Raw genomic sequence first — 117,192 nt, 5'->3', positions numbered from 1 at the left:
TTTACAAGATCTTCAAAAGTTACAGTGAAATAGCTGTGAAACATCACTCCAGAGCTGGTCTTAATCCACAGAGATCTACCGAGCAGTATCTTATCTAGAACTACCTGGCATGACTATTCCCATCCGAGTCTGAAACTATAATTGAATAATAACAATGAAAATAAACCTTATCTCTAAAAAATGTTTTATATCACTCACCAATGACAGAAAGAATAGCACTTTAACTGCCTGGCTTTCTACCAGCACTGGGCTATGATGGTGTCACACTTACAGGCATCAGGTCAAAAAACACCCTGTAACATAAAAATATTCCAGTATGGGTAGCCAGCGCTAGACACTTACAGCCATTTGTAGATACCCCTTGTAGATACCCTTTGTAGGTATCCCTTAATTTTAAGAAAGCTGATAAAAAATATGGAAGCTGATACAAAAATGGAAGCTAAGCATCTCCAGAAGCAACTTACTTCATCTCACTACGGACTTCCTTTTCCCTCACAAACATGAAGTATTTTCGCACAATTATGTAATTCTGCTTGTAGAAACTATGCATTGATACCTAAATATAACAGAAGCCACCAAAAGCAAATGGATACTTACTGTTCCTGCTCACCATGCCAGCTTACCCACAACAGAAAGCCAAAATGAACTATTTTGATTATTTCAATCACAGTGCCCATTTCACACAGTACAGTGAAAACATATCTCCACTTAAACAGTTCAATTAAGTCTAATTAGTCTAATTACCTTTATCATTAAATATGTATAACTTATATCTCTTTTGAAGTTTCTCATTTGTCAAGCCTCAGTTGTAAGGTGCTAGATTGTGTCATATGTGTGCAAGACTAAAATAGCCTTATTATCAGAGATATTCTGTGTACTTAGCTTTCCTGTTGATAAACTAAAATCAATGTAGTTCCATAAATCTCTCCACATAGACTGCAGTGACAGAGAAGGGAAAGGCTGGTCACCCCTTTAAATTTAATTCTTTCACCTCATCCTCCTGCTTATCTCTGTGACAGCAATAACATGTGGCCCTTTTAGCAGGACTCATGAGGTCAGACTCTGCATCCCTACACCCCCTTTGCCAATCCACTAGCAACCAATTATGAGTGTAGGTACACAACCTGCAAAAGAAGAAATCCCAGTTCCTGCTCTTTTCCCAGGACTTGCAGACACTTTTCGTCTTGTCCCTGGATTGAGCATTATTTGAAGACTCCCTGTCACCTGCATAGTTCAAGAAGTAAATAAAAAAAATTGCTGTACATACACATAGAAACACTGACTTGGTGAAGAATAAACTTTTCTGCCACACTGACCTTATGCTATATTGGGTATCTTTGTGAGTCTTCACCCAGTACCAGCTACCTGGCTGTTTATGGGATGCTGGATGTGCTAACAACATGTTAATTAAGAGTGATTAAAAAAATAGAACAGTAGAAAAGCTCCTCCTTAGGAAAATGTAAATCAGAGTATTTGGACAAACAAAACTGGTATAAAATAAAAGCCTTAGAAGTGACTTATGCCCATGGACACACTTTCTACTTAAAGTCTGCAGATGGAGGACAGCAATGGAAAACAAGGTTTTCTGGCTCCTGACCATTTTGTTGATTGTAGGGCTCAGCAGTACCTCAGAGAGTAAGTGCATAAGTTTCTATGTCAGCATCCAGCAACTGTATCAGATGTAAAATCAAGCTATCTGAAATTAGCCTGTCCTAGTGAGGGGTGCTGCTAGCTAGGGGGGCTGCCAAATAACATCGTTCATAAGGAGCTTGCTTTATTATTAAGAAATACCAAACTTTAATCAAACATTAGGTTCATAGTTATAGAGCTATATGCAGAGGTAAAACATAAGGCAGTATGTGATCATAAGAAGTTGGACAGACATAGAAAATTAAAACCTTTTCCGTGTTCTTCCTTCAGAACGAGGGGAGAAAGGAGGGAGGAAAGATGTCTGGGAGCTGACGATTTATGTTTCTCTTAGCTGTGATAACTTAGGCATACATAGGCCTGTTTTTCCAGCAATACTACGTGTTGAGCCTTCCTCTGAGAAAGACTAAATCTTGACTGGGATGTGTGGTCTGACCTTCCATGGACCTCCATGGAAGCTGCATTCATCTGAGGGGACAAAAAGGCACGAGCACACCTCTTTCTGAGGAATTACTCACAATATTACCTTGGGGTGAGGCATATGAAGCTGCTGCATTAGCCGCCTACATCTGCTCTATGGAGGCATTCCCGCTTGTCATCCCATCTCCAGGTAGTCTCCAATAGGCATGTGGGGTCATGCTGCCCACAGGACAGTGCTGCAAAAAAGTTTAGACAAAAAGTTAACGTGATGCTGTCTTTGAGACCAAGGTGCCCCAGTATATGCAAGACAACTGCTTACGTAATATGGAAACGTAATGAATTAAGAAGTGACTGCTGATAAGGGCAATTTTCATATTCTCCACTGGGAGAATTGATTTTAGGAATTAACAGCTCAAAACTAACAGTTTTCTGAATGCTGTCAGGAATTACTGTGGAATTTTTTCTTTTTCAAGTTGATGAAAAGCAAATTTTGTTTTGGGTTGAAATTATTCAGCAGCTTAAAGAAGCGAGCATTATTCTACTAGCAGAAAAACAGAGTGAAGCTATTTAGCTGTTTTCAAATTGTGTACGGCTGCCTCTCGCTCTATTACGTAAGTGACATCAGGAAAAATAAAGAGGTATTGGGAACATCCTTAAAGGATTATACCAGAAAAGGCCTAATCAGTTTTCATTCTCCAAGTTAAATTAACTCCAAAAATAAGCCAGTACTGAGAAGTAAAGGAGATTTTCCAAATGTTTAGTTAATCTAGTGCTGGCAATAAGTAAGTGCCACTAAGTAAGGGTTTTTTTTAAGTGTGTGAGTTTCTAAGGTGTTGTCATGTGTAATCCTTGTTGTACAAAGCTCAGAAATTGTCTTTATGCAGATACTTTTGGCTTTCCTGGCAGAGAAGAGTGGCCTAAGAGCCACCGGCTCAGTCAGAGGGTCTCTCAGGTGTTTGCAGTATGATGCGTAGGCAGTACAATATGAAATACAAAGAAAGGATTCCTGCTGTGGGAATTAAGTGCCCAGACAGGGGGAGAGAAGCTGTGGAGATTCAGACCTCTGGACAATGCAGGTAGCTCCAGCTCGATGTTTTGTCCCTGGGGCATCCTTAGTGAGGAAGCCTGAAACAGAGCATTTCCGACACATAAAGGCAAAAAAGCATGTTTTTGCACAGGAGGTGATATAAGGTACCCCACTGAGTAAACCCATCTCTACTGGTATATTGGAGCTGAAGCTTTTTGAGTGAGCGTCACTTTGCTTTTCACATGAACCTTCCCTAACACAATGCCCCTGTTTTTGGTGGTGTCACTCTCACATTATAGCTGCAGAGTCATACCTTGCTTCATGTTTATGCCTAACCAACTTTTAATATCTCACACTTACAGCTTACCACCCGCTATCAGCTGCATGTTTCTTCAGTGAAGCAGTGCAGTGCACAGTGTCACCCCCTCAGAGGCTCTTCAGGGTGACGTTTCCAGGCACACCAATCTGCGCAGCAGTGTTATGGCCATTAGCACAGATATATATTAGGGCTAACGTGAGCACAGAGAAACTATTTAAACTGTGAAGATTAGCTTATTCCACCTCTCATATCAGGCCAAGACCACAACCCACTTCACTATGTAGCCCTTTGCTTAAAGGACTGACCTGTGCTGGGCCTATATATAGTGGAAGGCAATACATTCCTGAGTTCATCAGACAGATATGTTTGATATGTGACCACACAGGTTTATAACCCTGGAGTGGTGGCACTGATTAGTTAGGAAAAATGCATCTTTATCTCTATACATGCGCACACGTGTGTTTGTGTGACATACACATATATATGCATGTTCTTTACCTTATCCTTTTCTTTAAATAGACTCTGGTGGATGTGATGTGCACCCAAAAGCAAGGGAAAACTGCGGGTTTCCAGGCATCACAGAGGCAGAATGCTTAGAACAAAAGTGCTGCTTTGACTCAGCTGTCCCAGACATGTCCTGGTGCTTCAGACCTCTGTCTCCAGATGGTGAGTGTCCATGAGAAGCGCCGCCAGTTCTCAGTATTTAATACATATCATTCTGCCTGTAGGCTGCTCCTGGATCTATGCCACACTGAGGGCTCAGTACGGGTGCTGAGCATCTTTGCTTTAAGATCAATGCTGGAGTTTGCAGAACGGATCCCAAGGTCAACTAAATATCACACCACCTGCAACAGCTACTGCTCCCTCACCGACAGCTCAGTGCTATAGGGTGAAGGAGAGCAGTATGCAGGTACATGCCTGGTTACCTGCTAATGTGCACAGCAGCAAGGGCTGGCGTGGCCCTGATGTGACTGGGGGCCAAGGGAGAGGCTGCACCTTCCCCTCTGCTCTGCTGACACCAGGGCCCTGGGACATGCCACCTTCAGGTCATGCCAATCAGACTGGGCTGCAGCATGGTGCAATCTGAGTGCATGATTTGCTGGGGCTGCAGCATGGGAACAGGTGCTGGGAAATAGCAGGGCAGGGGATGGAGGGGAACCCTCTTAGCTCCACTGGTAACACTGTGTGGCATAGCCGACAATCAGGAATTAAGGGAGGATAACCCTTCAGGGCAGCCACATGCAAAATGAGTTGTTTGCAGTTAATAGTTGCAGTGAAAGATGATAAAGAAAGTGGGGAAAAGGGTGTAGAAAGTGAGAGGCAGTGAAAAATGTTTTTTAAAAAATGCTCTTCTAGCAGTCCCTATATTCCCTTATTTTATCCATCTCCCCCCATCCAACACCACCTTTTCCTCATCCTCTCATGTAAGCATATTCAGAGCTCAGGTCAGTGGTTAGTCTTCATAAGTAATAACAGAGGGAAAATAAATCGCATCATAACTTTGAGTTGCATTTCTCGGTGTCAATACAACCGGATTTCATAGGAGAGGCTGAGCTATATGAAGCACTTTGAAATGTTAATTTGCACCATCTCTTTTTCCTTCTGTCTCCATCCAGATTGCCCTCCTTAAAATCAGTTTCTACCAGAAGCTTGTCTCTACCCTAGAGTCCTCGACTAACAGCAGTGATAGAAAGTGGTGGTAGCTCTACTCCAGCATCTCACTGATGTCCAACAAGCCATTTCTGATCCTCTCTTTTCTTCCTGATGATTTAGTTCAACATTTACCCTCTTTCCTCTGACTCTTTCCCTGCCTGAAAGATTAAAAGAAGCAAGATGAACCCCATGAGATCTCTCCTCCTTCTTTTGTTGCCCTGGAAGGCAGATGGAGAACAGGGGTTTGGCTTCTCACCCAGTGAGAAACCAGTTAGCAGCTTTCCTGTGTTAAACCTTTATCAGCAGCATTTTGTTAATGAAACAGAAAGCAAGACAATGAACAAAAAGTAAGTGAAAAGACAAAAATATCCTACGTTGTCATTTAATCAACGGGATTGCAAATAATCAAAGGTTATAATAATCAAAGCATAAAGCAGCAGATACAGCTTTCAGCTTGGGGAGGAGATGGGTGGAAAAGGAAGGAACTAGATCCTGCAGTGAGCACATTAAGAAAAAAACTGAGAGCCACAGACACAGGACATGGAGAGCTAGCCTTGTTAGCTGTCTTACTGGGCCCCCTGGGGCATAACGGACCAGTTAATCATCTCCTTATTCCACTTCTACCCCCACCATGGTTTGTGCAACACAGGGCAAAGGAGAGAAGCAGGCAGTACCTCCACTTGGGCTAACCTTAAAAGAATTATGTCCCTTCAGCTTTCAAGACAAATCTTTCCACTGGTATTAGAAACACTTACATATCAAATCGATAAAACTTTATGTAAATGAAGAGAGCAGGTGAGCTATACAGCTTTGACGTGAAAACACAAGAGCTGCCTGTCATGGAAGCTCTCAACAGAACACTATCATCGGCTTAGTCCAGTTCCAATTACAACTTTTCATTGACTTTGCTGGGAGATGGCAAAAGCCACTTGTTAGCGCAAACGTGGAACATGGGGTTCCCTCCTCAACTGAGGTTTCAGCACAGGTTTTCTGTGCTTTGACATAAACTATGTCTAGGATAGTTTTCTAGGCTTCTTGCAGAGACACCTTTACTCTGTCCTCCAGCAAGAAGAGAAGAAAAATGAGTAGCTAGGAAGACTGATAATTCTCAGATGTAACTTTAGAAACAAATACACTTACCAGAATTTCAGCAGCTGCTTACTGGCATCCAACTTTTAAACTCGTAGGCATCCTGAGGTGATGCCAAGAAACCAGCCTTCTACAGAAATAAATGCTGAGCACTTACTTATATCATGCCATGTCACTAGCTTCAGCATAAGAGGCAGCACCATGAGAAAACGTGTCTGAAGTGTCAGGTCATGCAACAGAGGAAGAGTTGTGTAGTTGTGTGGAGGATGGGCTGCACCATGCCACGCAGCAGCACTCTGCAAGAACAGGTTTTGCTAGCTGGTGCCACATAGCACCACAGTTTCCCCATGCACGGCGATCTGCATGGTTGGCTAGGCTGTTCTGCCAGCTCAGGCTGAGGGGTGAGGAAGGGAGCCGTGAAGCAGTAGGCAGACTTCAGTGCAGGGATGGGTACATTTTCTTACCCCTTCTGCAAGCTAGAACATTTGTGGTGGTGCTGCAGCACAGGGTGCTTAGTGGCTGATGGAGGGATGGAGGGGAAGGGGGAACAGGAGGATGACCATTTGGGACCCTCTGGCACCGGGATCATGGGGGACCATTTAAATAAGGAGTACAGGGTCGTGCATGCCCAGAAACCCTGACAGAGAACAGCGAGGCTGAGGGCTGGACTAGGGCCCTCACACAGCTGTTGAGTGCCATGTAGGAAACCTTGGGGTGCCCTAGGCTGCCAGCTCCCAGCTGCTGGGTCCTGTGTTATATCCACCAGCACCAGGGATGTCGTGGATACCCTGAGGCAGCTCAGCTAGCACTAGAGGTGTAGACAACTGCATCGAGCCGTGATCCAAAGCTTTCAGGGACCCTTGGGCATGCAAACCCAGCCCACGAGCAAACACCATCAGGACATTTCCCCAGCTTTCTCCTTCAGGAGCCCCTTGGGGTCCACACTACCCAGCAGGAGCAGGATGCTCATGTCAAAAAGGGGCAAGCAGTTTCTCTCACCAAGTGGAGCCCCACTGAGCTGTGGGGCCCATGCAGTGGGGCCAGCTCAGAGTGGGCAGTAGGGCTGCATGGGGCTTGTGCAGGCCTGCCCTCCTGGCTGGTAACACCTCTGCGCAGCCAACATCTGCTCTGCAGCAGACTGTAACCATCCCATTACTTCCTGCCTCTACAGCACCCAGTCCATATGCCAGAAGAGGGAGTCCCAGGCCAACTCATGAACCATGGCACAGTGCTTTCCAAGATCAGCACTCCCTTGTTTCAAAGTGCTTGGTTGATAAACAAAAATTTAAGACCTCTATCTCCAGTAACTAGTCCCTTCATATTTCCAGTTCCAATATTGCTGCAGAAGAAAAAGCAGGAGGTAAATACAGGGTTTGCAATTATCAACCCTCCTTGTTCAATGGCGCGGGCTGGCAGAGTAATAATCATGCTCTGGATGAGCAGCAGCTCTCTGGGGTAAAAAGTGGCCCTTTGGCCACCACTATGGGCAGACTGGGACAAGGCAGGGATGGTCCAGCCACTGCTGGTACAGTTTCTGCCCTCCTATGGCACAGCTAAACCTGAACTTTTGCTGCTTTACCCTTGGACATATGTGTTTTCATGGGAGGCAGAAAGGAAAGGCTCAGACAGCAAAAATGGACTTTCTGCCCCAGGAACCAGAGATGCTCCCCAGCAAGCAGCAAGCTGTTGGTGCCAGCAAAGTGGCTGGGGCACTGAGCCGTGTGCCGAGCACACTGTTAAACTTGCCCAGTGCAGGAGCTGCGATTCTGTCTCCCCCATCTTCCATAGGCATCTTGCCTTTCAGAGGGGAGTTGCTTCAGTGATTTTGAATTTGGATAATTGATCATGTCGTGGAGCCAGCAGAAGCCAATTTCCAAAACAGTTTTGCTCTTTGTTTGGCTTTTAGGTACAGGAGGTTTCATACGGAGGGCAGGAGAGGAAAGACAGCTTCCTCCTGCTCTTGCAGAGGAGGCTTGTTGCGCAGGTCCTCTGAGCAAACTGGGCTAATAAGGCCTCTGGGGAAGTCCGGTACCCAGAGCTCAGGACAGAGGGCTCATCACGTGCAACCTTGCCTCCCCAGGAGCCGGCACCAGCCCCGCGTGGCCAGGGGACTCAAACACCACTTCCCCCTTCTCTGCCCCCTGCACAGCCAGGAGTGCTTGGACTCGATGGGGGAGAGCATGAAGTGGAGGCTTTTGGTGGGACTCAGCATCGCTGCCCAGCTTTTCCTGATCAACCTTCTTCTCTGCACGGCCCTGCTGTGATGCCAAGGCAGGATGTTGCAGCAGCAATTGCTCCCTGCCAGCTGGTTACCAGCATCTAGGCAATGGGAGTGGCTCAGGTCAGGCCCACGGAGGACATGCCTGGCCTTAGGCAGCAGCATGCAGGACCTCTGCCTTTAGTAGGAAAGTTTTTCTTTATTAATTGCATGAGTATTACATAGCCCCCTAGTTCGTTAAGGCAGGCAAAAGGACGAGTAGCCTTGAAAGTTTGGGGCTGCTGTAGCATTTGCCTGAAAACTAGCTCAGGATACACCACATTAAAATCCACCAGGCCAAGTGGGAATGTTAGTGTAAGCCTTCTTATATATAATAAAATAATAATAAAAATAGCTGACCTGTTTTCCCGTGCTGCAAGATGCAGTCACATCAAGCTCTGTGAAGCCACCATCACTCCACAGCTGAGGGGACTTGCAGTCAGAGGATAACTTGTAGTGCAACAGGCAACTTGAAGACTATTAAAGCAAGTGTTCACTTGCTTGTCGTGTATAAATTTTATTTTAAAATATCTAAATGGGTAAAAGGATGCTCAGAGGCATTTATTTTTGAAAACCTATCCCTCCTTTGAGTTATTAGCTGTGTCACAGGAAAGTAGTGATCTTAAGGCAGGAATGACCTGAACGTTAATGTAAGAAAGCACAGGATTTAAAGAAGTTCTGCTTCATAAACGTCTATATGCCTAGAGCTGCTGCACTTTAACTGACTAAGCAGTGTGACATGCCAATAGAGGGGCGTCCAAGATTCTTTCAGATTCTGGGATTAGTCGCACTGAACTCAGGAGATCATCATTTGTCAAGTATAAGAATTTTTTAGAGCTAAGTGGTTCTACATGTATGACGGACACAGAACAACATTAAACAATTAACACCAGACAATCTACAAGTATAACAAAGCTAAAAAGTATAGTAAAGCTAGAAATACAACAGAACTAAAAACAGATATACATATCAGAGCTCTACGGTTAAGCCATGGATGCACGGTACAATGACCGTTCTCGCCCTTTCCTTGTGCCTATGGGGCCACCCCTCCACTATAGTTTTTACAGATTGTTCTCACTATGCTCAGGCTGTGCCAGGATGATTCATATTCTGCCTGGCAGTTGGTATCAGGGCCTTCTCTGCTGGTGGGTGGGTTGTCGGGTCTGCAAGCCAACTGATGGTGAGTCTGAGTCCACACAGATGTATGCGGTTTACTTTCTTTTATTCTTCTTGGACTTAGTTCATTATCCAGTTGATCAATGCCAGACGACAGTTACACAACAGAATTGATGGCCTCAGCCGACAACAGGATGGTCAACAGTATGGTCAACAGATTACAGTGCAGAAGCTGAACAGATAACAGTGCAGATGTTCAACAAATAACCCAGTGCAAAGTTCCACAGTACCCAGACACTACGGTGTGACTCTGTGGTGTCACTTCCCTTTGCTGACTAGGTTTGTTCAGCACTCACGAGGTCATTGGAAGCTACAGCAACCCAAGAGTGTGGTGACTCTGGCCATGGTGCCCCTGGGGTTTGTTAACTCTTGAGGAGCACCCCAGAGCAAACCCCTCTTCTCTGGGCTGTGCCATCCTGAGTCCCACACTTGCCTGTGCAGTGCCTATCAAACATTAAGAAAGAAAAAGGGGGGAGGGAGAGAGAAATAAATAAAATTTAAGGGTTTATTTTCTCTGAATCAGGCCTACAGATAAACGACTCACATTTCTAAATCACAGAGGAACTTAATGATGACAAATGGAGAGGCTCATATAAAGCCATTTATCCTCTTCCACCCATTTTGCTGTGGCCACAGCACAGGAATAGGTCTTTCCAAAAACATTCATGAACTTGTTTTCTTTCTTTCTACTGAAAGGGTAAATGAGTGAGATCAAGCCAGTAGCCGTAAATCCTGCTGCGACTAGGATTACCACCTAATACGAATGGGAACCAAAAGTTCATGCAGGACTGAAGCCCTGACCACCAGGGCACTACAATACAGTATTCACTGCTAAAAAAGGCTCAGCAGAAAAACAACAGTACCTACTGTGCATGGGTCTCCTACGTCTGTGTGAACTATATATCCATCTAGGCAGTAGAGCTACAATGTCCCTGGAGAGAAAAAAAAAAATCTGGCTGGTGAAAGCAGGAGTTTTACTAAAACTGATTAAAGGAGGAGTTACCAAATATTTTTAACCTATTGTTTTTACTATTTCCCTCTCTGGCCTCAAGTTTCCAACCATCGTTTCAACTGATGAGAAATCTTTGTCTACATTTTTTATCCAGTTATACAGTTCATGAAGAAAACAAAGTAATTGTTTTCTTATCCCCGATGGTGTGTCTACATGCTGACAAATACAGCTAAGAGGTACTACTGATGTCTGTTGCAGTGCTTTTTATTGTTCCTCATTTGATAGAGATGGCACTCTATGATGGGCTCCTTACTGTACTAGACATCAGGGGACGCTTTCAGACTGGCACATAAGCAGCCATTTGTACAGGGAGAAAATTTGAGGTGACTTATGACTGTGTGGACCAACAGACTATATGCAAAAGAAAGCAAAGCAGCTCACAGGAAAACCCATAAAACGTAATCAAGAAGTGTAAGATAATGCTGTGAAGGAAACTCTCCATCAGCAGGATTTGTGTGTGTGTTCAACCATCAGATTTAGCCAACACATTTCAGGCAGCTGACTTACCTGCTTTTATGAGAGGATGAAAATACCACAGCACTCCTGGGTGCTAGAGATAAAAACACCTATAGTTCTTGCATTCGCTTTCACTGGTATTCGGATAAGGGCAGTGCTTCCTGTTATTCTCACAGCACTTTCACTGGTAGCTGTTAAAGACAAAGTTCAACCTACTGGAGTTTGGTCACAAAAGCTTATTTAAAGCGAGTGACGCTCTCCTTCCTGACTCCCTCCACGGTCAGTGGGAAGAGAGGCTCTTTCAGAAGACAGTGCAGAAAAGGAACAAGCCTAATAAAGTCACTCTTCATTTCCCTCTGGAGGACCTCTCAGCTTTGCTGATGGTATCTCCTATTTGAACCTACTTAGAAGTTATTTCTTCAGGAGCATCTTTGCTGAGAATAGTTCATCAGGGTCCCTGCTTTGTACCATTGCTAGATCTGGTGTTCCCAAGGGCAAATAACAGGGGTCATTTCTTTTGAGCATAGAAGATCTCTTGGACTAATGTAACACCCTAGAATTCTCTGAAATTTTCATTTAAGTATCAATCAATTTGTCACTATATACCAGTATAATGGCTGAGTTTAGTTATAACACAGGGGAAAAAACTGAAAATTTCTGAACAATATCTTGGCTCCCTTAAGTGGACAGCTGGGCAGGGAATAATCTGATCAAAGTTTGTATAAAGCTACACTTAGCAATTGCAAATAAAATGTTTGTTAAATAATAGTTATTCTGAATATATTCCCAACACAATCATCATGGCCTATAGATGGTAATAAATAATTTGAGATAAATTACCAGCAGAACTTTTTCTTCTGATGAAAGTAATTTCACTAATGAAAAATACTATAAAAGGATAAAGAGTCTGAGCCAGGAATTTATTTTCCATCCAGGCTGGAATTTGTAGGGAATGAGGGGAAAATCCCCAAACCAGCAGAGCCAGAAACCTACAGATCAGAGCACGTGGCAGAGGCTCCTGGCTCCCAAAGCCCTGCTCTGACTTGTTGAGGTACCCTTTCGATTTCTCCTCTTGCAGCTGGCCCTCCTTAATGCAAACAATTAAATGTACATTACATGAAATTGGTTGACACTACTGCCTAATGAGAAAGACATTTGGCAGGAAGGTAAGGGCACCTGGCATGCTGTTCAGAAATCAGGGCCTTTCTCACAGGGGCCTTGTGTTTCCCACGTTTCAAAAGGTCTTCTTTGTTACCATGGAGATTAATAAATAGTTTTGGACCTCCACCAAGCAAAGTGGTTGCCCAGTCAGCCCCAGACTAAAATTCGGGAAGAGCACTTGGGGAACAAAGTAACCGTGGGCTCTAGCAACCAGAAACTTATCAGTCAGTTTTTAAGTTACTGAACCTTAAATGGTTTTAGGAATGGGAGCTGGACAAAGTGACCCTGCTCTCAGCAAAGATGTTCACATCTCACCAGGGATGTGAAAGGGGACATCTGCAGCCCAAGAAGCATTTGCAGTGGGACAGATCTGGTGTGAGGGCTGGACTGCTTTCCATTACTTATGTAGTGTGAAAGTGCCTTTAACAGCTGAGTGAGGGCCTGTTCTTACTTTGAAAAAACTGGTTTGGCTTTGGAGAAAGTGCAGTTTTTGCTCTCTGGCTGGTGATATGACAAATACTGTGGACTAAACTTGAAGTCTGTCAGGTTTGCATCAGGTATTAAGATGATCAATATCAAAGCCTCCTCTCCACATGCGTGTGGCTTCACAGATGTTGCGACTGAAAAAGGCCATCAAGAAGCCCTGCTAACACAGGCCATTGAATCTCCCCAGCACTTATTATCTAGCTCGGACGTGGCTAATACACCTTAGCCTATGAGCAAGGCATCAGATTCTTGATGTGGCTGAGGGCCATAAGACAGATCCTGGGGGGCAGCAGGGAGAAAGAGCTAGGAAAAGTCTGGGCCGTGTGCAGAGCAGATCTCCGCAGGGCATCTGGTGCTCTGTTTCAGTATTTGTCTTCACTCTCCATGCAGTGTCTGTGGAATGGCTGGGCAGGGATGCCCAGTGCGATGGTTAGTGCCATCCTGGGTGCTGGAGGTTGCAGAGAAAGGGCAGTCAGTCCCTCTGCAACGGAGGTCACCCATGCTGGCTGGAGGGGCCACTGTGGATGGGCGCAGAACGTTTCCCATCTGGGGAAAGCTCTTTTGGTTTGTCACTGGCTGACGATCCCAGAGAAACACATTGGTGGCCATGTTTGTCCGTTCTGCAGCCAACATCCATGTGAGACTGCAGGAATGGTGGAAAGCTGAGACCCTTTGACATAGAGATGACCCACATCTCCTTCTTTGAGAAAGACCTCACAGAGCATCTCTAGTCCTCCCATCAAAACATCTCCTGGAGTTTTGTTCATGAGCGCTGACACCAGCGTACCCCAGTCCTCTCTCTTTCTTGGCCTTCCTGCACACTAGCATCCAGCTGTTTGAAACTCAGCCCAGCTTACAGCATATTTCCTTTCTCTCCCTCATTCTTATATGTAGTCCTTTCATCATTAGTTCCCACAGGCCCATCAATAGCATATTTGTCCGACACAGACAATTTCACTGCTGTAAATTCTTCACAGCCCATTGAATAGAGACTTCTTAATTAGGTTTTAGAATTTTTCCATTAGCAGAGAGACGCTGAGAATTCAGGTCTCACTTCTGAAAAGCAAAATATGATAGATATGGAAGTTGCTTGATTTATTGAAATATTAACATTTTCATTCCTGCTTTTATAAGCATGAATCAACAGCTGTTGTAATACTGTGGCCAGAAATGCAGTTGATAATTTATTTGATTATGCTACAAATGAGAGATTTAATCCAGTGATCAAATGTGAAAGCTATCCTGGGCTACTGTATTATCTGTATGACATATACAGGAAATGTGAACAGTATCTTTCACCATTGAAATTCGATTGCTTTCCTATTTGCACTAAAAAGGCCTTGTGTTCTCTCCATTAAAGGGGTTTCCTGGCTTTAGCTCTTGCTTTGCCTCACAGAACTGAGATATGGTTTTATTTCAAAGGGCAAGAGATTGAGATGGTGCCATGTTCTTACCAAGAGTGAAAGAGCAAAGCTCCACTTACTTCAGTGTAGTTGCAATGTAGCTTCACAGAGGCTGAGGACTGCAGCTTCCACACCTAAGAACAGTACAGAGAGACTCTGTCTGTATCTATATGTATTGATTCCCATAGTGCCCCTTTTCTCTGCCACAGTAAAGTTGGCAGTACCGGGCCTAGATTGAAAGCTATTGTGTTCATTCCTTGATGTATATGACTCTGCTTTCAGGGAACATACGCACACCACACAGTGCGGCCTGACCTTGTTTCCCTAGACTTGCTTTGTAGACCATGCAGAGAGAGCAGGTCTTCTGGAACATGACATGGGACACATAGGTTAGACCTACCACTGACTTGCCCTTGTGTCCATTTCTCCAAGGACACTGACAGGATGACTCTGATTCTAGTGATCTTACTTGGGCAGCCAAGGCAGGTAGTGTAAGTACCCTCCTTGAGTTTCTATGGTGTTAATATCCAAATGCATTCCCCACCTTTTAACCACAGACAAATAAGGAAGATTACAGTCAACATACTTGCAAAATGCTACTCTGACCTCAGTGATAATTGCTATCATTTCTCTGAGTTAAGAAATGACTGGAGTGTGGAAGAAACTTGAGGATTTTCCTCAATAATGAAGGTCTAGAGAAGAATGAGGTGGCTCTAATTGTAAAGCAGCAACTTGGTAGACAGATGGATATGGTACCTCACTCAATTAAGAAATCACTTTCCAGCTTTATAATGCATAGTCTAACTCTAAATAGGCTTCTCCATTAATCTGACTTAGTGCTTACTTTCAAAAGAATCCAGGGGCTACGCTCGCCAGCACAGAAGTCAATGTGAGTCTTGTCATTGAATTCAACAGCAGAAGGACCAAGCCAGAGTAGGTATTTTGAAATTAAATAGAAAGTGTACCCACTCAAGAGTTCACTACCTTCTATCAGGGTGTTGAAGCCCAGTATTAGGAGAACTGACAGTAACAAAAGCCCCTTCCTCTCCACTGTGGTTTGTCGTCTTTAGCCTTTGGATGTACTTAAACATACAGAACGTAAATTATTTGCACCAGAACGGCTCATTTCAGACCCGTGTTTGCACTCATGTCCTCCGACTGTGGTGGCCAGCCACCTTGACCTTTTAATCTATCTTCCCAAGCCAAAGGGCCACACAACACAGACCACACACACGTGGGAGAAGAGAACAGTCCACAACAGGGCTCACTCCACTACTGCTGCATGAACCTGGGCATGCGGCAGGGTCGCAGGGTGCCTCAAGGATGTCACCCTCAGCATCCACCTCAGGCTGATCCCACCTGCACTCCTCCCAGGCAGGGCTTCCAATTTCAAGCTCAGCCTTGGACCAAGACTTACTCCTTGAGTAAGAAGAGCTGTACATGAGCTATTCAAGAGCCACAGCCTGGCCACTCCTATACAAGACGTTCATCCAGATCCCATCAAGACCAACAGCCTGATTTGCACTGATTTCAGTGGTGTCTGGGTGGAGTTGTATCATTTTTCCCTCATTACCTTAAGGTACACTTGTGATCAGAATCAGGAACCTATAGCACCTCCCGAACCATACTTTTTACAGTGCTACGCTTGTCTTTTGACTTCCTCTCTATATAGAAAGATAACCATTCCCAAGCAAGTTAATGCTACAAAAATGTCCTGCTATTTATATATTGCATTACTGCAAGTTTCTTGTTTTGCCTGTGTGGACAGGACAAAAACTTGTTACAGAGGGAACATGAATTGAATGGGAAATGCTTTACTTCCCTGCTAAACTTTTCAAAGATTTTGACATTTTTTCTTATTTGGCATCAGAATAAAGAACTGACCTTCCCAATACTTGTAGAAAGCTTGTACAGTGTGGGAGAAGGGTCTTGAATCTGCCTCTCCCACAGCTCTAATGGCCATCTTGATATATCTGACTGTGTTGAGTTGAACCAAGGTCCTGCTGCTTACAGACCTGCCCCAGACACCAGCCTCAACCATGACAACAAGAGGGCAAGCATTTACTTCTAATATGCTTCCAGCCTCTGGGTACTGTGACTCAGGTAATTCATGAACCAACAATGACATTTTTGTTTTTAAAAGACTTAAAGGATTTTCCCTTTCAGGAATTGTTGCAAGTTGCTTTCTGTTAGGCTGGGCTCTCTTGCTCTCTGTACCATACCAAAATGCCTTCTGAACCAAGAAGAACTTTCACAGTGGTATTTTGGCAAAGCAATCTATCACGTGCTAAGTTTCCATTTTAACCAAATGATCTTGACAAAACATTATATGAAGAATTCTCAACCAACTCCAATGAGCAATGTTTTAACCCTGCTGGGTACATTTGATCTAGTTCTTGCACTTCAGTCATACTCCAGTTTATTTTGTCAGCTGTTGTCAGGTTACACCAGGAAAGCTGGATCCAGAAAGGGCAGCCTCAGGTCCCATTTCATGTGCCTTGCTGTTCTCCACCTCTGCTGGAGACCACCAACATGCTTATCTAGACCTGATCTAAATATCCTCATGGTTTCTATAATGCACTCACCTCCAGTAACATATAAAAAGACACTAAAGGGAAATGTTCTCATTAAGATTCTTTAGTTTTGAGGGGAAGAAAATCCTGTGTGTGCTTTAATTTCTTTCCTCTTTCTTGTTCTTGTCGAAACTACAGTTCACTTCGTATACTCACTCTCTTTAAAATTCTTAAAAGCAGCATTTTTTCTTTTTGAAATTAAAATACATCACATCTACTATCATTAATTTGTTAGTCCTTTGAAGAATGTAACTGAACAGAGAACAGGTTTCCCTCGGAAATAGTTCTTCTGTTTTTCCCCATATTCTCACACTAACATAAGAGTTTGGTTAATTGGTACAGAAGAAACACTTTCTGACTGGTAATTCCTCCATTCACAGTTACTAATATTAGTTACTATATCACTGTTACTCACTATACTCACAGCATATCACTAATATCACAGTTACTAATATTGCAAATAGCAATAACTGAAAAGTATTGAAAACAGCAATTGTATTGACTCAGCTCTGCCATCATAGTAGGTAATTTTTGTTAGCAGCTCAGCTTTTGGACTTCTATATTTTTCATTTTGCACAGAACCTTCTGCAGCTACGTCCTTCTCAGTCTTCTCCAATCCTCACTGTTATTTGGATACAAAGTGGTTTAGGAAGTATCTTCTTGCTACCCTCTTTTGAAATGGCTGAGGCAAAACTTCTCTGAAATGACCCTTTCCTCCCACATGATGTCTTAGGCTCACTTATTATTTCCTAGGTTTTCTGCTTGTCCTATCTCAAGAATTTCTCATTTGTATTTTTCTCTTTAGCTATTTGTGCCAGAAATAACCTTACGGCCCTTTGCCTGTATTGCCCCCTTTTCAAGGGTTTTGATCACCCACTGTTCCCATAGTAGCAAATGAGAACTACAGATTCTCAGCCCTCCAAAGAAGCGGGCATTTTTTTCTCATCTGTCCTGAATAACATTCAGTACTTGAAATGTGAGTTGAAAATCAGAGTTCACAATCTGGTCTAAGAAGTTGCAAGAAAATTAAAAGGGAAACATTTACCTTTAGCTTACAGAATTAATGGCTACTAACCCCAAATGTTCCTATTTATACTACCACCTGCTATGGTATTAGCAAATGATGATACAATATAGGCAATAGTTATTGCCTGCTGTATGCAACTGCCCTCAGAATATTGGTGGTCCAGACTTTAAGAGAACCTCAGATGGGTATGATCTGGACCCACATGATGGTAGAGAAGGAAGCTTCTGGGACTGCAAAATGACTTTCCCCTCCATCCTTCTGATGAGTTGGGAGCAGGGAGATCTCCTCAGGCTAGAGCTTCAAGTCTATAAAACGCTTAGTCCTAAGGGGCAATCAGTTTGTGTTCAGGGACTCACATCTTTCACAAAGTGCATCTGGAAAGTGCTTGCATGGAAGGATAACTGCTTCCTAAGCAGCTGGCCCACCTGCATGCATGCCCCGTCCTCTCCAACTGGCACAGGTTAGAGGTGTGGGCTTGCTCATATCCCTCCTTTGCTGCACTGTTGGTGACCAATTTCCCTGCACCTGGAAGGATCCGTCCTTCCTGCTAACTACCATTGACAGGAACTGATCCAGAAAAGTCACCACCACTTTTCATGAGTAGTTCTAGGTCTGCATCTTTCTTCTGGCAAACAAAATTGATCCACAAGGGTGGGTTTGCTTTGGTTTTTGGTGAGTTTCAGCAGCATCTGTGAAATTCTATGTATGGCAATATTTTCTGTTCTGAAAACTGCAATTTTTTTTTTCTTTTAAACCAGACTCAGAATTAAAAACAAACTGTCTAGACTTTGGGCTCAAAACTTTCACCAGACCATTAACCTCCTCAATCCAAATGGAGAGTTTGAAAAGATGTTCCTAAAAAAAAGTCAAAAAAATCGAAAGATTCTTGAATGGCCAGAACTGGCCAGACTAAGCCAGGCTAAATCCAATTCCCAGGCTCAGGAATGGCCAGTTACAGATGCTTACAGGAAAACTTTAAGAAACGTTATAGAGCAATTCTCTTTGCACATCTTCCCAGAACCAGAAGTCAGAGCTTTAGGGTCTTCCAAAGACAGAGTTTATATCTGGACCACTGTAAATGATAACTGCCAGTGGCCTCCTCCTCTACAAATTCTTCTCTTTTGTTTCATTCATACCTCTGGCCTTCTGCTTTGGGAGCAATGAATTCTAATCTACTCATATACTGTATTCTTCTCATTTATAACCACTGGCTCAGCATTGTATTAAATGCCCTCTTGTTATTGTATTATGAGAAATAGTGAGTAACATTACCTAAAGTCCATCCAGCCAGTATCCTGTCCTCAAGATTAGCAGGAATAGATGCCAAGGAAAGAGTTTAAGGGCAGTTAGGCACTGATACTGTCCTAGAATATGCTTCTAACCTTCAGTGATTTTCAGCTTAGAGATTTCCTGGGATAGACTTATAGCTTTTGGATTTAATAGCCTCAACTGAATTTTTATCTATAAACTCATCCAATTGGCTTTCAAACCCATGTAACATTTTAGCACTCACAATGTTGTGCAGCAAGGAGTTCCACAGCTAAACTCCATCTTACCTACATATTCTGCGAAGAACCATCTTCTTTCACTTATTTTAAATCTGCAGCTCAGGAGTTTGACTTTGAGGTAATATAACTTTTATATTAGATGAGACAATGAATTATTCTTACATTCCTCTTTTGATTTTTACAGACCTCTGCCATGCTTCCTCACAGCCTGGAGAGACCTGGTGTACTTGGTCTTTCTCCGTGTGGATACTGTTTTGTGCCTCTAACCTTCCCTTCCACCCTTCACGAGATCTTTTACAGCTCTAGGCTGGAAACTGAGAATATAGTATTAAAAAGTGATCATACAATGGCATAACTGTGTTCTCTGTGCTGTTCTCTATCCCTTCCCTGATAGTTGTCAACCTTCCATTTGCTTTTCTGGTGGTTGCTAAGCACCGAGCTGCTGTTTTCATAAAACTGTCTATTGTACTCCATATGCTAATATGATACTTACACACTCTGTCAGGCCTGAGAGATAATAAGCAGCTCAGAGCCCATCATTTTATTTGTAAAGGTAGGATTGCTCTTTTTCCTTGCATACATCATTTTATATTTACATATCACCAAACATCTTATTCTACAGTCATTCAGTTTTGTAAAATCCTTCTCCATAGTTGACTTATATCTTTACCACCATGAAACGTTTGTCTTGTCAACAAATTCAGCCTTTGCATCTCTTTCTCCTGATGGTTTATGAGTTTGTTTCACTGCAAAGGTCCCAGCACAGCAGCAGGAGACTCCTTATGGCCTCTCCCACAGTGAAAACTGACCATTGACTCCCATCCTCTGCTTATTACCCAGCTGTCTATCCAGGAGAAAACTTCCCCTTTTATCCTATGACAACTTAGTTTCAACAGTCTTTACAATTTTCAAAACTTTTTTCATAGCTCATTGCTACCATGAGCCAGAGAGCTCTTCTTGTTACTCTTCCAATTATACTCTCACTTTTTTAACTTGGGGCAACTAGAACTTTATAAAGTGATCTGGGCATGGGTGCAGCATCAATTTCAATATTATTAAAATGATGTTTGCTGTTTTGTCCTCAATTCCTTTGCTCCTAAAACTCAATTTGCCTTTTTGACATTTCAGATATTCAGTTGGCATATCTACAGTTATGCTAAACTCTCTTTCTGAATGACAATAGTTAATTTAGAGACCATCTTTTTGTTTATATAATTAGGATTATTTTTCCTCCATGCACATTATTTTGTACATAGTCATCCTGCATTTCACCTGCCATTTATCCCCCAATCACTCAGTCTTTTAAGATGTTTCTGCAGCTTTTCAGTTACCTGCACTTTTGAAAAAATATGAAAAATAATTATTATGAGTCATCATCAAATTCATCACCTCATTATTCACCAACATTTCTTGATCATTTATGAATATGTTGAACAGCAAAAATCCTCTTCTCTCCCTTTTGATAGCTGACCTTTGTCTCCTGTCGTAAAAAAAAGTTATTTATTTACTTCTCTATTATTTTATTACTCTGCAGTCAGTCTGTTTTTCTATTTTCCTTATTTGGCTGTAGGGTCCTTTTTGAAGAGAGTCTTTTTGCTTCTAGTAACTTCTTTTACTCAGTTACTTAACTGTTCTGGTTCTGTGTGTATGCCTGAGGACATCCTTTTTCTTATTTTTTATTTGGTGGTAAATATTTACTCTAAGCCTCTTGTACTGCGTCTTTAAATGGCATCCTGCTGTTTGCAAGCAGTTCATTCCTTTTACTCTTCCTTTAAGTTCCTTGGAATAACCTCACCTGGTTTATATATTTCCTCTTTCAGAAGGTAATAGTTCAAGATTTGGACTTTTTTGCTCTTGGGGCCATGGTAAACTGGAATACGTCACAACCACTGTCATAAAGAGGCTCTTCAGTGGCCATGTCTTGAGCCAGATCTTCTGCATCTCTCAGGACCAGTTCTTCTGGGGTGTCTGACAAGTCACTCCACACTGCACTGATTTATGAGGTCTAGGAAAGAAACTAAGAAGTGCACTTTTCCCTGACTAGCTCTGCACGGCCAGTGTGTTTGAAGGGTTTGGGTAATTTTTTCATTTTTTTACAGGCTCCCACCTCATCTCAGGAGTAACAAGCATTTGCCAGTGTTGCTTCAATGTTTACCAAAAAAAAAAAAAAAAAAAAAAAAAAAAAAAGAAAAGAAAAAGAAAGTGAATGCTGGCAATGGAGGCTTCATGTCCTGTCTGGAGAATCCAGAAGCATTAGGAAAATAATATACTCAGATTTGTATTTCTAAATCGGCATTGAACTTTGCAGTTGAAATGGAATCTTTTTGCAATGTATTGGATGTTTAAATTTTGACTTTTAGATCTGCCTCATCTCTAGCTTATATATTTGATTAACTTCAGAAATTTCTTTTTTCTGTTTTACCTCATTTGTATATATTGACCACACAGATGTGACAAAAGCCCTCTTCGACCAATGCCTCTGTTTTTTATAAATGATATATTCTTTTACAAAAGTCCCCTGAATGAGTCTGTACACACCAAGTTGGTTTTGGCATCTGCATTAGTATATCTTACGTAGGTATATTTATCTAAGCGATAGAACAGCTTTTGAATGGATCTGGATTTTTACTTTGAACTGTTCCTTCCCAGAGTTAAAACGCAGGGTTTTTCTCTGTGTATTTTTCGAATCCACGGTGTTCTTTGGTAGAGAGGTAGATAACAACCTGAACTGAAGGCTTTTGTGCACTAATTCATCTGGCTAAAATATGTGCGAGGCTAACAGCTAAAGGCTCAAGGCTTGCAATTCTTCCTCCAAACCCACCCAGTTCAGATTTTTGTCCCCTTGACAGTGCACTTAGCAGCTTGAGGGACACAAAAAGTGCTCTGGGACACTCCTTGCTACAGTAACGTAATCTGTACTTACACGTACATAGGGTCAGAGAATTCCTCTCTGTTGCCTATTCCTCCAGACCCAGCACCTCCCTGTGGTTTCCTTTATCACAAATATCTACCACTACTCCCATGTCTGACATTTCTATACAACAAAGAAAGGTTTCTCTGTAGTGTAGCTTGCAGAAGTAAGTCAGAGAGCAGCTGTGTGATTAGAGATTTAAAAATCTGTGGCTGGACTGTAAGGGCTTTCTCAGATGTATAAATAAGTGTTTAACTTTTTCCAAAATCTCACCTGTCCCAGATTTCAGTCTGTGTTTAACGGCATGCACAGTTTCAAGCTTTATGGACTTACACTCTGTAGTTAGATTTGGCCGTATTTTTCCAGAAGTGGTATTTTTAAGCTTCTCTCTGAAACATGGCTTAGCCAATTGTTTGCAACACAGTGCCCCTCTGAAAGAGGGGCAAGCCAGGCCCAGCCCTAGCCTGGTGAGAGTGGCCCATGTGTGCGCTGCAGCACCTAGTGCTCTAGGTGGACACCTCCATGCTGTGGCACAACATCAATATGACAACTTCCTTCTCGCTCTGTGGAAAACAAAATTCTTGGGCCTTTTTTGCAACAAACCTATTTCTACAAATAACATGCGTTCCTGTCACATCCAACACTCAAAGTGCTGTCTTTTTAGCTTCAGAAACAAACATTTGCTACTTGAGCTAGAGAATAACCGCTGTTAGAGAACCAAATGCAAATCTGAGACCATGATGCCTGTTACTGGAGCAGCAGCAGTTTCTGGTACCAGGCACTGAGCCCACCCGTTCATCTCACGGCTGACCGAAATGGGCAAGCTGCGACTCTTAGCGAGCACCTCTTCCTGGTAGTTTTCCTTTTGTCCAAATGCACACCCCTACACAATCCAAACATCCCTGCTGGTCTCTCGAAATTCCCATCACCATGTGTGTTTGGCACAGAAATAAATGGGCACTGGCTCTAAGCTTTTACAGGACTGGAAGAAACACAAAGAATTGACCACAATGTTGCTTAAAGTTACAAGTTATTCAGCCTCCAGGTCACTAACTTTCACTGAGCATCAAGGCAGACCAGAACGGTTTCTGCTATTGCCCAGGATCCCTGCTGCACACAGAAACCTGCAGCTCCAAATCCAGCCCCGTGCTTTACTTAACTTTATTTAATTTTTTTCTGTGTTTTAACAGCAGCAACAAAGAAGCTCATTTCTGTATCATGTCTTGCAAGCACAAGCCATGCACAGGAATGCAACTGCAGGGAGCTGCGTGGGGGGCATCACCTAAGCTCCTTATTGCAGAAAGACATACAAGGTCCAGTCTCCTCCTTCTCCTGCCCCCCCTGTCTGCCCCATCTGGGTAATTGCAGTGCCCCTGCCTTGGCGTCTGCCCCTCCGCCTCTGACAGGCTCGAGTCCCAAGACCTCTGCAGACAAACTGCCCAACTAGCTCCATGGGGATAGTGGCCTTGGCCACACTATGGGTGACAGAAGTCACTATACTGCCTCTTCTCCACCCGTTAAACCTGCAAATGGGCCAGAGGAAGGATAGCGAGAGAAAGCTGGTGACAACACAAGTGACCGCAGTGAAACAAGGCAAACAGTAGGCCTAATGATATGGGAGGATAATATTGCTTATGGTTATATTTTCTATAAATAGTCTCTTAAATACAGTATTCCAGTGAATGTGTGACATGAAGTGGGTTACACCCAAAGTGGCATTGTCAGACCATCGCTTCTCCTGAGTCTCTCCTTCAGGTGAATGCTCTTCTCTCATCAAGAAGGAACGGAAAAATACCATCTCTAACCCTCCCAGAATTGATGGAGAGGTTCTTTATTCCTTTCTCTCTGTTTTTTTTCTCTTTTATGATGATTTATTTTAGGGAACACCGAAAACTTGAGATATGCTTTGTGATATCACATACAAACAGTGTTGGCCAGATGACAAATTTTTCAGGTTGGCACTCCTACCAGTAGTTACTGCAAATAGAAATACCCTCATGACAAAAAATTAATTTGTGCTGTTGGTTGCTGGGTCTTTGTTTTTAAATGAAGTGGGGAAAAAAATACACCCTTTGAAAGTTCTGAAATATCAGAATAAAATGTTTCAGCCTTTATAAACAGCAGCCAGCCATTGTGATTTCTGATTTCCCAACTCTACTGCTGGGAAGGAAAAATAGGCTGGAGGCAGCAGCTTGCCTCTGTTATGAGCACCACAGTTCAATTAAAAGCCCCATGAGACCGCAGGAGGCTGGAGAGGGAGGACAAGGAGGTTGGGAGAGGAGGAAGAAGCCCTTCAAGCCCCTTTTGCCCTCAGCACACTTCCCTGCTCAGTGCCTGCGGTGGTTGGTCGGCTCTTCGGGGCCTAGCAGAGCCTGGGCACTCAATGTGGAGTTACCAAATGGTCTGGATGGATGCTGGCCCAAGAGAAGGAAAAACTTTGGCAGTGAAGCCCAAGATAATTTTCAAGGCTTTACTATATAAATATATTAAAGATTTTAAAGTAATCTGCTGGCAAAAAGCAAGAAGCCTATTTCTTTCAGGGTGTTTGTTTAAGATGACAATCATATATTCTTTCCGCAGCGAAAACTCACTGGTGGATTTGTCTTTGTGCACGCAGTGGGATCGGGCCCAATAGCTGACAGCTGACGGATAAGGATTTAATTAAGTATTCAGTAAGAGGCAGGAGTGACAAACTTTATCAGCAGTTTTACCTGACTCACACTATGGGCTGATAATCTGCTGAGAACTCTTGCAGCGCTCTGAAAGCAACAAAGTTCCCTATTCGGGATAACCATTTTTCTTTTGTACAGAAGCAATGTTTCAGGTGTTCACACCTTCTGCATGATGTGGTGTTGGTCCAACAAAATCACTGGAAAAATTGCTAATGACTTCACTGGACTTCGCACCACAATTAATCTTTGGGACCACTGTCAACATTGCATGTAAGGAAAAGATTGGATTTTTGAAGTTTAGATCCAATGTTTTCTCCCAATGATGGAAGTAAAAATGATTAAATGAATTTCTGAGTGTTGGAGCACAGCCCCCTTCTGCTTGCAGGTTGATGTTTTGTGAACTGAACAATACACAAAATGTGTTTTACAAATCATGCCTTTCAATACAAAATGCCATTAGTGTATTAAATAGAGATGGACAGTATAGCTCTATTATTTTTGCCCTTGTAGACCCAGCGCCCTGCTACAGGGTTCGAAATACTTCCCAACAGACAAATTACCCTCAGAACACAACTGTAGAAGTTAAATGTTTCTGCTTTGAACTTTATCAACAAAAGAGGCACAAAACGAACTCTTACATAATAACCAAAGACACAAAGACACAGTTCTGTCAAAGATCAAAAAAAATACATTGAATCCTCTTCCTACTGATGAACAGGAAGAACTCTCTGGTGGTTGAGAAGGCAGAGCTATTAATATTGACAGTATGTATATTGTATCTAGGTTCATGTAACTGGGACTAGCAAAGAAAAAACAGTTAACTCAGGCAACGAGGTTTTCAATGACGAAAAGCTATTCCTTAAAAAAGCAAAATTTCCATGGGGTAAACACAACATTCCTTAGCAAAGCAACTGATCCCTTGAAGTTTCTCTGGAAATGTCACCACAGCGTTTCATAAGTCTAGCCATACGGCCCTCTTCGCCCTGGAGCCTGGTGTCCCTTGCTAGGTTGCACCAGACCCAGCTTCCCCCAACTGACAGTGCCTGTTCTCCAAGGGAGTGCTGCTGCTAGGAGGAACTGGTTTTTCTTTGGTCTGGTTTTTCTTTTTTTTTTCTTTCTTTGGTCTTTGCCTTAAGTTTTGTTCTGTTTTAGTTGGAGAACTGTGGTTGTTCTATCATGCAATCTACCAGAGTTAGGAACCAAATTTCCCAAGGGAAATGGTGCCTTCTGTTCTAGTAAGTGGGAAATATAGCAGGAATCATTGTGTTCAAACATTAGAAAGTAGTTAAGAAATGTTACAAAAAATGGTGGAAAAAGGTCTGAAAGAGAGATTAGAACTTGAATGAACAGTCCAATCCAAAAGGTCCCATGTTCTGATGTAGCCCAAAGGCTGCATTGGAGGTCATCTGTTAAACGTGAAGGAAACAATGAGGAAACTATTAGGCCAAACCTAGTGCCTCAGAAGTTAGTTTTCAGCAAATTATGTGCCCTTGGTGTTGGACAAGTTGTGAAGGAATAATCTGTGGTAGCGACAGGGCAGAGGAAATAGAAAGCAGACTCTCCCATGACTTTCTCAAGAAAAACCCTGCAGGGCATGATGGGTTTGCTCCAGAGAGTCTGACCTTCCTTTTTGCTTTGGACCTATCATTCAAAATACCAGCTGGATGTTTGAATCTGACTGCTGGACTAGCAAGATCTTGGTTTCCTAACACAGCACATGCTATGGTCATCCAAAGCTTGGAGGTGTCAGACCCTCAGCTTCTCTTGCCTTACCATTTTCAGCATAACGTGAACTGGAATTAAGACCAAGGTAAATCTGAAGCAGAAAGGATATACTTAGAAGGGAAATATATATATATATAGAGAGAGTATATTTTTATATACATATATGTATATGTGTGTGTGTACATGTGCATATATATATAAACCATAATTTTTTTATATATATATATATGTATTTATATATATATATGTATATATGTATTTTCAGTAGTGGCAACCATTTTAAGCTGCTTAGAGATTTGAAATGCTCTAATGCCAATGAAGTCAGCTGAGGCTGTCAGAGGTGCACAGGAATGTAACTGATCTCAAGAGGCTGGAAATTTATTTCGGGGATCAGAGATATCAGAATATACATGGTAACATTTCCTAATTAAAGAGAAAAAAACAACCTCTAGGTGAAGCACTGTGTGGAGCAATGTTATCAGATCTTACTGTGCAAACACAAGGAGTGTATAAAATGAACCGCTCTGAGGAAAAACGGCACCTCACCTCAGTCTGCTTCCCCACTCAAAGTAGTCTGAGGCCTGAGGGCTCCTGACAGCAATGGACCTGAGAGGGATCTGTGTGCTCTCTGTCATCCTCGTCATAGCCCTCAGCACCTTGGCAGAAGCAAAGTTCCCACCAAGTAAGTACACTTGCTTGCTGTTGCCTTGATGGGTATGTATGTGAGCCTGATGCTACTGATTGTAAATGCAGCAATAGCATGTCTCCAGTTTATGTATCAAATAGTGAATATCTTGCTCTGGTACACCTCCAGAAGCTGGAGTCTATTTTTTTAATTTTTGCAGAGAAATCAGTGGCAAAAAATATACATGTATGTATAGTATTGACATCAGAAATGGACTCCAGGACAACTCTTATGTTAGCAGAACAACCAGGAGTCTGCTATAAAGGTAGAGGGATAGAAATGCCTAAAATGATTTGCTCAGTTTACTAGAAAAACCTTTCCTCCAGGAGGGACTGCAGGAACTAGCTCTCTCTCAATAGTCCTTTGACATTTATTTTATGCTACTTTGCCATGTGAATACAAGTTCAAAGAAATCTATCTGCCTCCTCAATAAAAGGCAGTCATTTAGACAATCCAAAAAGTGGGAAGTAATTATTTCAGTAACAGAGCCCTAATGGCATCTCCAGAATTTCTTGGTTGGGGAGGACTATGAGGTAGACTTAAAATGTTAAAAGCACAGCTATAACTATTTGTACATAATACTATATTTTTATGGTCACCAGAAGACAGTGCAGAGATTTTGTATCTTTCCACCTATTCTAATATCCTTAATTTTTCTTTCTTCAAGTGAGATATCTGGTGGGGGGAGTAAGGAAGATAGAGCCAGACTATTCTCAGTGGTGCTCAGTGACAGGATGAGAGGCAATGGGCGCAAACTGAAATACAGGTAATTCCACCTGAACATAAGAAAAAAACCTGTTTACTGTGAGGGTGGATGAACACTGGAACAGGTTGCCCAGAGAGGCTGTGCAGTCTCCATCCTTGGAGATATTCAAAACCTGACTGTACATGGTCCTGGGTAGCCTGCTCTAGCTGACCTGCTTGAGCAGGGGGCTTGGAGCTGATGATCTCAAGAGGTGCCTTCCTACCCCAAATATTCTGTGAGTCTGTGAGATGGGCAAAACAGCAAACATTTACTAGTGTAACATTTGAAGTTATATCCTTTTACCATTTAATCTGGTCTAATCAAATTCTCTGGCCCTCATTGTGCCAGGTCTGGCTGGCTGCAGGTGAGACCTGCAGATTCTTAATAAGTACAGACCTTACTGAAATGGGTGGGAGTTTCACTCCAGCCATAACAGGTCCAGCATTTCACCTGCTATCTTTTTACCAATAGCAGATTTTAAATCACTCAGGTTCTGATCCCAGCAAGCCACAGAAAATGTATACTTGCAAGACTGCCACAGTCTAGGGAAAGTTCATTGTTCCCAATAGACAACTGATAAATGGACTTCCACTAACAAGAATGCAAATAGACACCTAATAATTTACTTTTTTTGTCCTCAACAGCAAAATGCCAGTGTAAATCGGTCCCCACTGAGAGGAAGAACTGCGGACACCCAGGAATCACAGCAGAACAGTGCAGGAGAGCTGGATGCTGTTTCAATGCTTCAGTCCCTGGTGTGCCCTGGTGCTTCTCTCCCAAAGAAAAGAGAGGTAATATATCTGCCAGAAACACTGTTCTGCCTAGTACTTGATAATGCAGAAATGTGTACAAGTGGGGAATGGCTCTGCTTTTACTGTAAGGCCAACCAAGTAGGCATAGACCTCTATTAGAAAACTGCTGGTAGAACCATGCAGGGTCAGACCTTGCTTACCCTTCAGTCTTGCATCCTGTTCTCCTTGCAGCAACCATTTCCTTTCCCTTTGGGGATAACTTCCAGTTATCAAATAACCCAAGCTGATCATTTAAAAATGTGTCACTGCCAGCTGTTGTCTTGTTCGTCAGTGGAGCGAGGGATCCTCAGCACTTACTTAAATAGGTTTTCTAAGTGGCTAGTGAGGATTTCAGCACTGCATAGCAAAGAAATCAGAAAGTCCTCAGTAGATGAGTCCATCTACAGTTGTTTAATGACTCTTTTAAAGACCCCTGGCATTCTGCAACTTCTAGGTTTTTCTTCTTTTCTCCAGGCTCTTTTGATACTTGCTACTTCCTTCCTTTTTTGCCCACTTCCCAGTATAATTCCCCTTGGCTGCTATCTCTCTCTCCTGTTTTGTTGTCAGCCATCATCCATGAAATCTCCAAACTACCCCAGGGCAGATCCTTTTCTCTGCTGGATTTCCAGTAAGTCCCTACTGGAAAATTTAAACTCCTACCTCCACTTTTTCCTTTATTTTCTTGAACAGGGTTACAGTGATTTCCCCCTTAGTGACTTACTTCCTTTCTGTAATTGAAGTCTGCATGCATAGATGGCTGGTCCTTCCTCCCCCTCCCCGCAGCCAACTCTTTTGCATTAGCCGGTCTGTGCTGGGGTTAGTTCCTCACATCAAGCCACCTCCAGGCAATACCCTGGTCCAAAGCCAGCATCCGTGGTGCCGCTATGGGATACACATGGCTTTTCACCTCTCCACTAGATCTATAGAAGGGTATAGCCAGGTCTCTGCCCACAAGGCAGGATTTTGCCCCATCTAAGCCCTAGAGCACAGCAAACTAGCCCTTCTGGGTTGAGAGCTCCGAGTTCCTCTCTGAGGTCTGCTGGCATGAATGCAGCCAGCTGTACCCCTGCAGGCACTGGGGGACCAAGACCCTGTGCCCTGCAAGGCAGCTGGCTGCATCTCAGGCAGCTCCAGCTGGTATAACCCCTCTTTCACCAGGGATTTGTAACCCCCCCCACCATCCGCACAACTGCCGGTGTTTGGTGCAGCAGAGAGCCTGGGTCTCTACCCATCATGCTACTAAGGAGTTTTGATGAGCAGGTTACAGATAACCACAGGTTCTGCCCTGACCTTTAGCTTGGGCTGTTGGCTCTCCTCACTTATCGCTCCGGCTCCTTGGCTCTCCGGAGGTGAAGAACAATATTGGGCCAGGTAAAAGAAACATAAAGTAATATGGCCTCCTTCCTTCCTTTGTTTTTGTTTTACACAGTCAAGAAAGTATGCCCTTCTGACGTTAGGGCCAGAATAAACTGTGGCTTCCCGGGCATCACAGCTCAACAGTGCCAAAGGCTGGGCTGCTGCTTCGTGCCACATCCCGCTGGTGTCCCCTGGTGCTTCTACCACCGCCAAGTGGAAGAAGGTAAGGACCTGCATGAAACATTTTCCTGTTCTTCCACAGGGACACACAACAGCTCCTAGCAGAGCGTTAGGCCGTGTCCACTCTTGGCTTGCTCTGCAAGTCAAATGTTGGGAGCGGTCGTGTTAAAGGCAATGAGCAGGATGGGGTCTCCCTTCCTTACCAGTGTGAGTTCAGAGCTTTGTTGCCCAGGGTGCGTGTGAGAAAAAGGTGTCTTGAACCTAAAAAGACCGCTTCTTGCATAAAGGGCAGGTGCTAGTGACCAATCACTTGTAGGTTATGTGGCTGTGCAGGTAGTTTGGGCTCACATGTGAGCTTAAGTCCTCAACAAACATCACGGTAGAGATGTAGCTATCAAACTATCTATTTTATGCCAAGAGAAACATGGCATGAACCTAACAAAAATTTCTGATACCTGCCCCCTTCCATTTTTTTATTAGGAGACACCTTTCGGCATATCTAACATGAATAATAAGTAGCCCCAGTTGATCCCAACTCGCCTCACAGCACATTTTGTGCATATAACAATTCAGCATAATTCAATTTTACTAATTGGAATCATAGTTAGTATGCACATTGAAGGATGGGTGGGAAAATAATTGCTAAAAATTGTCTGATGCATGCACACACTCTTTTCGATGTGCTAGATCTAGACAAGTACTTTCTAACACCTCTTGTAATCTGAGGAAAAAAATATATTCCTTAACCTGTTTCTCCTCTTTTCCTCCACAGCTTGTTAAACTAGAAACTTCTATCAAGAACTTCTCAATCTTTGGACCTACTCAAACAGGAAACATCAGCCAGACATCTCAACTCAAACTTCATACTCTGTAATAGCTATGATTTCTAGGTCTTTTTTTTTTTCTCTCGGATTGACGCTTTCTTATGAAAGTTAATCACAGCTTTTATTCTTTCAGTAGTCTAGTACTGTGCAATTTTTCAAAGAAATAAAAGAACTAATACAATTCATAAGTTGTCTGTTATTCTTTATTTTAAAGCTGTGTATTTCTCTTTCCCAGGAAATTAGCATCCCACAGATGAGAAAGGAGTCAGTAACACTTCTGAAAGAAAACATGGCTCTTTTACTGTTTTTGTTAGTATTACGTCACACTTGCTTGGTTTATATAAAAGATCACTTGTATTTCTTAGATGATAAATGGCTTTACATGGACCACGGGTCCTTCCAAATACTAAGAAAAAAACCAGTATTTCCTTTCATATAGCTACAGCTGCTTTTTTTCCCCCCTCAAGACATAGGAAAGTGTAACTTTTTAGCTGACCATGAAGTTGGTCTGACTCAGGGACCTCCTGCTCTTCACACTGTTTGGTCCCTGCATCACTGTATCTCTGATGCCCCCCACCCCTCATTCTCCATACCAGTTGGGCACAGAGCTGCTCAGGACAATTCGGTCCCTAACCCACTTGGCACTGCACCTAATGTAGCATGGGCCTCTGGCTGTTGACCTACAGCTGATGCAACATGCAGCTAAATCACCTGCACATTTGCTGTTAACTAGCTTCACCACTGGCAGGTCCAGAAGTTCATGTGCAGGAAAAGTCTGATTCAGCCTCTGAAACACTAAAAGCAAGTCAAGAAACCCGCCCCAGTGGTCCAAGTCAATACCTAAAATAAAGCCTGTTGTGCCTCACCAGACACAAGAGAAGCTCCTGGGTCTCCATTCAAGTGTGAGTGCTCCTGAGTGTCTTCAATGCTCAACAGCTCAAATGCTTTCCTGGTTCATCTGAGTGATACCACCGTAAAAAGCCTCTGTGAGTATCTTTGAGAACAAAACCAGTAATATAAAAAAGTCCTAACAGCAAGCCATGTCCATTGGCTTAGCAGAAAAGAACAGGTATACAGAGCTGTGCAGGAAGAAAAGAGAAAAATGAAGACATCTGCCTGCTTAGAGATTTCTTCAAGCTCTCTTTTATGATGATTGTTATCCAAGTGGGCAAAATTCATACAACTTTGTTATCTCATACTTACAATAGGCTCAGGAATATTATTTGAATATAGTAGGATATTAGCTGTTATGTGAGCAATAAACTGACCAGTCTTCTGAAGGTCTTTGTTAAGGAAGGTTTAGGGAGTCTAGCCCAATTGAATTTGGAAGGCCTCGGTATAGCATAATCATGAAAACACTGCATTGCAAAATTTGATGCAACAACAAAGTGCATTCACCAGGTAATGGGGCTGATGTAAGAGTCATGCTGGAAGAAAGAATGAAAAGGCAGAAACGTTAAGGATGTAGTCCCAATCACACTGAAAAGGGTTACCCTAATTAGTGCTATAGCAAATCATCAGCGTGGATTGAAATTAGGATTCCAGAGTCAGCACACCAAGTGCAGAGCTCTTACAGAGCCACACATATGCACCAAAAGGCTTTCCCTTCTGTAGACAGATGTGCTTATGTGTGCAACACAATGTTTAAGGGAGATGTGAAGGTATTTTGGAAGAACAGGCTCAGATGGATAACAGCTTACTACACTTGTCTTACCCTCCTAGATTGCTCCGCAGGAGTGGTGCCAGTAAGGCAGGCACAGGTTAGTGGTCCTGCTGCCTGTCCCCCATCAAAACGTGCTTGTGTAGTATTTGGCTTTACAAGAATAATTATCAGAAGCATGTTAGTAAGGGTGGTGGAGGGTACTGTGGTGTAACTCAGGTAGCACCCCCCCCTCAGTTTAGCAGTATGTTCTCTGCTGCAAAACCTAATCTGGAAACAGCCCAGCAAGCTAAACTCCGGGAAACTGCTTCAATCTCTAGCAAAACAGTTTGCACACTGAAGGATGCCAGTGAAGCCACCCTGATGGCAGGCTAGCCCCAAAAGAACCGAGTGCTGTGCTCTTACCAACCACTTGCTGCTGCTGGGCATGGCAAGGCCCCAGGAGCACCTTCCCTGCAAAAACCATTAACCTGTGTGTGCTGAGCCGCAAACAGTTCAACAGCTTGCTATGCCAAGGCAGTGGCTCATGTAGCTTCTCTGGACATTTGAGTTTATGGATAAGAGTTAGTAACACTACAGCACAGAGAAATCATGACCTAGGGATCAGTCATCATAAATAAGCCCTAACAGACAATGGCAATTTTGCAAATTTATGTTAAACAACCAGTGGAGACTGCTATTCACAGTTGCCAAAATACACCGGAAAAACTGTCTCGCATACTTAAAAATTACATTCTTGGTGAGATGAGAAGCTGGTAAAAACAGAATGAAAGCCACAGTTGTCGAGGCTTTGAAGGTGGTAGGCAAAGCTGTAGTAGAGCACCTGGAAGAGGAGGATGCAGGAGCTTCAGCCACAGGGCTGCAGAAAGAGGGATGTGACTCTCCTTGTTTTCACACTCACTCTGTGGGCTACCACATCTGAGTTAGTCACCCTGGCCTCCATCTACAGTCCTCAGAGACAAAAAGGCACCTCTGGGCCAGAAATCATCTGATTATTTTAGACATCTCCAACAGGGTGAATTGAACTGCCCAGAAGGGTCTCCTCTCCTGGCTGGGAGGGAGAAGCCACGCAGGCAGCACACGTGTGCGTGTCTGCAGCAATGCCAGCAGCGGAGAAGGCCACATTTGTCTGTTCTCATTCCCTGGGTTTTTTGATCAATGCCTTGAGATGCTGTACAGAGCCTCTCACTGAAAAACCCAGGGAACACAAGACAGATGTATGGCAAACACAACTGCTCTGACATAGCTGTTTCCGCTTTATGCTAGCTTTTCTAGCTGAAGACAAATCACTGCACTAGAACAGAGAGGTTGTGGTTGCTGGCAATTGATTTTATTTTAGATCTCACAGTCTGGCCAACAGATAAGAGCAGTTTGGTCATTTATTTTGCATCAATAGATTAACAAGCTTCACCACCTAACAATAGAAATAGCTTCAACTATGTGCCAATCCCAACTATGGGATGGCACAAAGTCTTTTTCTGCCCTTTTTTTGTTGTTGCTGTTGTTTTTATGGAGGGCTGTCCACCACTTGGGAAGAGAAATTAAAATGGAAACTTTAAAACCGTTTTTAGTATCTCAGGCTGGTTGCTTTACCTAAATTTAATCCCAATAATGGAAAGAAGTCCTAGTGCACCCATGATGCCCTGAGAACAGATGGATGGCCATATGGGTCATTTCAAAGGCTCATCTAGCCTTGTGTCTTTCAGTGACCAAAACGTTGTCTAGGGAAAGGATAAACATACAATGTGACTTCTCTGGTAATGAAACGCAGGACTCTCATCACAAATGTGAATTTTAAAAAGCAAATATGAAATGCACAAATGAAGACTTATCCTTTGTATCTACAACAGCCGTCTGCAACTCTCAAAAACAAGTACTGTAGATGTAAACTTGGCTGGTTGCATATTTCAGCTCACTTTAGGTATCTGTGTAGTTTATACAGTGTGAAGCTGTCCACCTTAATCCCACAATCAAATATACATTATGCTGAAATTATTAATGTGCCTATGCGCTGAGGAGTTTGGAATCACATTTTTCAAAAAAGATGCTATACAACTAGGAAATATTTCTTATATTTGGACACATGTAGTTTACTTGTTCTTTATTGTGCAGTAATCATTGAACTCACAACTCTGCTTGCAAACCCACATCTCTGCACAGCTAATGTGGAATAAATAAACAAAGTTCTGAATAGTTTTACAGGGAAAAACAGGTCAGCTTCATGATTTTCATCAGCAAAGATGCTACAGTAATAGAAATCAATTTTCTGGGACACAAAGCATTTGTGCTGATGAGGCTATTACGCAACTAGCAAGTGACATTTAAAATCAAGAATGCCTGGTAGTCCTAAACTGTCTGTAATCGTAACAGCTTTCTGCAATCAATGCCTCAGTTTCTAATATAGCTAAACAGAAAATGTTTGACATTGCAGATGACTCCTTGTGTGGTTCTTCAGTGAGTGAGGAAATTCTATTGTTTATTAAAGCCAATCATAGCCAAGGGAAAGGTCTCAGAAGTCATACATTTTGATGCAATGCAGGAAACCTATATTTGGTTGACAGGCAGAATTAACAGGGGAAAAAACTAGGACAGCGAAGGAGCAGAGTGCAGACAGGTGCTAGCAACAAGGAAGAACAAACCTGTAGCAATCTGAAAAAAGGATATAGCTGAAAACACCTCTGAAAAATGTATCTTTTAATGTGCCCACTCACCACAGATCAGATCCCCAAATGTCTCTGGAAAGGGGATGCTTCCTATTACAGCTAATATCACACATCTCCTCTGGCAGAGCACCCATTCAAAAGGAAGATTTCATGCAAGGTGCTAAACCAAAGCAAAAAAAGACTACAGAAACTGAAATGTTCCCGTATTGAGAGAGCAGCCAAACCACAGTCCTGCCACAAATCTCAAGTGAGCTACTAGTTCTCCTAAAGCTTCAGCTCTGAGGTTTTGTGACTAGGGGAGAAACTTGGCCCACATTTTCAAGAACATTTCAAGAGATCAGGTTGCAGAGGAAAGCCTGAAAACTTTACCATAATGCCATCGAACAGTTCAGAAGGCAGAACACAACAACTTCATCTGATTCCCTGTGTTAAAACCAGGCAGAATGACGATATCCAGGCCCAGATTCGGTTTCCAGGAAATTGCCCTTGCTGCCAGGCTGAGTCCAGGAAGGGGGGGGGGATTAGCTTTCTTAGGTGCAGGTTGCAAAACTCTCCTTATGAGTGAAGCTCAGATGAGAGTTTCCCAACCAGCTCTCTGCCAGAAAGAAATGTTCTCTTTGGGCAGAGCAGTTTATTATTATACTATGGACGTTTTTTTTTCCTGCTTTTGAACCTTCTTCTAAAGCGTTTGAGAATGGCCAGTGTCAATACACAAGGTGGCCCCTGTCGCCATACACTCTGCCAGGTACAGAGTTGGAAGACAAGGCTGTGAACTTGTCCTCAGTATTAAAAAACAGCTGCTGAATAGATAGATTTTGATTGAAAAACATGTGCTGCAATGCCACAATACAACCAAGTACTATGACTAACAGGGTTTTCTATGCAGCAGTGCCGACAGATGCTATATAAGAGGTTGCTGTTTTGGTTCAAGTGTTCGCAGTCATTTGGTGCTATTCCTCCTGCTAAAGAACAGTAAAATATCTGTGCGCCTATCAGAGGTGAGTAGGATAAGAAAAGAAAGTGCTTTTCTTCTGAAGACCAGTGTCTCTCTTCTGGTAGTTATCTACTGACTTCCTGCGCTTTGTGAACATTTTTTGATATACTCATTGTGGTAGCCAGAAATTCCCCTTCAAGAAGATACTAGATGAAGATGGGCTCCTTTAAGTGTCTTACTTCCATCTGTCTCTGAATTAGGTCTCACACGCTTCTTTAAATGTGTGCATCTGTCTCTGAGAATAACAAAAGATTGATATTTGTTGTTTTACAAAACAGAAGTTCTGAAGGACTTTATACTGAAATATCATACTAATTGAAATGAAACTCTGGGATTCTCTAATCAAAACATTTCACTCCATCTGACCCAAACACCTCACTGCTGAACTGACCCATATGCTTTTATTGTGAGTCAGCTCTGTTGTACTGACACTAATAGCCAGTATCAAGCTGAATTTTCTCATTGCGTTGTCTTATTTCCTGGGAATTGCAGACCAATGGTTTGGTCTGGTTTTGTTCCCACTGACTGGAAGGTGAGTGGGTGAGGAGAGGCAGAAAGTACAAACCAGAATTTCCACATATGAATGTACTCACAACAGAAAATACAGACTTGTTTAGAACCAACCAGCAACAAAATAGCTCAGATCAGTTCCAAAAAAAAAAAAAAAAAAAAAAAAAAAAAAAAAAAAAGAAAAGAAAAGAAAAAAAGAGAGAGAGAATATAAAGGGCAAATCCAAAATATTCCAGTGGATTTTCCCTCTTTCTTATTACAGAAGGTCTGGGAAATTCCCTGGGTTTGAAGGCCATCAGTTAGCTGGGGTCTGACTACACAAGGAGTAGACTGATGGTGGTTTGGAAGCAGATATCATCAGTTCAATGATTTTGGTCTGCTGTGTTCCCAGGCAGCTTCACTGGAGGTAAATCTGGGAAGTAAATCCTGACCAGGCTCCCCAAAGGGCACATGCTCCTTCCTGCCTTGAAGCAGGATATTCCTACTCATCACCCTTTTCCAGACTTGGCATTACACCCCATATAAAAGAAGGTTCACCATGACTTAGCATACAGGTCTTAAAAAAAAGAAGCAGCAAAATCAAAAGCTTTCTCATTTTCTTTCTTCTGCAATTACTTTGGGGGCTACTTTCTGATTCTCCCACCGAAGTAAGACAAAAAAGCACCTGTAAGACTCCCAGTAAAGCTGTGAAATCTATGTAACCTTTGACTCTAAGGATGCAGGCGGGGTGAGCAAGAGGTCCCAGAAACAGGTGGAGCTTTATTCAACCAAGGCCCCTGCCCAGCAGAGTACATGAGTTGGCAGCTGAAAGTTGGTGAGACAAGAGAATGACCATGTCCGAGAAGGAAGGGGGGGAAACAGTGCAACTCCGATTTGGCATCACAGTCTGACAATCTTTCAGCTTCACGTGTTGATAGTATTTTCCATCTGTGGAAGAAATCAAGTATCTGACTTCTTTCTCAGCCTTTTCCAGGGGAATGGGGTGGGGGGAACAGGCACAAAACCGCAATGATGTCAGGTATCCAGAAATGCCACTGTGCAAAGTTAACAGTGAATAAAATTTTCACAGAACTTTTTCTTGAATAAATCTTCAAGGCAAAGAAAAACATACAGGAAACCAGGCTATGAAATAAAGAAAAAAAAGAAAGAAATAGATGCAATTAGTGCTAATTTGAGTAATCCAGCCCTTGACAGCTTTTCTGCTATAAATAGAGCTTGCAACACACACTTCCCAGTCAAGCCCTTTGTTATAGCTCTCCTGAGAAAAGATTTCAATGTTGGTGACTAATAGCAGAACAGCTGCTTATTGCTCACCTGGTCCCTGCATAGGTCCTTTTATCCTTCCGTGTTAAGCACAGTGGTCATTCTAACCCAGCAGCTTCACTGCATTCCAACTCCTTCTAACCTGCATTACAAGGCAGGTTTTAAATGGCTAGATATTAAAAAATACAACACACAGCACTTTCGTTTTCAAATGCTCTTTATTTTATGAATCTGTTTAGACTACATAGCAGATGCTAATCACATGTGAGGTATATTAATTTTTGCACAGTTGCAGGTGAGAAGTTTATGGTTGGCTTAGTTCATGGCATTTACCATAACATAATACACTTAAAAGAGTAATTTACATTGCCACTCAGATTGCAAATGAGTCCTCTTCCTCCTCTTCCCTTCCTGATCTATGAAGAGTTGGCATGGGAAGGCATCTATTGTCTGGGACCATAATTCCCCCAACCCAATATTTTTTGCACGTCTATAAAACTAGCATAAAGAAAATTAATTAGAAAATTGTCTTGCCCTTAGTTTTGAAAATGCTATCCTATTGCTTCCACTGGGTAATGTTTCCTCTAATCATTGCTTGTGTTATCCAAGACCGGGCACTTAGCTAACTTGTAAAACCTATGGTTGTTACCCTCAGACTGTGGTGAGAGATCAAGCAATTTTGTTGTGGTGGTGGGCAGGAGGGGTGGAGTAAGGACAGCAATATTGTCTAGGCTATCCTTAGTGACCTTAAATCCTTACTGAGCTTAAATCTGACACACAGGCAGACATCTCGGCAGCATGAAAAGCAATGCTGCCAAACAAAGAAAGTGTATGACAAAGTAAGGGACACCCATATCCAAACCCTTTTTTTGACACTGCTGTTTGTGGGGACTTACACAGATGAAGTTTCCCCACCAGTGCAATGGGAAGCAGTGATCTCAGCACCTCTCTGCCGAGAATGGTAGAAACAGTAGCCAAGTCATTTCTTGGATCATGTGGATCTTCAGGAGAAATTTGAGAGGAAAAATACTGGCTTTGTGAACTAGCTGAGGAGACCTTTCATGATATACGACAGGATGGGCATGCACAGAGGCTGCAGAAGAGCCCAGCGCAAGTGTTGTGGCTGAATACGGGACGACAGTGTTCTGTAAAAGGGGGAGTATACCAGTATGTCTAGCAGAATAATGGAAACATGGCTTCTCTTCAGCTTGGAAAAAGGGGTTGAGGGGAAGAAATCTGTAAATTCCAGAGCGCCAAGCAGAAGGCAGCGAGGGAATGATCATTCCCTGCCTCCTCCAACACAAGAAGCGTGGGTAACCGCTGATGGGACTTCCAGGTAGCGTGCTCAAGATGAACAAGATGATGTGGCTGATACAACAGAGGGCTATGCTGCCATTCAGAGGGACCTCAACAGGCTGGAGAGATGGGCAGAGAGGAACCTCATGAAGCTGAACAAAGGGAAGTGCAAGGTCCTGCACCTAGGGAGGAATAACCTCAGGCACAGGTACAGGCTGGGGGCTGACCTGTTGGAAAGCAGCTCTGCAGAGAAGGACTTGGGAGTCCTGGTGGACAGCAAGGTGAGCACGAGCCAGTAAGGTGCCCTTGCGGCCAAGAAGGCCAATGGTATTCTGGGCTGCATTAGGAAGAACATTGCCAGCAGGTCGAGGGAGGTGATCCTCCCCCTCTACTCAGCCCTGGTGAGGCCACATCTGGAGTACTGTGTCCAATTCTGGGCTCCCCAATACAAGACAAACATGGAGCTACTGGAGCAAGTCCAGCAGAGGACTGCTAAGATGATGAAGGGACTGGAGCACCTCTCCAATGAAGAAAGGCTGAGAGAGCTGAGACTGTGCAGCCTGGAGAAGAGAAGACTGAGGGGGTAGCTTCTCAATGTGTGTAAGTATCTGAAGGGAGGATGTAAAGAGGATGGGATGAGACTCTTCTCAGTGGTGCCCAGCAATAGGACGAGAGGCAAAGGGCACAAACCGAAACACAGGAAGCTCCATCTGAACATGAGGGAAAACTTCTTTACTGTGAGGGTAACAGAGCACTGGAACAGGTTGCCCAGAGAGGTTGTGGAGTCTCCTTCTTTGGAGCTATTCAAAAGCCATCTGGACAGGGTCCTGGGCGACGTGCTCTGGGTGACCCTTTTTGAGCAGGGGGTTTGGACTAGATGATCTCCAGAGGTCTCTTCCAACCTCAACCGTTCTGTGATTCTGTGATGCTGTGAACAGCAGATTCTGAAAGAGATTAGACAAATCTGCGGAAGCAAACTCCATCAAAGGCAAGAAAATACAACGGCAATCCCACTGGCTCAGAAAGTCTCTGAATTGTGTAGGGTTTGTCAGGGAAGCACTTCTTGGTGCTTGCCCTGTTCTTCTACTCTCCCCTATGTGGTGCTCGTTCACTGTCTGGTACTAGGCTAGACAGACCTTTGCCCTGAGCCAGTGCAGCTGTTCTTATGTTTTTATGAATTTTTACTGGAAACTGTTTGGTAACCCACTTGCATTGGGAGACAGGTGAAACCATCATAATGTACACGTGAAGCAGGCAATTCGCTGTCCTCACCAGCTGCCCCTAAGAGCAGGACCTGAAACTGCCACCTACGAGCAGGACATGAAAATGTATCACTACCAATGCACCTGCCACTGCCCCTTGAGAGAGACCAGGGACAAACACATCTGTCTGAAAATAATAACACTTTATTTGATTCTTTTTTGTTACATTATCATAAATGTTCTCTATCCTCAGAAAACAAAGCCCTAGTTTGGAAAATAATGCACGTACAAATCTCTCGTGGGTATTAAGTATACAGAAATATACAAAGATATCTCTATTATTGTAATGTATCATCAGAATGCCCCACATCCCACATTTTACTGAGGTCCACTGTACCAGTAAGCATAAACTACAAAGGTAACAAGCAACCTGAAAAAGACATGGTTGATATAATATCATTATATATAAGTATGCATATATATATATATCTACAACAGTGCAAATATATCACAGCGTGCAGGCAGCAATAGTCTCTAGAGAAGCATAATAAAATTGATTCATAGTAATGCAAATGCATTACAGAAACAAGAGACAACAATTACATATTAGATATACAGAATATGCACACTTCAGCACGCTGATATAAAATGTTACTTGCATTGACTCTTGCTTTAAAAACAAAAGAACAAATGTTAAATAATTGAATGACAGATTCAAGGGCAGTACCTCACAATAGGGTCAACTGACTGAGATAAGATATTGCACAAATCTTTACCGACACAAGTAAAGGCTTGGCTATACCTCAGGACTTCTTTGCTTTCTTTTTAGATATATCAATGTAATTTTCTCTTTAAATTTCATTTACTAACTTTTACCACAATTTAGGAGCATTTTTTCAATATTTTCTTAAATTGTTCAGCAACTCATTCACATCTGTAAGGGTTGGTATAACTATCATTGAACCCAGGAAAGCTGCTTTTTTGAAGTAATAGAACGGAGTTTGTATAATGATTAGATCAGATGTATTTCTAAAATAAATTAAAGCAGGGTTAAAAAAAAAAAAAAAGACTTCACAGATGCCACTGTAGTAAAAGGCCCTGTCAACTTTAAAAATAAGATTTCCTTGTTGCCTCACAATCTGCTTAAAAAGACATTTTAGATTTTTTTCTTCTTGAAAGAGTGGTAGTGAAGAGAAGCACATCTTTAGATCTAGAACTTCAGGTATTCTCTAGCTCATGGAAGTTTAAAAAGTTGGCTCCTTATCTCAAACTATCTTGCACTGTTCTCAAAAAGCTCATTTCTACCACCCATGTGGACAGTAACCACAAATACCCAGCAAATAAGGACATAAGCAATTGCTAAGTAAGGACTGACCTGCTCAGAGGTCCAACGCAAAGCCAATGCTTAACAAAATCTTGATGTATCTTGTGGGCATAAACAATGCACAAAATCTGGGCTGGCAGGCTGAGCCATGGGAATTTCTTTTGCCAAAGGATACCAATTTGGACTGGTCACCCTTTGTTTTATAATCATGGCATGTGTCTCAGCAGTAATCTAAATCTCTTAAAGACTCTATAACTGACAACTTCAAATTAGATCTTTAACCACAATTCCAAAGTTATGGTTCCCTATAAGGTGTGAAAATAATAAGAAAAAAAAGACACTAGATTTCATGCTCTAAGTACCACTCCTCTTTCACAAAATCAGCATGAAATGTGTACAGAAATAGAAATATGCTAACATACATAATTAAAAGCAAAGCTGTTAGGCTTGCAGGCTCAAACTGCAACTTTTGGATGTGTGTAATATGCACAATGATATCTAAGGTTACAAAAACTACTCAGTGGGATCTGTTAAAATGATCTCTGTGTATTATGAAAATAGGTATTTCAGAGCAGGACAGTAGGGGGTGATCCTGGAAAAACCTACCAACCCTGTCCCTGACAAGCAAAGCCCATCATTAACTTCAGTGACACTCAGCACTTACTTTATACACTCACTAGTGCTGTGTGGCAGAATTAATAGGACTGGTGTCACGGGCACAGAAATGATCAGCCTGTCACCAACTGTTAGAGAAGACCTGACACAGCGTCATTTTCTTCCTACTTGTAGGTCCCAAAGGCTTTTCAAAATGCCTTTGTTAATATCGTTCTTTAGAAACAGCTTTCCATACAAAACGGTGGGAATGTAATTGCCGTGCAGTTGCACCCCATTGGGGTGTTCAGGTATGAAAATGGATGCACACAGGAACATCATTCATGGCCTCAAAGAAAAGGGGACAACATGTGGGGCAGTATCTCTGCAGCTACAACTCACAGCCACTCCACAGAAATACAGAGACAACATCCACCACAGTTACCCTGCTCTGGAGGAGCCTCAACGTTTTCTAATATTCCTGCTTTTGGCAGGATTCTTTGCTTCCCTGTGTGAACATTAAAGGGATGAACAGTCATAACCGTCAGAGTTCAGAGTGAAATCCTGACCTTTCTCTAACTTACAGCAGGGCTATATAAACAGAGTAATGTAAATTACCACACATCTGCTTGTCCAAGTATGCTGTGGTACATGGGTACCACAGTCCAAGACCAGTTTTGTCAAAAGTTTCCATTTTAGCAATGAATTGCTTGACCTTACTGCTCCAAAACTCTAAGCTCCAAAGCTTTAACCAATGTTTAAATGTACAGGAACTCATCTCCCTTAACTTGAACTGTCCACAGGTGGGCAGCTAATCAAAGGTACTTGCCAAGGCTCCCTCAGCAGTCAGTGCAAGAGTTGCATACTCTACAAGGGCAAAACATCTCAGTGGACCATACTTTTTTCTGTCAAACTTCTAGGTCTGAATCCTGTCGTGGGCTGGGCACAAAGCAGGTGCTTAGGAAAGATCATAAATGAGATGTTAGGATCAGTGTAACACCTTCCTTCTGTGAGTGCCTCTCTCGTCTCCACTGCCTAGAGAGGTCATACCTGCCACTAGGCAAACAGCTGTTACTGGTTGGGCTCCAAAGTGCACTGACAGGCTTTGCATCGCTGCTGCCTATGGGCGTGCTGAGCACGAGGTTAGGCTTCCTCAGTGCAAAAAGGCCAGTGAAAAATTGCAGAGTTTAATGTCCAAGCACTGGTGTCATGGCGCTAAGAAAGACACTATGTCCCAGTACGCAGGATTAAACAGCAACCAACACACAGAACGACTGAAAATAAAAGTTGTCCAGTGCTACAGACGGAGCAGGTCAAAGGCCAGATCAAAATCGGTTTTGTTATATTAATCACTATACGGTTTAACTTCACATTTAGATCCCCACAGTACAACACAAATGCAACGTCAGGAACCACTGCCAACTGTAACAAGGAAACGAACCTAGAGACAAACTTCCTGAAAAATACTTCACTCCAGGGCTGGTAAGTATAGGGCTATGAACTATTGCGGCCTGGAAGAGCAGGATTTGTCTCATTTCACTGTAGCTCTCATGTTGGTGTCTCACCTAAGTCAGTCACCTGCTTTGAGTTTGCAATGACTCTCCACTCTTCCTCTCGCTAAGGGACAGGTGGCTGAGGTAAGTCAGGCCCATTTTTTCTGGAGGTGTCTGTTTCTTTCATTTTACTACAGAGAAATGCAGATGATGAACTTAAGACTGGGCCTCGCATTTTTAGACAACTATGGTAAGATAAACCATCTCCAAAAACACTATTCAGTTGATAGAACATAAAAGCAAAAAAGAATTGGATTTCCTTGGCCAAGTCAGGATAACCATAGTTAAAAGTAGCATGCACATCATTCCCTCTCCCTCCACAGCTAGATCTTTTCAGCCAGGCCCGTGCACAGCACCCTGACCTCCATCCTCGCACTTGGGAGGCAGCTCTGCCTTGCTGCCACTTCTGCAACCAATGCCTTTTCTAACCATGTTCACACTAACTCACAAAGCTTGGCCCAAAACAAACACAGCTCATCCAAAGAGCTATCCTGTTCAGGAAAGTACCTGTGCGTGCCTAAATCTCACCCAATCCAAGACACCGATGTGTGTGTGTTCAAAATCTTCCATGAATGAGGAAACACCATAGCTGAGTCAGTGCCAGACTGGGACAGAAAATGCTGTATGCAGCCCCTACAAAGAAGACTCGAGGCCAGCTCCTGCAGCACTAAGGTCAAGGAGGATCAGAGCAGATCCATAGGGTCAAACACTACCTTCTTATTAAACCTCACAGGACTACCTTTCACCCAGTGATAACGACATAACAACAAGCCCTGCAGCGGTAGGGTGCTCTCTTGCATTAGGCAGGACAAATACACGTGACCCTCTCCCCCACACAGCCATGAAATGAGACCGGAACTACAACTTGGTGGCAAAGGGATTGTGGGAGGCTGCAGAAGAAAGAAGTGTGCACATGGTTTGCAACCTTCTCACATGGATTTTCTGGGAAGTTGTTTGGACATGCAAGCTCAGTGCATCTGAACTCTCTTGCTCTGTCATGTGTTACTCTTCCTGAATATGATTGTTACAGAGCAGGATACAGAATAAAACTGTATTTCAATAAAAGTTACACTGAAAAAATTAAGATCCCATCATGCTTAGTTCTGGGAAGTAAAAATAAGTGCTGACATTTTTAAAGTATAAAGCAGACCTGCAGGAAAAAAAAAACTTAGCTCATTTTCTTCCCTACCAAAACTTTGCAGATAACAAAAGCAACTGTGAAAAGCCACAGTAAATATACAGAAAAAGATACACTCTTCTCTATGCTTGGTTTTCATTCTCTTCTCCCTCTCAAAAGAAGTATTTTGTGATTCAAAAAGATTACTTCAAGATTAGTGTAATGCTGTAATTTCATAGAGACTAACCCAAAGCAAATGAGCTTCTCACTACTGTCACTGAGTCTGTTTAGATAGCCAGCATCTCAGTCTTTTTATGCAATATGGCCCTCACCAGCAAAGCACTTAAGCCTGGGCTTTATTTTAAAGACATTAATTGTTTCTTTGATTCAGATGGGACAACAGAGATGTTAAAAGTTACTAACGTACTTAAGTACTTTGCTGGAACAGGGTCTCAAAGGATCCCATTAAAAAGGAGACATCTATCTCACATTGAGTAGATAGGACAGTAGATAGGACCTCTTTCTGTGAGAATCATGGGATTGTACAGGTCAGTATGTATCATCACACTTCTTTCTAAAACCAAATGTTTAGCAAAACACTCATTTCTGTTGTCAATACAGACATTGACACAAAATAGAAGATCGACGTGCCGGTCATCTGGTATGTCCACTTCCTTGGACTCAAGTGTTCATTGTCTCACACTTACATAACCAGCTTTCTCTTTTTTATAGATACATTTTCCTCTCCTTTAATGAGAAAAGAGATATTTTGAGCTCTAAATATTAAAAAGTGAACAGAATTTCAGCACCAGACATTTTTTGCTACTCCCCTTCATCCATAAAGATGGAATTTTCTCAAATTCTTATGAGTAGAATCGATTTTCCAAATCTTTTATTTAATTATAAATAATAAATCTTAAAACTATTTTTTAAAACTTTCAGGCCTTCTCAGACAATATTTGTTTCAGCCAAAACAAAAAACCTCAACGTCTGAAGCACAAAAAGTCTTAACTGATGCATAGAGGAGCCAAAGCAACGTGTCACAATATAATTGCACAAAACATGTCAAAATAAAACAAGGAAGCCAACAGAATACTAAAGCCTTCTAGCAGTCACAACAGAAATCATACATTCAGTCTTCAAGAGATCTTTAAAAAATCTTTGTGCCTCTCATGCAGTTTTTAGCCAGATTGTGACCTGGTTCAAATGGTCATAATGGCATTGATTTCAAATAATTTATAGTTAGTTATATCAGCTGAGGATCTGATGTTTTTAGAATCTTGTTGGCTTCCTTATTCTTCAGCATGAAGCCTCCAGAGTTTGGCAATGTTCTTGCTTACACTCCAGAACATGCAAGCTCAACCCATCAATATTGGAATGCTTTTTATACCAGCCTATTAGAATTTACTTCCATATAAAGGGGAAAAGATCAAGTTGAGTGTATGGTAAAAACTTTGCAGCATACAAAAATATAATTGGGATAAACTTAAAATATTTCTATCCCAGAGTAACAGCAGATGAGACATCATTTGTCAATTTTAGAGCTAAGGAAGGAAAAAATGATTATCTCATTTATGTATAGCACTGAGTTTCAACAGACTTAACTTATTTCTTTACTGGGATACTACAGTCTGAAAGTGTTCCTTAGAATAGTAACTTTCAACTAAGTGCTCTACAGCAGATGGCTGAGAAAAAGCATATTTAACAAAAAAGGAATGACAAAGATATTCCAGAGCATGCATTTTCTTAGGAACACTCATGGAGGATCAGACTTTTGGCTACCAAAGTACAATAGAAAGTTACAGTACAGGAGGATATGTTGCAGACTAAAGAAGTAAAACACGAATGTCTACAAATGGAGGTATAGGCACAGATAACAAGACAGCATCCAGGGAGCTCATACCGCTAGACTGGGACTAGACGGGAGAAGATGGCATTTTCATTATCTAAGTTAACAGTGCTGAAATATCAGTCTTGTCAAGAAGGTTATTCCATCTGGTAAACTGCAAGTGATCTTCAATCTGGTATTTGGTATGTTAGTGTTGGTAAACACACAACATATGCCCTGAATATATTTAATGCCATGAATGTCACACTTTCACACCCAGCTAGCCTACAGCTGGACTAGCAGTGTGCAACAAAAGAGTCATTTGGCAAATGTAGTTTTTTATCTGTTTGCAAACAGCATTTGAACAGTTCGCAATATTAACAAATATTTTGAGTCCTGAAATAATCAAGTAATGTTTTGTCATGAGATTTCAGCTTCTGATTTGTTGACAAACTGTTCACAATTAGGAACATTATTTAGAATAGCCCAAATCCTTAATTTCTCATATCCAACAGCCATGTAGGCCCATACCTCCTTTTGATTATGCCTGGAAATGCTGCAGAACCCATCAGAGCTCTACTGGCCCTCAGGAGACGTTATGAAAAATCAGTGGGCTCCTGCACCATATAAAGAGGTTGTGTAAGGATTTTTTTTTCCTTTTTTTTTCTTGCTTCTGCAGATTGACCTTGTTTTCACAGATGAATCTTACTTCCAGGGAAAGTTCAACTAACCTTCCTAAAAGATGTGACTTGACTTCAGTCTTCCAGAACACAGCTTAACTCAAGTATTTGGAGTTCAATAGAGATACACATAGTCTGTGTCTGTATTGGTAAATTAAGCAGTCCTGAGTATGGGCCAAAAAAAAAGGAAAACGATTGCCTTTACTGTTAAATGGCAGAGCTGCAGCCCAGCCCATTAGAGCTCTTCCAGACAATGTTTGGGCACTGTTCAGGAGTTAGCATAGTCCAGGGACCATTCCTATCAGTCAGAGGATTAACAGTATGGACATAGGCAGATTGTGCAAGTTGACCTAAAGGCCAGAGAGCAGGCCCTGGCACTGTTTAGCAGTATAGATGTAGCCACGGACTCCTCAGAAATAGTCTGTGAATTGTGACTGCCAGTGATCAGCAGATGCAAAAGGTCTCTCTTCAACTTCTCTACTGTCATGAGTTGCTGAGCTCCTGAGTGGTTTGCCGACACTGAGCTTCTTTCAATCTATAAGACTTCTTAAAATTGTATCAGCTTCCTGATAGAAATAATGCATTTATAGACTTTGTAGGTGTGACTTGGATCTCTACAACACTACAGTAAACATACAGTAACTGCAAACGGTAGTAGAATTCGCAAAGTTTACCAGGGTGTCCAACATGGGTATGAGTCCCACACTTTCATTTTGGGTTGAAAACCCATGAAAATCAGTGACAAAATTCACTTCACCTTGGAACCAGGATTCCCCCTGTCAAGTTTTCAAAGATGAGATATGCAAACAAATGCATGCCTCGTGTAACGGTTTCATTGGTGTTTAGATCAATTAGCTATTAATGCCCATGTGATGCATGTAGACTTGGATGAGAACAAAACTGCTTGGCATAATTAGCCCTGTCCTACTACACTGCCCTTGCATATTCAGAGGAGAATCCTACATGTAGGGTGTTACAGGTATTTTGAGCACTGCCACATGAGACAGTCGCAAGTGTTTTTATGTAATACCCCAGGCTTTGAGCTGTGGATAGTTCTTGCATGACATCAAACTTTAAGAGTCCCTCAGGCTTTAGGGATAGATTCTGTTTTCACAATTTAAGAGAAAATGAACCCTGGAGTGCTTTGCTGTTTTCGTTCACAGGAGGTAGTTCAAATGGATAATGAGCAGAGTTAGTATTTTAAATATCACAAATATGGAGGATTTAAGACACTGAAAAAAACATTTTTTCAATCATTCAGCAACAGCTTGAACATGCCTGCCTGCCTGTGCTATCTACTCTTGTTTCCAAATATGGACCACAGGTTTAGTGCAGACTCAGAATTTGCCTTTTCCTCCTACCGTTACAATTATCAGATATGAGACCAGCTCGACAAGTAAAGCACCAAATTCTAAATTTAGACAGAAACAAAAATAGTGACTTGAATCACTTTAGATTTTTTTTTGTTTTAAAAAAGTATCCATACTAAAAAGATATTTTTTTCTTATTAATTAATACATTTACAGATTTTTGGCCAGAAGGGGTAATTCTGTGGAAAAGAATTGCAAAATAATACATAGAAAACAGCAAGGATGAAACTCTGAATTTAAAAAGATGAGAGAAACTTGTTTTCTTTGCGTCCCCCATTTTGCATCTCATTACCTCGTCACCTAATGATGACATTATTCTATTCTGGCTACCAGGACTAGTATTACCTTATCACAGAATTGGTTTTCAGAAGCAAAGTTCCTGTAACCAGGTATTTTGTTACAGTTACACTGCCTCAGTATTGAAATTCTGTGTTGTAAAATTCCCTTCTATTTCTTCTTCCTAGTTAGAGCTAGAAAGTGTAATGAAAACATGACCCAACCCAACTGGACTGATTGGCTTAACACTACATGTCCGCTATCCCAATGTGGTTCTCTATGGGCTAGGTCATAACAGCATCTAGCTGGGCACTGGAGACCAGCCTGCCATAGTGAGACAATGTCAAGTGCCCTCTACTGCATGTCTAAAATTTTTCCTACTACGTTGTTATAGTTGTTTTTTCCTTTACCTCTCTGCTCGGATTTTGTATCTGAGAACAAAATAGGCAATTAGGCGCAGAGAGAAGAAGAAAATTCCGAGCACAATGAAGTCCAGGTAAAGTTTGGCATTTTCTACATCCAGTTCTCTCAGAATCGCCTCTGATTTTTGAAAATGGCAAGTATCATCTTTGTCACAATGTAGATCTTCTCGATCCAGTCCATAGATGGAGAGAATAACCCCTTCGAACCCGTATCTGGAAAGGAGAAGGATGGATTACAAAGTAAAATGCTGATAAGCTGTTTAAAAGTATTGCGGCAGCAAAACACTCTATGAGAGCTTGGCTGGAAATGCTGAAGGCTGCAATATTGCTTGGACACGTGTCTCATGGCAAATTACAATCAAGCAAATCACATGTCACTGGCATTTTGCATGAGACTGAACAAGGACAAAAGTTTTGCCTTTAACAGCTTTCAGTTAGCGTATAGTGCAATTTCTCAAAAGGAAAATGTTAAAATATAAGGCAGACTAATTTCAGCTTGTATTCAGAAATTCTTCTTCAATTTAAGGTGGTATCATTAATTCCATTTTTAAAATTATGCAGCAGGGACACAATTATGATATGAAGCCAGAAATGTATTAAAACTGGGATCAAACTAAAAAATCTCTTCTCTTACCTTCTGTGCTATACTTTCACTAGCTAGTAATGAGCAGTTCCCATGTCTCCTCCAGGAGGGGGTGCACACAGGCTTTGATTTTGCAAGCAGATACACCAGCATGGTGCCCATGCATATACTAGCTCTCCTCAGTTTCAGGAGACTCCATATGGGCTAGACAATTCCCCTGCGGCCTGATCTTGAATTCTAGTTACCAATCCAGTGTGTGCAGCCTCTTAAACTTTGATAGGTCTCTGCGTGAGACCTCACTTGTCAAATGAGAGGAGATTTTAGCTTGGCTTTTGTTAATAGTAGTGCAGTTCAGAGGAGGATGTGCGAGAAGGGGGAATGATGCTGGAGGATAAACCTACAAACCTATTTCCTCGCAGTAAACTGGCCCTACGACAACACAAGTCATACACAAAACAGTGGTTAAAGGACTGTTTTCAAGGACCCAAGTAGCTCCCTCTGCAATGTCCACTTCCTGATCATTTCAGTCCCAAGAAAACCCATTGGCCACCTTCAGGGGAATTCATCTCACCTAATTACAGCCCAGGCATTTAGGTGTCTAGTCTAAACTAGTCCTCCGAGCCAGCCTCCAGAGGCTTCTTGATGGCAATTGTACCATCTTAAGATAACTGTCTCAGACAGACAAAGTGACTGACACAGATAGGATACAAGGTGCCTGTCTCCTTCCACTGACTGTAGATGGGGCTTAAACCACCAGTTTAGAGGTGACACAAATCCCACCCTTCTTGTGGCAGTACAATTGCAAAGTTTAAAGGTATTTCTCCAGCAAGCCCATTGGGGATACAGTGGTGATTTAAACAACATTGTTCTTCCAAAATGAGGTGCTGGCAGCCTCATCAACTTCTCATTTGGACACACTGTCCTTATTATTTCCCCAAACCACTATTCCAAAACCCATGGAGATCCACGTGCTGTACAATCCCATTGAATTTAACGGGAGTGACCTGGACTAGTGACAGATGATTAATACTGAACGTTCCTATTAATTTCACATCACATACAGTATAAAATACTGTGAGATAGCATGGTATTCTTTTACATTATATGTATGTTTACACTGTAAAGAATATGCTGTGAACACAGTCTCTTCAGCACCCAAAATACCCAAACAAGCAAGCAAGCAAAAGCAAACAAGCAACATTTTGAAGATGGGAGGTTAATGGCCTCTCTAGCAGTACCTGACATAGGAAATGTAGGACATCCACTGGAGGTACGTTGGAATGGTATCAAAGCTGACAAAAAACCCGGAGAACAGAAGCACCGGAATGGCAGTAACTGGGCCCACAAAAGTGGCCACCTGGGAAGGTAAGGAACAGCCTCCTGTCAGACAGCCAGAGAAGTAACTAGAAATTAATTTGCTCTTCCACCTAATGTCTTGACCTCCAGTGAGGAAACCAGTCTTTAAAGGAGCAGGCTTTCTTTGTGGCAAATCCTCTGTTCTGTGCCAAACCCAGAGAAGCGGTGGAAATCTGCTCTCCTAGGCAGCAGGGAGCAATGCCATTCAAATCCTTCTGATAATGCTACTCCCCCAAATTATCACAGTTCCAAATACCATGAACTTGCTGAATTTTTTGGACAAGGTTTCTTGGGGAGGGAAGTGGTTAGAGGCTGTGAGTGGAAGAAAGGGGGTCTCTCTCCTGTCCCTAAAACCCTGCTTCTAGCTGACCTCTCTACAGTGCGGGAATTTGTCCTTTGAGGGACCTGAACTCACAGTGAAGGTTGCAGAACAAGATGGGCACTGGGATTCCCTCACTTCTCTATGTATGAGACTCTTCTTGTTAAATATTATGCCCCTCACCCACTCCCCTCTCAGATCTCCCTCCCCATTAACCCCACATGGATAGCAGCTTCATTTGGTCCTAAAAATTTCTGAAGAGAATAAGGAGCATCACCAGCTGGAGGGGCTTTGGTAGGGAAGACAGATCTTGGCCAGACTCCATCCTCTCTTCTCTACAGCCCCTCCAGAGCAGAGGGCTGTATGGGTATTTCTGGGGAGAGTGGAAACACAAGGGTCACAGAACAGGGCTGTGCTGGTCTCCACAGGATGGCACAGAGCAGGACCCAAGACTAGTACTGCAGAAACTTTGATAGTATCAGAGCATAATAATGTCAATATCATCTGCTATCACACGCAGTACAAAACAGAGCCCCGCTGTGGATTTATCACTTCTCCGCCACTACTGCCAGGAAGCAGGATGGAGTTACATGGCCAGCTTCCAATGTGCCAGTCACATCATGAGCTGCCTCTCTCCCTCCCTCTGCAGATGGTTTGATTTCTGGGCAAACCTCCCTTCACCTTGCCTGCTGCAACTTTCTCCTTCTATGTGTATGGAAGAATTCTGTCCTGACCACAGCTACAGATATTCATGGCCTACCTCCTCCACTTGGTAGGTGCACAGAAATGCACCAGCCCTGCAGATTCTAGGACCTGCTCAGCCTGGGATGAATAGCAAGTGACAGCCCACTCAAGCAGGGGCCTGCACAGCACCACTCAAATGGGGGAAGAACTGTATTGCCTCACATTTACTGGGTGTACATGCTGTTTAAGTTCATGCTAATGGGAAGCACCAAGCACCAAGAGAACCTTTTGCCTGTTATCTCCCCACAACTGCCTTAGAGACACAGCAGCAGTCACAGCAAGTAACCAGTGCTAGGAGATAGCAGGGTTCCCATGAGACCCCAAAACACCCATCAGTACCTGGAGGGATGTAGAGGCTGCACCTATCAGAAGACCCAGTGACTGAGCCACCAGGGACGTCATGGTTCCCAAGGCCGCAAAGAGGACAAATCGGAGTGCATCAGATGGCTGCGAGGTCATCCAGTACACAATGCTGCAGTAAGCTACAGGAAACATGATCTGCAAGGAGATACACATGCAGTCAGTTCATTAGAGTGAAACATTCCTTGTTACTCTCAGTGAGATAAAAACACAGAGGAAGCATTATCTGCTAGTTAATCAACAGCTCTCAGCCTTTGCATGTTACCTGACAGGAATGGCATTCAGCTGAGGAGAATGAATACATCTGCCACAGATTGTCAGAAATACATCCCACTCACAGCCTTTGTCAATGCCCCATCCGCACAATCCACAAAACCAAAGATGCTCATTTGTTTATTAAAAAAACACTTGGGTCAAGCCTAGGCTTTTGTGAAGTTGTGCCATTTATTTCTAATGATGTTTTGATTTGGACCTGAAGCTTCAGCACACATGTATGAACAGTTTCTGTTCAGATGGACAAAATACCAATACTGATCCTCCTGGCAAGAATTTAAATGGTTCTTGTTTTATTGAAGAGTAGAGCATATACCTGAAAAGGAACATCAGCCATGGTTTTAGCAAGATAGTAGGCTTTCAGGCTGTACCAGTAGTTCAGATGCTCTCTAAGAAACACTCCCATCTCAAGAGGAACTACGGAGAATACAAATTAGTAAGACAAGTTACGTTGTCAGTGTGTAACATTCTTGCACAAAATAACATAGTTTATCCATTTCCAATCCTGAGCTGCTGTAGTCCCACAGCGGGATTGTGCTCTCAGTCCTTTGACAGACCCGTTTGAATGATATGTACTGAAATGTAAGAGGTCAGCCCTGAGAGTTGCTCACTGTTTACAATATTTACCAGGTTACTCAGATCATCTCAACCTTGCTTGAAGAGGCCTTTTGAAATAAAAATGGTGTCAAAGCTTAAAGAATCAAGAAATTGTTCCCTTTCATTGGGCAGGGAATCCAAAATAACAGCCCTCCCAGAGGAAGTATGGAACAGTCCATACTGCAGGACTTGTTTCTAACAACACATGATTACGATGACCACAAGTGGGCAGTCATGAATTAAAAGTCCTAGGGAAATTATCACAGTTCCTCCAAGACCAAGACCCACCACAAGCATGACACAGTTGAGTAGCACTCGCACCTTAGCAAAAGAGGAAATTCCAGTCCAGGATTGTAACAGTGAACTGTCAGCGTTGAGAAACACTGGCCTAACTGGGGGGGAACACTGGATAAATCTCTGTTTACCTCTATACAGCAGTTTAGTGAGTGCAAGATTTATCTCACACTTGTCTTAAAAGTGGAAGCACAAGTCAAATGTTACCTTACATGAGACAGGCACATTACAACCCTCTCTCCTCCCACATTGTTGCAATCTCTTTGCCCATTAATTTACCAGTGTGACCAGTACTCACATGTAAGGACAGTTGGCATGAGCGCAGCAAACATAAGAAACAACATGGAAAAAAAGAGGAAGCCAGAGTTGCTGAGAACCTTCTTAGCTTCATTGCCAATCCCTAAGTAGAGCAAGCCAATGAGCAGTCCGATTCCAATGTGTGAGGTGATACGCAAGTGCGTCAGGACCTACAAGCAAGGAAAGAGTAGTCTTTCTAATCAGGATGACTGGGCTCAACAACCATGGCAAATATGAGTTAAATGAGATATGCAGCTTGCAGAAAAACAGTAAGTATATCCAAAAGAACTTACACAGAAATGGTCTATTAGCAAACTGGGCTTCTGCTAAGAAGAATGTACACTAATGAGCTTCCCAGTGTGAGCAGGCACAAGGCCTATAGTGCAGAGAATTTCTTCCTTCAGCCAAAGGCAGTAGCTGCAAATGCTGCAACCGGGAATCTTACTGTCTGACAACATCATGGAGTCATTGGCCCTCATTCATCAGGCAAAGCAGACTTTCTCCCTGACTAAAAGATAGACTTCCCAGGGCAGAAAAAGCTATTTAGTGAGGCAGAAAGGGTATTTCAGGCTTCTACAGACCAAACTAACTTAATCAGGTATAAATTAGCCTTTTGCGCCTTCTCCGCAATTCGGTATTCCTACAAGAGGTATGGAAGAACAGAAGGAAGAATAAAACATGGAATAATTGCAAGTCTTCAGAGTTAAGCAGGAAAAAAAATCTTTACTTAAAAACTACCCTGTTCTTCCATCTATGTGTCAGAAAAGGAGTTACACTTGCCCCTTGGTGGAAAAGAAGAGAGCACTGTATGATCCAATGGCTAGTGTTTGAACACCTCTAAGAGCTGTTCTCCATGTAGAGCAGAGAGATCTGAACTCCTAGTTGAGCAATGTGGAGAATGTGAAACTGTATGTATGCTTTGGATTACATGAGCATGTTAATTTATTTTTGACTAAGTATTTGGTACTAAACCAGATGTGCAAGCTATTCTAGAATAGAAGAGGGCAAAATTCAACAACTTAATTAAGCTTTGAAATGACAACTGCTCTGTAATGTAAAAGAGCAGCAAGGGAGAAGAACAATTTAAGATAAATGCTCTGGCAAAACAACAAATGGGCACATAGTCTGGAAATAGGAAGATGCTTCCTAACCATTAGAACAGCAAGGTTCCACCGTATCTTCCCAGTCAGAGCAGTGGGGAAAACACCTAATTGCTTTTATTATAGCACCCAATATAGTGTGCCTGGTTTTCCCCTTTTCCATGGGCAGGTATATCAAATTAATGTATATATTGATGCATATACTGTCTTTTCCCCTGTCATGTAAAGCACAGGATACCTTTCAAAATGTAGGAAAAAAGCAGCAGAAAAACCCTCCTCAAATTTATTAAACTGCAAATTTGCCACTAAGAACAGCGCTTGGCCAACCAGTATTATTTACACTGCACACTGGTGAGTCCCTTAAGGTGAGCATGTAATGTCTAGCTGAGGAAGCTCATCTCCTTAACTCACGAGTTTCAAAGAAGGCTCACCACTGAAACAGTGCAAGTACTCCCCTCTCTTAAATCCACAAACAATTGAGCTACTCAGAGATAAGAAAAGCTTTCCTTAGTAAAAAGAGAAGTGTCTCTTTGCATTTTGTTAATGCAAACTGAGACAACCAAAACATTTAATGAAATTACGTCAAATGTGTAGGGTTTGGGATTTGTGGGGGAGGAAGGTGGCTTTTTTTAAGAAAAAGGTGAGGGACATTTTTTTCTTGGGCATGAAAGAGTTTCATTATGATAGTTGAATCTTGATTTTAAATGCATGTAAACATAAGTGTTTCCTTTTGAGAGAATCAAAATAATTTTTCTATTGATTTTCTGTTTCACCAGGAAAAAGAGAATTTTAAATATTAACTTCACATCACACTGAAATTAACTCTGTGCCATCCTGAACTTTTTGCAACCAGGAATTTTGTGGTATATCAGTGCATCTTTACACTCAGTTTGTATTACGATAAATAACTGTATGTATGACACGACAGCACAAAGGGGTTTCAGGCTTTGTCTTTTTTTCCCGGACACTTCAGAGTTCCACTAAACAAAAATGTTCACAATTAAAGCAGCAGCAATTAACAGCGAGACTGAAAGATCAGTCTCTTTAAAGCTCTGGACAATCTTCATGCGTGGGCTGCGGACAGGAACTTCTAGGCATATTACGCTACCTCCCAAACAACTGAACAGATCTTTTAGCTACCGAAGTATTATAAAGGTAGTCTTACTGAATCCCTCATGATGGTGAGAAAAGTCCTTTTGAAGAGGATGCAGAACTGGGTTAGGCAGCTGGCAGAGAAGCTGTGGCAGCCTTCTGTGGAGGACGAATCCTAGCGGAAACACATAAAAGAATAAACTCCTTTCTTTGCAGAATCTTAGTTTTCATTCACAAAACCCACTCTCAGCATCTGAACGTACCCAGAAACCTTCCCCATTGACAAAGGATTTAAATTCTCTTCCTCTCTCTCCCAAACTCAAGCCATACCCATTACTTGCTATACACAAAATACCTCTTCAGAAGGCCGGTGCCAGAGGAAGGGGTTCAACTCGTTCTCACCAACATCTCTCTTGTAGTCTGTGTCACATATCCTCTCCCGTACTGCCCTGACCAGCCGGCTGTTCTGGTCTCCGTACTCACCAGAAGCGACTTCCATAACTACACAAAAGAGAAGGTGAGTTACGGGTTTATACCACTGATTAGTTACAGCCCTTATTGTTGGGTTCCCTTGACCCTGTAGCGTTGACAGAAAGAAGAGTTTTGTTTAAAACATCCTTTAAAATGACACATATAAATATATATGTGCACGTGTGCGCGCACACACACACACACAATTTATATGCGTTTTTCCAAAAAAATTTAGAGAGTTCTGTTCATCCTCCTAGATAAATGAATCTTTTTTAGAGAAAATGAAGTGAATACTTGATTTCCTTGGTAATCAAAAGCACAAAGATCTCTTTTTGTGGTCCCCACTGCTCCTTTGGAATTAAGAAACAGCAGTGGAAGAAAAAAACATGCTCTTAGCAGTAAGATAACACAGCAGTATTGCTCATAAAAAAAACAGGAATATTGGAGTCACTTTGTAAAGACTTTAAGATTAATTAATATGAAACACAAAAATATATTCTTTCATTTCCCATACCTAGACATCTGTCAGAGGGAAATATTCACTAAACTTTACCACTAGGTGACATTCAAATTACTGAGAAAAGATTGGATTAATTTTGTTTTAGATTTTGGAAAATATATGTACACGCACACATATGTATGGATGTTCCCATTTCCCTGAAGATGCCAATCAAAAGCACAAAAAAAAACATTATTCACATTTTCCTTACCAAAATCTGCTGGATTGTGGTAGGTTGGACAATTTAAACCCAAATCTCTCAAGTAAGGGACAAGGTTTAATACTTTCCCACGGTAAATGCATTGACCTTGACTTAAAACATAGAGCTGAAAAACAAGACCAAAAAAAAGAAAAAAATGAAATACTATCAAAATATTTGAACCTGCTATCTGTATGGCAGCAATCGATGAACCCAATGACCTCTTCTTGCCCTGTGGGCAAAACAACTTGGAGAGATTTGTCACCACTTGGAATTGCCTTTGCATGGAATTACAGCTGATGGAAAATGTGCAGAATATTAGAAATGCTCAAGATTTGAGTTCTGCAAACATTCCCTCCAGCACTAACAGCACCCTAACACAGAAACAGATTAATTCCAGCCTTAGACACATGCTAGCAGGAGGCAAGAAACTGTAAAACTGAGCCATCTAATTTCCATACATTATGGATATTTTTGGCTGGGAAACGAGGCTAGTGAATGTAGGAATGGAGGGAGAGATGGAGTACACATACACATAATTTATACGTATTTATAAATATAGAGCAGAGCAATAGGAAATAGTTTGATTATTCTTGCTTTCAGCCACACTATTGACTTTAAATAAACCTCCCTGCCAGACTGGCAATCTGCAAGGGCTTGTTCACCTATGGTATAGTAGGTTTTCTCTAAGCTCTCGCAGCTCTAATTTAAATCTCCTAACAAGATTAACAAGATTTAAATCTAACCTAAACACGCACAGTACACATCCTGTTGTTAGGTTGGAGAAAAGATCTCCAACTGACTTCATTTCAATTATTATTATTTTGCATGAATAGACTTTGGCAAATTTACACCTGTGTAGCTAGGAGGAGAATATGCACTAGCAACATGGCAGACATTTACACTAAAGTTCTCTTGCTCTTAAATTACCTCTCATTTACTTTATTGAGAGCCGCGTCCCCAGGAGTGGTAGTGGGCATGGACATGAAAATTGCAAGTGTGATAATCGTGACCTTGCAAACAGATCAGCTTTATATTTATATAATACAAAGAGGCATAGAAGAAGAAAACAAATAAAAAGTATATTTTGCTCTAATTTACTGAAATTTATTTATTTGATTTGGAACCACAGACTAGAATTATTAATGTCTTTGCCTACAGAGGGCAGTCTTGAGAGTATAACCTACCTAACCCATACTTAAAGAGAAAGAGTCTGAGAATAATACCTGATCAAACAACTCAAACAGTTTAGCACTGGGCTGGTGAATCGTGCAGATGATGGACCTGCCCCCCTGGGCTAAAGCCTTCATCAAAGAGACAACCTGAAAGCATGATGCACTATCCAAGCCACTGAATGAAAGGAAAGAAGAAGTTTGTTAGATCAACAGTTCCACAGGCACCACTGGAAACTAGCACATGTATCTGATCCTTTAGTCTCTCACTATTCTCTTTTTATAAATTGTCTCTGTAGCAGCTTAATTTTATCACATGTCAACCTTATGCTTGTATTTCTCCATCACCCTTTTAATTAAGTTGGAAGCATGCCTGAGAATGAAAAATAGGAGTATTCTCAAAGCTGCCTTAAGGGGCTTCTACATTTTAGGACTATAGATTAAAGATGCTCCCTACTTCAGTGAATAGATACATACTCATAGCTCTCCCAGCTTCCTCTGGACTGATCACAGAATTTAATCCTAGGTGGGTTACATTCTTTATTAAAAGTCAGTCTTAGAAAACCTTATATTCATGAGCTATCTTTGCTGGAAAAAGAAAATTCACATGCCATAACCTGAAAACAACTTCCTCTCTATCTTCCTTCCTCTTTCAGTTTTTGTCTCCCTTAATTATTTATAGGTCTATGGTCTGGAGGTTACAGCAGTAACCCAGGGCACTAACTGAGCCTAAATCAAGTTATTCTTGGGGGCTGATCGAGCACTTACAGGCAATAAAAAAATGAGGCTCTTCCAAGAATTTAAAGGTGAATAACTTTTCCGTGCATTGTTCTACCATATAGAGCAATATTGGTTTATCTTTAATTTTTGGCCTTGAAGTACCTGGTTGGTTCATCAAAAAACATGACAGGAGGATTGTTCACCAGCTCCAAAGCAATGGCAAGACGCTTCCTCTGGCCTCCAGAAAGACTCCCAGTCCTCGTGTTGGCACATGTGAGCAAACCGAGGGCCGTCAGTATTTCCTTTACCTAAAGGAAACAAAACAATGCATGTCATTTACATTTGTTAGCGCAAAAGAAGAGTCTCTTTACTGTATCACTGATTTTCATGGAGAATCTAAACTAGCCACTGACTTTGTCTAACCATCTAGATACTGGAGCCTTTTTCCATACAATGAAAGAGGAAAGCTAGGCCTTAGATTCAGCGGGGCTTAAGAGCCTGGCATTTACCATTTTGACCCAAATTCTACTTGTCCTTCCTACATGGCCTGTCTCAGTAGGAATCCTTTCTTGTGAAAATTAAGTGAAAACCAGTTCTTCAATAGTACCCCTTCGATTTGACTCAGACATCAAAAGAGCTGTGCAGTATGTGAACAGTTATTATACAGTGAAACCAACAGGCTTCTTTCAATGAAATTTCTAGGCTGTATTTACAAGGGAATGCAGAACTGTGTAATAAAAATCAGCAGTGTCTGCAGAGTAAAGACCTACTTTCACCTAATATCCGTTCTTCAAAGTCTGCCCTTCAAATGCAGCCATTGATTTTAGGTGCTTTCATTCTTCTCAGGGCCAATTCAGTTGTAATATGTACTTTCAGATGTCTGGGATTTCCACAGGGCACAGTCTCCTGAAGGGCACAGTCTGTTCCAGGGTCTTTGGACCAAAAGAACAATCCCAGCTGCTATGAATTTTCTGTTTCAGTGATTGGGGATCTGGTCTTGCACCCCTTTATGAGGAAAGGAGTTTTTTGGCATCAGTGGAACCACCGACATAAACACAGCTGATTCCAGGTTAAATTGCTTAGGCGAAGAAAAAAATATGTATTTATAAAAACAAAGGCAATATGGAAGCCCACACATTTAACACTTCATTGAAGCGTAGGAGTAGTCGTCTGTCATTTGTTAATGTAGTAATTGTTTGGACAGAGACAGTTTTCTGAAAAGGTGGTGAAAATTGGTTAGAGGAGCCAGGGCCTGATGCTGCACTTGTCCTGACTTTGATTTCCAGGAGCTGCAGGTGTTTACCTCTCTTGGTCGAGAAAAAAAGAAAAATCAAACAGCAACTCTGGTTCTCAGGGGGAATAACCCAACTACTTCCTTCTCTTTATCTCTAAGAAGGAGCAGACTTCTGGACATTATGGTACATGGGCAGCACAAGCTCGGCCAATCTCCCTAAGTTGCAGAAATTAAAACAAGGAATATGAGGTCTGGTTCACTGGAGATTTTTCACTTGTTCCTGACTGCTTTAAACAAGCATCTGTAATCTTGCTCACATGAATACATATATTCATAAAATTTATCTATGATAAACATTTACCTTACAATTTACAGCAATAAAATAAATGATTTATTCCAACACAGCCCAGCAGTACTAACCAGGAAATGACTGCATTTCTAATAGGTATTGTACAAATGCATTCGAGACAATCTTTTCCTCAAAGAGCTATTTGTAATTACACTGATAACATGAATAAATGAATTGGTTTGCTGGCCTAACTTATTAAGGTGCAAATGAATTAAGACTTTTAAGGCACAAATAAATGTAACCACTGACTTGAAACAAACATATTCTCCAATATAAAATCTGTTTAGCTTATTAAAAATATATTTGAGTGAATCAAAGCAATCCTATGCTACCAAACATATGTTGATTCCTGTAAGTTTCCCTCTCTAGAATTCCGATTTTCAGATTCTCCAAGACTGAACAAATTTAGGATGTTCCAAAAAGAAAAGTACACCTGGATCAGCCAAATTCACTCCTTATGGTTGTTTTAACAAGTCCACATAGCTTTTGCTGCCCCTAATATAGGCACAATTAGGAAATAAATACAGACAAGACAGGCATCAAAACAGCTGCTGCATCTTTGGAGCTGCCATATATTTCACATTTAGGGCAAGGGACGTACATTTCACCGGGTGGCTCAGAAGCAATTTTTCCTTCACCTTTATAAAATTCAGCTTAAGAATCACATGCCAGCTACTGCTAGAGGCATCTTTTAACAGAGTAAGAGACTCCTCTGAAACGGTAAGTCCAACAAGTCAAGTTCAGGCCTCAGTGAGATGCATATGAACATGCAAATCTGGCATCTGGGGAAGATCAGGAAGCCTCTTGCATTCCTGAAACAGAGCTCCTCCCAGAACTGCCCATATAAGCCACAGCTTTCCTGTGTACACTGCAGACAAGCCAGGAAACCCGCGTGAAATCTCTTGGCAGGAGAAATGGGGGATGGGAAACTATCTCAGCAAGGCTCTAGGTCCCATGTCACCAGCTTGAATAACTGTGTCACCTAAATTACCCTAGGCCCTCTTATCCAAAGAGAGGCAATCTCCTCAGGAAAGAGCTTCAGATAATAAGTCAGAATAAGATGTTCTGAATTGCCCCCTAACTGCTCCTCTCCAGCTACGATTTCAATTCACGCAGGGCCAGCCATACTCCATTCCCACTCACAGGGCCTCCTCCCTCCCGCAGACCTCGATTTCAGCTGAGCCCTGTCCCCTGCACTGTTTTTGCCCCGGAGGGTCTCCTCAGTGTATGGCTTTGGAAGCACAAAATGCACTGAAATGAAAAACTGGTCCCTTCTTTCTATTTAGGAAAAGTAACTCTCTGAAAAGTCATGAAAAGCCCCAAACTTGAAGTTCACAGGAGTAAGTATAGCACAAATGTTGGGAGCCTTTTACACCAATAGTAACTCCGTTTTTATTGATGGGACATCTGAGTCATGGAAAGACTAAAAGACTTGTTCAGAGTAACATACAAGTCAACAGCAAAGGCAGAATTAGCCATCAATTTTCTGGAAAGGAAAATCACAATTTTAGCCATGAAGCCATACTATTGCACAAACCCCATTAGACCTCAGCACAACCCTCACATACCTAGAGGCCTCCCCCTTGAAAAGGCAGAGTAAGAGAGACCATAATTATTCTCCTTGTTGGTGTTGTCTTATGCAGGACTGAAACACAGCCTGAAATTAGCAAAAACAAACCCAAACACCTTCTGAGCTACAGTTCCACTTTTCTTGAATCTTTCAACAACCTGAACCATCTCTGCTTTCGTCAGCGCTATGATTTTTCTGTTTTTAGCTGCAGGCATAATCCTCCCCCTCCCCAGTCATATTTTGTTTTGAAACACACTGTGCAGCACTGAGCTGTTCCTCTCACATGCTTAGGCATGCTCTGGTAACTCTGCCCGAGCAGAGGTAAACACCTGAGCTCTGAGTGTCCTCAGTAATACAAAGGCCCAGATTTCTTAAGCTTTGCCTATAGATGCAGAAAGGGCTCATTTCCAATCCTTTTAAGTATAACTGAGCTAATGAAACTTGGTTGAGAAAGCCATCTCACACACACGCTAGCATGTCGGAAGTCATTTTGTCTGGCCGCACACCTCCAAGTATTTTCTTTAAAAAGACAGTCCTGTGTCAGAGCACATGATGGGGAGGAATCATGCCACTTAAATGGGTGAGAGAGCATGCTTCTTAGTGAGGCTCCTCTCAGTACAGGTCCAGCTGGCTTATAGGCCTCCATGGGTAAAAACACACCAGGACTTGTCTCCTGCTCAGGAAGGCCATGGGCCAGTCACAGCCAGAAGCAGGACAGTCCAATAAATGCCCAAGAACAAAGTGTGCAACTCTCATTCCTGGTGCTTCAGACAACATAGGTGCATGTTTTAGCTTGGTTTCCTACTTGTCCACACCTTGCCCACCCAGTGTAGCTTCAAAACATATTAGCCTGCATCTTCACTGTAATTGCACTGACTTACCCAGCTGAACAATATGATCACATAGCACATTCTTTCTGCCCACCAGCATAGCCATGAAGATTAATGCTTTCAAATATGAGCACACCAGTTGCTGCAGCAATTACAAGAACTACTGAACTTTTTCATGAATCCTCGGAAATACGAACTCCACAGCTAGGCACTGTTGCTGGACACAACTGACCTACCTGGCCACACATGAGAATGCCTGAGCCCTCAGATACACATGTAAGAGAATCCAAGTGCTAACATGCATTAAAAAGTATCCTAAAAATCCGTGAATTCATTTGAATACAACTTTTACAATTACTCGTTCGGTCTCAGCTTCAGGCATACTGAACACTACTTTCATAGAGATTGTACTACTCATTCCCTCATAATGATATCTGCCAATTTTGAGGTTATGATTTATTCCATCATTACAAGTTTAATGCAGTTCAATGTTAGATAAAAATGTCACCTTCACAGAGCTTATTTCATGGACCTATTTGGTACCCCCAAAAAATCTCTATTTGGAGGACAGTATACATACCATTTCCCTTCTTCCTTCATCTTTCTCTTGAAGTTTCAGATGAGCAGATACCTGGAATGGAATATAAAGGAATTTAACTTTGAACTGATCTAGAGCATGGCAATCAGTTTCAGTGGGCGTCTCAGGCACAACATCCCAATATATCACTTAAACAATTTCTTCTAACCCAGAAGGGAAATTAAACGGTTGAGTTGATCTATAATGTTCAAATCACAAGCATCATGTATGCCTGCGCAGTCGGTGACTGAATATATGCTGACTTACGCAATCACTCAAGCATCTGATAAAGTCATACTAGAAAGAAAAGCCATTCTGCAAGTCAAAGAAGTTGAGAGGAAGAGAGCAGACTCATTTTGTCACATTGCCACTAACTTCCTAGGCAATGCTAGAATCACAGTTTCTCTGTGCTTCATACACAACATGAGGATACCAAAAAGCCCCCTCATTCCCCGAGACATGAACAAAAGAGTACAGAAATAATCTTGTGAATGCCATCTGCTGTCCTAAGAGATAGCTCCACAAAACATTCTGATTAATTGTTATTAGAAACAATTAAACTGTTAAGGAATTATTTTTTATCAGAGCCTTGATTGATTCATTTAGACAGAGTGAATCTGGGCCCAATTGTACAAAAGCAGTCCTACGGGATTCTGACTATAGTGTTCATGTAAAGGAAAAAGTTCCTCACAGAAAAGAGGCTTTACTGGAAGGTAGCCACATAAAGCATAGACAAGACTATGGTGATCTCTTCAAAATTTGTGAATGGATGGTGGCATACAGTACGAACAACCTTAGCCTTATCAAAAGATAATATCCTCTGAGAGGGAACAGCTCCTTTCTCAAACTGAGCAACAAGCGCTTCTAGACTGATCACTCAAGCTGGCAATTAGTAAACCTCTTGACACTAGGGCAAATGACAAGGAGAAGACTTTCTGTTGCCTTTAAGTCTCTGGCTTATTCTGTTCCTGTTGTTTTCCTATGAAGAGCTGGAAGAGATTTTATACAATGCCTTTATCAAAGAAAAGACACAAAAGAGTAGAAGCAGCAGATGGCCCAGGCTTAATGTCAAAATAGCGCTTTACAGTTAGAGCATGGAAGACAGACAGAAAGGGAGATGTAAAGGTTATTGTCAGTCACTCAGCCACCATCCAAGAAAAAAGATGTCTCTACAAAGGCTTGTTCTGTACAGAATTGCAGGCTCCATTCTTTGGGAAGTCTATGGAGTATACAGTCTTAAATTTTCTTCCAAATCATAATGCTAGTCACATATTGAAAACCATAAAGCAAAAGAAGCTCAGACAACCCACAGAAGCATAAGCCTGAAATGGAACTGAAGGCATCATCAAAGTCCAGGCACTTTCATTCATTGGGATTAAAAATAGTCAACATCTAGTGGCACCACTAGAAGTAAGAACGTGTGATGCACAAATGGAGATTTTCTGTTATCCCACACCCCAAAGTAAATTAGAGCCAGAAATAATGTTCACCATCATAGCTTCTTGGACAGTAAGATGAGGAAGAAGCATGTCATCTTGCATGATGTAACAGGAGACTTTGCGAAAAGAGCGCAGGTCACGAGGCTGTCCATTGATGAGAATTTCTCCTTTCATTCCCGTCTCTCTGAAATGAACAAACAAAATAATCGGGTGAATATTGCTTTCAATTGTTTGCCACAGGCCTCAGTTTGTTGAAGTCTTAAGTAATTACTTTGGTAATTACTGCCCAGTATAGAATAAAACTGACACTGTGGATAGAAATGAACTTATTTTGTAAATGCTCTCTTTCATGAGAGGCTTCATGCAATTATGATGAAAATTTTAATCCAGGTTAGTACAAAATGTGTGCTGCCTTATATGAACATCTGAAAAGATATCAAGTCATTCAAGTGACTTTTTGTAGATTACTTGTCTTGTTCCTTACGACCAGAGGCCAAGAACACAGAGCCACCCTGTATTTAGCCACAGAATAGCAGGTTCAGGAAGATGAACCACAGCCACTTCACCCATTGCGGTTTCATGCAGAAGACTTCAACTTTTGAAAGTGTTGATAAAAAGGACCATTATTTCAAGCGCCTATAAAACCCAATTTTAAAATATCACAGACATAAGACATTGAGCCAGATTTATTACACAGCTAAAAAGGAAGCATCTTTTTGGTTCTGGGGCTTGAAATTGCTTCCTGTTCTTGCATCTGGCTTGTTAAAAGATACGTCGTTAAGTGTCCAGAACAGGAAAAACAGAAAAATATAAACAGTAAGAATCTAATCTGAACTCTGTGAATTACTTGTTTTCTACAAACACTAGGTAAGATTTCTTCTGATATGATTTCTTCTGCTGTTGTCTCCAAAGAACCATCAGCCTAGAGGGTCCTCATCTTACTCGGGATTTTCATTGTTACTGACCTGTATCCTGCCAGAATGTTCATGAGTGTCGACTTCCCAGCGCCAGAAGGGCCCATAATTGCAACAAGCTCTCCACTGCTGAATTTCCCTGAAATCCCTTTCAAAAGGGTCTTGTAACCTGAAAGAAGAGAGAAAAGTTCATTGAACAGTGACCCTTCATGGTCAGGTCTGGTGGAAAATATAAGTTTATTTCTGCTAAACAATGATGACAAAGTGGCTTTAGTGGGTACCTACTGAGAGGCTGATGTTAAATCAGCACACTGTAATGACTATCAAAAGCCAAATTCTGAGTGGGAACAGCAACCTCCTTCCACTACACAACTAGCATAGCAGGATTATGGGAATCCATTTATAAGCACGCACTCTTGATTCACTCGAGGGAAATTTTCTAACAGGGCTAAGAAGCCTTGCTGCCATTTTCTGTGTGTCTTGGAGTATTTTGCTGGGATGCTGCCATTTCAATTACAATACTTAATATTCCACAGCTAACGGAACTCCACAGGCGTGAAGCAGAGCTCCCTGCAGTCTCTGCATCTCCAGTGCCAGAGTGCTTCCCTCTCAACAAAACAATAATTTCTTGGACAGCAACAGCCATTATCTCCAAGGCAAAGCCCTATTCTTCTGTTTATTCCCCACTGGAAGAGACATCACAAGAAACACAGCAAAAGGAGACACACAGGAAAAGAGAATCCTGCTTCATCCTCTTATGATAAGAGCTCACCCTATGTGGAACTCCAAGGGCTTGTCTAGGCAGGGAGGCAGACCACAATAACTCTGTAAAAATAACTCCCAGGGAAATGCTTGTTCCAAATTAAGAACTTTTTTTTCTCATCTAGATTAATCCACTTCAGAAGATCATGCCATGATAAGCACGTCCTCAGGCAGAGCTGTTCTAGAATAACCACCACACCGACTTTAAATATCCTGCTTTATTCCTGAATAAATTACCTTTGTTGGTAAACCCTAATTTAAAGCCCTGAAATCCATGGTTCTGTGGGTGTATGCAAATTGGATACCAGTGAGAATTCATCTTGTCTTGCATGATTCCCATCTTAAGGCATGCTGCAATCTAACACTTCCGCTCTCCTGCACAGGAATTCAAGACCTCTGGTATACAATTTCTAAGCAATGAGCAGAGGCATTTTACTGAATTTAAGAAATCTATCTAGATAAAACTTACTAAATTTTTTGGCAAGTAAAACAAGCAAATGGTTGACATTTAGTTAGCTGACATCTAGAAAACTGAAGTGCAGTAACATAGAAATTGTTGGTTCCAGAACATCATTGGTTAATTGGATTTTCATTATCAACTATAATGATGATTCACAAATTCATCTTCTCCAGTTCTTTGGATTTTGAGAAAGTCTTTTTCCTTCAGTGATCTCTAGAAGATGGATGGGGTGAAGACTGGGTGGGGAAGGTGTGCGCATGGCTGGCATTTAAACTTTTCAAAATCTCTTTCCCATCTATTTATCTGCTTGCTGGCTTCAGTTAAATGACCAATTGCTTTAGTTAAACTCTAATTGTAAAAAAAATACAAGGTGTCAAAAAGAATCCTGCGTTATGCTGAGAATGTTTCTATAATTAAATGACACCAAAAAATGGAGGAGCAGAAGATCCGTTTACATGCAGTGCTGGTCTTTAGTAATCCGTTTTGTCATATTGGTATATACAGGCAGCATTTATATGCCATGTGTAAGCTATCCCACTGCTGTGATTTCATTAGTATAGGTTCTAGCTGGAAAGTTGAAATCCTGTGAAAAATCACCTTGTCTGCAAACACCTAGAAAACAAATCTCTTCTACTAATTTCTTTTTCTTCCTAATCCCATCATTCCTTGTTCTCCTTTCATATTCACTTAGCATTCTCTTTAATTTTTCTTCTTTTCTCTAGTCTCAGTTCATGCTCTTTTAATCCCACAGAGAGCACACTTTTGCACCAAGAACATTAACACCATGCTGACACAGGACCTCCCTAATCCACAGCCAAAACTCTTCTCCAAGCATTCCCCAGGTTAGGAGGAAAGTACTTTTTTTTCATGGCAAATATGCTGGGAAACATATCTGATCATATATATTAAAATATATATCAAAATAACAGTTTGTTAAGTGTCTTTTTTGTTTGTTTTTTGAATAGGCCAAAATCCTATCCTGGACCTCAATGAAACAGCTCGTTTGGAAGCTACTGAGATATTACAGGTAGGAAAACAGCATTCAGATTGCCTATTCACAGAGCAAAGAGAATCTACGAAAAGGATCAGCTATTTAGAAGAGAGAAATCCATGACACCCATGCCAAGGTCTAACAACCTTGTCCTTGTGCCAATATCACTATTTTTTGGAAATCAGGATTCAAAAGAAAGGGGCAAGGAAGAGACCTTTCAAACATGACAGTATTTACTAAATAGGTTCTATAGAGACAAGGTCCTTCAAACTATCCCCCAAGCCTAATGAACATCTGCTGTCTCCCAGGCCTATTAGATCTGTAAGGAACATCAGACCTCACAACCAATTGCATGTATTATGCATACACCCACCACACACACAAATTCCATGCAGTTGGAAAACTCTTTCCCACATTGGTCAAAAGCTGGCCGAGTTGAACTGCCATTAACATCAGCAGGGCTAGAGTTTCGTTCTCTGGGTCCCACATGTAGTGCAGCTAACCATGGTGTATTCATGGGTGTTTGTCTGTATTCTCTGCCTGCCCCACAAAGCTTTTCAAAACAACAGAACATCACACAGTAACGTTCTGTGACACCAATTTCTACTGTATAGGTTTGTTCTGACCCAGATTTCCAGCATATAGGATTCTTGTAAGAGTTTCATAACAGTCAGTTCATCAAGAGCAGCAGGATCAGGATAGTAAATACTGCACATATTTATGGCAGAGTATAAAGAATGTGGCCAGTCATAAATACTAAGAGAGATATAACGTCAAACACAGAATCATTATCTGAAAATATACTTCCAGCACACATACCATCACCTAAAATTGAAGTCATTCTTCTCACTACATATGACTGCAAGATTGAAAATTACAGCCATTAAAGCCACCACTTTACCAAATACCATTTCACAAATGATAAACAGATTACCTTTTAATTGTATTGTCTTCCCCCTCATTACCAGTATTTGTTTCTACCCCTCTGTTGGAGATTTCCATTTTAAGTATCTTATACACAAGACTTAAATAAGAGTGCGACACAGCTCCCCAACTCATTTGCGAAACAGTACAAGAACATAATTTAAAAAGAAATAGAAAAAACTATTAATTTTAGATCATGATCCCAATCATTGGTATTTCAGTTGCTACAAACTCAAAACTGTCTTTTCTTTTGACTGGAAACACATAAGAAGCCTTTCTATTACAAAGGTTAATTTAGCAAACCAACCAAGAGATTTTATACTGTAGCAGTAGCGTGGTGCCAAGTATAATCCTTTATCAGGAATTAAAGGCTGTAAGTAACTATAGTCTTCTGTTTCAGAATATTGAGGCTAATCTTTAACTGAATCAGTTGACCTAAAACTTCTATATTGGGCCACATGTCTTTCACGAGAAACAGATTATGCATTTGAAGAAGTTTGTATTCTTAAAATATAGGGACTGTTTTACACCCATCTGCTGTATATTAGGAATTTCTGATCACCTTCTATCCCAGTTTACTTGGCCCAACTCATTTTCCTTAGGTCACTAGTCCATGATCAGTGTAGCAAGGAGCTTCAGTAGCCTAGGTGGAATTTAATGGAAGACTGTACCTCAAAGAGAATTCACCATAAGATTAATGCGCATGATAGGCCATTCAGTTCTAATATCACAGTGACTGTCTCCTTATTGACTGGAGTTACATCAAGACTCAATTTAGCGTCGTGACTTTCAGATATTTCTCTTTAGAACTATTTTGTTTTTGAATGGAAAATAACTGGGATCCTTTCAGTTTTCCTCTCCCAGTGTTGCTGTGACTTCATTCATCCACCACCAACTTAACAACCACATAGCAACTTTCTCAATTCAACACACAAAAAATAGAATACAAAAAGGAATCAAAATTGAAACAGAAGTTTCAAGTAATGCAAAACTTTTTATTCTTAATTTCATCTCACATTAAATTCTAAGAGCTCAGCCTTTCCTCCTGAGGAAATGGATTTTGTTTATTCCTCTCTTAGGATTTCCTATGGAATGCAAAACTCTGAGTGCTGCAATAATACACCAGATTCACAGCCAAAAACACATGACTGGCTTGAACAGCCACTCATTTAAGCAGCGGATTTCCCTTACTGTGTGATTGCAGCACAAAGCCCAGGGCAGCCCCTTGTTTAACAAACTGCTCTCAGGAGACCTCTTTATGTGATGCAGATACCCGGGGAGCTCTCCTTCCTTGAATCACCAAAAGTTTTGCTAATGGCCTCAGCAATGGAGATATCTGTTGATGGTTTTATCCATTTCCTTGTGGATTCTACAAGGTTTTCTGGGGAGATTTAGTTTTATCATTTTCAAAAAAATTATGATTAATCCTAAAGGAAGCAAGCCTCCCCCACCTCATACTTACAGCAGGAGCATAAGAGCACATGCTTAAGAGCGTGTCTAAATCAGCACAAAAAAAACCCATGACTAGAAATCCTACCCTTAGAGAGAACTTATTCAGATAAATAATATCTCTAGGTGTACATTAAAATGGTAGATTATTTAAATTTAATTGCCAGTAGTATACTCATTTGCTATTCACAGAAACATCACATACTCGTAGAAGTTTCTAGGCATTTTAGCCTAATTCTGCATCCATCAGCAGACACACAGAGCCTGCCTCAGCTCCTGGGTGAGCCCAGGGGGCTTTCCCTTCTCACTGCAATTAGAACAGGATTTGCCCTTCCAGATACAGCTGAACTATTTCTCTTGTATCACAGGCTCTTCTGAGGGCAGAAAATAGCTGATGATGCTCTGTATGTACCACAGGCCTGAAATTGCCCAAAGATTTCTCAGAAAATTTGATATAGCAAATAGGAGACATAAAAAACTTAAACTCAAACAGCTCAAGTTTGGCAAAATTATAAACTACTGAAATCTGAGCCACAAAATAAGCAGGGTTTGGCTCTTTTAAACAAAGGCATCATAACCAGCTCTGTCCATACTTCCTACCTGCAGCCAAGAAGTGCACCATTTCTTTATTAAAAAACTATATGCAAGGACTATATTTCTATGTCTTTCTGTGCTACTTTTTTAGATGGAGTGTCATTAATTACTGCTCAAAAACACCCAGCTGTAAGTACAGAAGACATTTCTGGCAAGTAGGAAATTACTAATCTGACTTATTTTAATACCTTCCCAAGCAACATACTTTTAAAATAGTAATTTAAATTTAATACACAAATTTGTTCACTTACAGTACCATCAATCAAATGTGTTGGTAAATTATGAGAAGAAGCCTCAGCACTTTCTTGGCACTATGTACCGACTCTGTTCCATTAAGGAAATTCTATTACATTGTCCTACTCTAAAATTCATGGGCTTAATTCTCATCTCACTACCTCTTGTTTAAATCAAAACTATGCCAAAGTCCAGGGACTTCTCCAACACAAAACCTGAGTAAGGGAAATCAGAATCAGACCCCACATCCTCATCCTTCCCCTTGAGACATGAGTAGGGATTACTTCTACCACAGAAAAATGCTCCTAGCAAATTCAAGACTTTGCTGCTGCCCCTGAGATCCATTATACCCACACATTGATGGCTGCAGACCATTCCCTGGATTATTTACTGTGGAACAAGGCAAGTACCAGGGGAAAAACAGACTAAATAGGTCACATTTCACATTAAAGGGCAAGTTAGTGACATTTGCATCAGAGAAAGAACCTGCAAAAATCCATCCAGATGTGGAAACAACCTCATGATATCTTGCAGATACTTCATGTGTAGACTCTTTTGAAAATTAAACAGCTGGGGAAGGTCAGCAGAAACTCTGTAGAGAAGCAGAGAACGAGAGAGATACAAACGCAGTAATAACCCAAGGCCAGACCTACACTAGAAACATCTGTAGATATACCAAAGCGTCAGCCAGGGGACATGAATCTTTATCATTTTTAAACTAGCAAAAAGTCTTTTCTACACACCTAGACGTAAATACACCTACAAAAAGTCCTCTTGCCCAATCATTACCAAATCCTTATTCACTTTCAATATCCCAGCTCTTGTTCTCTATACTGGGAAAACTGTTGCTGTAGCAAAACATCTACCTGCTCACTGATGGAGGTTATGCTGATCTTTCTAAGGAGAGCTACAGTACATCTAGCACAGTTTTACCCCTGCAGGGGTGGGATAACCAAGGAGTGGCAGCACGGAGGTTCCCCTGAAGTTCTTGGAGACGGCTATCCCTTACCACAATCCCACGCCGTGTATCTTGTTCTCCTCATGCTTTATTTCCTCTGTTTCGCCTGGCCCAAGCAAACATGTTCCTAAACCCCAGAAGTGAAAAAGCGTAGAAGGCTGAAACTCCAGAGCATGAGTTAACCACAGTTAAGTATCTTCGATTTATTGTGTGACTTTCTGGAGCATACAGTCATGACCACATTTTCAAAGGTAAACATATGCATATATTTGCACATGAAAAGAGGTGCAAGTGCCTATTCTTTGCATAAAAATAACAAAATTCTGCCTTTAAATTAGGTCTTGATGATTTAACTTCCATTTTACAACTCAACTATAAATATCCAGTTTGTATATGTAAACGTGATAACTGTACATGTGTCAGGAAATGTGCAGAGTGACCAGCAGTCAGTGCAGGGTGGTGGCCAAGTTTCTGGTGTTTGGGCTATTTGGAGCATATAGTTTCAGAAGCAGCCTATAGCGACAGATGATGCTGCTCCTCAAGGGGGTAGTCTCTTTTCCTACCGTCTCTCTCCAGGGCACCTTCCTATCACTTTCCCTGAACTGGCTTTCAGGTGTGACCCCATAATATGCCAGAGGAGCAAGCCAGCCCACCTGGAAACGGCTCCTAGGAAATAAAACACACAGAGGGTTTGTTTTCAGCTGCATCAGCTGCAGGAATGCAGCTGCCTGCACAAGCAGCAAGCAGGCATGGCTCACAAGCAGGCAGGGAAGCTGGGGCAGCCCTTTGCAGCAGCTGGGGATATTCGAGGCAGTTTATACCACCCAGGAATCCTTATCTTGAGATTCTTATTCCTTTCCATCCTGAAACAAAAATAGGATTTATAATTAAATGAAACTACCCCCTATACAACATTCATGCTGAGCAATTGAGACCATTGCAGTCTAAACTGGACTGCTTGTTTGCTTTATCTTCATACAAAACAAGAAAAATTAGATCACTTCCAAGTGATGAGATTAAGATACTTGGCGCTTTTCACCTAAATGAAAGTTAGTTCAAAGCCAATGTGTTTCCATAAAATGACATATTATCAGGGAGTTTCTGAGAGAAATGTTTTCTAAATATTTTTAATTCTGCTATTAACCAACAAGGGCACTGTATTCCTCATTCAGAAAATGAGTACAGAATGCTTTCTTCTCAGCGATATTGACAGAGTTCATTAATATTTAAATACGAGCTTTTCGATCCTCAGATGAGAAGTATAATTTGTAGCAAAAGACATTATTCAAATAACTTGAACTTAAAAATCTTTTGATGGGGATTGGTTAAAGGGGCATTTCTTTCCCAGCTCCCCACTGGGCTCAAACAGGCTTAAGTCAAAGTCAATTACAGGTACCAATACTTGGGAAGAAAAAGAGACATCTTTTATCTCCATGAAATGGGTGGGACCAGAAAAGCTTTCTTGAGAAACAGAGTGAAAAATTATATTGTTAAAATAATAGGAACTTCCCTATTACATATAGGCCCAAACTGTACCCCTGTAATTGGAGGAGAGGGGAAGTCACACTGGGGATAATAAATGTCTTTAAGGTAACTCTCTACTAAATAAAACCTATGTCTTCAACCATCATTTGTGCATTATGAGTGAATAAACCTTTTTTGCAGCACTTTTGTACTTAAGCTTTAGAATGCAAATATCCATATATTTATTTTTCATTCACATATCTCTCAGGGACATAGAACAATGGGATTTTCCACTGTCTAAGCTCTGAGTCCTGCTTTATGACCATTAATGGAATTTACAATTGTAATGCATTCTTGTACCTTGCCTAAGAGAAACAACCTTCATTATGTAAATGTCTATGAAACAGCATGCCAAGCACCAAAGCGTTAGAAGAGGGGAGAAAAGCTGAGCAAGTGTTTGAAGAAACCAAATAAAACGCCTTTTTTTTCAAAGTCCTCTCCAACTCAGAAATGAGGAATCTGTTCCACTCAATCTAAAAATATAATGTGTGTCTTTCATACTTGACCAAAAAAAAAAAAAGAAATCCCAGCAGGCAGTGAAGCTCCTTTCTGTGTGGAGGACTAAAGCACATTTCTGAACATAACCCACAACCAGGTCTTCTTAAACAAATTACTCCTGATCCACAGCCAATCTCCCACTTAGTGACCAAGGGAGGGATTATTCACAATTCAAATGGATAGCTTAGCCCATTGCTTACGGCCAGTCTTGTAGAGTTCATCTTACCTAATTTTACACACGTAGAAGTTCGACACCTAACCTAAACTAATCATTCAGGATCCATAAAGAAACACAGGCATCCCTAACAGGTAATTAATTGTACTTATTTTAAATTTCTATTCTGGGAGGGGATAAATAACCCTCTGGAGGTGCATCTTTCTCTTAACTAGAGAGGGAACTCAGGACAACTAGCTTTGACTGGATACCAAACCTCCAGATGCTGTAACAAATCTCATCCTTCATCAACAACTTGATGGCTGATTTCAGTATCAGTCACAAAGAAAATGTATAACAAGACTTTTTTTATACTTATTTAGTCTCAGTCTGACCACGGTCTCTCATATGCTAGCACAATTGCAGTAATTAAGCACACAAATCACACACTCAAAGTCTTTAGACTGGATTGGCGCTCCACATGTTTGAGATGCTTCCTACAAACAACACTAAGGAGAGTATCCTGCCCTCATTCTGGATGTACAATCACATCAGACATTGTGTTTTTACTTCATCATTAGGCTTCAGCAATTACTTCCCATTCTGATAACTGTGGACAGCTACACCTCTATGAATAGTTGCCTCAGGCTATCGATCGGCTCAACAATACATCATTGTACTGGTAGCACTTGGTTCAAACGTAAACAGAAATAAGCTTTGGAAGGTCAGATCTTAATTAAAAGCTAAATATTTGAGAATAAACTTTAAAAACAATTTTTGGTTTCTCTTTGTGGGGGTGCCCATGATTTGACTTCTAGCAGCACACTATTAAACATACCAGCTAACTTCTCTGGAAAGTCAGTTAAACATACAGTAGATTGGAGTCTAAGGAGAGCTTATGAACCCCAACACCAGAGATTTATGACATGAAATCCCTAGTTACTCTATGCAATGTTGTAAAATAAAAAAGAATACACTGATGAGAAGATGGGAGTCTAGATAAGAAACTGAGTTCTAGCCAAGGGAAAATCTTAAACCAAACTGCAGAATATAAAGAACCTCAAAAGACTCTCTAATTTTATTGGTCTTCCAGATTCCTGGGCTAAATATTACACTTATGCAAGACATTGGATTTGATGGTCCACAATGGGAAGTCAAATAGGAAAAGCCCTGCTTAAGCAAAGTTTTCATTCCTTTGACACGTCAAAATAAGGATTGTGTGCACCATGCTCTATTATGCAAGCTGCTCATTGCATTATTTTAGTATCTGAATCCCATTTGTCTTTAATCAGGTATGACAGTCTGTTAGGCAGCAAGCTCTGCAACCCCATAACACTGAGTTTCAAGGTTTAATAGACTGTGCAATCTCACTCACCTTGTCTGGCTCTGTCACATCTCCTGGCTAGGCAGTGTTTCTCTACAAGCTTCATACAGAGCAGACAGGCAAGTTTTATGTACATAGAACCCATACGGTCAAATAACATGAAAGTGAAGTGCTTGAAGATGACCACAGAGTTTAGACCTTCCTGAATCACCACATTCCTCCATCAGGACAGGGGAACAGAAAGGAAATCAGCAGTGTGCTGTGCACACCTCACTGCGCCGGCAACTATCAATTACACCTCCCCACCGTGCTGCGAGATGAATATCTTTTGAGCCAGTCCCCTTTAAATCTAATCTTTTTCTTTATGGCTATGAGCAGGCAGAGCTGAAGTATTTAAGTAATCCATCACTGCAACCTGAGGTGATAAGAGGCCCAGGTAATAGCTAGACACCTTCCTTGTTAAAGAAATAATATTCTTGTTAAAGACGTATTGATTGAAACTGGTCCCACTGGAACGGCTGCTCTGAGCCATCCCTTGTATTCACAGAGACTAAACATCAACCTGTCCACTTCTGCAAGGACCAGAATAAGGCAAGCAACACCTTCCTTATTCCTCTTCCTACAGTGTGTTTCCAAGGACATAAGAAGGGCTTTTTGGTCCACTTACAAAGAGCAAAAAGGGCTAGAACCAGCAGAGGTTCAGTGGTGAACACAGTGGGCAACCCATCTCTGCAGGCACCTGGCGAACTCAGAGAACCAAATCATTTTTGTATAGGTCCCTTTAGCCTCTTCTATAGCAAGGGTAGAGCCTTCTGCTAAGCTCTATAGAATGATTACAATTACATATCGGTCCTGCCTGTTAATTTTAATCAGATTTGTCCACAGGAAGACTCAGTTCTTCCCTGTGTCTTTGTTGAATGTTTCTGCCTGAGAGGGCTAAAGCCAGTTGTCTTTCATACACAGGCACATGAAGCCGTATGCCTGCAACTGAGGATAGGGATTGACAATTAAATGGGTCAATGAACGAAAGTAACCTTCAAACATGAATGCAAATAAATCTGTACTTGCAGCTAGATCTGATGGCTTAAAAAGCAGTATTTACATGTCGAAGCATTTGGAGATCTGGGGCATAGCTTGCACTTTGTCTGCAAAGAAAATAGCTTCCCTAATTTATCTTCAACCCTTAAGAAAAATGCAAGGGGGAAAAACGTGCATGAATGACGCACAACTTTGTCTTTCTTATGAATCTATTGGTAATGTCTTTTCAAAGCAATATCCATAGCCCAATCCCTGTTTGATAATTGCTTTTTGGTGGCTTTTTCTTTTATTGCCTTTGTTTCTGTTGCTTAAAAGCGCAAGAAAGGTCCTTCCTGACAAAAGAAGAGCCAACACAGTTTGAAATGAAAGGCTGACACATTGCCTTGAATGACAAACTAAAGTCACGAGCCTCATACATATATTTAGAGATGAAAGCTGTTGATGTATACCAGTCAGGCAGAAAGCAATTTCCTCATAATTGCAATACCTTTATACCACAAAGTATAAGTAGTATTATTCACAGCCTTACAAACAGGAAAACCAAAAGGTTCTCCACTATCCCTTCCCTTCTGAAAAAATTTTCAAGTAGGAGGCATTCTAAAATAGTCCAGTGGCTGTTATGGACTGAACTGACCCTCCTGCCTTCATTTTCAAGCACTGGTGCAGCCGGGTTACTGTGTGCAGGGGGGCAGATGCCCTTCCTCCCTGAGAGAAGACCACTTTGGGTCTTCTGTGCTGATGTTCAGAGTAATCACATTTTTTTACTTTTGCTGTCTCCCTTCCCCTTTGCATTCTCTCCCTACCCACATGCATAGACAAAGCAGACAGGCAGGAAAGGAAAAAATGGGAAAGTAAAACTTTGGCTCTCTCCTCTTACCTACCCTGTGTAAGGGCTGGAGAGGGAGGCCCTGGTGCTTTCTAGAGCTACAGCAGAGATGGCAGAAGTTAGGTAGCATCTCTCTTCTCCAAGCTGGGCCTGATGGTAATAGCTAGGCTAAAGAGCTTGGTGTGCAAAGAAAAGCTTTTCGTAATACTTCTGGGTACAGGTTTATCAGAATATCTACATTAAATTGCAATGTGATGAAATAGCTCCTGCTAACTGCATAGGAAAAAACTTACCCGAATTATTAGAAAGAAAAGTGGCTCTCAAAACCACAGATTTTTGAGGTGACTTACACGCTCCAGCAATAACATCTTGTCCACATTTCTTGAATTTTAAAAAATGTTCTGAGTCCCAGTTTTTGCGATTTAAAAGATACCACGGTGTTTGACCTTTAAAACATTTCACAGTTCACAAGTCAGTTTCAATAATTCAAAATATTATATTTGACTCCAAACAAAAAAGAGTTTTTCACAGCAGTATTACCCAACTACAATGGTGATGACAGTTTGTGTCAAGAGCTTTCTCTGAAGAACAGGCAACTGCCAAACAGCTCGGCCATCTGACCTTCTAAACAACTCCTACACATTCTTATCCTGCCTCCCTCCCAAACCATATCAAACAGTTTTGCATTGCAAATTTCAAGAAGCGTTTCCACCTCTTCCCATTTCCATTGCTCTGGTCCCCATTCTGTGTTCCACAAGCAGACAAAAGGACGCTTAGGGCTAGGAATACCCTGTGAAGCACACTCAGAGGTAAGTATCAGAGGTGTTTTAAAGTCAGGTATTACAGCTTTAATTCCTATAGATCCACTCAGGAGCAGAGGCACTGACAAAAACTTCAACAGCTGTCCTCCAAACCTGGGGGAGCTGAATGAGTGAAACGGGGAGTCACATTCAGAAGGACCTCTGAGACTGAAGAAGCTTCTACTTCAGTGGGACGTCCTATGGCCAGCCATATGTATGCAAGGGGCACATATTCTGGGAAAGCCTTGTTTTCAGAAGTAGCCATGATGATTCTCCCTGTTTCTCCTCAATACTTGCATGAAATAGAAACACGGGGTAAAATCTTCACTCCACTCTAGCTCTAATCTAATGACAGATAGCATCTATGATCCGGAATATAAAAATAAAGAAAAACCCAAAGCGTGTGTGGAAATAAACCCTGGATTACCTCCAATTCTTGTATTTGACTTAGAACAACTGTGTTTTTATCTCTCTTCTTGAATATTTACACTAATGAAGTCGCCCAAATTAAAATACTTTTCATTGTCAGCAAACTAAATATAAAATTCTCTAAACGCCACTGAACTGATCATCATCTTCTCAAGCATGTCAGTGCTTAATATGCTACAAACAAAACCCAACTGCACAGCACACTGGTGCTTCTGGAATGAAAATGAGTTAGAATAAGCAGCTTTTAGGAGACTGATTTCTGCGTCTTCTGCAATTCGGAACTGCAGAAGTTGGCAGCCTTGTGGGGACATACACGTATTGACCTACTGTAAACTACTAAATTTCCATCTGTTTTAAAAAGCTGCAGCTGACCTACATTTTACATTATGGATTAGCTGAAGCTTATAGAGTAACTTGCACAAAGCTTGCCTCTTGCTGCTAACCATATACCCTAAGTAATTAAATATTTTATTAGTAATATATTCCATGTAAAGATGAGCGTTTTCAAGAGGAAGGTTTTTTTTGCCATTTCACATGCACAACAGAAATAATCATTTGACAAACACACTTAGGTTGTAATATAAATATCATCAAACAGATTACCTTTTCTTTAGCATACTAATTCTAATGTACACACTAAAATTATTTGAAGCTAAAAAAACAATAGGCTAATGAACTTTAATTCTCAATTTCAGGACATGTGAAATGAGGCATCAGACTCGTCAGTCATTTTGGAAAGCCTGTTTTTCTAAATTACCTACAAAATGATTGGTAAATCATTCTGGCAAGTCAGAAAGCAAGAACTCATTTCACAAAAGCATGATTTCCATTTCAAGTTTCCATTTTCTTTTTATTCTGCAGCAGAGAAAAAACTCAATCTTGAATTTTGGTGAAGGATCTTTTGTTTACTTGTTTTTTTACAAACCAATAGCATGTCACTCCAGAAGCCAGTGGTCTGGAGTGGTCTCGAACACTGATACAGGGGTGAACCAAGTCTACATCCTTGAGTCAGATTAAGAACTCCAGCTTGAGTCTCCTAAATTTCTCAGATGCCCTGGTCAGCAGATGGACTGAATTGTCTATCTTTCTCTTCCTAACTAGAAAGTCCTGGACTTGACAAATACAGTCAGAAAAAACTACAAAAACCAATGTGTTTCTACCCTGATGCATTACCATTTTCCAGCAAAAAAGAGGGTAGTGCAAATTTCCATATCAACTTTCACTTTAGGCTAATCAGACGACTCTCTGTGTCAACAGTCCTTTTACTCGTACTTTATATTGGCCAACTCCCCAGTAACACCAGTAACTTGTTTTGATTCTTTTCATCTTTCTTTACAATCCAGCTATTCAATTGTTCAATGAAAAGGAAAGGGGTAAGCTACAGACAAACTTAGGCTGGGTGTTGGCCGACCCAACTGGTCTATTAGAACAGGAGAAATTTGATAGTGAAAGCAGATGCTTCCTCCACAAATCTGAAGCCTATCAACAGAAATCAGTTACGTTAACAGCTTGAAGACTGATGTTCACCACTAGTAACGCAGGCTCACATAAACAGTGTTGGTCTTCTCACACCCTTCTAATTGGATGTCCCTGTAGACCATATTGCAGAATACACTTGTTTTTCCAAAGTCAAGACAACACGTTTCCAGTTTTCTCTGACCAACTAAAGTGACAATGTCATTTCAGAAAAATGCCAGTTGGATACATTACCAGAAAATGAAGCTTGACTTGTCTCTTGAGATTTCTTTATTCTCTTACTGTATGACTTTCATATGACTTCATCAATATTTAATATACTTTCTTCTATGTTTACTTATCCATACTACCTATTAACACCTGTACACACAGAATAAAGGAAGGTGATAGAGTCCAGGCTTGTTACATGGTTTTCCTTAGAAATATTATCACTTTAAATGAAACAGTGAAAAGATATAGTTAATATCTCTCCATGTCACTTCCAACCACAGGCTTTGATCCTAAAAAAACACATGCTCTCAACCAGACTAGATTCTCAGCTCCTACAAAGCAACAGAGCTCCACCAAAATCAGTAAAGCAGCCTGGGTTTATGATGGTTCAGTAGCTGACACAAGGCTGAGGAATTAAAAGCCGGGATGACAATCGAGACACACAGCAATTTTCCAAGATTCATAGAAGGGGGAAACCTTCCATGTAATAAATACAGATAGATAAGGAACTTGAAATCTCAGGGTGGGATTTATCTTAACCAGTGGCAAACATCTAGAATGCAAACATCTGCATCTGAGTCATTCATCCTGGTAAATGTGGAGAAAGAGACACTTGTTAGGCTTATTTAGGATAAGATGAAGCACAGCCTATACTCCCCTGACTCTGTCAGTGAAATCTCCTTTGTCTATGAAGAAAGCCTAGGTTGTTGCCTAACTTGGACAGATTCCTACATGGTAGAAGTCTACGTTTACTCAGATGAATCTGACTGACAATGTTTCTCTCATGGCTATGAGGTACCTAAGGGAAAATGTGGTCCACGGTCTTTAAGGTATAGCTACACAAGTAATACCTTTTTAAAAAATATCTAATATATCTAAGTACAATTAAAATCCCATTGTGAGATGAGCAGCTTCATTACACATAGCGATCTAGCTATTGCACGTTACGTGGCTACAGGCATTCCTTATATAGGCCACGAATTTGGTGCCATACTAGAGGTGCACAAGTTCAAAGTTTTCATGGCAAACTCTTCTAACTGTATGTGACAAAACAAGGGAAAGTTATGTAACCTGTGTGCAAATGGAAAAATAAGTAAGCCTCTAATATTGTTAGACTTAATTTCAATGCTAGCTAAATGTTTTTGATCATTACGTGTAAGCGGTGAATACACTACCTGTGTTTTTTTCCTTTTTGCCAATAAGTGAGATTCCATTACGCTGACGGAATAGGGGCTGCAACAATTTGGGAAACGGCGCAAGTACAGAACATTGTTCTGTCATCAGATCACAACATTTTGAAAATATTACTACTTTTTAAAATTTCTGGATGTGCATGTTAAAACTGAGTCACCACTCCACTTCCAATGAAAACGTGAGCAAAACCCAACACAGTATTTTTAAGTTCTATTTGCCTCTAACAGGTGAGTTTCCACTTACATATTTGTAATATTTGTAAAAGCTCTTTTGGATTTTCACAATTGTTTTAGTTACCACAGTAGCTTCTACATGCGTTGCTCAGATTCATGGTCCCATGATCTTAGTCAACTGACATCAGGCAGTGATAGAACTGTTCAAATCTATTCTTCTCTCACACACTCTCCATTTATTTGCTGATTATAAATTGTCCCTACAGAATGAAAGGGTCTGCTACAGAATTTTCTCTTGTGGTGATCCAAAGCACTGATAGACTCTTACAGGTGAAGAAAGTAAAGGTCACATTAGGATTAGTTTCACATAGGGAGATAAGTTCGAAATGTAACCAAACCTACAGTTTGGCTTCGCCCACAAGAATCCCACCATCTATTACCTTAAAAGAATCCTTGGGGAAACCGCACAAGACATGCTGTTCTAGGGAGACTTTGGCTGACCCTGAACCAGAAAGTCACCTGGAACCCACATCACAGAATCTGGCATGAGTCCCAGCATACAGAGACCCTGAGAATGGGAACTGTAATGTGTGCAGCAAGAGCTCATTGGCCATTTTATGCAATAAGGCAAAGCAACTGCTGGATGACAGAGTCCTTGTTCGGGCAAAAGAACGGTTCTGGCAACTGGGAAGAATTCCTGGCTCCCTCCTATTCCCTCTCCCTCCAGCCCATCTGAATTGTGGCCCCAAGTCCCTGCTAAAGGTTCCTGGTGCCTGGCAGAAAGTAGCATGGGTAATATGAAAGCCACAGATTCTCTCTTGAGGGACTGATCCATTGACTTCTAGCAGAGCTGTTCTGCCTCTGAACCACCAGCCCAGGAACAGCAAAGACAAGGGTCCCCCATGGGGGTCATCCAAGTGGTTCAGGGGGCAGAAGTCTCCTTCAGGGCAATGTGTAAGGAGAAGATGCAACTGCCTTTGGGGAGGTTTACATTTGTCACTCTTACAAAGCTGCAAAGAAAATGGTGTAGGTGGACGGGTGAAGACTGCTCTTCTCAAAGGCTTCCTCCTGAAATTGGTGCCTACGCTCTAATACTGACTAAGCTGCAGGGCTTTGCTTCTGATCTAATTAGATAATGATATTCGATTCAAAAGGAGAGGTTAATCTTGACTCGATCTTCAATCTCCTTTCCCTGTGTACAGTTGTAAACACCCTGAAAGCATTTGGACTCTCTTCCTCCTGAGTGCTTCAGTATCAGCACCTGCACAGAACAGCTACAGATACAGATAATGGGGGGAGCTGGAAAAGAAGGGAGGAGGGACACACAGACAATCTTTTAAAATGCACTGGTCAATTCACACAAACCATGGGGTGTATTATTGCCAGTGTGACTAGCACAAAGACCACAACAGCCACATGGCTCTCACCATCCCTATCCCCTTCCCTTCATACCTATGAAGAAGAGATCACGGAGGACTCCTGCTTGTATCTCTCAGCTTTGCCAGGTGTCTGGGGTATGCAGCGTGGATCTTCTGAAGTTCCACCACCACCAGACAACATCCTCATCAGCCCCTTCCCTTCTCCACATTTGAGATGCTCTGAGAGTGCGAACGCAGCCACATGGGAGCGCAGGCATGCTTCCTGTGCACAGAGCAATTTCTGGAAAGCACCTTCATTTGCAGACCTCAGGTGCTCAGCCAGGCACTACCAGCTCTGTCACTCACCCTCTCTAGTGCAGTCAAGAGACATATCTAGCCCCCAAGAAAATCATCTAGAAAAATCTCTATTAGCTTCTCATTCTTTGCACTACTCTGTCAGTGCCTTTTGCAAATCAAAGTGCATGTTCCCACTAGTTAATGTTAAACCGCAGCATTTTCCATCTGTACCCCAAGATACAGCTCCTGCCAGTTCTTTGTCACTGGCAAATCATCACTCAAATAAAGAGAAGCAGAACACAATTATCTAGGATGTAAGCATACTCCCCTTAAAACCCAGCAGGAAAGTGAGGTGCAATCACACTCAAATTAATACAAAAGGAATTCAGAAAACAATGTTGGCAGTTGTAAACGGAGAGGCAAAGTTGTCCAGACATGTGTGAATTGGACCCACCATTGATATACACAAGGGCTACAACTTGTTCGCCCTTACAACTTTTCAAGAAAACAGGAACAAACAAAATACAAGCAATCTGATTACAAGAGAAATTACCGAGAACAGAAAATTACTCAACTTACATAACACAATAAGCTCCTGCTGAAAAGCATCAGCAAAATGTCTTTTTTTATACCATTCTTCATACCAATAGCATCCAGACAGATAAAAAAGCTCCCATTTTTGCAGTTATTTTTCCTGCTATTTTAGCTTATTATGCTGTTAAACCAGTAGCAACAGACTTGAAGCACTTCTATGCAAATGATATTCTTTTCCTTTTTATTAAAAAAAAATCAGGTTACTACTTCTTTTCTTTCCTATAATTATATCACATTGTCACTACAAAGGAGGAGGAATATACACTTCTATAAAAATCTTACCTTCAAAATATTTGTTATAGATATATATATATAGCCAGATTTTGTACATAAATAAATATACCTGTGTAGATGGGTGTACGTGCATATATAGAAAAACAGAACTAATAAGAATGTATACATATACATACACTCTCACATTGACATGTATTCATACAGATATGTTGGATATGTCTAGATATATTTATACATGATATAGAACATTAATGTATTTTATACATATAAAAATAAAGATAATACATATACAATATGCTCACAGAACAATAAAAGAAAAATTTAGAAGTCTCGGTAAGAAGCCAATACATTACTCTTTTCACTCTGAAATGGGGGGGGGCATGTTTGATGCACTGAAACATGCCTATGTGACATGTTGTCTGTAGGCACATTTCCACCACCACATAAATATGCATCACTCTGCTGCATTTGTAATACTTACCATCTGGACAGGAGCTGGAACCCAAGTCAAGACAAGTTTGGTTAGGTTAAATCCGTGGGTGATGGGAGGGAGGGCAAAAGAGATAGACTTTGCTTTATCACCACCATGATAGTCAAAACTCTACATTAGCCCTAATGCTGTATTGCTTGACACTCAACAGACAACGCTTCAACATTTAGCATAAAAGACATTAGCTTCTGTATTTTTAGAATACACTTTAAGTACTATACTATATTTATGAGTGAAGAAAAGTGTCTTTTAGATAGTAGGCCATATTCTTCCCTGTGCAAGCTTTATTAATTTCGGTGAATTTATATGAGGGATGAATTTGGTCCAAAATGTTCTACCATAAGATGAAACTCCTGGCAGACTATCAAGTAGCTAGCTATTCCTTAGGTAAACTCTCTCCATTATGCCATTGCTGTGATTTCAAGATTCGTTTGGCCCTGTACTTTTACAGGGGTAATAGTATGAATGCCTGAGCTGAGTCACAGGATGTCTCCCAAATTAGTTTTATTTACTGCAGGATGTACACCAATTTTTTCCCTAATTCACTTCGCTCAGGGAAGTTTATTTCCACTATTAAACACCTGTCAATAAGAACCAAACACAGAGCGTTACAATGCTGCAGCCATGTCCTTCCTATATGGGAAGGCCTGCTTTATTCTACTTTTAATTTTATTTTTTATTATGTATATGCAGAGTATTTAGAGTACCTGGGATTCAGGAGACTAATACTCATGCTTCTGTGTGGAAGATAAAGAGTAAGTGTGGTAAGAGGTATTATGCATATTACAAAGTTTCATCTTTCTTTTAGTGATCCCAGGTGTTACACTATTACTGGACAAGACACAATCACTCTCTCCAAACACACAGTCTTACGGTGATCCCAGAGTTCAGGGACTTGTGACTGCTTCAGGTAATATATTTCTCCTTGAGGTTTTTACGTCATCATTTTCCTGGACAAGAAATCAAATAGCCAACCTTCTTCAGGAATGCTTATCAACCTCCTCTAACTATTTTTAATATAGCAACTCACACACACAGTCATAACTCAGGTTTAAAGACAGCAGAACCTGATTTACTATAATTACGAATGGCAGCAACTCTATTCCCTGTTTGCAGTTACTCACAACTTTCCCAAAACTTTCACATGTGGAGGTAAAAATGTGCAGGTGTGAGTTCCATTCAGTGATGATCTAAATCATGGGGAAACTTTCCATTGACTTCAACAAGTTATTGGCCAGGCATATTACTTCATTTATTCTTAAACAGGAAGTTTAGCAAAATCAAATCTGCCAAACAGGTGTAAAAATTATCTTTGGTTGGTTGCACGATTAAAGGCTAATCACAGTGAGTGCAAAAACCCATCCGAGGATTTGAGGAACAACAACAGTAACCTCATCGGGGCAGAGCCTGATCAATCAGCCACTCGTGAGGCTCTTGGAGGAGATAGACTGCACCACTGGCCTTGGACGGAAACCTGCCAAGATGTGCCAGCGGGGAACCTTGCTCCCTGGAGCACCATGCAAACCGGAGGGGTAGCTGCCTCCAGGGAATAGCACTTTCTATGCCATGCAGGGGGAAGAGAATTTTGGAATTGTGTAAAGCTTATTATGGATGTTTAAGGGAATTGTGGAGGGCGTGCAAAACTTATCACAGGATGTTTAGGGGAAGGGCCAAAGGTGTGGAAAGGGACAGGTGAAGGACTGAGGGAGAACAAGCACGGGAAAATAAGAGAGAAAAAGGGATTAAAGGGGCCAAACGCATGTAAACAGGCAGCTGGTCAACATGCTTATCTGACTGAGCCCTGCACTTGACCACCGCAATCTATTCCATGTTCTTATTAAATCTTAGTTCTAATTATCTCTTGTGTGACCGCACTCTGTGTGCGCGAACACCAGCAAATACCAAGGGGGATTAGTTGGTGAGCAGAAGAGGTCTGAGGGCCAGCCACCAGAGTGAGCGGCCACAAACCTGAGGGGCTCATAGGTCCAGGTGCCAGCAACTGGAGGAGACCAGGACCTGGGACCAGTTACTGGCAGACTAAGCATCTAAAACTAACTAAGGAGAGACCTGCTCTGTGTGCATGTACAACCCAACAGCAGGCTGCAATCCCAAGCAGCCAGAGGGGAGGAACCGCAGCGAGCCATCCTCACTGCTCACATTTGCACGAGTGCCACTTGTGTTTATGTGGGTGCCAGTAAAGGCACTGCTGTGTTTGTGTTGGTCTGTATGGCTGGCTGCGTGCGTTGCATACATGTATATACGCCTGTGTGTACGTGCCTTTAGGGAATATATTCTCAACCTCACTGCTAGCTGGACCTGTAAACACAAAACCGCAGCTGCCATCTATCTGTGGGGCTGGGGCAGGAGGAATCGCCCCAGGGCCTGAAGCTCACTGGGCTCAGTTACCACTAATGGTCTTGTTTTAAAATCCCCACAATGAGAAATTCTTGCAAACTTCTCATGAACAACTCACAGTTCTGATTAAAAAAGAGCTGAAATCTGACCCAACTGGTTTTCAGAAAGGTCTTCAGTCTGCTGTCCGCCTGCTTAATATCTACTTGTCAATTTGTTCCTCTGGGGCAAATTCTCCTTCAAATAATCCTGCAAGATTCAAAAGGCAAACCCAGATGAATAACCCTTCCTGGCCAGCTTTGCACAGCTTTACCTCTCTACACATTTCCTTGTCTTTCTGATGCTCAGATTGCTCCAGTGGCAGCATGTGACATTCACCTGCCTGGGAGAAGGAGGAGGTGCGCAGTCCAGGCAGCCACCTGCAGCTTTCAATTTTATGAGACTCAAATAGTATTTTAGATAGTCAGGCCTTGATATTCATTTTCACAAATATTCAGTAAGCGCTAGCTGAAGTCAGTGGCATTTTGACCCAGACAAAATAACTGCCTATTCTCCAGCAGCAAAGTATTTACCTTCAATCCCCTTTCTTTTAATTGGGTATTCATTTACCAATTCTAGTCCTGTTATGCCTGTGCTACTAAAGTGTTTAATTTCCCAAGCACTTGAGGTAATCACTGGATCACGATTAAAAAATACACCAGTCATGTTGTCTCTGTGCAGCTTCATCTACTTGGGTGGTTCCAGAAGCACACAGCAGACGCGACTATGGGCAGAGTTTAATTCCACTGCTTAATGACAGTATTGAAAGTTTCAGATTTTTTTTTCCATTTTCACATTAGCTAACTGCATCACTCCATGTGAAATTCCTGTCTTGCCCAGCATAAAAGCCTACTCTTTGAAGAACATGAGATAGAGCAGAGGTCTCGTTTATTTAGTAGCCTGACCATTGCATGATTCCATCTTCTCCTCTCTGTGTAGCAGATGTACTCTGATTATAAACAACATTTGTTATTATTCTAAACACGCAAAGCAGGAAGAAGTACGATTCTTACACAAAAGATGTAGGCTGTAGATACTAGATGAGAGGCAGATGGTAAATTATCTTGTAAAGCCAAGGTCTCTGCCATTTATTTTTCTTTGGAACAGATATGTAATGAATAATGAACAAACAAGTGGTTAACTCAGTTTAACTCTTATGTAATTCCACACACTCCTCTCCCTTAAGAATTTGGACTGCTTCATCACTATACTCTCTGAAGAGAATTAAGAGTCTTCAGAGCGCATTTGTTTCTCCCACTACAATCAACAAAGTCTAAGTGAACTGTAAATGAAAATACAAACCTAACAGTGACAAGAAATTCCAGTCTGGAAATGTAATTAAAAAGGTTTCCAGTGCTTGAGTCTTGACTCAAGTCCTACTGCAATATAAGACTTCAGCCACGCCATTCTCTAGATGGAATTATTTTGTCCTCATTTTACAGATATTTACATAGCACTAGTCTTTCTGTATTTTCTACTACCTCTTACATACTCTATCAAATATTCATTCTAAAATCGTCTTTGCTAAGAGAGAAAGGATCCAAAGGCCAAATTAAACTTAACCATCTGCACTAAAGCACATAATTCACAAGGGAGTCATTTTCAAACATTTGTATGACCAATGGGATATTCCAACAAGCCTCCTGACAATTAAGTTCAGGAACAAACGAAATATATAAAAACAATTACATGTAGGAAGCTATAGAGATTTAAATAATTACTGAAAATAATTGGAGTTTCTTGCCCTTCCATGAATGTGTTGTGACCTTTTTCCATCGCATTTAAATTGTTGTTTTGGGGATGAACAAGTTAAAGAATTGGTCGAAAAGTGCAATAGTTCTTCCATTCCATAGTTCTTCCAAAGTGATCTGGAGGAATTTGGGAGCTCTTAGTCTTTCCATTTACTAATCAACATAGGCTTTGATATCAAGAAAAAGATAATGATGCTACTGCCTGATACAGCTTGACCCTCGGCTTGATGAGGAGGTCTCTTCCAGTCCTAAACACTGAAGTTGTTCTTGTAAATTATTTTTATCCTAGAGGACTGAATTTCCCATTTAGTACAATTTAAGCAAGGGCTGGTGTTTTTGCCATCCCTGCTACCTATGGTGCTAAAGGGAAACAGCCTATTTCTAGGTTCAAAGCCTGGAAGCCTGCACAGTAGGCAAGCAACTGGAGCCACTAACATATCATCTTGTTATTGTCCCAGTGCTTTTGGGATATCTTTTTGGAAGTAATAACTTTAAAAAAAAGAAAAAAAGCATTTTTTCCTCTTACATGGATGTTACTACAATCATGGGTACGTTTCAACAAGGTCCCTTATTAAAGCTCTTACAGAAATGAATCTGACATGAAGAAAGACGGAAGGTTTTCATATAAACAAGTAAGCAGAAAAAGCAACCAGGAACAAAAAGTAGGAGTCAGTGGTCTGTGAACGGGGCAAAGCTATACCTGAGTCTCAAGAGATCTGTACTGGGCTATGCGTTGCTCACCTTACTCCTAAATGATTTAAGAAAGAGGCAAATAGTCAGCTGACAGCAGGAACAGTAAAAGCCTGCTTTGCTTCAGAAAACCAGGGGACAATTTTAAGAAAGAAATGTTTAAGAACTTTAAGAAGAAATGCATCAAGAGCTATTAAACACCAGATGCTACATCTGGCTCTGGAAACCCCTGAGCTGAGCTGCAAGTTGGAACCCAGATAAATATTACTATATGTCTGCCTGTTATTACATAAGCATCTAGCTTTGCCTACTGTCAGAGAAGAGACACTAGGCTGGTGGACCTTCTCTGACTTTGTGCAGCAGCTAACTGACCTAAACTCCCAAGTTATTTCTGTCAAAAACTCAGTCTTTTATGTTAGATATATTTCCTTAAGTACCTTGAGAGTCTGCTACCCACAGAGGTTTGGGGAATAAGGCATGGCCTTTTTTGGCTAATGTGCTTAAGGTTTGCCTCAAGGGCATTTTGTGACTGTACATCCACCCTTCATTTTGCAGTGCTTTCATTTTTAATCCAAATCAGTTCATTCCTGTGTGCTAAACTATCATGTGGATTTTGCTGGGATTCTCCTTGCGTTTTGTTTGGAATAGTTCTTGAGATGTCAATTTTCAAAGTAAATCCAAACATTGTTTTCTAATAGAGGAGAAAAGTATCCTTTGGTTTTATGGGAGCAGTTGCAAATTATAACGCAGTTGGGTTTACCCAATCAGGGTCTGTTACTTTTGAGTAGTGCCATGTTCTCTGAAGCCTGTCTTCCCAAAGCCAGTCAGTTTACCTAGAAGAACAATGCTACAGGGAAGTGTAAAGAAATTAAGTTTCTTACAGATTACAGCTGAACTCTGCGATCTCAAATTCCCTGAGAACAAAAGCCCTGCCTTAGTAATTTTAGACCCCATGGGCTTCCAGAAGGCATACTTCAAGATAATATTTAAATACACAAGCAAAAATGGACTCTAAAAGCATTTTTACTCTTGGGCTAGCTTCTATTCTTGGTTGCTTTCGTGATTTCTCTTCCCTTTTATTGAGAATAAGGAGAACCATGATCAACCATCATTAGGATGAAGTCTTACAAATTCAAAATGATTCTGACTTAAACTTCTTTCAGAAGTTTATACACACTTTATATATGCTTTATACACACCTTCAGACTCTGGACCAAGTTCTACTTTGAAATACCATCACATGAAAAAAGTAAACCCATATGCCAATCGGTGGTTTGTTGTGCCATTACCCACGTGGCACAGCTGCATGCCACCTCTTAAGATAAGATGATGCACATAGCCTCTACCACCTCAACATCTCATGCAAGGGATCAGTGCAGACGAGCATAAGAGAGCAAAGCATTTCATCGGATCCCATTCAGTGTACAGACAGTGTAGAGGGAGTTGCCAGGGTGAGCTACAGCCAGCTCCCAACACATGCTGACCATGAGGCAGAAACAGTGGAGAATGTGCCTCGGGCTGCCAACAGCTCATCATCCCCACTGCTCTCACCACTTCTCTGGCATATAAGTTCTGAAATACTTTAGCTAGTCTCTCTCTAAAACTTCCTTCCTTGGCGATGAATTTTCACAACAGCTATAGAACTTATTGCATGAAAATATTGGCTAGAATGTAAAACAGCCAGGTCATGGTCACGCTTCATTTTAATATGCAATATCACAAAGAGATGGAAGAAGGAAAATACATTCTACTCGCGCCAGGACTCAGGGACCAAGACTCACTGAGTCAAACTCACACATTTCTAAAAAAAAAAAAAAGCACCACCTACAAAAAAAAAAAAAATCCCACAGCAAACAAGAACAATGGGTTCCACATGGAAAAAAAGAAGTAATCCTACACATTTAGGTGGAACTATTACTGAAACAAGTTCATACTGAGCTGGCAAACAGCTGAAGAATCAAACTCAGGCTGACCAAAATCTGGCCCTGACTACCTCTGTTTTACACAACCCATGCAAGAGGATGCTAGGAATCGTTATGTATCACTAAATATATCATTATATATCACTTAATATCACCATAATTTACTGCAGTGACAGTGATTCCTCAGTATATTTTTACCAACTTGAGACAGCTTAAGTGTTAAAAGAAAAACTGCACAGATCTTACCAAGGTTGAAACATGAATTTAGAAATTCTTCTGTTAAAAATCATGTGTTATTTTCACTAATTTTACTAAAATTTTAAGTCACTGAAAAAGAATCCATAAAATGTCTGGTTAAAGATTTTTTTCTCGTATCACAGTTCACTTTAACCAGCCTGACTTGCTTATTCTTTCTAACCATACACACATTGCTTTGCATACGTGCTGCTCTCCGAAATGAAAACACACTCTCAGACAAAGCAGGCTAAAATGGACGGAAACAATACAATCCATCTGCTGGGGAAAGGCAAAATGAAAAAAAAATCCCTCTCTCGCTAAGGGGGTTTCATCGCTTCCGTTTGACATCTTTTCCTCTCATCTTAGCAACAGCGCAGGGAGCAGCCAACCAGGACAGGCTCCCCGGAGCCGGAGCATCACAGCCGGGGGTTACTGCCGTGCATTGACCGCCAGTAACCGCAGCCAGGGAGACCGTGCATGCGGCACCCCTACCGCAGTGCACCTGCTGGCGATGAGGACAGGCTTTTTCCGACTCCTCTAGCAAGGATTAGCAAATAATTTAGGGCAAATCTTTCTCTCCCCCCCCCCCCCCGTCATTTGGGTCTTCAGATCTTAGGCGGGTGGGAGCTCTGAAACGAAGTCACACACAAGAACTAACTCAGTGCAAAGAAATGAGTCTGTCCAAGCGCGTGTATCTGAACGAATCTGTAACAAACAGATCATCAAAGCCAGTCAGCAAAACCCAGCCTGTTTAAAGCTGTCTGGACAACCTGACAGCATGTCATGCTCCCATCTTATTTAGAGATCAGTATTAACATAACCCTGTATCTGAAATACAGGTGTCTACCTGTCCTAACGACACTATCTCAGAGGGCGATGCGCGCTTTTTGCTTTTCAATAATATCAAGCAACCAGCCAAAGATTCTGTATTTCACCATCAGACACTATAGGACCGTACAGCATAAACGCTGTCCTTCGCTCCTCTCCTTTCACAAGCACGCCTCATCTGCTGTTTAATGTGCTGAATCTCAAAGTCATGAATCATCGTGTGAGAAAAGGCTGGCCCTCTCTGGCTAACTGTTTTCACAGGGTCTGAGCGACTCCAAAACAACTCAGAATCTAATTATGACATTTTCTGCTGAGTATGAATTTCGGTACTGCTGCTAATCAGCTCCACAAAATACTTGGTCACATCCTGACTGGCTGGGACCCATTCCCTGCGAGGTTACTAAAGATCAAACCCTACCAGAACTTAGATTCGAACACAGTACAAATGAGTCATTACAGTCCTCAAAATAACAATGAAGAAATTTCCAACTAAAATGCTGCCTAATTAACCATGCATACTCACAAGCACTAGAAAAAAGTAACCCCCAAGCTGTTGTGGAGTTCTGAAAGCCATTTTATTACTACTTTCTTCGTGGATGCACTTGAGTTATGTAGGAGTGGTATTGCCATGGGATCCTACGTTATGTCAAAGATACCTAGAAACAAATGGATAAAAGTCTTTTGGTGTGTATATAGAACCAAACAAAGCTTGTTCTCAAGCTCTGTGGATCTTGATTTTCCTCATTTAGGGAACCTGTACTTGATCTAACAGAGGACTTTGCTCTTTCTCTTCCCCTCCAAGTCAGCTGCTTCCATGGCCCTAAAAGGAAGAAGGCATTCTCGAACTAAGCAGCCATAATGCTTCCCCATGGGGTAAAGTTTCCTTTCTTCAAGTTTCCTTTTCAAAGTTTCCTTTCCTTTTTCTTACAACACAATCTGCTCTAGCAGTCCTGGAGCTTGCTTAAGCTAATCTTGAATGTTGCCGATCTTCAGGAGACTACTGGCACGTGCTTGAGCAATTCAAACACTGAGGCACATCTGCAGTTCTGGAGGAACCTGAAATGTTGCCCCCACAAGAGCTGGGCTAAGTCACATTTCAACCTCTTCCTTCAAAACTGGAGAAATAGTTCATTCTACCCACTGAAAAATTGCCTAAAAGCCTTATGGGGAAAATGCCAAAGGGATTTGGGCCCTTTTGAAAATTTACTTCTCTGGCCTTTTCCAAATTTCCATACTGAAGAAAACTACTGAATTGAATGGGTCAAAGATACAGTTTGTTCCATCAAAGACTCACCTGCCAGATTCATTCCCTTTTAATATCATTAACTTCAAGAGGAATTACACCCTGAATGAATCAAGACCAGAGTCATACCAGTCTTTGTTATGAATCTGATAAAAACTCATTAAAATGAGTGGAATAGGCTGTTCGCAGCAAGCAACATTTATCATACAATTCTGAGAACGAAATTCACCTTCCTTGTTTTCAAGATGAAAGTGAGATTTAATAGATACATTACAGATGTTAAGGCTGAGACACAAATCAATGAAAAATTCTTATTTAAAGACTACTATGGCTTATTTAGCTTCTTTGTTGTTGACAAGCAATGCAAATTCACATTCTTCCTGATTTAATAAAAATTAAATGATGTTAGATACCATATGAGTTTCACTGTCTGAACAATAGGGATAAGTACAGAACACAATGGTAGCATTACTAATTATTCCTCCTTTTGTTAATTTAGAGCTTAACCTTAACATTACTCTGCAATGCCATTCTTACTGAGGGGAATAGGCTTTTTTTGTTGCTGCTGTTTATTCGAATTCGTCTACAACATGTTGGCACAAATTGCCTTACTGAGGAAACTATATTCCTTTCTTTATGATCCAGCACTCACTGAAAGGTTTTAACTAATTCATTACAGCCATGGCGAAAGATGTAGAAATAGCAGAAATTTTTTCAAGCTCCGTATCAGAATAGAAACACCATTAATTTAAAAGGCACATTTTCATAACAGCATCCGTTACCCATTATTGCCACAATCAGCACCAAAGAACAATGTGAACTGAGAGACATCTTCCATTTTTCTTTTTTCCATCTTGTGCCTTTATTTAAGTTTACTGGGTTTTAAGAATCAGTTGCATTTCCTAGACCAGAGTTTGTACCTTCAAGAGTGTGTTTGGTGTTTCTCTTCTCATACGAAAGTGAATTTACATACTTCACACCAGGGCAATAAGAGATCCTTTTAGTGCAGGAAACCCCCAAGAAGTACAGAGCTGACACAGCCACAAGCATTTGAAGGCACAATATTGCCCTTTTACTGAGCAGATTATATCCCATTGCAAAGCCCCAGTTTCCCCTTTGAAGGAGAAACCAGTAAGAGGCATTCAGAGTAATTTCAAGTGTGATATATTTATCTACAAGCCTGCTTGTTTTAAATAGAGATGTCCAAGATTACAAACAAACCATTCTAATTACAGAACCACTAATATGATTCAAGGAATCTGATACTTTGGTTCTTACCTTCATTTGATACTATTTAGCAATTTCATTTCCATGTTTTCCATTTCTCTAATTGAAAACCTTTTTTATTAAAACTATTTATTTTATTAAAACTGGAGTAGGGAACATGGCAAGAAGAAAAGTTTATTTCTAGAGGGTCTCTATAATCTGGCTAGCCATTCACAGACCCACAGATTCGCTGCTTCAAAGGGACCTCTGGAGGTCAGCTAGTCCAGCCTTCTGATCAAAGCAAGATGATGACCAACACTAGATCAAGTCAACCGTGCCTTTGTCCAGCCATATCTTGTAAAGCCCCAAGGACAGAGAATTCACACCCTCTCTGGGTGACCTGTCCATGTTGCACCTTCCTGATGAAGACGTTTTGCCAAATGAGCTGCTAAATATGCAATATGTGGCCACTGGCTCTTGTTATATCAGTTGGCCCTACTGAGAAGAGTTTTGCTCCATCATCTTTATAACTGCCCTTTAAATAGTTGTAAGCCACTCTTAGATCATCCCTTAGCCTCCTCTTCGCTAGACCAAACAAGTCCAGCTCCATCAGCCTCTCCTCACAGGTTCCCCAACCAATTTGTTAACTCTCTGCCAGACCCCTTCCAGTTTCCCATCATCTCTGTTGAACTGGAGGGCCCAAACCTTCATATAGTATTCAAGATGTGGTCTCACCAACGTTGAGTAGACAAGGATAACTTCTCTCAATCTGCTGGCCACATCCCCCAAAGGTAGCTTGTTATGTGGTTACCTTATTTGCAACGAGAGTACATTTTGGCTCATATTCAGCTTGGCATCCCCTGTAATCCCCAAGTGTTTTTTAGACCCTCAGCTAACAGAAGAGTGCCAAGCCCTGCTGGTAGATAGCATACCTCACAGCCACTCTGAGGCTGTCCTTAGTGATCCAAGGAAAGATACACGGTACAAGACCAGGTGAGGAGTGGAAAATATCAACTCCTGCTCAGAGATACCCAGAAAAGGTTAGTCTTTCAAACCCAGTTGTAGTGACATAGTCAGTCACGCCCTAGAGCTAAATACCACAACTGCTCATTTTCAACAGCACGACATTTTATCACGGTATGCCATTTTTTTCCAAGCCAAGGTACTCACAGACATGTGAACAAGTACAGACAGAGGTTTTTGGTCTAGAACACTTTGATCATTTTTGGCCAACAGAAAGAGATCCAGTCAAAAACCGCAAGTTTTTAAATCCTGCATCAGACACTTTGGCACAGTTCCATTTCTTGGGGAAAAAAACTTCAAAATGTGAGTTTATTCCAGTAAGACAAAGAATAATTTTGAATGTATGAAAGTTGCTGCCAAACCAAGTTGTTCTCCAACGGATAGCATGGCTGCAAACAATTTTAATAAATAATTAAAAGATAGCAGGTATGTGCACATACAGTTTTGATGTTGAAACAAACGTTAGAGCCTTAAGCCTGCATATCCTTCAACAAATTAATAACTATATGAATAGGCTACCATAGATATGGTGGCCATTCTTTGGCAGTAGCTCCAGTGTTGTTCATAGCATACATTTCTAAACTATTAAAGACTTGGTGTTGCGATAATGACACAGAATTTCCAGACAGCAGCAACACACTTTGTGAACAGTCTCACATGGAATCCTTAAGTCAGGGAATTATAGATTCAAGGTGAGTGCAGGTATCAAGTATGGCTCAGCACATTGGCAGGGTCTCTTAAAGCACACAATCGTACCAGTTTACATTACTAAGAGAGAATTCCTCAAGGAAGAGCAATTATGTCATTTAGTACACAAAGTTCTCCTTAAGAGTTCAATATTTTCTCTTGGGCTTCTTTTCACTAGCGGGAATTTACTGCATGACCTAATATTCCTTCCAAAGAGATCACTAGTCACACACACACACACACACACACACACACACACACACACACACACAAAATTCTCTAGAAAACACGTGGTTATACAAAGCAGATAAAGGTTTAAAAAGAATGAATGCAAAGCAGATGAAAAAAGCACCCCCTTAAAACCCACCTTTCAGAAGTGGAATAGACCAAGAGCCTAGAAAGCATGGGGCTGAATATCCTTACTCGCACCAGTAAATCAGCACCAGAAACAACATCCCAGAGGCAGCTGTGATAAGTAAAACTGTACTGTGAGAGGAAAGTAGCAAAGCTTCACTTCCTTGAGATGCATCCAATATCTGCATCATTTTGGTGTGCCCTGCATTATAGGCTGTAAACTCTTTGCTGTGCATTAGCAAAGCAGCAAGCAAGAGTATCCTGATCCCTGACTAAACCTCAGGATGTAGTCCTAGCAATAGACAGTAATTTGATCAGTTAAAAGAAATGGTATGATTAGAGAGACCCATTCTAGAAAACGAGGAAACATGGATGGGCTGACATTCCTATAACTCACAGCCTTGATTTCCAAACACAAGATTTTAAGAAAAGAGTTCTTTTCCTGCTTTCAAGAGCCTTCTGAAAGTCCAAGATGCTTGCTCTTCTCAAAGAGTGCTGAAAAAATAACACATTTGACAACACAGTCTATTGTAAAAGTAAAAAGATCTCCATCTGTGGAGACACAGTCCTGGACAACTTGCTCCAGCTGACCCTGCTTGAGCAGGGGGTAGGACCAGATGAACTCCAGAGGGCTCTTCCAAGCCCAATTATTCTGTAAAAAGTAAAAAAAAAAAAAAAAAGAAAAAAGAAAAAAAAAACCCACCTTCCTCCCCACCTCCATCTTTGAAATACTGCATGCTCCATCACCCCAGCAATAAAATGTAAACATGCAAGGTCACAGTACACAGATATCTGGCAATGCAGCAATACTATATTTACTTCATACATTTTAGAATTTGGAGGCAAAAATAAACTGTTATATGAACTACTGCCAGGCCAATATATCCATCTACAGTACCTCTCAGAGTGCAATGGGCCATATGCGCCCCTGCACCATGCCCCAGGGAAATGTCCCTGTGCCCGTTGGGGGCAGTGGGAATCTCCATATCCCTGAAAAGGTTGCAGTGTCTTCTGCTTCCAGAGCAGGGACAAATACTGCACCTGGCCTTTGAACCAGCCCTGGGACAGGTTCCTCACGTTCTCTTCAGCCATAATTTGTTTTCAGTCTTTGTTCTTTACTCTTCATTCAGAAGGAACTATTTTTTTCCATACTCTGAGGAACTTATCAGGTCTAACAAGAACCCAAACAAGCAGCAACTGACAAAGCATGTTCCCTTTACCGGCTTTATGAACCATCCACAACAGACTCATTCCACCTATCATGACCATCCACCTGAGCAGATAATAACATCTTTATGTTAGCTAAAACATTAGAGTTTTCCTTACCCTTCTTCCTCCACCATGGCCCTTCCTGGATAGAGTACGACAGTTCTTTAAACTCAATGTTCACAGCTGGTCTGCGGGGCAGGTAAGAGAAACGATGAGCTTCTGTCAGAGTATTGTCCACTTTTTTTAAATGCCCATTCATCAGTCGAGCATCTTGGTTATCTGTGCCATGTGAGACCGCTTCATCCACTGAAACGCACACTGACTTTGGCTCGGCCATAGTAGAAGCAGAATTGCTGGTACTCTAGAGCGCAAAAGTTGAAGAAAGGACAAAAATCACAGACTTTTGTTTAGGAATACATTTCAAATCTTTTTGCATCAGAAGAAGTATTTAATAACATATGAATCCTGCACGGCAATGTGCTAAAAGGTGGAGAGAGAAAAAATAAAACAATCTTTTGTTTGTTCTGCCTGTGTCTTGACAAAGAGATAAAGAGCTCCTGCATACCTACTACTCATAGCACGCAAAACCCACTTCCTTTAGCACCAGTTACACACAGCACATCAGTATCTTACTTCAAAACAGAACACCCCTTGCATCAGATTAATACAATATTTCTAACTATAGTCCCCATTACGTTATGTTCAATTTCTCATGCACTGGCAGAATTTGATTTTAGTAGCTCTGATTCCAGGGCTTGTAACTGGACTGAGTTAAAAGTGGAAGGGAGCTAGTAGAACTATTATTTGCAGAGACATTTTAAAAGACAGCCACTCAAAAAAAAACCTCTAAGAGCTCTTATTCCTTTAAATAGAATACACTTGCATAAATGTGAAACTGCATACGTTCACACTTGTGCAAATTCAGAGAAGCGCAGTTTTCTGGCTGATTTGCTCCAATGGTGATAGTTCCAGGGACTCTGCAACCTAGAATAGTACACCTTCTTTCCTAGAGATCTGTTAGGAAAGCATAGCCCTTTATATCCAAAATCCTTGCACATCTCCAGATTGGAGCACACCTTCCTCGCTCGAGACTGATCCCTAATGGAAATCTTATCAGCTACACAGATATGTCAAACCATTCTCTAGTATTTGCACCCCTGACAATGAGGTCAACACTCTATGCTTATGGCTGTACCTTTATCACACTTTGTCCATCACAGAAGTCTGTGCAATTCTGCTTGGCATTTTTTTTGACTGAATCACTTCTCCCTCCTCTCCAGAGTGTGACAATGACCTGCTGCCTGCCCGCTTTCTTCTTTTCCATTAGTCACACAAAATCAGAACTTTTTCCATTCCTCCTATCTGAATGGGCACCTCGCACTGGTATCAATGGGATGTGTACCAGGCCTAAAGGAAAACAATCACAAATGCTCTTCAGTTAAGCAGAATTTGGGGCAGTTCAGAGGATGTTGTCATCTATTGTTCTGAGTATGTCATAAGCAAGGTCCAGCACCTGCACAGTTGTCTACTACAGTGTCTAATACTTTTAATGCAGAGCTGGATTGGGAAAAACTTCTATAGCTAGTTTATGTGCCAGGCTTGCCATGCTGTCACATCTGTCCAACAATCCACTTGTCTCCAGAGGTATCTGCTGGAAAGCAGATGTGCTGCACTGCTTTTCAAGGCATCAGTGCTGAACATACTCAAATAAAGAGCTGCAGGGTCATGCCTTTGTCCCCCCTACACTTGTCCTCCAATGCAATTAAGAAGTCACATTCCCTCCTTTTCACTGTGCCATTTTCATCTTCTCTGTCACAGTTGGTGGTTTTTCCATTCATGTTGAATAAGTAGTGCTGTTCAGATCAGTCACTTGTCATGAATGCTGATGGAAAACCCTAAAAAACAGTCCTACATACCCACTAGTTAGCTACTGTCTTCAGGTTCTGCATGCATGAGCCCCTTAGTTCTGGACATAAGAATCAGCTCCACTTACTACATTTTCTTAAGAGACAGATTTTAATCAAGCTCTCAAGTAACTCAGGTCAGGTATCCACTAAGACTTACTCCCAGTTGCTTAAATAATTGACAGTAATGGCATGTAATTTGAAACATCCTAGAACTGAACAATTACACCAAGGGAACCTCCCTCTTCCCTAAAATATAAAAGGAGAAAGTGAACTAAGAACATGCACTCCTGCACATTTTCAAGGCTTACTTTTTAAGTAACTCTACAGGTTACGTGCCTAGGCAAAGGCAGTCTTAAGCTGTCTGGTTCACAGAAACCACTGAGTACCTTCACATGTGAGAGGGGGCATCCAAAAACTAATTCTCAATGAGCAGGTCACCTTAAGTATTCAGGCAACAGTTAGAGCCTCTCCAGTCAAAAAGCAGCAAGCATCCTTTGGACAAGGTCCTTGCTCTCTTCCTGCAATCTGGCTTAATCACACAGGGGCGTGAAACCAGAGGATTTTGTTCCTGGGACAGTAAATAAAGCCTTTTCATCATCCAGCAGGTTGAAACGCCTGCTTTTAGCAGCCTACGACACAGTCGCTCCTTACTCATATGCTCTCTTCCTCCAGGGACAATTTTCCGTGGGTGATGATTACCCCAGGAGCCTGGGATCTTGCAACTGGCTCTGAGCTGCAGGACCAGCTCTGCTTTCTCAGAGATGGGCAATGCCAGCGGCTACTAGAGCCACAGACTTGACTGCGCCCTCCACAACTATTCTCTGAACACACTTCAAGTCCTTGCATATATCTACTAGCATAAACCAACCATTTGTTTTTCTACTGACATATGCGTAACAAGGGTGTATTTGAAATACGTCTGTGCAACAGACATAAAGAGCATATGCTCTGAAAGACTCTGCTCTCATCTTAGCCGATTTCATACAGTTTTATTTCCCAATTTCCTATACAGAGTTTAATTGCTTCCTGGCGTTTATCAGGCACAGCAATAAACACATTCCCGTGTGAAGTAGTGAAACGGTCCCACATGCTCTGCATGTACTTTCACCAAACAACTTCTCCGCAGAATTTCCTCCTCCTCCTCCCATCTACCAGCAATCTTCCACCAAGGCCATTATATAAAAGAGCTGGAAAGGTTACAGCCCCTCGGTAAATCTGTTGGGGGGGGGGGGCGGAATCACAGGATGCGGTCGCGGAGGACGGAGCATGCTCAGAAAACCCGCTAATCCCCTTTTATTAGCTCAAGGCAAGAGGTAACTAGCGGTCAAATCCCGCTACGGGCGGCGGACCGCCAGCCCGCTGCCTCCCCGTGCCCGGGCACCGGGCGCCGGGCACCGCCACCCCCGCCGCGGCTTTCCGAGGGCCCCGGCGCCGCAGAGCCCCTCGCGCGCCGCGGCCGCGCTCCGCTCCGCTCCCCCGAGCCGCCTCCCGCCGCCGCCCCGCGCGGAGCCCCGCGACGGGCGGAGGGCGCCTTACCGCAGCGGTGCCCGCGGAGAAAGCCGCCATCAGACAGGCCATGTGCGCGGCGCCCGCCGGCGGCAGCGCCCGGTCGCTCCCCGCCACCGGCGCCGCTGCCCCGCGCCGGCTGCGAGGGGCGGGCGCGGGGAGCGGCCTCGCCGTCGGCGCCGCCCCGGCGCCGCCCCCGGGCCAGGCTGCGCGCCGCGGCCCGCCTCTGCGCCGCGGGGCGCCCGGCCCCTCCGCGGGGTCCCGCCGCGCCTCCTCAGGGGGAGCAGCTCGTCCCGGCGCCCTCGCGGCTTGTGCAGGGCCGCCGAGCATTGCCTCGTGGCGAGCAGCGGCTGCTCCTCCGCCGGGTCCCCGGAGGGAACGTGGCCCCTTCCCCGAGGGGACAGGGCATGCGAGCACCAGCTGGTTGCGCCGCGTGCCAGCTCTGCCTTGGGCTCTTCTGGCCCTGGGACTCGCAGCCCAAACCCCAAATCACACGGAATTGGTGTAAACCAAGCAAGCCATCGCAGGTCAGAAATGGGAGAAAAAAGCCTTTCTAAAAGAGACGGCACGTTTCCTTCTTTGTTTTTTTCTTTTTTTCTGCCTTTCAGCAAGGTCCTGTGATATCAAGTGCAGTGAAGGATGGAGGGCTTGAAGCAAGCCTGCACCATGTGCTTGCCCATCAAGCGCAGTGAATGGCATTCGCAGAGGTGTGTTTGCACTGCACACTTGGAGATCCCTAATTAGATTTTAAGTTAGCTTGGGTTAGCCTTTCTAATCACTGGCAGAAAGCTCTGCCCAGCCAGGTTACCATGCCAAGCAGCTAATAACCAAAATATCTACTGCCATTCTCCTGTGCCTTCTGAAGCTTTGTAGTGGCCGTGGAGCTCAATGCTGAAGTTAGACTGTCACTGATTTATTTGTTCTGAGGCAAGCTTGGGTATTTCTGCAGAGACTCCAAAGTCATAACAACCTAAGTCATACTTCCCTCAAAGATGCCTGTGATAGTCAAGGTCCGAAGTAACACAGGTGTAGGACTGCGCATAAAGAAGTTCCCAGGTGCAGTCCTGGCTCTCTCGTTTACCTGATGTCTCGTAAAAGGCTTTTTCACACAGCGGAGGCACTACATAACATCTATGTAAATTTATAGTATACTAACTTCTCTACATTAAGTTCCTAGTGAACAACTGTGCAAAAAGTATGAGATTCTTTACTCTCAATTAACCTCTCAATCTACCTCATGCTTAGTGTGCACAAGGGCAAATCCCTGTAACCACTTGCTCTCAAGTAATTTCCTGTTGCAGAAAAGCCCAAGGAGCATGGTTTTACATCATTCAAACACTGTGACAGAATACTCTAGACACAGTCAAGTAGGCTTTAAACTATCTAGCATAGGCCCTGACAGAGTAGCTGGGGCGTCACTGCAGCCCATAGACTTAGCTGAGTATTAATCACAGAATCATAGAATGGTTGAGGTTGGAAGAGACCTCTGGAGATCATCTAGTCCAAACCCCCTGCTCAAAAAGGGTCACCCAGAGCACGTCACCCAGGACCCTGTCCAGATGGCTTTTGAATAGCTCCAAGGATGGAGACTCCACAACCTCTCTGGGCAACCTGTTCCAGTGCTCAGTCACCCTCAAAGTAAAAAAATTTTTCCTTATGTTCAGATGGAGCTCCCTATGTTTCAGTTTGTGCCTGTTGCCTCTCATCCTGTCACTGGGCACCACTGAAAAGAGTCTCACCCCATCTTCTTTGTACCCTCCCATCAGATATTTATGCACACTGATAAGATTCCCCGTCAGTCTTCTCTTCTCCAGGCTGCACAGTCTCAGCTCTCTCAGCCTTTCTTCATATGGGAGATGCTCCAGTCCCTTCATCATCTTAGCAGTCCTCTGCTGGACTTGCTCCAGTAACTCCATGTCTCTTGCACTGGGAAGCCCAGAACTGGACACAGTACTCCAGATGTGGCCTCACCAGGGCTGAGTAGAGGGGGAGGGTCACCTCCCTCGACCTGCTGGCAATGTTCTTCCTAATGCAGCCCAGAATACCATTGGCCTTCTTGGCCGCAAGGGCACCTTGCTGGCTCGTGGTCACCTTGCTGTCCACCAGGACTCCCAGGTCCTTCTCTGCAGAGCTGCTTTCCAACAGGTCAGCCTACAGCCTATATTGGTGCACGGGGTGATTCCTCCCTAGGTGCAGGACCCTGAACTTGCCTTTGTTGAACTTCATGAGGTTCCTCTCTGCCCATCTCTCCAGCCTCTCGAGGTTCCTCTGAATGGCAGCACAGCCCTCTGGTGTATCAGCCACTCCTCCTGGTTTTGTATCATCAGCAAACTTGCTGAGGGTGTGATCTGTGCCTTCATCCAGGTCACTGGTGAATAAGTTGAACAAGACTGGACCCAGAATCCTCCTTTTGAATGAGTTTTGCAGCATCTGATGAGCTCTGCTTGCCACTTGTAGAATATGACTATTACCCAAGCTAAGTTGGATATAGGCACAGTGTAGACATACCCCATCATCTTTGGCTTTACCAACATGGTATAATCATGCCCAAATACCCACTCTGTGTGTTTGGAGACTCCCTTTGCATCCCTCTGGAAGCATAAGAAAGGGTAAAAAGGGGCATAAAATGTAGTGGGGTTCTGGGCATTAGGTTCAATATGTCTACAAAGGATTTTATACATGAGTTCATAATCCGTTAGGAATCCTCTAAGTGGGCGGTTGTTGTAATACTTGGCATTCATGGAGCATCGTACAGACACGGCGGTAATCTGCATAAAGCCCCGGGAAGACAGGTAGCTATTTTATCCTTTCATAGCAGGGGAGCGATGTTTATGTCCAGCCACGCAGCACTGCTGAAGCAGGACTGCTGCTAGGAACATGTGAATGTCTGCACCAGGTCAGAGCAAAGGCCCATCTCCTGCAGTACCCTGGCTGCTGACAGGGGCCAAAAATCAGATGCTTAAAGAAGAGCGTAAGCACAGGACCATTATATATCAGACTTCTCCCTACTCTCCCGGTCTACAGCCTTTTTCCGCTCAAGGACTTCCTGACATAATAGCTCCTGAGTATTGAAATAAACCTCAGTAGACCTCTCTTGTGTTAATTTGTCCAGACTTCCCCTTGAACATGTGAACTTTTACCATCCACTACATCCTTTGGCCAAGGAACAGAGCACTGAAGTTCATTGCTACTAATCTTGGATTCAGTTAGTAGATATTGCAGAGTATAACTTGTGTATTGGGGGAATAAAATCTCTGTCTACTCCGGAGTACCAGAAGAAACATGGGCCCATCCAGAAATCCTAGCTGAAGACTGGAACTATGTTTGAAAAGGAATTTGAGAAATGATTATCTCCTAATATTAGAAATAAAAAGAAATTACTAAGTATTATTCCCGTGAGAGTCTAAGGTTTTAATTACTTTGATCTGGAGCACTTGTTTGTAGCACCTAATATTTATTACCGCTTGTCTCATTATTTTCACTTAGAAAAACTGAGAGGCTCTATTATTTCCCTACAACGCCCCAAAAGAGCTGTGAAATACTACTGTATATTTTTAAAGCATTTTTAAAGGGTTAAAAAAAACTACTTAAGGACATCACATTTTTTAACTGTCAAGTAGAACGAGGCAGAGAAAGAGCATGAGATACCCCAGTACTAGTGCATGTGCAACAAAGACCCAGCACAATGCTTATTCTCCTCCATATCAACTTCTTAAAGGCTCTGGGAGAAGCAAGGAAAAAAATAAAGGCTGTAACAAAACTTAAATTTACAGTTCTGAAATCTGCTGCACAAGCAAAAGTTTCCACTCAGTCTATAAGCAGCTTATGGTACTAAGGGCTGGACTGTACCTTTTATGGAATAGTCCCTCATGGAAAGGTATGCATAGCCTGTCACCTTCAGGGCCTCCGCATGCAGCCTGTCTGGGCTAGCACAGCATAGCCATGTGGCTTGTCTTTGTGCCTCCTCATTCACAGACCGACAGTATGTAACAAGTAGTATTGCACCACATTTGTGTGACATTATATGCCCTTGACCAAAATAGTGATATCTCCCTTATCAGCACTATGGCTAAAGTAAAAGAGAGGGGGCTCAGACTGTGTATTTGCTGTCTTACCTGTAACTGTGTACATGGAAACTACCATTCACTGTTAGAGGTGACACAAAGACCCTCTTCAGGTTAGGCATAATATGAGGACAACTGATGGCTTGATGCCACAGTCTTTACTCAGGCAGTACCCCTCTTAGCTTCCATGGGAATTTTGCCTGTGCGTGAGTACATGTTCAGACCCTGAGGATTTATTTTTTCACAGTGGCTGCAGTATCAGTATCTCACATAGCTTCTTGTAAAAAACTGAGACGTGAAACAGGCTGTGTGAAACCAAATTCTGTTTGGTATCTATTTTGATATCACACAGGAAAAAAAAAAAAGATTACATAAGATGAAGCATGCTAAAAATAGCAGTCTCCTGCATTTCTACATTCCCTCATTAACTCTTCCATTAACTTCACCGGTGATCCCCTGGTCCCTGCAGACACAAAGATCAAGAATACAACTCTGGGGAAAAAAAAAGAAAGAGAGAGAGAGATATAAAACCACACTAAAAAGAATCCAGGCCAAGAAGGGGTAGCTACAAATGAAGGTGAGGATAAGCAGGCAGGGACAAAACTCTGACTCCTAAAATAGATGAGGAAATAGTAGTAGCTTCCAGGCTTTACTGCTTGGTAAGCATTACAGACAGTAGCTTGGTGCAACCCACAGGAAAGAAAAAGGACATTACAAGAAGAAATGCAGAGGGAAGGGCAGGGCAAAGTGGAAATTTACGGAAGGCAGGAGAAGGTAGATTTACAGCACAGTCATGGGAGGAATTTTGGTTTTGTACGGAGACGCCAGAACTATCAATACAAGAACTAGTTCATATATAGAAGCAGTCTAACCTGCAGAAGTACAGAGCCCCACATGGACTTATTTAACTGCTGATATACAACATGTAGGAAAAGTTCAACTGAGAAGTGTGGGAGAGGCAGAAGAGAAAAAGAAAGTATTAAACTTCAAAGGCAAAGTATTTTAGATGGGGTTTTCATGTTAAAAAATGCCGTGACTGAAACTATCTGTAATTTGGTGTTAATTTTAACTGGTTTGGGTACAGTTTAAGGACTTTTGAGATAAAGTTTTAAGGAGTTTGAGAAAAATGTCCATTATTTCTTTTTAATGTTTAGCAAAGAAAAATATTTGGGGTTTTCATTTCAGAACTATGTTTCTAAATCTACCTAAAAAGTCAAAGAAACTGAGAGCACAAAGAAACATATCCCACTATCAAATGCTCATGCGATTACCGACCTAAATAAAAACCCAACAATAATAGTTTTTCTGAGGTGAAGTACAATTTTGCCATTTGAAAATACACATTGTTTTGGATGGTTTCTAAAGTATGTTTTGTCCCTTCCTATCCCCTGCCCCAATTATAGATCTAGTGAAATAAGAGAGGGGAGAATATAGGTAGGTTTGAACAGCCTAAAGATGAAGTTGAGAGAAAACTTACAGGCTGATTCTGTGAAAGGGTAAAGAGCCTGGATTCGTAGAAACTAGTAGCCAAGAGTTAAAAAAAAAATTTGAGCTTAAAAAAAAAAGCAGAGAAGAAGAAAGCAGAATGAAAAAGGATTCAAACTCTTACTGAAAGAAAGTTATTTTAAAGAGATACTGTTTTCTATTTAAGTTCACATGTGAAAAGATTTTAGGTAGATTTACAGCACAGTCATGGGAGGAATCTTAATTTTTTACAGAGACACCAGAGCTATCAATACAAGAACTATTTCATATATAGAACTATAGAACATTTTCACATGTGAAAAGACTTGAAAGACATCAGCATACATATTGCTTTCAGGTGCTACATCAACCAGCAGTGACATATCAAACGTTATTTTACTACCAAGAAATTATTAGGACCTTCGCACCTAGTACTGAACAAAAAAAAACCTGTTCCAGTATTTTTTGGCAGCGGGCTGGAAATCTGAAGAGAGATCTTACTGAAATACAATGAAGCCCTGACTTAGATAAGCGTTTTCTCCTCCCTCCCTGTTGTTTACCTTTGCTACTTATCGGAAAAACAATCAAATCTCCTCTCATTATTTTGTCATATCTTTTTGTACATGACATTAATACTTCCCTATCTATACTGGAAATACCCATATAATGCCATTTGAGAAGAATGCAATCAGTCAGTTTAAACAGATCTGCCTTCAGATCTATTTAATATTGAAGAACATAATCAGTCATTCCTTTCATGTTAGGTATACTCTGTATTATGGATGGGATTCTTCTCTCTAATTTTAGCTGCCTGGAAAATTGGTATCTAAGCTAGTCATGCAGGCTCTCTTGCAGTCAGTGGAGAGAAATGGGCACCCGCAAAGGAAAATTCAGCCTTCTCTTCTTAAACATTTACCTTGAGTTGGGGTGAGCTGGCTGCTGGATGCATCTCGGCTTCGCTATTGACTACGGAAGGCTCCCGACTCCTAACCTGGAATAGCCATCCAGCTCATAGATGGCCAGTGTGAGAGATGGATACCACCTAAGGTGTGTTCTTACTCCGCTTTTGTCTTCAACTAACATTTTCAGGAATAGCACAAGAGGTTTCTTGTGTTTATTTTATTTGATATTTTATCCCTATTTTTTCTCCCAGGCACTCAACATCTCTCTTCTGAAATTCAATAGCAAGAAATTCAAGAGCAAAACAGCAACTTCTTTCTTACAATTTTACTTGCAATTCATTTCTGTGGCTACTCCCTATTGTACTGATGAGAATCAGCAGGGCTTACAGCACTCACTTTGATACAAGGAGGTTATTCTTTGATACAAGGAGGTTATTTATCTTAGCATTTTGGCTCCAGTGAGCTGACTGAGAGGGATAACACTGGAACAAAGTAGATGCAATAGACTGGCTCAGCTCTGAAGAAGACATTGGTCCATTAGTCTGTGTCTAAGTCCATTAGTCTGTACCTAAGTGGCCATAAGTTACCATAGCCAGCTGATCCCAAGGCATGTCAGGAGAGAGCAAGAAAACACATCATCATTCTTCTTGTTCAAAAAATAGAGTTATTTTGTCAGAGATTGAGCAGAATTTATATGAACCCACTACTTTCAGTTGGCAGCAACATGGTATACTTGCAAAGACTTTACTTTCCCTGAGTTATCATGAGAGAAGAAACAGCAAAGTTTTCTATCCCCCATACATCATGCTGGAAGCAGATGAGGGCTGACTGTCTCTAGGGAAAAGGTCTCCAGCACAGAGACTTTTTCAGACATATCTTGGCAGTCCTACAGCACTGCCTCATATGCCTCCATATGTCCCAAACGGGAGTGGGATAAGAAGGGGGGTTACCCAAGCAGTCAGTGTGCTCTTGGGGAGAGCACAAGTTCCAAACTCATACAAGGAGAAGCTGTAGCCCCTCCACACCCCTGGCAACCATCATCTTCCTTTTGGCAAGCTTGGTGCAGTGGACTGTGTCCTGGATCACATTCTCTAAAAAGACCTTCAGGACCCTACATGTTTCTTTGTAAGCCAGACCCAAGACACATTTCATGCCCCTGTGCTCAGCCAGAAGGCAGAGCAACCTTCTTCCTTGTGGCCTGGATGTTGTCTCAAAAAACCCTCCATGATGCTTAGCACCCCCTTCTCCAAGGCCAACGCCCTCATCTTAACAAGACATGCCAATGCAATGCTCAGACCACCAGCTAGAAATCACAGCTAAGAGCAGGTGGATTTTAGGTATCATGTCTCCTTAGACTGCACTCTCCAAGGTGGGCAGCACAGACTCTAGCCTCAGGGTTTGGGCATGGGGGAGTAAGTGATAGTGCTCACACAGTAATGGCTAAGGGCAAAAACTTTAGTCATGAGCAGATTAAATGAAGAAAATACTCTCACAGTCTGATGAAAAGACTATAGTCTCAATTCACATGGCAACTTGAGAGTTAGATGTATTGCCAAGCCTCTACTGAAACTCTTCACTGACTTAAGGCCCCTGTACAATGCCTGAGGAGAGCATCAAGCTCTTGGGAAAAGGATACACAAAAGTCAGCACAAAAAGTTAGGCAAAAGGAAATACTGAGGAAAAACTCATGCCTCAGGACTTGGGCTGTCCCTGAAACCTGTTCAGCCATTTCCAAAGCGGATTCTCAGCAATGACCCAACTAATGTTTTTCTCATAGAAAGCTGCAAAGAGCACTTATCCCATTACAGCCAACAACCCTGCTACTGAGCGCTCATCTTGGAGCTGAAAAGCAAATTTCAAATTCAGTTCCTGATCGGTTTCAAGAAAGGTCTTGGACATGCTGTTGAGACAGGACAGGGTTTGCATTATTGAAATTAAGTGTTCTATGGAGAAGGCATTTCGCATCTCTCTCCTTGCAGTTGTTCTACTTGGAAAATGTACTTAGACATTAACTGGGGAAGGGACATGAACTTGGCCCTCAGACATTCCACCTCGGCTTGTGTGTAAAGTGGACAACTCAGGAAGTCGGGAGATTCACCCTGGAATAATACTGCCTTTCTGCAAGGGACAGGAGACTTGGATTCAAATGCCCTGCTCCAGATTAAGGGCAGCAGCTATGTACCTGACAGAAAAGCACTCTAACCATCCATATCCTAAGGAAAAACAGTCCTTTTCCCAGCTCTGTCTGCCTCATATGCTTTTGTACATGATTGGCAGCAGAAGTACAGATGATCTGGAATTTTAGAATCTTTCTGATAGATATGAGGCTTTGCAGAAATACTTTGATTATTCCACATGGCCATGCCATCTGGCACATCCTCCAAGATCATTTTAGAAGTGACATAAAGCTCCCTCCATGCTCCATACAGATACATACATTTATTGCCTGCACTACTGAAATCTCTGTGAGATAATGAGTATGATTCCCAGGCAACAAAACTGTCTGTTGGAGTCTCAGTCTTACAGTGGAAGTTGCATGTTCTGCTTTGACTCAGGAATCTGCTAAAGCTACTAAAGCCCTCAACACTGTATAGTTACCAACTATATATGAGAAGTTGTCTCACTCACTCCTTCCATTAACCCTTCCATTAACCCCGAGACTGACAGGGGAACAAAGAACCAGCACATTTGTATCATCCACCTGCCAGGACCCCAGGCAGAAAGCAGCATAGCAGGAGTTAGTAAGCTTAGTACATGCTTATTTGTTTGTTACATATGTTTGGGAATGCTTTTGTTCAAAATTACATCCAGGAACAAGAAATGAGTGTGATGCACTCTGTAAAAAGTGCCTGGTCACTCACAAGGCAGCAGAACTGTCATTACCTGTAAGGGATCCAAACTGCAGACCCTGACCTGCACTGATCTTCGCTATGGTTATCAGAGTGAGCTGTACTCTGGAAAGATGAGATCATTGGAGTCTGCCCTGGCACAGCTAATAGAGGCTTGAGGGAGGTGCACTTGATACCCACAAATAATTTGAAGCTATCACTAACCTTATCTCCATAACTTTCAGTAGTGCCTAATGTCCTTGGTTAGTCCAGCTTCCTGGGTATCACTGGCTGTCATGAAAGCCTTCCATGATGAGCCTTTCCTAATTCACACGTACTTGGCCACAGATAGACTGTCAGATTAAGAGGGCCAGATCTGCTAGTCCGATACCCTCTATATCGCAAGTCCTTCAGTCATTCTCAGTTACACTATATGGGAGTCATTAATGTTTGACTATCTCCTTGACAGGTATTTTGGCTTGATTTGATGATATCACAGGGAATATCACAGTCTTTGATAGCTTATACCACTGGTTTATCATCCACCATAAAACACTTTGTAGAGTATTTCAGTGTCTACCTCAGATTCCAACTATTTGTTCACATATATAATTAAGTCAAAAAGCCCTTTAGAGCTTGGTATTTTTCCCTCCACAAGTCCCCAAAAGATACTTAGGCAAAAAAATCAAATTGCATCCCATCTTCTTTTTGGTAAGCTAAACAGACTGAACTCTTTAGGTCTCTCTGCAAGGCAGTTTCTGCAGCCATGTAATCATTTGTGGCTCTCTTTTATACCTTTTCAGCCTCTCTTTAAAGCAATTGATGCAAAAACTTGATGCAGCATTCCAGCATCAATCCCACCAATGCCATATACAGAGGTAACATCACCTTAGTTCTGCCCTGCTTATGCACTGTTAATCCAAGTATCCCATTAACCATTTTTGGCTACAGCGTAACTGTGGGAGCTCATGCTGATTTGCTTATCCTTCCATTGCCAAATCCTTTTCTGAGTCCATTCCTGCTAGGATACAGTGTCCTATTATGTAGGTTTGACCTTCATTCCTTATTCCTAAAAGTATATCTGTGCAGCCGACTACTTAAATACACTTCATTTAAGTGGGTTGAGCTTATCAAGAGGTCAGGATCATTGTGAGCAACAGTTCTAGCCTCTTTATTTACCATTCTGCATAAGTCACACATCTTAATCAGTAGGAGAGTTATATTTACTTCCGAATCACTGATGCAAATATTTAATCACTTCAGGGCTAAGGCTATCGCTGGTGGAATCTTAATCAAAACATGCTCATTAGGATTTTCCTTAGTGATAACTGTTTTGAGGCATGTTAGTTAACCAGTTGCTAAACTATTTAGCTTATGCTATGATATTGTACAGTATCGTACAGATTCTCATAGGATAACAAGGCAAACTTCACAAGAATGTAACCTTATCCCATATAAGCAGGCATATATTTTCATAAATCAAGTTGGTACCTGCTCACAGAAAAGGGAGCCATGATCTGGCAAGGACAGACTGAGAAAAGGACAATCTTCTCAAAGCATGGTCTCACATATGTTTGATTACATAATTCATTATTAAAGCCATTCTATTATATTGCCTTGGGCCTGTGTCAGGCTCCCCAGGCTAATCCAGCCATTGCTGTGGCCTCTTCTGAATTCTGGTGCAACATTTGCATGAATTTACCTAGAATTCCTAGCTTTGTTCAAAGTGATCAGCATTCTCTGTAGAGATCTTTCTAGGAATATGAATGAAAATTATCCAGGCTAGTGATTTAGAAGTTTAGTCCCAGCAAGTGCAATATAGCATTCTCCTCAGTCCTAAGGGCCCAGAAAGTACTTTGTTGTCTTCACTGATCCACTCATGCCATGCAGTTCCTTTCCACATAGTGAGTAGAAGTATTTATTAACTTATTCTGCTCTTTTCTTTAGTGCTGTCAGCCATGTCAGGTTGGTAGTGGGTCTGTACCATATACAGAGCGCTGCTGGAACTCTTCTATTGTTTTCCAGTTTGGATATATCCATATATGATATATATGATGGCAGACCATCATCAGTGGCCCCTCAGCAACCACCAGCTTCCAGTCCAATGAGACCCAAAATACTAAGCTACCCTATGCTGGACACAGTGTTTTTCAGTGTTACCAAAAGGGTATTTTTCAAAACTACAGCAATGGTTCACTGCTGACTGTTATGGAATTCTGCACATTTCCCACATTAAAATCTTTCTACTTTTATTTCCACCAATGTGCACTCTGTGTAGTGTGGAACAGTAAGCCTCCTTTAAAAAAAAAAAATCAGATCTACTTTGCACATCACCTGCATGTGTATGGCTGACATCTGGACTTTCCAGATGTAAAGCAGCCCTTGGTGAGACGTTCCATGCAACTGTGCATGTGTACACTCACAGTATCACATATGCCCAGTGGCAGCAGGATTTGCCATTAAGAACAGCAAGACCACACATCTGGACAACTCAGACAAGCACAGTAATTCCCTCAAACCCTGCTCAGACAACTTTTCTGAGTAGAAGAGGACATGCCTGAAGGACATGACATAAGGTAATCCTACAGCAAGTGGAACTGTTTCAGTGTCTTTTTATTCAAGATATCCTTCCAGCTTTGTAGCAGCCTACTTGCTTTTTGATGGGAAAGGGAGCTGAAGAGGAGAGGAGGGTTAGGGAGAGGAGGCTAAAAAGGAGCCTAGCTCTGTGACAGACCTTCAGGCAGGCCACGGATGAAAGTTTTCATTTCCTAGCTCCCCAACAGCCTAGCTGGCGCAGTGTGCTGAAGGCCAGCCCCTGTAGCCTCCCCAAGCAGAGCCTGAGCAAGCTGACAACAAAACAAGCAGGTTCCTGCAGAGCCATTTGACTTTGGCAATTTTCCACTGTAATGGTTTTGGTCTGAAAAGTGACAACCAGTTCTACACTTTGAGTCTGTCTCAGAGTAGTTCCAAAATTGAATAGCCATTTCTCTCTCTTTTAAGCCCCTCATCTCCCCCATCTCTTTTAAGAGCTGAGTAGTCAAGTAAAAAAAAAAATTAACTAAAAATGGCACTTGTAACTTTAATGAAAGAATGACTAATTAAAGTCATTAGGAAATAATTACAAACTGCATTGTACAACGTAGAGAATGAAAAAGGAGAGTGTTCCCAGCTACCATGGAGAGATCATTTAATAAAAGAGAGCGAGACAATTGTGATACAAGCTGTAGGACAAAGCAGAAAATTTGCCTCATATTTAAGATATCAATCACTTCTGACATTGCACAAGCAGCATGAAGTCAGATTATTCTTTACAGTGACCTGAGAGCTTCCTTTGCTAGGCTTTTTTTGGTTGTGAGAGTCTAGGCCATATTTTCTTGTAAGCAAGTGAACTGTAAATACATCTCACACACATTTGCACCATCATGTTACAAAAGCCATTAGGGACAACCAGCAAATACCAGGTTATTTTAGTGCATCAGGTTTCAGTTCCTAGAATGAGACTGAACAATGCAAAGCAAATGGAGTTTTCAAGCATGGAACAAGGTAGAAATTCTCTTGCACTTCTAACTAAGATTTTCAGCACTTTTTGCTAGAATTAAGGAAGTTGCATATAGACCACACTCATTATTAGTAACAGACCAACTCCAAGGCCCCATGCCCATGCAAAATATAAAAGAAGGGGAGGAGGGGTTTATTCAGTTTTCATTGCACTGTCAGAGGAGACATCCACTGCTGCCAGCTTGCTTGTCTGAGACAGGCAGGTTGCTAGCAGAGAGAAACAGAACAGGCATCTCCTGCCAGGCTTGCACAGCAATAACTTGTCCCTGCTCCCTCACTGCTCTGGGAGCCCGTGCAGTAGGCACCATGAGTTTGTAAGACTGGGTGATGATCGGTCATGAGGAACTCAAGCAGTTGCTGTTCTCCTTCACTAGTTGCCTTAGCTCTAGCAATGTGCACTGACAAATCCTCAAGAGTTAGCATAAAAGGAGTTTTCAGCTTATCCTTGCTTTAATCCTTTCTTTCTCTCCTCCCTGCCCCTGCTATATAATCCTCACACACACATACCTTTTCTAAGTCCTGCCCAGTCTTGCTGACGTATATAATCTGGCTGCGGCTCTGCATGCAGGCTGCACCAGACAGGAAGCAGCAGCACTGTGTTGGAGACAAGGGCACTTGCAACAGCACACTGGTGTGGCCACACGTCCTCTCTAACACATACCTGGTGGTTGAAGATGCATGTCTGTCCTGACACATGTGGTGAGAAGCGTATGGGATGGAAAGATGTGAGGGCCGTATATCCTACCCCACGACCTTGTTAGTAAGACCGCCCTCCCAGTTATACTTGAAACCAAGAGGAAAGGAAAGATGTTGGTCATGAATGCCACTGTGGTAAGCCAGCCCTATGGGCCATCAGTGGCCAGGTCCTGGAGAAGAAGAGTAAAATCTTGTACAAGCTGTCCCCCTGCAGAACCACAGGCTTCACAATCAGGTGCTGTGGCTGCTAAACGCCCCACACTTGCGTAAATTCCTGCTTTTTCTCCATGAATCACTACAGTATCCTGCTTAGGCTTGTAACAACCCAGACCTGCTGACCCATCCAACCAGGCCTTGGCATGAGGGACAAACTGGTACCTTCTCCTGAGGTATGACAGCTGGTGGGGTGGTGGTGGGGTCTTCTGATCACATACAGCCATCTTATAATGCAGATGTCTATGAGTTAATGTTGCTCTAGGTTTCCTTCATAGTCAAGGGAGAGAAACAGGCATTTCTGGGTGATTTCATCTCATCTAAAGCAGACATGTAGATAGGGCAGATGAATCCTGCCCTGAAGGTGCTGGTTCATCTCCACTGACAGTGGAGGCTAACTCAATGTGAGATGGATGCCTTCATGCCTGTCACAACCTCACACAGCAGTAACCGCCACATGTCTGGAGCAAATGAAGCCATAGTCCCTCAGGAAGGGCACTCTGGTCCATGACAGCCCTGCTCCTGAGACCCCCTGGCTTGGGGTGAGCTGCTCCCTCTGAGCTCGCTTGCCCTCGCTGCCTCCCTCAGGACAAAGTGGGACCCCCAGACCCATCCCTGGTAAGCGCTGCGCAGCTGCCCCAGGCATCCTGCCCGCCAGCACCTCTCGGAAGACATCACCTT

General features: G+C 41.9%; 2 protein-coding genes and 1 pseudogene across 3 annotated transcripts; 1 reads left to right on the top strand and 2 right to left on the bottom strand.

Moving 5' to 3' along the window:
• The first annotated feature begins 26,996 nt into the window (after positions 1 to 26,996).
• On the top strand, positions 26,997 to 31,291 carry LOC112981991 (trefoil factor 1-like). The gene is made up of 4 exons (XM_026098041.2): positions 26,997 to 27,204; positions 28,597 to 28,743; positions 30,173 to 30,322; positions 31,052 to 31,291. Exons 1-4 carry the CDS (start codon positions 27,123 to 27,125, stop codon positions 31,057 to 31,059), a joined length of 387 nt encoding a protein of 128 aa, XP_025953826.2. The 5' UTR covers positions 26,997 to 27,122; the 3' UTR covers positions 31,060 to 31,291.
• A 9,582-nt stretch (positions 31,292 to 40,873) lies between these two features.
• ABCG1 (ATP binding cassette subfamily G member 1) lies at positions 40,874 to 102,969 on the bottom strand. 2 transcript variants are annotated; one of them, XM_064525441.1, is made up of 16 exons: positions 102,817 to 102,969; positions 100,569 to 100,780; positions 99,491 to 99,734; positions 66,893 to 67,010; positions 65,979 to 66,111; positions 64,492 to 64,542; positions 60,091 to 60,236; positions 59,263 to 59,386; positions 58,049 to 58,163; positions 57,223 to 57,368; positions 56,941 to 57,042; positions 54,677 to 54,845; positions 53,804 to 53,904; positions 53,194 to 53,352; positions 51,674 to 51,792; positions 40,874 to 50,065 (listed from the first exon to the last, which is right to left on the bottom strand). In XM_064525441.1, the coding sequence occupies exons 2-16, from the start codon at positions 100,695 to 100,697 to the stop codon at positions 49,837 to 49,839; spliced, it is 2,085 nt and encodes a 694-aa protein (XP_064381511.1). In that variant the 5' UTR covers positions 100,698 to 100,780; positions 102,817 to 102,969; the 3' UTR covers positions 40,874 to 49,836. The 2 variants fall into 2 exon arrangements, with proteins under 2 accessions (XP_064381511.1, XP_064381516.1); XM_064525446.1 differs by lacking the exon at positions 100,569 to 100,780.
• Positions 102,970 to 103,772: 803 nt separating this feature from the next.
• LOC135327400 (uncharacterized) lies at positions 103,773 to 105,527 on the bottom strand (annotated as a pseudogene).
• Between the last annotated feature and the right edge of the window lie 11,665 nt (positions 105,528 to 117,192).

Source organism: Dromaius novaehollandiae, chromosome 1 (assembly GCF_036370855.1).
Source record: "Dromaius novaehollandiae isolate bDroNov1 chromosome 1, bDroNov1.hap1, whole genome shotgun sequence".
NCBI lineage: Eukaryota > Metazoa > Chordata > Aves > Casuariiformes > Dromaiidae > Dromaius > Dromaius novaehollandiae.
This window is presented reverse-complemented; position numbering and strand designations above follow the sequence as displayed.

What these genes read in the sequence shown, in the direction of transcription:
- LOC112981991 (XM_026098041.2), top strand. Translation starts at nt 27,123, where the DNA reads ATGGACCTGAGAGGGATCTGTGTGCTCTCTGTCATCCTCGTCATAGCC. An exon ending in AGAAGCAAAGTTCCCACCAA is followed by an intron (nt 27,205 to 28,596) that starts GTAAGTACACTT and finishes TGTCCTCAACAG; the next exon opens with CAAAATGCCAGTGTAAATCG. An exon ending in CTCTCCCAAAGAAAAGAGAG is followed by an intron (nt 28,744 to 30,172) that starts GTAATATATCTG and finishes TGTTTTACACAG; the next exon opens with TCAAGAAAGTATGCCCTTCT.
- ABCG1 (XM_064525441.1), bottom strand. Translation starts at nt 100,697, where the DNA reads ATGGAAAAGAAGAAAGCGGGCAGGCAGCAGGTCATTGTCACACTCTGG. An exon ending in ATGGACAAAGTGTGATAAAG is followed by an intron (nt 99,735 to 100,568) that starts GTACAGCCATAA and finishes TTTGCGCTCTAG; the next exon opens with AGTACCAGCAATTCTGCTTC. An exon ending in ATGAAGGAAGAAGGGAAATG is followed by an intron (nt 60,237 to 64,491) that starts GTATGTATACTG and finishes TGTTTCCTTTAG; the next exon opens with GTAAAGGAAATACTGACGGC.